The sequence below is a fragment of the Sander vitreus genome, chromosome 8 (genome assembly GCF_031162955.1).
Source record: "Sander vitreus isolate 19-12246 chromosome 8, sanVit1, whole genome shotgun sequence".
Taxonomy (NCBI): Eukaryota; Metazoa; Chordata; class Actinopteri; order Perciformes; family Percidae; genus Sander; species Sander vitreus.
The window spans coordinates 16,176,344-16,290,268 of record NC_135862.1 but is presented as its reverse complement, the minus strand read 5'-3'; the positions used below and the strand labels follow the sequence as shown (position 1 = coordinate 16,290,268).

At 39.9% G+C, this 113,925-nt stretch overlaps 15 protein-coding genes and 1 non-coding gene across 30 annotated transcripts; 9 read left to right on the top strand and 7 right to left on the bottom strand.

The window, feature by feature from the left end:
- Positions 1–5,643: 5,643 nt before the first annotated feature.
- LOC144521532 (transmembrane protein 80-like) lies at positions 5,644–8,743 on the bottom strand. Its single transcript, XM_078256083.1, has 6 exons — positions 8,673–8,743; positions 8,392–8,414; positions 8,170–8,263; positions 7,993–8,085; positions 6,950–7,151; positions 5,644–6,021 (listed from the first exon to the last, which is right to left on the bottom strand). Exons 1-6 carry the CDS (start codon positions 8,689–8,691, stop codon positions 6,009–6,011), a joined length of 444 nt encoding a protein of 147 aa, XP_078112209.1. The 5' UTR covers positions 8,692–8,743; the 3' UTR covers positions 5,644–6,008.
- A 3,825-nt stretch (positions 8,744–12,568) lies between these two features.
- myrf (myelin regulatory factor) lies at positions 12,569–33,834 on the top strand. The gene is made up of 28 exons (XM_078256228.1): positions 12,569–12,614; positions 16,813–16,927; positions 17,277–17,320; positions 21,757–21,847; positions 21,999–22,277; positions 22,775–22,836; positions 23,569–23,791; positions 23,922–24,022; positions 24,184–24,298; positions 25,155–25,350; positions 25,443–25,519; positions 25,617–25,727; positions 25,824–25,962; positions 27,400–27,600; positions 27,922–28,030; positions 28,241–28,350; positions 28,430–28,590; positions 28,700–28,772; positions 29,012–29,094; positions 29,199–29,267; positions 29,669–29,736; positions 29,849–29,923; positions 30,004–30,234; positions 30,412–30,505; positions 31,014–31,076; positions 31,405–31,510; positions 31,600–31,674; positions 31,825–33,834. The coding sequence occupies exons 1-28, from the start codon at positions 12,569–12,571 to the stop codon at positions 31,903–31,905; spliced, it is 3,198 nt and encodes a 1,065-aa protein (XP_078112354.1). The 3' UTR covers positions 31,906–33,834.
- A 656-nt stretch (positions 33,835–34,490) lies between these two features.
- tmem258 (transmembrane protein 258) lies at positions 34,491–36,684 on the top strand. Its single transcript, XM_078257107.1, has 4 exons — positions 34,491–34,601; positions 34,943–35,052; positions 36,309–36,437; positions 36,531–36,684. The coding sequence occupies exons 1-3, from the start codon at positions 34,599–34,601 to the stop codon at positions 36,433–36,435; spliced, it is 240 nt and encodes a 79-aa protein (XP_078113233.1). The 5' UTR covers positions 34,491–34,598; the 3' UTR covers positions 36,436–36,437; positions 36,531–36,684.
- Positions 36,685–36,997: 313 nt separating this feature from the next.
- tmem138 (transmembrane protein 138) lies at positions 36,998–40,169 on the bottom strand. Of its 4 annotated transcripts, XM_078257105.1 has the most exons (6): positions 40,049–40,169; positions 39,320–39,523; positions 38,993–39,135; positions 37,975–38,146; positions 37,721–37,796; positions 36,998–37,635 (listed from the first exon to the last, which is right to left on the bottom strand). In XM_078257105.1, exons 3-6 carry the CDS (start codon positions 39,118–39,120, stop codon positions 37,523–37,525), a joined length of 489 nt encoding a protein of 162 aa, XP_078113231.1. In that variant the 5' UTR covers positions 39,121–39,135; positions 39,320–39,523; positions 40,049–40,169; the 3' UTR covers positions 36,998–37,522. The 4 variants fall into 4 exon arrangements, with proteins under 4 accessions (XP_078113231.1, XP_078113228.1, XP_078113229.1 ...); XM_078257102.1 differs by having other exon boundaries at positions 38,993–39,523; XM_078257103.1 differs by having other exon boundaries at positions 38,993–39,520.
- Positions 40,170–40,437: 268 nt separating this feature from the next.
- Positions 40,438–51,198, top strand: cracr2b (calcium release activated channel regulator 2B). 4 transcript variants are annotated; one of them, XM_078257092.1, is made up of 18 exons: positions 40,438–40,521; positions 43,064–43,458; positions 43,536–43,647; positions 43,985–44,132; positions 44,674–44,820; positions 44,944–45,034; positions 45,130–45,225; positions 45,309–45,496; positions 46,921–46,992; positions 47,096–47,150; positions 47,998–48,077; positions 48,185–48,305; positions 48,514–48,640; positions 49,193–49,274; positions 49,442–49,556; positions 49,802–49,909; positions 50,023–50,099; positions 50,933–51,198. In XM_078257092.1, the coding sequence occupies exons 2-18, from the start codon at positions 43,201–43,203 to the stop codon at positions 51,015–51,017; spliced, it is 1,962 nt and encodes a 653-aa protein (XP_078113218.1). In that variant the 5' UTR covers positions 40,438–40,521; positions 43,064–43,200; the 3' UTR covers positions 51,018–51,198. The 4 variants fall into 4 exon arrangements, 3 of the variants coding, with proteins under 3 accessions (XP_078113218.1, XP_078113220.1, XP_078113219.1); XM_078257093.1 differs by having other exon boundaries at positions 40,466–40,521; positions 43,199–43,458; XR_013502381.1 differs by lacking the exon at positions 50,933–51,198 and having other exon boundaries at positions 49,442–49,627.
- Positions 51,199–51,276: 78 nt separating this feature from the next.
- On the top strand, positions 51,277–55,882 carry cd151 (CD151 molecule). Of its 4 annotated transcripts, XM_078257097.1 has the most exons (9): positions 51,277–51,516; positions 51,994–52,053; positions 52,428–52,512; positions 53,212–53,403; positions 54,070–54,144; positions 54,880–54,984; positions 55,203–55,358; positions 55,441–55,527; positions 55,675–55,882. In XM_078257097.1, the coding sequence occupies exons 3-9, from the start codon at positions 52,429–52,431 to the stop codon at positions 55,732–55,734; spliced, it is 759 nt and encodes a 252-aa protein (XP_078113223.1). In that variant the 5' UTR covers positions 51,277–51,516; positions 51,994–52,053; position 52,428; the 3' UTR covers positions 55,735–55,882. The 4 variants fall into 4 exon arrangements, with proteins under 4 accessions (XP_078113223.1, XP_078113224.1, XP_078113225.1 ...); XM_078257098.1 differs by lacking the exon at positions 51,994–52,053; XM_078257099.1 differs by lacking the exon at positions 54,070–54,144.
- Positions 55,883–56,267: 385 nt separating this feature from the next.
- gatd1 (glutamine amidotransferase class 1 domain containing 1) lies at positions 56,268–58,742 on the top strand. The gene is made up of 7 exons (XM_078257101.1): positions 56,268–56,447; positions 56,737–56,813; positions 57,335–57,440; positions 57,522–57,629; positions 57,714–57,805; positions 57,898–57,991; positions 58,085–58,742. Exons 1-7 carry the CDS (start codon positions 56,399–56,401, stop codon positions 58,198–58,200), a joined length of 642 nt encoding a protein of 213 aa, XP_078113227.1. The 5' UTR covers positions 56,268–56,398; the 3' UTR covers positions 58,201–58,742.
- On the bottom strand, positions 58,235–64,339 carry chid1 (chitinase domain containing 1). Its single transcript, XM_078257096.1, has 12 exons — positions 63,915–64,339; positions 63,580–63,723; positions 61,519–61,651; positions 61,391–61,435; positions 61,164–61,270; positions 61,015–61,076; positions 60,810–60,899; positions 60,612–60,713; positions 60,351–60,500; positions 59,363–59,443; positions 59,225–59,267; positions 58,235–59,101 (listed from the first exon to the last, which is right to left on the bottom strand). The coding sequence occupies exons 1-12, from the start codon at positions 64,017–64,019 to the stop codon at positions 59,003–59,005; spliced, it is 1,161 nt and encodes a 386-aa protein (XP_078113222.1). The 5' UTR covers positions 64,020–64,339; the 3' UTR covers positions 58,235–59,002.
- Positions 64,340–64,421: 82 nt separating this feature from the next.
- On the top strand, positions 64,422–71,739 carry ighmbp2 (immunoglobulin mu DNA binding protein 2). The gene is made up of 16 exons (XM_078257091.1): positions 64,422–64,581; positions 65,517–65,599; positions 66,288–66,457; positions 66,552–66,747; positions 66,829–66,926; positions 67,100–67,263; positions 67,383–67,583; positions 68,039–68,186; positions 68,276–68,450; positions 68,819–69,001; positions 69,097–69,215; positions 69,304–69,398; positions 70,037–70,160; positions 70,255–71,076; positions 71,172–71,371; positions 71,457–71,739. Exons 2-16 carry the CDS (start codon positions 65,523–65,525, stop codon positions 71,655–71,657), a joined length of 2,973 nt encoding a protein of 990 aa, XP_078113217.1. The 5' UTR covers positions 64,422–64,581; positions 65,517–65,522; the 3' UTR covers positions 71,658–71,739.
- On the bottom strand, positions 71,655–75,063 carry LOC144522203 (zinc-binding protein A33-like). The gene is made up of 6 exons (XM_078257095.1): positions 74,603–75,063; positions 73,795–73,890; positions 73,374–73,604; positions 72,783–72,805; positions 72,578–72,696; positions 71,655–72,496 (listed from the first exon to the last, which is right to left on the bottom strand). Exons 1-6 carry the CDS (start codon positions 74,990–74,992, stop codon positions 71,946–71,948), a joined length of 1,410 nt encoding a protein of 469 aa, XP_078113221.1. The 5' UTR covers positions 74,993–75,063; the 3' UTR covers positions 71,655–71,945.
- Positions 75,064–76,931: 1,868 nt separating this feature from the next.
- rapsn (receptor-associated protein of the synapse, 43kD) lies at positions 76,932–82,114 on the bottom strand. 2 transcript variants are annotated; one of them, XM_078257090.1, is made up of 8 exons: positions 81,467–82,114; positions 80,465–80,803; positions 79,571–79,729; positions 78,574–78,672; positions 78,268–78,390; positions 78,077–78,130; positions 77,460–77,659; positions 76,932–77,377 (listed from the first exon to the last, which is right to left on the bottom strand). In XM_078257090.1, exons 1-8 carry the CDS (start codon positions 81,689–81,691, stop codon positions 77,338–77,340), a joined length of 1,239 nt encoding a protein of 412 aa, XP_078113216.1. In that variant the 5' UTR covers positions 81,692–82,114; the 3' UTR covers positions 76,932–77,337. The 2 variants fall into 2 exon arrangements, with proteins under 2 accessions (XP_078113216.1, XP_078113215.1); XM_078257089.1 differs by having other exon boundaries at positions 76,932–77,324.
- An 826-nt stretch (positions 82,115–82,940) lies between these two features.
- On the bottom strand, positions 82,941–87,903 carry kbtbd4 (kelch repeat and BTB (POZ) domain containing 4). 2 transcript variants are annotated; one of them, XM_078257088.1, is made up of 5 exons: positions 87,852–87,903; positions 85,238–85,712; positions 85,011–85,152; positions 84,513–84,619; positions 82,941–84,394 (listed from the first exon to the last, which is right to left on the bottom strand). In XM_078257088.1, exons 2-5 carry the CDS (start codon positions 85,697–85,699, stop codon positions 83,534–83,536), a joined length of 1,572 nt encoding a protein of 523 aa, XP_078113214.1. In that variant the 5' UTR covers positions 85,700–85,712; positions 87,852–87,903; the 3' UTR covers positions 82,941–83,533. The 2 variants fall into 2 exon arrangements, with proteins under 2 accessions (XP_078113214.1, XP_078113213.1); XM_078257087.1 differs by lacking the exon at positions 87,852–87,903 and adding an exon at positions 87,241–87,778.
- Positions 87,904–88,912: 1,009 nt separating this feature from the next.
- Positions 88,913–89,962, top strand: LOC144522197 (protein FAM180A). Its single transcript, XM_078257086.1, has 3 exons — positions 88,913–89,117; positions 89,287–89,360; positions 89,476–89,962. Exons 1-3 carry the CDS (start codon positions 89,045–89,047, stop codon positions 89,821–89,823), a joined length of 495 nt encoding a protein of 164 aa, XP_078113212.1. The 5' UTR covers positions 88,913–89,044; the 3' UTR covers positions 89,824–89,962.
- On the bottom strand, positions 89,948–93,982 carry ddb2 (damage-specific DNA binding protein 2). Of its 2 annotated transcripts, none has more exons than XM_078257083.1 (10): positions 93,651–93,982; positions 93,466–93,587; positions 93,046–93,237; positions 92,373–92,539; positions 91,882–91,981; positions 91,607–91,784; positions 90,998–91,143; positions 90,593–90,748; positions 90,466–90,511; positions 89,948–90,371 (listed from the first exon to the last, which is right to left on the bottom strand). In XM_078257083.1, the coding sequence occupies exons 1-10, from the start codon at positions 93,784–93,786 to the stop codon at positions 90,112–90,114; spliced, it is 1,503 nt and encodes a 500-aa protein (XP_078113209.1). In that variant the 5' UTR covers positions 93,787–93,982; the 3' UTR covers positions 89,948–90,111. The 2 variants fall into 2 exon arrangements, with proteins under 2 accessions (XP_078113209.1, XP_078113211.1); XM_078257085.1 differs by having other exon boundaries at positions 93,466–93,575.
- Positions 93,983–94,764: 782 nt separating this feature from the next.
- kif23 (kinesin family member 23) lies at positions 94,765–108,601 on the top strand. 3 transcript variants are annotated; one of them, XM_078257082.1, is made up of 24 exons: positions 94,765–94,849; positions 95,110–95,173; positions 95,713–95,841; positions 96,261–96,366; positions 96,459–96,595; positions 96,720–96,832; positions 96,915–97,085; positions 97,262–97,306; positions 98,924–99,036; positions 99,320–99,441; positions 100,394–100,496; positions 100,578–100,657; positions 100,732–100,851; positions 100,954–101,113; positions 101,671–101,832; positions 101,944–102,110; positions 102,209–102,382; positions 102,570–102,821; positions 103,978–104,301; positions 104,552–104,785; positions 106,492–106,580; positions 106,676–106,754; positions 107,929–107,999; positions 108,084–108,601. In XM_078257082.1, exons 1-24 carry the CDS (start codon positions 94,836–94,838, stop codon positions 108,097–108,099), a joined length of 3,045 nt encoding a protein of 1,014 aa, XP_078113208.1. In that variant the 5' UTR covers positions 94,765–94,835; the 3' UTR covers positions 108,100–108,601. The 3 variants fall into 3 exon arrangements, with proteins under 3 accessions (XP_078113208.1, XP_078113206.1, XP_078113207.1); XM_078257080.1 differs by lacking the exon at positions 103,978–104,301; XM_078257081.1 differs by lacking the exons at positions 97,262–97,306; positions 103,978–104,301.
- LOC144522791 (Z30 small nucleolar RNA) lies at positions 99,113–99,208 on the top strand. The gene has a single exon (XR_013502446.1). It is a non-coding gene; the product is annotated as a Z30 small nucleolar RNA (small nucleolar RNA).
- Positions 108,602–113,925: the final 5,324 nt, after the last annotated feature.

The window sequence follows — 113,925 nt, the reverse complement described above, 5'->3', positions numbered from 1 at the left end:
ATCTCCAATCTATATTTGGCAAATTAAAATCCCCCATAATTAATTTGTATGAATGTTTTATTGTCGACACTTCTAGTAAAACCAAAAGATTATCATTGTTGCTCTCTGTTCCACTATCTAACCTGTAAATTAATCCAATAATCAAAATCTCATTATTGCTACATTTAATTTTAACAAAAATATTTCTTAAAATTTTAATCTTTTATTAAAAAATAATTCTTGAAATTCTGAAACAGTTACCATTTCTTTTGCTTCTAAAGTTGTGTGTACATAAAGCAGTAAGCCTCTACCTATATCATTCTCTATATTCCTGAGAATATGTTATAATCCTCTATATCATCCAAGTTAAATTCCGTTGGGATCATCTGTGGTTTATGACTCTTTGATTTAACTTCTGTGATTCCTATTATATGAATAAGTGGGAGTAATCTCAAACGAACAGCAAATGCAGGCAGTTTGTTATGAAGTTGATCTGCATTGGTGTATAAACATAAGATGTTGGGCGGAGATTTACATTCCTGTACTACTTTAACAGGGACGGGGACTAGTTGCTTAAGTCACTCAGTCTTAGGGATTCTCACCACTCTCCTTGCCCAGGGAGGTGCACGGACTCTGAAGGTGTATTCTCCTGATGACTCCGCTGTTTTACCTTTGCTTCTTCAGTATAGCTCCTTTTCCTTTCTCTCTCAGTCTTTGTCAGATCATTTGCTAGTCTCACGTTTTCTGTGCTTGTCCGTTTGGTGCAGCGCAGAGATCTTCCTGAACAGGCTGATCTTTAACTCCATACTTTGCAGAGTAACCGGAACAGGTCTCCCGAATCTGCACCCTAACTCCTGCTGTATTTATCCAAGCCGGGCAACCCTCACGAATGAATCCACGGTTGTGCGGACATTGCACGTTTTGAATACATCTTTTACGGCGACTACATCTTTTTGATGTCGCTCTTCCCTCTCATCTACGTCACTCTCTTTTATTCCAAACAGCACAATGTTCCGTTATCTTGATTTCCTTTCACCCAGTTCAGTGAGAACTTTGTTAAAAGTCAAAATGATTCTCCTTTGGTTCACCGTTTTCCACAACTTCGGCCCAACTCAGCGTACCTTTTTTCTGATGCTCGTTTAGCTGCTCCCGTATGATTTCGACCACCCTCGTCTCATCACATTTTTTCTCCAACTTAATTTCCATCTCCTGCATTTGTTGCTCAAATTTTTTGATTATAAATTGGCACTTTTCCTCGATCAATTGCTCCATCGCGATTTTCTTTTCCATAGGCTACTTTCCTCGCAATATGGGCAAAACCACATTATGCCTGTGTTTAGCTTCTGCAGTATGACATACTCCACTTCGTCTTTTTTTAGACATTTAATGCAGTAATGCTTTTTGCAGCGCTTACACATTAAGGTTTTTGCTTCCAAGCTTCCCGCAGGAGTATGGCATAAATCACAAACAATTTCTTTGTCTGCTTGCGGCCTGGTGCCTGCCGCTTGCACCTTGCTGCCATCCGCCATCTTGGATTCACACAAGAGCATGGTTTGTGGCCTTAAAATAAAGCTACTATATCTACTTGTCAGGTCACAAGATGTGGCCTAAGTGTCATGATCCCGCTGTCTGAGTCTGTTTTCTGCCTGAGTTGCCTGTATTCTGTCCTGGAGTCTGTTTTTCTGAGTTTCCTGAACGCACCCTGTTTGGTTGCCTGTTTGGTTGCCAAGATAAGGTTAGGGCGGTTCTTGATTGGCCCCAGCCCGGTACGAGATTGCAGCTCCAGAGGTTCCTGGGGTTTGTGAATTTCTATCGTAGATTCATCCGTGATTACAGCCGTGTGGCCGCTCCATTAACTGCCCTGACTTCTAGCACCAGAACCTTCTGTTGGAATCCTGAGGCGGACCGAGCGTTCCTGGAATTGAAGAGCCGATTCACCAACGCCCCTATTCTCTCTCAACCTGACATTTCCTGTCAGTTTGTTGTGGAAGTGGACGCATCTGATGTGGGGGTTGGCGCCATCTTGTCCGAGCGAAGCTCCACTGACAGTGAACTCCATCCCTGTGCCTTCTATTCTCGTCGTCTCTTGCCTGCGGAGAGAAATTACGATGTGGGAAACCGGGAGCTTCTCGTTGTTAAACTCTCCTTGGAGGAGTGGCGCCGCTGGTTGGAGGGGGCGGAGCAACCGTTTATTGTCTGGACTGACCACAAGAATCTTGCTTACGTGCAATCTGCTAGACGTCTCAACTCCCGTCAGGCCAGGTGGGCTTTGTTTTTTGGACGTTTTTAATTTTTCTCTGACTTTCCGACCTGGTTCAAAGAACGGCAAGGCGGACGCCTTGTCCCGGATGTTCTCCAAGACGGAGGAGAGTGGGGCCAAGACTGAGACGATTCTTCCCCGGGACTTCGTCGTTGGAGCAGTTACTTGGAGGATTGAGGAGGTTATGGCGGCCTTTCGGACCCAGCCCGGTCCCGGTAACGGTCCACCGAGTCGGTTGTTTGTGCCAGAGTCTGTCCGTTCTGCTGTTCTCCAGTGGTCCCACACCAACAAGATGGCTTGTTATCCTGGTGTGGCTCGGACTATGGCGTTACTACGCAGACTATTTTGGTGGCCTGTCATGGGAGAAGATACCCGGAGGTTTGTTGCTGCCTGTCCAGTTTGTGCGCAGAATAAGAGTACCAATCGGCCCAGCTCTGGACTTCTTCACCCCCTACCTGTTCCCCGGCGACCATGGTCGCATCTGGCCTTGGACTTTATCACTGGGTTGCCCTCTTCTGATGGGAACACTGTCATTCTGACTATTGTGGACAGATTCAGCAAGTTCGCCCACTTTGTGCCCATCTCCAAACTTCCCACTGAGACGTTCAAAATCCTTGTTTGGGAAGTTTTCAGGGTCCACGGTCTGCCCAGTGTCATTGTTTCCGACCATGGTCCTCAATTTACCTCAGCTGTCTGGAAATCCTTCTGTTTGGCCATTGGAGCTACAGTCAGTCTCACGTCTGGATTTCACCCCCAATCTAATGGTCAGGCTGAGAGAACCAGAAGATGGAGTCCACACTTCGCTGCCTTGTCTCCTCCAACCCCACCTCTTGGGCCTCTCAGTTGCCATGGGTCGAGTATGCCCATAATACTCTCTCCACATCTGGCACTGGGATGTCTCCCTTCCAGTGCCTTTACGGCTACCAACCTCCCTTGTTCCCTTCTCAGGAAAAGGATCTCTCGGTTTCCTCTGTCCAAGCCCACATTCGCCGTTGCCACCGGACCTGGCATCGGGCCAGAAGGGCCCTCCTTAGAGTTTCTGACCGGTATCAGCTCCAGGCTAATCGTCGCCGTATCCCAGCTCCCACTTATGCCGTCGGAGATAAGGTCTGGTTGGCTACACGGGATCTCTCTCTGCGGACAGAGTCAAGAAAACTGGCACCTAAGTTCATTGGTCCATTTGTGGTGGAGAAGGTCATTAATCCTGCTGTGGTTCGACTCAAATTGCCCAAGACGCTCAGAGTCCATCCCGCCTTTCATGTCTCCTGCCTCAAGCCTGTTCTCCTCAGTCCTCTGTTGCCTCGTCGTCCTCCTCCTCGGAAGATCGGAGGTGGTCCTGTCTACACAGTGCACCGCATCATGGATTCCAGACGGCGGTGTCGGGGTTTCCAGTATCTCGTGGACTGGGAGGGTTATGGTCCTGAGGAGTTGGATTCCTCTGCGTTACATCCTTGATGATGACCTCCTTCGTGACTTCTACCGCCTCCATCCTGGTGCTCCGGGTAGTCCGCCCGGTGGCGTTCGTCGGAGGGGGGGGGGGGGTACTGTCATGAATCCCGCTGTCGGAGTCTGTTTTCTGCCCGAGTTGCCTGTATTGTGTCCTGGAGTCTGTTTTTCTGAGTTTCCTGAACGCACCCTGTTTGGTTGCCTGTTGACGAAGCAAGGCGGAGATCTCTCAACTACCCACACCTGCATCTCATCAGCTACCTGCACACCTGGTCCTGATCATCACCTCTCCACTTCTTAAGCTCTGACCTGACATCCATTCCCTGCCGGATCGTTAGCCATGAGCAGTATGTTGTGCCTGTGTATCAGCCTCAGTTTACTAATAGTTAGTTTTGCTGGTCTGTTATTGTTGTTCGTTGTGAACTTACCTTCATTTCCTCTATCTGCAGTTACTCTCCCGGGATTTTCACTCGACCTCTGCCTGGTCGTCTGTTGCTTCAGAAACAACATTGGATCTGCTCATTCCCTCCCACCTACTCACCTCCACTGCCTGCTCTGTCACCTGGACTCTCCTGCTTCCACATTTAATTCACTCTTAATAAATACTCACCTTTATTCAACTCAGCGTCCTGGTCTGCTTCTGGGTTCCGCTCTAGTGAAATGTGACATTAAGTGTGGACTACAACCAAAGTGTTTTTTTTTTTGTTTTTTTTTGTTTTTCTCCCCCCTCCCTCAGTTTGATTTAAATGATTTCTGATCGTTTCAGTAGGCTATATTGCAAGAATACAAAAGCAAAAATTACAGAAGAGTAAGAATAAAAACATTACTTTGTAACAAATGACTTTTTTCATTCTTTAATCATCTCTTGATTCATCTTGATGCTTTGCGGATCCCAACCCCAAGGTTGCCAATGCTGTAAAGCATGAGTGCCCCAAGACCTTATGTGATACCCTGGGTGACCTTTAGAACATTTATATGGCAAAGAACAGATTTCAAAAATGCTGTTAATGATTTACAATGCATAAGCCCAATTCCATTTTATATGCAAGCTCTTCAGTTTTGTGATCCTTCCATTTCCGCAGGTTTTCTTTGTGCAGCAAAATAGTGACTGGTCTAAACTAGTTGGATTTAAAAGGAGCAACAGTGTGGAACACTGCCCAGGTTTCAATGTCACTGGCTGGTAAGAATGACCACTCTTTGTCCAGCTGCAGTGAGCTGTCCCTGCAAAGAAAATCATTAAGATAATGCTGTTGTCCTCCTCTGGGTATAGTACTGTATTTGAACAACTACTTTGCATTTTTGTTAAAACACAATAATTAAAGAATTGAACATTCCCCATGAAACCAGCAGTCAGATGCAATTAAAAGGGGGAAATATAAATACTTGCACACACAGTGGCTTGACCTACAGTCAGTGACATGCACAAGTGTTTGTCTGTGCTCGGCTGTTGCTCAAGCGCAGACACTCTGAAATGTGATTTGTTTTGAAACTGGTTACTTTGGAAACCTTGCTATTGGGTTTGATCATTAACTCAAGCTGTCAGTAAAAGAAATCACCTGTTTGAGGAATGTGGGGGAGGAAATTACTAATAGTTACAACAATCTGACTAAGGAGCCAAACTAAAACATTCGTTCTCAACCTAGAATATGTTTTTACAGGTGCCATTTGAGTCAGTGTCAGGTACTCTAAAGAGATTGAAGCACAACTAAAAGCATGTTATAGTTCGTTACAGATGAATAGGAATATTGGAAGGTTATTTGCATGTATAGTCGAGTGTGACCACACTCCAGTTGACCTGAGTTTTAAAAAAATGGAAGACATGGGATAAGAAAATGTTCCTTTTTTTTTAGGAATAAAATCAGTGTTGTCACTATTCAAATCGTAATCAAAACAGTTCTGCCCTCTACTGGTGATGAAATAGAGACTTAGAGAAACTTGAAATAGAAACTTACTTATTATTATTGTATGTTTAATATAAATAATCAATAGTAACACAAATACATATATTAATCTTCAACAACAACAACAACAAAAAGAGCATAGGGAAATTAAAGAAAAATCTGTTACTATGTTTCTATGGCAAACAGGCCTGACTGGACCAAAGTTAAATCCCTGAGAGATCCTGCCAGCACAGATGAACCAGTACGTAGTATTTTACAAATTAAGTTATAAAAATAACAGTCCAAACAAACAGTCTTCACCTTATAAATATTGAAACTGTCTTAAAGACAAAGTTACTTTGATTTCTGGCCGTACCAAAGAAGTGCAGACGGGCTGTGAGTTCAGCTATAACATACAACATGAAGATGAAGAGAAGGCGTCTTCATGAATAGACACTAAAAGACACAAAGAAGAGCAAAAACAAATCAGTTGTTACTGTACATTCATCTGTACCTGAACAAACAGCACAAAGCACAAGAAACACAAAATAGTGTGTGAAACAATGTGTAGTTATCCAAAATCAATCTTGCAAATGACTGCAGGTTTAGTTAAGTCTTCATCCACGTTGATGTATGAATGTATTTCGGCCATCAGCCACCTCAGAATAAGAGATTGGATTATTGTCCTTGGATCTATCTTGAGAGGAAAATTTGTGGATGTGACGACATTGTACAAGGTATACAGTATCACTTGAATGAATGCCACCCATATAAATAATTCAAACTAGTCCTAAAGGGAACCAGGGCTTATTTCAATCATGGACTAAAGCATGAACAAAAGGAAAGCTCAGTGCAGTCAGGTTTTTCAAAACATATGTATGAGATGCTAATTATGTCGAAATATCTTTTCAATCAAAATAAATGGAGACTATTAATGTAGGCCAGTCTTTTCATGTGATAATGAAGTATGTAGTCTATATCTGACACCAGATATTGCAATTTACCGACCCGTCTATCATTTATGCTGATATGCAACTGTCAAAAAAAGATTTGTGATCTCACAGCCATCTATCATGGTTGGTGTAGTCTTGCATTGCCAGACCTATCTCCACAGCGCTGTGTTAGCAATGGAGTATGGTCTGGATACAACGCCTATCTATCCTGGGATAGGGGGAAAACACTCTGGATTGTTTGTATTTCTTTAAACCAATCCCAACCGTCCGGGGTGGCGCTAAGCCCCAATAGCGGAGATAATGAAAGGGGAGGTACATCCGGCACGTGATGTCAGGTTCAATCCCAGCAATGACATCCGTTGAGCCAGTCTATGGCTAATGTGGTTTAATATACACTGTCTGTGATGAAAACTAATGAGAGTGGGACTGACCTGGCCAGTCGGGCTAGAGTGCTGAGAGCCAGGACTCCATCTAAGCCGTAGGCAACGAGTAAGACACTGCTAATGATTACGTCTGCCCTCATCACGTACGTCTGCCACACTAGGAAGTAGATCGTCAGCAGGATAGTTGTCCCTGTCACAATGAGGTTAGCCAGAATATAGCGCTCACTCTCCGTCAGGTTGCCCTTCACACCTGCACAGGGTAAAAGACGGTGGGAGAAGGTTGTCAGTTACTGTTGAATCTGTTGTGTTCTGTTGTTAAAGGGAAGACAAAAATGTTATGCTAGGAATTGAAATCAGGATGTCTCATGCTCAACCATTTTTTCAAAGCATATCACAGGTTTTGACATCCTACAGGCAGCTCTCGCTTACCACCTATTTTAGCACTTTACAAAATCACTTGCAGACTCAGGAGAGTCATGTTTCAGTGAATATCTTCTATCTTCACTTAAAGTCAACACTTTGTTAATTTTAAGAGATTGGATTGTTTTGAAATATCTCTTGTCTCCATTAGCCTTGAACGTATACACCATGTTGATAGAAAATGTAATTCCTAAGACAAACAATAATAACTCATGTTGTAGCAGTTTTGATTGCATTAAAAGGTTGCTCTTCGATTAAGACTCAAACAGGACAAACTTGAAAGCTGCTGGAAGTCTGATTTAAGTATGTCACTCCATTTCAGACGTAGATACTAGAATTCCCAATGGTCCTTTGCCTACTAATTAGTGTTATCTGTTTTGTTATTTACTGTATAAGTTAGATGTAAGAAGAAGCATTGTAAAGTATATATAGTTGTGATTACATCAGTACAAGTGTACAAGTGTTCATCAACCTAAATAAAACTATGATATGCTTTGGGAAATGGATGGTAAGCAATAATGCATGATAATGCAATCAAGTATACTGTACTTAATTGTATGCAGAAAGTTAACCGACATGGTCATAAGCTCTATGCTAAAGTGGCAGCATGCCCATAATGGAGGCATGCTTGAAAGGCAGTCATGGTTCGATGTGTGACTCTGTTCTCTCACCACAGAAAAAATGGAGGAAATCCAGAGCAGCCAGGAGGAACAGCAGACAGACATCACAGACCAGTGCATCAACAGGATAAGGCAGCACCAAGCCTGACAGCGAGAGACACATTTACTGTTCTCCATAGGTACATCAAAAAAAATAACCCGGGGCTGTCTTACATGTTCAGCACTCACTCTTTCTGATGATCAAGCCGAGAGTGAACAGGAAATAGAAGACAAAGTAGACTGTTGTCAGTTTCAGCAGCAACTGGAAAGTAACAGATGACAGCTGGGTACAGAGTTAAGGTGTTATATTCATCATCAGTCAGTCAGTCAGCGACAGAGAGAGTCGATTGTCCTAAGTAGTTAACGTACTTTAGACGTACGTTACTCAGTTGAATGAAAAGAAAAGGATACTACACTGACGTTAGCTGATCTTCCTAGAGAGAGAGAGAGAGAGAGAGAGAGAGAGAGAGAGAGAGAGAGAGAGAGAGAGAGAGAAACGCAATGAACAAAGTTAGCTAATTGTCTTTACGTCCTTGAATTAACACAGTGAAACAAAACAGGAGTATTGATACCCAAACTCTCCAAAGTGGCTGTTAATAATATGAATGAATTTGTTAGCGGTTTGACGTAGCTAGTTAGCTTAAAAGCGTGTCTGTAGCAACCGTAGCAACCATAGCAACGCGTCTACCTACCAGGTCCATGCATCGCCATTTTGATTTATTTTCCCTCCTCAGCTCTGTCACTTCCAACCAAAAGGATGCACGTCTCTGCCTACTGGCTGGAAGACGAACTACAGCCAAAGAGCGCAGTCTTCTAAGAATGTAGAATGTAGGCTAATGTAGGCCTATACTGCTTACGTTATCTAAGAAGTACGGTTAAAATTAGTCTCGCATTGCCAGACCTTACTCCACCGCGCTTAGATAGCTATATCTTTAGATACATATATATAGTATGGGTTAAAAATGAATGGGTCCTGCAGGACTTTATTATTTTAATAATTCTGTCAACAGGGCAAGCATGTACAACATGATTTTTTGTACGTTGGATCTAATTTTTTTTGTTTGTAATATATTTTTGTATAAATTATTGTTGATCTATGCATGCTAATTGTTTACTTGTACGTTTGTATATTGCATTTTGTAAAAAAAAAAAATTAAAAATTGTACATTGTCCATTAACATTATTTCTTTTCTGATTGGATGGCAGGCGTCTGTTTGAATGCCATGGACTGCTGCTCAAACATAGCTCCATTAACGTCAGTCACTGCACAAGGTATTTCAAAACTGCAGGTAGGTGGCCTAACTATAATTTACACAACCTTAGTTAAATGTTAAGACTCACTCCACTCTAATCAACCTCCAGCAAAGAAGCTCTGATAAACCCACTGTAGCTATGTATGTAGCCTGTTCTACATTCTTACCACCAAATGGCAAATGTTAGCAACTAGGATAGCCTAGCTGCTGGTGAAGCATTTAGCTAGCAGCTAAAGAGGCAACACGTTTTCTCAGTAGTTAACAAAGACCAGAGCAAAAAAAAGAGTAAATATTTATTTTGGCAAGTGAATGAAAATCAATGCTAATGTTGCTCCATGTCTGCTGCATTTGCAACCACGTTTGGTAACATGTTTAGTATAGCAATTTTATAAGGTGATAATATGTTGATGCTTTTCCTTTCAGCTTGTTAAGCTGCCCTCATGTGGCCAAAACATCAATTAATGTCGCTTTAAATAATGGATGACGATTGGAAGACAGATCCCAACGTAAGTGCGTGGTCATTAGATAGATAGATAGATAGATAGATAGATAGATAGATAGATAGATAGATAGATAGATAGATAGATAGATAGATTTTTATTGATCCCAAAAAAATGGGAAATTACGGTGTTGCAGCAGCAATAATATCAGACACACATCACACATACAGAATATACATGAAGTAAAAGGATACAATATACATGAAATAATAATAGGATAGAATATAAGAACAAATAGTTTAAAATATCTATAAGTTGGGACTAAAAACTGTACAACTGTTTAAATAGTATTTATAAGCTTGTTTAACCACGTTTAAGCTGTAGGTAAACAAACCTATTGTGCAAGTTGCAAATAGTGCAGTTTTGATGTCTATGAGTCTTATCTGTCACTCAGTGAAGAAGTGTTAAATAGTTTGATTGCCTGTGGTAGGAATGATTTCTTGTATCGGTCCGTGCGACATCGAAGCTGTCGGAGCTTCAAGTTTTTGCAATAATACAGTACACAGAAAATGAATGTGGTGGAGGCCCTCCACAAATATTTGATATATCTGGACACAATTTGTCATGTCACTTAAGCTCCATATTTTTTAAATAATTACTTCAGCATACAGACAAACTTATTTTTGCCAATTATGTGCACCTTGCTTGATCTTGCTACATTTATTACCCGGAGACTCACTCTATCTTTACCTGCCAAACCTTAACCCACAGCATTACCTAACTCCCTAACCTTAATCCTAAGATTTAATATTTTACCTTTTGTCCCAAAATAGGAGGTGAGTTGTCGTAATGTGACTTTGTTAACAGGGTTTATCTCCACACAACATGCTTAGTTAAGATTAGTACAAGTGAGCTACACACTCACTCACTCACTCACACACACACACACACACACACACACACACACACACACACACACACACACACACACACACACACACACACACACACACACACACACACTCACATTCACGAACATGCAGAGAGAGCTATATGGGATAAGAAATATAGAATACCAAAATGAACTGCTTTAGCATAGCCAGCTGTTTCATTGTCCGCTGCAGCCTCTATCTGTTTCTCTTTCTTGCTTGTCCTCTGAAACAATCTGCATAGTGTGGCTGAAAGAACGGAGGCGTTGTTTTGGTTGAATGGAGGAAAAGCAGAGGGGTGGAAGGGGTGGAGAGGGAGATGCTCCAGCTGTGGGGGAACAAGACAACACAACAGCATCTCACATGTGGGTGAGGCAGGGGGGAGGGGGCGTCAAGGCTGTGGGGGCTGCACACAGTGGCATTGTTATAGGGGGGGTGGGATGCAGCTGATAAGGTTGAGAGAAATGGATCATTCGCTCAAATTCTCCCCCTGGGAAGCCTTGACACAAAACACTCCTGTTACTGTATGGTTGTTTAAGATGGAATTTACTGTAAAGAGACTGCACTGATTTTTTTTTAAATCACTACACAACATACTGTAGATCAAATGTTTTGTAGGGAGTTTAGTTTAGGGAGAGAGAAAATATTGTTTTTAAATTTATTTTAAGAACCATGAATCAGGTAGTGTTAAAACTGAACTTGACAGCACATTATTATTAAGTGTGTCCAAAACATCCAGACCTGACCTATAAGGGCATGCTGTTTTTACTAAGTTAAAATGTTTTCATAAAGTTAAAGCAAAGTCACATCAATGACTTAAATCAGTCAGAATGCTTTAAAAATCAGTTTAACACCCTAGCCTCTATTAGAATATCAGTCAAAACTCAATACACAAAAACCTAAGCGAAAACAAGGGAGAAACCTCAGGAGGAGGAGCAACAGAGGAGGGATCCCTCTTCTGGGCGAAAGGAAAAATATATTTGTTTCAAATATCAAGCCATTTGTCTCATCCATGTAGGGCTGCAACTAACAATTATTTTAATTATGGATTATATTATGGATTTCTGATCATTAAAAACGCCCATCAAAGAGCCCAAAGGGATGTTTTCAAATTTAATTCACTAACAAATATGACCAAAAAAAAGCAGCCAGCAAAGTTTAGGCATTTGTGCTTGTTTGATTATCAATAGTTGCTGATTAATTTTCTTTAGAATCACCAAGACCAATCAATCGGCTAATTGTCGCAACTCTTTATAGGAGGTCTTTATGTGAGGTAAATAACATTGTTATTTACATTGTAACTTTAAACCAATTGTTGAGTACCACAGAGACACACGCGTCCTATAAGATTCTTTTTTTTTGGTCCGGGGATAATTGCAGCAGCCTGGCGCACATCCCTCACCTGCCTCAGCTCCTCTCCTCCGAGTCTGTGGTGCACACATCCTGTTTGAGAGGGAGAGGCGAAGGAGGAAGAGAATCAACAGAAGAGACTTTTTAGCCAAGTTTAGTCAACTTTTACGCACATTTCTATTTTATTTTGAAAGACTTAGGCTATATTTTCCTGTCGATTTTTCCACAGACTGATATTTTTTTTTTGCCAAAGATTTATTATGATCCTACTTCTGGGAGCTGAAATGAAAGTGCGCCTGAAGGCAACATTTTTAACGTTGTTCATATACGGATTTTTGTTGGCACCTTAATTAAGTCTATAGTTTTAAAGTTGTAGCCTAAACCTTGCGTCATTGGAGGCGTTTGGCTAAAGGACGTCAATCCAGTGCCAAGTTGTTGAACAGGAGAAAGAAGTTCTCCGCATGAAGCGTTGGATTTATGTGAACTAAAACAAGAAGTCGTCACTAAGAAAATAATCTGGATTCCGTGATGTGTGTTTGAAAGTTTCCCCGATCCGAATTTATTTCGTTCGGACAGGGGGGGACTTTAATGGATTTTTTATGTGGGACCCGCTATGATGGACGTGGTAGATGAAACAGAAGCGTTACAGAGATTTTTTGAAGGTAAGGATATCTGATTATGATATGTATTTACCAATACAATTCGGTATTAAAACTCATTGTACAGAACATTAATCGTAGCCTAGAGCGGAAATTTCTTTTGTTTCTTTTACAATCACTTTGACATTATTTGTTTTAGTGACGAAGAACAAAACTAAATGTGTTGAAGTGTAAGCTCTTGTCAAATCTAGTTTGACCTGGTGTACTATTGTAGCCTATAGTTTAACTTCAGTGTCACAGAGCCTGGTTTAAACTATACTGACGCACACATGGCAGGTGGTTAACATCACAATAATAATAGCCTAGCTGTTTCCCAAATACAATGTGCACTGCACTTGGTTTTTACTTAAACCTTGTTCATCTTAAAAACTAAAAATGTAAGAAGTCAGGAGGTTTAACGGGTACAGGGAGCAAAAGTGCTGGTGATGGGTAACAGATCAAGTTAAACGGGGAATCCTAAAAAAAAAAACGAGGTGGAGGAGGGTGGGGTTGAGCGTTGGAAGGGTGTAGGAATTCAAGCCAAGATAAATGGTGTGTTTTGCAAGGGTGCTGTGGCACAATGTGTGTGTTAGAGACAGACATGAGCAATGATGTAGTGTTGCTCATCAGGCAAACGACCATGAATAGATCCAAAATTAGTTCAGAAAAGCACCACTTTATGCGTATCCCCTAAAAATCACCTTGATAAAGATACAATATTATATACTATGACTTTAAATAATAAGTTAATATTATTAATATTAATAATATACTATTTTCAACATGTTCAAAAATAGTTTTTTGGTTTCTCCTGTATTACATCCCTAATTTACCAACCCTTTTTCTTAACTACATCTTGGGTGTGTGTGTTGACTTACACACAGATCTTGACTGAATTGTGTTCATTTAATCTGTAACAGTTTGAGAATAATAATCCCTTTGTGAATTTATTTCTGCAATTATTTTTACATTTTGTCACATTTGTTTTAAGAGTTTTTCACTGTGCTCTGTGACTTTCAGCTTGCTTTTTTTTTTTAAAGAAACTTAATGTCAAATGTTCCAGAAGTCAAGTGCACATAAAACACATACTGTGGTTTATGTATAATAAGTTATCTGTGGAGAGACTTAACACTTGATTATAGTATACACAGAGTGTTGACTTAAATATACACAGCCATCCATGACTGTCAAAGGTTCCTTGCCACTCTGACAGGAATTTAGTGTGTTTACATTCTTGCTTTGGGAGTAAAAGAGATGTTCTTACTTGGACTAAAATGTCATCCTTTCCATGAGAAGTATATAGAAGGTGCCGCCTCAGATGCTTATTTTCTGATTTAACTTGTTGTTTTTCTTAACTAACACTAGTGATATCAAACTCCTAATTATATCTCTCTCAGATCTCGGAATCAAGCCCTTTGGTTATCAACCTTGAATTTAAATTGGTGACAGAAAGTAACATCAATAACCCTTCAATTTGATATATTAGATAATTAGTGTCCATGTTCATCTTGCCCTTTATCTGAAAGAGACACAGTTATACAGAAGTGCACACACATACACACACACACACACAAACACACACACACACACACACACACACACACACACACACACACACACACACACACACACACACACACACACACACACACTGCACTATAATGGATTCCGGCACTGGTAAACTGTGTTTTAATAGGATTAGTGAAATATGTATACATTCACACTAATGCACAGTGTACATTCCTGGCATTGCCCCAGTGGCTGTTAAAACACAATGAGGTGAGACTGGTGTTTCTCCTCGAGTATTTGGCCTTCCCCAGGCGCTCTCTCTCTCTCTCTCTCTCTGACTCCATTAGAGTGACAGTGAGCAGACAGGGTGAGGAGGTGAGATAGTGCAGACTCAGGATGGAGAGAGACTGGCCTGTTGAGAGAAACCCAGTTAAACTACCAACCTCCCCCAAAACTTGACCTTCTCCTCTATGATTCACTTTATACAACAGTCGCTCACAGTCGCAGAACCATGTTTGCACATAAAAGGATCATGACATTTATAGCTGTTGTGTTGTGTTACTCCAAGTAATGCCCCATCCTAAGTCAACCAAACACTTGATTAAATGATGACCCACACTGCCTGTGCTACATTTTCAGCATATCCTGAAGACCAAATGCATTGGAATTGAAACATTCATGTACAATGTTTTGAAGATTATGTATGCAGACAAATAGTTTTTGCCTCTGCAATAAAGGTAGATCCAGCAGACATTAGATTGCATATATATATATATATATATATATGAACTAGAATAAGCACCTATAGCCACGGTAGCAGCTCTGTAAGGCTGTACTTATGCACAGCAGAGCTTTGATTTAAATTTAATATTAGAAATAGGGCTGCAACTAACAGTTATTTTCCCCTTCTCAATTAATCTTCAAAAATAATAATTTTCTTGATTAATTGTTTGGGCTGTAACAGTTTCCTCCAGTGAAACCCAAAGATATACAGGTTACAACCACATAAGACAAAGACACCAACACATCCTCACAATTGAGAAGCTGAAACTGATGTATTTTGGCAGATTTGCCACAAAATAATTACTCCAAATGATTTTCAAAATAGTTGCGGATTAATTTCCTGAAGATCGATTAATTGATCAATCCATTGTTTTAGCTGTAGTCAGGATGCTAACATGCTCACAATGGCAATGCTAAACATGCTTTACTTTGTGTTTACCATGTTCAGCATCTTAGCTTAGTATGTTAGCATAATAACATTTTCTAATTTAGCTCAAAAGAAAGTACAGCTGAGGCTGAGCGAATGTCATTGATGTAATTAACGTCAAACCAAAGTATTGGACAAAGTAATGACCTGATGGTAGCACTAGCGCTGTCAGCGCCACCAAAGCTGTTACAATTCGTCGTGATGTAGGCATGAATGTCTGCATGGCAATCCATTTAATAGCCTCAGAAACATTCTATCTCAACATTGGCACTAGATGGAAACGTCAAGGAATCACCAAAGTCAGTGGGATTCATCCTCTGGGGAACATGAATGTCTGTACAAAATGTCATGGCAATCCATCCAATAGTTGTCAAGATATTCAGAGGGGGGACAGGGGCACCTGAGTACACTGAGTGATTTGCAGCCTTTAATAGTGCAAACCGACTAACGTTTTGACTCTACTGTCGCTTGTCATAATGGACAAAGACATTATGCAAACGCATATACAGTCAACCTAGAACAGGTGTACAATTGTCATTGAATAATTGGGTGAAGAGGATTTCAAACCTTTTGGATAATGGATCCAGGGGTGGAAATTGAACCCTGTTTTACTTGTTAAGGTATCTCATTCTGGACCAACGGTGGTGAACATTACTATCCACAGAACCTGCTGCTGCTGCTAATGTGGCTGAAAACCTATATTTTGAAAATGAGCATATTCCCCTCCTAACCATCTGAGTCTGAAGGTGAATTAATCACCTTCTTGCTCCATATTGCCCTTAAAAGATGAACTCATCACACATGTTACTATATCAAAATTCCTATTAAGTCCCGCTGTACTCCCACAGTAGTAGTTATATATCATGGATGGGAAGGCCGTCGTCCATCTTGGAAAACCTGTGTGAAACAGAGCAAAGTTTGGACGGTTTCTCTGATTTACAGGTTTAGCAATACATTGCAGTTAGAGGAATGTATTGTTTTTGAGCAGCCATGCTTACAGTGCTTACAATTAGGTTTTATTTTTCATTGTTGTGCCTCACTCCCATCAGTGATGACTGCCAACTGAGTAATCCTCAGCCAGTGCATGTTGTTTGTGGTTGAACTGGACTGCAGGAGATGAATTCTTAATTTTATGTGTGTGTTCATGTGTGTGTCTGTTATAACTTAAAGAGAGGCTGTTATAGGGAAAAAACTTGGACTGCAGTATTAGAGTGCAAGGTTTGTCTGCGTCCTGAATGTCATCCTATAGTATATAGTATAAAAAACACAGTTTTTTTATTCATCTACATGAATGAATTCTGAATTCTGAGCATTATAATATGTGAATCTTTCCTTTGCTTCTTCTTCTTCTTCTTCTTCTTCTTCTTCTTCTTCTTCTTCTTCTTCTTCTTCTTCTTCTTCTTCTTCATGTTACTCTACATCTTTCTATTCTTTTACCTCCTCGATGTCTTCTTCATCTTCTTGCATCTTCTCTCTCTCGTCGTGCTCTGTAATTCTGTGTAGTGCTGGCCCTCAAACTCAACCTCACATTCGCAGTGTTCGTGATTTTTTTCCAGCCTTCCTCCATGTCCCGGCCCCAGCCTTGTCACTCCTGTAATCTCCTGAGCCAGGTCCGCCGGTGCGACCAGTGCTTGTGTGCGACTAGGGCTGTGTGTGGTAGCCTGGTACAGCCCTTTCTCATGACTGAGGAATAATCCTCATTATAACACTCTCCGAGCCTTTCTCACACACACTCGCACACATATGCTTTTACACATAGGCATGCACGCCAGACACACACACACACACACACACACACACACACACACACACACACACACACACACACACACACACACACACACACACACACACATTTGTTACTCTGATCTGCGACTCTCAGGTCTACAGAAGAAAGTCTTTTCAGCCCGAGTAGGGAAACATGTGAAAAATTAGAGAGGAATTGTTCTTCTCATCTTCTGTTTCAGGTGCTTTCATCTCAAGGACATCAACATGCTTTGGCTACGCGCAGGTACTCTGCCGCTCTGTCCACTCTGCTTCTATTTAGCTGTGATTTATTAGTCCCTACCTGAGGAGCGGCTTTGTGTTTGTATTCACTTCTTAATTAGTATCTGTGTCATAGTGATGCTTTTCACTCGTTTACCAGTTTAACCCTGTCTTGTAAACAAATGGAGAAGGTCTATAATTCTAAGGCTATATGTCAGAGCTGTCTAACACTTTTTTTTTTACTATTTATATCTGTATGTGTGTTAAATTGTACATTGGAGCCACAATCTCTGTATTCATAGACTGTGCAGCCTCTTGTAGAACAACTGAGAGATTGTTTGCTTGTGTACATTGATTATATGGACATTACTAAGATCTGTCAAGTTATTTTTTGTTGATTTTTGTGAAAATAAAAATCCGTAAGTGCATTGAGATATAAGGGCATATAGACTAATAGCACCTGTTAATTTATTGTAGATATCTACCTGTTATATAATACGTTAAATAATTCTATACAAACAGCTGTTTTAATGTTAGTTGTAAAGCTTTTGAAATTAGCTTTTAAATTATTGGTTCAGTATGTAATTTGATGTTAAATATCTTAGAAAGTGTGTTGACTGTCTGTATAATATGTGCGTGTATGTGCAGCCAAGTTCATTCTGGGCTGTTTGGTAATCAGATGGACTTTGTTCCTCCTCTGAAAGTGTTTAGGCTAATTATTAACACACATGTAAGTGTGTACAAATCTCATTTGGACGCAAAACATCTTCAAGTTTTGTTCAGCTTTAATGCTCCTTCAAATTAATTTTCTTGCATGGCTGTGGTCTTAGTAATAGCTTACACAACTCTACAGGAAGATAATTAAGTTATATGCTACTATTTTTAAAAGAATAATGTAAGGAAAAGCTGTTCATTTGATTGAATGATATAAGTCAAATCATGTTTAATGGGTACTCAAACACTTGGTTCTCTGTTTGTGTTCATTTTAGATTATTACTGCTGACAACCCAGGCATTGAAATGGTGGCATAACACACACATATACAAACAAACAAACACACACATGCACGCGTATGCCTACAGGCATACACACACACACTTGCCTCTCAGCCCGTAATCTCTCAAAAGGCCAGTCTGTATCGAAGTTGGACTGACAATCATTTCACTGTTCCTTGTTAAACACAGCTGGACAGAGAAAACATAGAGGGCGGGGGCATTTACACATCCAGTTCACAGCAATTTAAACTTAACTGATTCAGTGAGTCAGAGGTTACGGTTACTTAATTTATCTTTCTATTATTCTTTACCTGCACTAGAATAGCATTTAATGACAGCCTTTCCCATAACTTTCCTACAATCATTACAAATGGCAAAAACTCTCTTGTTTGATTTGTTGATAGTTACAATGGTGAAAGTATCTTTAAGAGGCACCAAACATACTCTATCTTTTCTCAGTGAACATGTTCATCAGCAGAAAAGTTATGAGAGACTTAGAAAAATGCTATTTTAATGCCTTGGCTTTTGTAGGTTTGTTTGGCTTTGGATTTATATATACATACTTGTTTTGTAACACTTCTTCTTACCAATGATTTCACAGTCTAGTCTGAAAATTATCCACCCTATGAACTGTACACATGTTAATTTCATGTTACCTCCTTTTAATGTGAAATTTGCCTCCACACAGTGATCAACTTACCTAACTGTGCTTTTTACAGTTCAGTAGTTAATGATATAACTTCATTAAAATATATGCAGCGGTATGCCCTATACATTGGAGTTCATGCAGGTGGATAAATGAGGCTACAAATAAGATTACGATTAATTTTTGTGCTTCAGTGTGCAACTACAATATATTCTTATCTGTTTGCAGAAAGTGTTAACCGTTAAGTATAAATGTTACTGTTGTTCCACTGAAAAGTAATTTAGACAAATATATAAAGGTGTAACATTGGCATCTGAAAAATGTATTTTCTCATGCTCCAATCTTTGAAAGGTTCAACGCAATTGAAGTGGCTGTAATCAATATTTTATGCTATAACAATGGATCAAATTACAACGTGAAAATGATGTGACAATGTGAAAGGGGTCACTTGCTAAAGATTGATTGGGGTGATTGCTGAAAATTATCAGTCAAATCTGCAGCTCCCCTCGGCTTTACAGGGCTTGAGAGTATCAGCTCATTGTTTATCTGTTCGGCATTTAGCAGCTAAAGAGCCAAATATTTCCATCAGGAGTTGGTGGAGACCAAAAACAGAGCTTACAGAAAGTGAATATTGGACTTCCATTCATTGTTTGTTAACAAGTTTGTCAAATTAATTTAAAGTTGTCATATGTATGTATATAGTTTATAGCAAAAAAAAAGTTTATATAATAGTAGTATATAAAATAGTATAAAATTGTTGATAATACATAACTGGGTTTTGGTAGAGGACTTGATTTTTGATCAGGGTCTTGAACTTCTGCCACTCTTGACTTGAACTTAACTGCGCTCGTTGAACTTCTCTTGGACACTTTATTATAGCCCTGTTTCATTTTCTCTTCTCAGTCTTCCTTGTAGGGGTCTCCCTCTGTCATCCCATCCTTGGACATCAAACTTGTATTCTGTCTTTCTTGCCCCTGCTCTCGTCAAGCTTCATCTATCTACCCTCCCCTCTCCCTCCATCCCTCTATTTTTCGTTATCAGGCCTGCCAGCTTAAATTTACCGCCTATTTGGGTGGGGTGCACATCTGGATCTTATTTAAGGGGAACCATACTGCTTTTCTCCCCTTGCACTGGCACGTATTAAGAGACATTAACCATCTGTTTCTATCCAGCCAAGAAAGCTAGTCAGTGTAAACATGCAAGTTTTCTCCAAAAACATGGTAATGTGAGAATTTATAATGGTAAACAATAGAATATGGGGTGTTCTTGATTTAATTGGTTGGAGACAAGTGGTTTGGTTTGTGGGTTTACTAATTGAGGTTATAAGATGCTCATACTGTCAGCGCTGCGCTTCGATAGGACGAAGCATATATTTTTCCTGAGATAAATAATTTGTGGTGAACGGCAATGTGTAGAGAGAGTTAGGAGAGAAACTGTGACTATAATACTAATAAGTGACATTTCTGTTGGGTTTCTGATGAAAAGTGAAGCATTAGTTGAAGATAAAAAAGAGGGAAGAGGAGATTTTTTTTCCAACGCTAACACAAAAATTCCTTGCATTCCCAACTGAGTAGCTGCTTAATCTATCAGGGAAAGTGTGTGTGTGTGTGTGTGTGTGTGTGTGTGTGTGTGTGTGTGTGTGTGTGTGTGTGTGTGTGTGTGTGTGTGTGTGTGTGTGAGAGAGAGAGAGAGAGAGACTGGGGTTGCCTGCCCACCCACTATATACCAGGTCCTTACCCTCTGCTTCACCCCCTCCGTCCTGCTCCCCCTCTCCTCTCGCACACTCACTCTGTTTCCAGCATCTGCAGTCTGGGACAACTGGTGACAGCTTTAAAGAAAATGCATCACTTTCTCTCATGTAACATTTGAGTTGAATGCTCTGGGTGCAATAGAGAAGGCTGGTTTATAAAAAAAAAAAAGTCCTTTAATCTATTCTAAATATATGCATAAGCGAGTGCTTGTTCTGCATGTTGGAGTTTTAAAGATTAAGTGGGGTCATGTGTTTGGGATTTGTGAGACTTTGGCTATCAAAGGGTGAAAATGACCCTGGGGTGAAGTAAAGGGAGCATTAGGGAATTCATTACTAATATATATATATTTTATAAAAGTATTTTACATTTCTAAGTATTTATAAGAGTATTTTAAGTAAAGTTGAATCTAAATCAAATCTAAAACATGCCACACACAATGCGAAGGAGCAAACTTTTAGATTTAGTTTATCTTTAACATAGATGTCAATTGTAGCGAACATAGAAAATGGGGATTACACAATCTAGTTTAGTAACTCTAGTTAGTAATTTAATTTTTTATTTATTTTTTAATTCAAATTGATTATTACTGTGATTCTGTTTTAATGGGGAAAGGCAGCTGAGGTACAACATAGTAACTGTCAACTGGAGTGATTCCAGTCTATATGTGTAAGCACTTAGAGGCACTGAATCATCAATATGTGATTTGTAATGTTGACTACTAACACATATTTAGACTGTTGGTCACTCCTGTTACATTAATCTTTAAATTCTCAGAAAGCAGAGCTCTTCTTTTTTCATGTGTTCTTGATTATGTTTAATTAGCAAAAGGTTGTGAATTTTCCTAATAAAAATTCATTGATACAATGTAATCAGGAGTATGCAAAAGAAGCTATAAATGATAATATGAGTTAAAAATATCTTATTAGATAGATTGATATATTCTAGATAGAACATTGTGTTGAAACTAGAGCTATTGTGGCAGTGTGTGGAGTTGCTGAAAGATTCCCATTGCTAATTCCCAGATGCTCTCCATCTCCCCTCTGTGTTCCCGACCCTCCCTTCACCACAGGTCATGATATTATCAGTTCTCTGGAGCCAGCCAACATCGACACAAGTATCCTGGAAGAGTACATCAGCAAGGAGGACGATAGCACTGACATGTCAGTAGGGACTCCAGCAATGTCCAGCAATGTCAAAACAACATACACCAACCGAATCAGATCATGTCGTTACAAATGAATTAGTTTTTTTCTGATAAGGCTAATCCCTTTTTCTTCTTCTTCTTTTTCTTCTTCTTCTTCTTTCTCCCAGCTGTTTCTCAGAGGTCCACAGCACCCCAGGACCAAATTACTCATCTCCCCAGGCAGGAGTGTCCTCCTCTGGGGGGTTGGTGTGTGGTGTGAGCCCCCCTATTCCACTGCGCCAAGGAGCCCCTCCGCCTGGGCCTCCTAACTGTCAGAACGCCTACCCCCCAGGTCCATCCCTGGGCCTCCGACACAACTACCTCTGCCTGGGACAGCAGCAACAGCAGCAGCAGCAGCAGCAGCAGGCTCACATCAAGCCTGAGCACAGGGGCCACTACGCTCCAGGGTAAGCACAATACCAAGGAGGTGGATGGATAGAGGTACAAGAAGGAGAAAGTATAGCACGAGCTGATCCTTAGGAATGTTCAAGAAATGTTGAAGATGCTCAAACACTCAAATGTTAAACATGAAATCAGGCAGAAGTGGAAAACACTACTACATGCCCATTACGCAATCAATACTTGATTTAGCTACATTTGTACAAATAAAAAACTAGCTGGTCAAGAGGGGGAGGGAGACTGATAACAGAGAGAGAGAGAGAGTCAAATTACATCCTGCGAAGAAGTCCTGACGCACACAATCTTGTGTAAAGAATATCTACTCACTTACTCTGTTCCCAAAGGAGAGTTTCTCCCTCACATATAATGGCAGTTTAGAAAAAAGAAGAATATACGAGCAAGGGCTTCCCAACTTCAAGCATGGTATTTTCATTTTTATGATTTAAAAATTGAATATTTGTGTTTTTGTGAATATAACATCTACTGCCTTCTGGGTTTTTTTCAGGACACTACCTGAGTCCCCCCCAGACTCCAGCTCAGAGCCATACTCTCCACAGCAAGTGAATGGTAAGTAACACATCTTTTTCCTCTCCCTGCAAAAATGTGTATAAAGAATTGGACAAAGAGCACACACAAAGTAGAACATATAACAAACATGGTGCTTTAATCTGTAGATTGCACTCAGAGTCAGAGAAAGCCACTGTATTCAAGTATTCAAGGTGTATGTGGGTCACAGTTAAATCAATATATGTTACTCATCACATTGTTGTATTTAAATGGAGCATAAAGACAAAAAGAAGTTCATGTGCAAACCAATCAATATATTGAATGCTGTGTGTATCTGTCATTTATTAATCAGGAGTTTACATAATTTGTCTGGAAAATGGATTTTATCAACTGAAATAAAAAAAAATTGAACTTACAAGCTTTCATTTCAAGTGTTTCCACAAAGAATGAGCCAGCATATGTTTGATCTGTTTCAACATACAAGTTGAACAACAACAACGGTACTCAAAGTCATCATGTACTTCTTGCCGCTCACACACCTTCATTGGTCTTGCCCGTTGGTGAGAAGGTGTGGAAGAGTGTTATCTGATGGGCATCCCTCCAGTTCTCCAGTTAGAAACAATAGAAATACCTTTAGCTAAGGTTAGCGGGAAGTAGAATAAAATATAGTCTGAAATGCAGAATGGACAGATCTTGAGAAGAAAAAGCTGCATTCTGTGTGTGATCAAATGTAACAGTATGTGTAATCATGTAAACATTATTGTTGTTGTTATTCACCGTTGTGTCTTTTAGATCCTCACATGATCAGGACCATGACACCAGAGAACATGTGTCACATGACTCCAACACCACCCCTCCCACCACACGGGCACTATCCCAGCATGCATCGGGACATGTACCTGAAGCCTGAGTCCATGATATCACAGTATCCCATTGGTCCAGCCACAAGCGGAAGTGGAGACATGCAGCAGACTCAGATGCTCCATCAGCTACTGCAGCATCCACAGGGGCAGGAGTGAGTCATGAAGATATACAGGAGGGATGGATGGAGGGAGGGATGTGGTGTCCAGTTTGTATGGAGCAAAAGGAATGATGGGATTAGAAATGTGTGCCACTTTTGACTGTGTTTCCATCTTCTCACACAGCGGCATCCCTGTTCACCAGGCCAAGAAGAGGAAGCACTCTGACTCTCCCAACAGCACCCTCAATTCCCAAATCCTCACAGGTATCATCAAACAAGAACCAGGTAGGCAGGCATCTTTCTTCTCTTCCTCAAACCCTCTACCTCACGCTCACCTGCTCTTACCTACCCTTTAACTCTTGTACAGATAAAGACCTTTACAGAACAGTTGCGGACATTCATTGCATGTTTCTGTCTTGCTTTAATTGCTGATCTGTTTGTCACAGGTTTAATGCAGGATTCAGACAACTCCTATCTGGACCCAAACTATCAGTGCATTAAGTGGCAGCCTCACCAGCAGAACAAGTGGACACCACTGTATGACGCAAACTGCAAAGAGCTGTGGGTGGAATTTATTTTTGGCATGTCTGTACATCTTGAAGTCTTTATTTTGGGAAGAAAAGGCTGAAAGCACTCTGCAGAGCCCAAAATTAAAGAAGTTATAATTGGTTAAATGAATAATTCAAAGTATACAGCGGGAGTGGCAATGGAATAGTAGGGTTGCAGAGGTCTACAAATTCCTCTGAGGTGAGCTCTGTGGAGGAGTTAACGAGTGCAGGGTTTCGGCTTAGGAAGACAACGTGAGGAGGGGTTAAAGGGAGAAATTTGTGTGCACCTACTTGTGCTTTTGCAATGCCAAAATAGAAAAAAAAATCTATATATAGGGAGGAAGGTTAAAATGAACTCACAAGACCTTTCAGATATGTAATCAAAACCATCTGCTTGCCCATCACAACTTTTAGCTTATAGCCCAGAGTGTTTTCATTGGTTTTAAATTAGATTTATTAAGTCTTTCAGACGATCTCAGTCCTCAGTGTTGTAAAGTAATGGCAAAACTAATCTCTACCAATGAGGAGATGTTTATTTACATTAAAAATTGCTTGGATTTTTTGTCAGCATCACAAGAATCTAATAGGTGTGTCAGTCACCATCTCCATATTAGCTCACCACATACATTATAATATGTTGTCCATTTCTTCACCAAATTACATATGTTACATTTGCCCTGTTCACATCTCTCAAAGGGCTTGGATCTAAAAACATGTGGAAGACCCCTGTAGTACAGTCAAGAGTCTCCCTCTGGTGATAAAAATGGCAAAACTCTGCAGTATGCAGCAGTTTTTCCACTTTTCTTACAACATATACGAGCCTTCTATTCACATTATTCAAATGTCACAATCTCTTTCCCTGTCTTCAGTCCAATGCCAACCTACCGTGTTGATGCTGACAAGGGCTTCAACTTCTCCTTGGCTGATGATGCTTTTGTTTGCCAGAAGAAGAATCATTTCCAGGTCACAGTATACATAGGCATGCTGGGAGATCCCAAGTACATCAAGACAAGTGACGGCCTGCAGCCCATTGACTGTTTCTATCTCAAACTCAACGGAGTAAAGGTTCGCAGACGCAAAATAGTGAACATGGCATCAACTTAGATAATGAACTCCACAGCATTAAGTGTACATTATATTTCTCTCTTCATTGCCAGGTGGAGGCTGTGAATCAGTCTATCAGTGTGGAGCAGTCACAGTCTGACCGTAGCAAGAGACCCTTCAAGCCAGTGATGTAAGTCTGAACACTTTAATGGAAAGGTTCCCGGAACAGTATACAGCTGTAAAAGGAGGATTTCTTTGAATAACATGTTGTGTTTTGTTTCTCCCAGGGTCACCCTGCCCTCAGAGCAGGTCACAAAGGTCACAGTGGGGAGGCTCCACTTCAGCGAGACCACTGCAAATAACATGAGGAAGAAGGGCAAACCAAACCCTGACCAGAGGTGAACGACGTGTCATCACATGTAAACAAATGATTCACTATGATCCCGTCATAGCTCCAGTAGTCATATCTACTCCTGATGTTTTTGTCATCACAGGTATTTTATGCTGGTGGTGGCTCTGCATGCTCAGTCCCACAGTCAGAGCTACACTGTGGCTGCCCAAGCATCCGAGAGGATCATCGTCAGGGTAACGTCTGGCCATGTCTGTCTGCCTCCTACAACAATCATATCCCTTGTGAATGTGACACCTTTGGTCTACTTTACATAACTTTCTGCACTTCAAAACCACTGTGTAGATCTCAACATCTTCTACATTGTCTGTCTTTCCATTCCTTTTATCTATATGGCTGTGATCCCCAGCACACTTATTGTGCAATCCAATATACGCAGTAAACTGGGCTGTGAAAACCATGTATCTTCAAAACGTCAGCCTTTACATCGTTTTCACTGGACAGCAATGTCATTGTACTTACTCCAGATGTCTAAAACATGTAATTGCAGTGTATAGTTAACTGCATGAGCTTAAGAAGTATTAGAGCTATTTGAAAGCTACACAATCATTTACTTTTAGCTAATGGGCTTACATGAGACCACAATTTGGTGAATAATTTTATAAACTCATAACATTTAAACATTGACTAAGCTATAAAGTCTAATGTAAAGTCAACCCTTTACATCTTAGGCTTGTTTTAAAGGAATAGTTCCACGTTTTGGGTAATACACCTTTCTTGTCTTATATCTGTAAGATAATATATGGCTGGAAGCAGCTGCTGATTAGCTTAGCTTAGCATTAAGACTGGAAACGGGGAAACAGCTAGCCTGTCTTAGTCCAACAAAACAAAATCAACGAAATATGCTTACCAGCACCTCTAAAGCTCACAACAACAAAAAGAAGTGTAAAAACAATAAATTGTGGTTGTTTTACAGGGGTTATGTGTTAGAGCCTTTCTTAAAACTTTTTTGTGCCAAGGCCCAGTAATGTTTGGCCCTCATCCTCTGGGGCCCACTTACAGAAATACATGGAGAATGAACGCGACACTTCTGCCACAGCATGCCCACAGCAGAGCATGTCCATTATAAACTGTAAACTGTAAACTGTAAAAGACTGTAAACATCACTTCACTGGAACTTTAAACAAAATGTGTCAATATTATTGTGTACCTAAACTTTGTATTACCTACATTTAAAATTACATTCTGGGCTACAGTCAAAACATTCTGGGCTAAAGCCCCAGAAAAAATGAACCTGGCGACACCAATGGAGTTGCCTAAACAAAGGGAGACACCTGTTTGATTCAAGCCACGACACATGCGTGCCTCTTTCATTGCTGCGGCTCCGTCGGCTACAGTTATTTTATTTTTTGGTGGGGGTACCGCAGCCCAGCAGGCATTCCTCCACGGCCCGGCCCCATAGTTTGAGAAAGGCTGTGTTAGACCATTTCTTAACTGGGAGCTGTGCAGAGCACTGCCTGGAGTCTCTACTGGTTGTCTGGAAGACTGGTATCGATTTTCTCATTTAACTCTCAGCAAGAAAGCGAATAAGCATATTTTTCAAAATGTCGAACTTTTCCTTTAAAAACATTGTAATTTTTTGGATTACTTTTTTTGGCATATCTTTTAGAAACATCTAAACTACTGTTTGCCTGTGCACCTTCTCCTTTGTCTCTCTACAGGCATCCAACCCAGGCCAGTTTGAAAGTGACAGCGAGGTGCTGTGGCAGCGTGGCCAACTGCCAGACTCAGTCTACCACCACGGGAGAGTTGGCATTAACACCGACCGGCCGGATGAGGCCCTTGTTGTCCATGGCAACCTGAAGGTCATGGGCTCCCTGGTACACCCATCTGACATCAGGGCCAAAGAAAATGTCCAGGAGGTCAGGATGACACTCAGTGTGTATGTATATGGGCGTGTGTTTGTGCATGTGCATGTGTTTGTGTGTGTGTGTGTGTGTGTGTGTGTGTGTGTGTGTGTGTGTGTGTGTGTGTGTGTGTTTTAGTGTGTCATTTTGTGCCTCGTGTGCTTGTCATCATGAATCATGTCATCCAAATGCCCATGCTCAGCACAGCTGACTGTGCAGTTGAACTCTGAGTTTTGTCTTTTCATTGTTCTTGATTCAAGCATTTTCATCTGCAACCGGAACATTGTGTTTTCATACCATCTGCATGGACATCATTGTCATTCTGTCTGTGTGTAGGTCAACACCACAGACAATTTGAAACGGATTTCTCAGATGAGGCTGGTCCATTATCAATACAAGCCTGAGTTTGCTGCCACCGTGGGCATAGAGAACACTGCAGAGACTGGTAACAACTTCATGAATAACAAATTTAAATTCTTGCATCCATCATCTTATTTCTTTGTACGCTGTATATCATGTTATCATCTTAATGTCTTAATATTTGATCTGTATTTTGCTCCATGTGCATTGTTATGCAAGTGTGTTCTGTAGCTGTGCATGCAGTCATGCTTTCACTACTCTTTTTCACTTCAGTACTTCTTATATTCTCCTGCAGGAGTGATCGCTCAAGAGGTTCAGCAAATCTTGCCTGAAGCGGTGAAGGAGGGGGGCGATGTGGTGTGCGCCAATGGAGAAACTATCTCCAACCTGTTAGTGGTCAACAAGGTAATGAAAACACATAAACATACAGTGCACACAGACATCACTTCCATACACACTATCAGCTCTCCCTCTTATTTCAAAGGATCTTATCTTCATGGAGAACGTGGGAGCGGTGAAGGAGCTGTGTAAGCTCACAGACAACCTGGAGACTCGTATAGATGAACTGGAGCGCTGGAGCCGAAAACTGGCCAAACTACGTCGTCTTGACAGCATGAAGAGCACCGTGAGTGGAAGTACTGTCAGGTGAGAGCAATGAGCAGAAGTCGCCTCAAATTTAGGTTTAGTTTGTTAAAGAATCTTGTATGATTAGAAAAGAATTGATAGATTATTTTTGTTTTTCTTACCCATGTAGCCAATCAGGGAGTTATTTCAGCAGAACAGGAAGCGGCCCACTCAGGAAGAAGACAGTCAAACCTGGGAGCAAGGTCTGTGGTGATAATTATGTATTTAAACGGGCACTAAACCATTCAGCTTCTTTTTTCGTATGTTAAACAGCTATTTTGTATATATTGTTTATTTCATATTAATTTGTAATATGTTTGTTTATGTATGCACCAACCACCAAGGCAAATGTCTTGTGTTACTCACCTTACTTGGCAATAAATCCTTTTCTGATTCTGATTCTGATTACAACTTTAATGTAATCTGTGTGTTGTTATTGCAGAATTCGGCTCCAGATCAAGGCTGCATCAGCCAGAGGTTCATGCAGGGAACCATCCTGGCACTGGTCATTGTCATGGCCTTCAGGTTAGACTGAGCAAAATGTGTTTGGGGATGGAGTGGTGGGTAAACAAAAAAATCAGCTTCATCTGCATACAATAGTGACATGATCTTTATTTGTCCCCCAACAGTGTCATTTCCATGTCCGTCCTTTATGTGTTGACTCTTCACCATAGAGGAGACGTCACAGAGAAAGATGGGTATGTACTTTTGAGGGAAAGAGACGCTTAAGCTTTATAGTAAAAAAAATCAATCTCTCCTCTATTAATGTCTTTCTATATAATCTGTTCCTGCTTTCTGTAGCTATGTTCCTTCCTGTGTTCTCTACATCTCTTGGATGCCCATCTTCACTGCCACTGTAACTTTCTGTCCACCTGTCTGCCCATGGTACCTGCCTTTTTTGCTACTTCATTGTTTCATTTTCTGATCTACTCTTTCAGTCTTATCTTTGATTGATTAGTTGGGTGTTTCCTTTTTCTTGTCTGAAAGGAGATTATGAGTCACTTATCTATACACCGTAAAAGTAATTGAGTTTGAAATGTATCATTATTTTACTGAAAGCATGCTCTTGACTTCCTGTACTGCCATCTGATTGGTGCAGGTCCAGAGCTGCATTGGGATCCTCACGTAGGAGTCCATATACTCCACTGTCCACCACCCCTGCACCAGGTGAGTGGAATGACTGACCACCTGGCTAAGTTTGGTAGTTTTAAAAACCACAGAAATCAACAGGCTAACTCAGATCTGTCCCTTTACTCTCATTCTCTTACAAACACTGCAGCTTGCTGTTCGACTACAGCCATAAACAACCAATCAGCTACAGATTTGATATTGAATAACAACCAGTCCACACCAGGTAAGTAAGCAAGAAATATGACATGTTTTCCTATAGTGTACATTTGTCTTCGATGCAGGTTAAAAATCTTCTTTCTCTAGATTTAGGCAGCCTGGTTCCCACACCAGGAACTATGATCAAGAAGGCCAAGTCCAGACCAATGGACAAGGATGGCCGCAATAGAAACCGTCTGAGTCACACCTCAGCACCTTTGTACTTTGCCAAGTCTAAAAGGCCGGCACCTACAGACCTGGGAGGAGTGGGAGCTACCAACCGTCTGCCCCCAGGTCAGCCGACACTGCCACGCAGACAACGCAGCCTACACACAAAGGGTAAATCCACAAACACAGCCCAGACATGGCACTTTCTTCACACATATAACATGCAGTATACAAACACAGTAAAGCCATGTGTTTGACAACAGCAAACAAAGCTTATCTACATACTATACAACGGAATTCTACAGTATGGGTACGGTGTTCATAGTGCAGCTTTTCTTACTTTTGCAGGAGGAAGGTCAGCTCCCTCTCTGACTAGTCTACATATCGTGGAGACAAACCAAGAGATCACAGCACAAACTTGCGCAACACCAGAAAGCTGCAGGTATATACTTAAAAGTTGCACTAGTATTGAGTTGACATTGTACAGATGGGTGACATATTAAAAAAAGCAACATAAAGTGTCCTAGTAAGGTGATGGTCCACGAGCAGCCAGAACAGCTTCAATGCTCCTTGGCATAGATCCCCCAAGTCTCTGCACTCTACTTGAGGGATGAACACAAGTTTTTCAAAAAATATTCCCTAATTAGGTGTTTTTATGATGGTAGTGGTGAGTGCTGTATTACTTCTCGGTCCAAAGTTTTAGTCGGGTTGAGATCTGGTGATTGTGAAGGCCATTGCATGTATTTCACATCATTTTCAAAGTCATCAAACTACTAAGTGAAACGTCATGCACTGGATGGAAGCATCTGAATGTTTCTCCGCTCATTTATGTGAATTTCTTCCTTTCATTTGTAACTTCTCTGTGTGTTTTCCTTTTACGCAATTACAGTTTAAATTCAGGTCTTGATGCTTAATGCTGATGCTATATATCTCTTTGACTTTGACTCTAGCTATACAGTATCACTCCATGGAAACAGAAATTCCTCCATCTCACAAATCACTTTGCACATGACGTGAGTATACAAACATCACACTATCTACATAACTGCATGCATGCAGTGGTAATGCTTACCTTTACAGGTCTATCATTTCCAAAGGTTTCCTGTCAAGAGTCATGTAATTTGGCAGTAATTATTTGTAAAATAGAGACCAGAGAAAAGGTTTTAATCGATACACTTCCAATGAATTAATTCCAATAATTGCTAAACTAGCTTTACCAAGACCATTGTAGTCAGTGCACAGCAGGTCAGCTGATATAAAACAAAGTAAAACCTGTGCAACTAAAACATAACATTTCAACTGTAGGCCAAAGAGACAGCAAGCATATTTAATTCATTGCAGGTCCACGAACAGCGTGTGGGTACGCCAATGTGGAGCCACCAAGGGACATTTATGCCCCAACCACACAGAGACAGAGCTCTATGGGGGACAGAGTACATCAACAAAGGTATATAATGAGAATCATGATCCATCACATTATTATTAATCAAATGAATTATTTACTGACTCATTATATTCTTCATACTTTTTTCTAAGGGGACTCATCACCTTTGGTCAGTGCCCGTGCTGTCCTTCCAAGACATCACCTATCACTTCCGTGTCTCCCTGTCTGTAAGTAAACTTGGCTTCTAAAATATGAGAGGCTTTTAGACGCTGTGTGGTTCCTTGTGTGTTGTTGATCCAATTATTATAGTACTTAGTTTAAATTAAGACAATGATTGATTCATACATGTTTTATCTCCATGTGCTTTCCATTGACAGAGTGAGGCGAGCTGTGCCACTGAAGGAGAAACCTCATCATACTCTGACTACCATTTTACCATTCAAAACATCTGTGTGTGAGAAGGAAGACAATGTGTCCCAGTGTCTTTACAATACACCACATTTGTGGTTCCATTTGTACGCTGTTGTGATAGTATAGGATTTTGTCTCATTATTGTACGTTATTTTTTAAAGATATTCATACAGAACAAATTATATACCACTGTCCCTGTCACTGTTATCACCTCCACATGTATATGCATTAAGACATCTCTTTTTGCTGTGATGACTGGAGTTTGAAACACTGTTTTTTTCTGTCACTGAAAATGTTTTAGATCACTGTAACTGACGTCTGTGTTGTGTCACTGTTAACTGAGTCCATGAGTTTATAGGTCATTTTATTAATGATCACCAAGTCCATACTTAATACAAGCCAGAATTACTTTTTAGCAGAATTCAAGTTTCTAAATGAAGTCCAGGCTAAGATACAATAGATGCTGCACACATTTCTTTTTTTTCCTAATACAATGAATCTCTAAGTACGATGAAATCAGTGTCGACTAAAAACAAAAACACTTTTCAATAGTTTTATACACTGGAAAGAAGATCATTGGCCTCTGCTGAAGGCCTCAGTGAATTGTTGCAATTCGCACTGAAGATATACTGTACCTCAGTAGTGCACACTGGCAAAATCCTGGGCCCCCCTAGTCTGCTTTCTCATCATGCAGCATCTGACTAAACACTGTACAGAGAAGGTAATACTGTGCAGTATTGCTATCTCAATTGTGACATTGAGTGAAACTTCAAATTGTTACATTAAATGTTTATGCATACTATTACACAGAAATCTTCATTATCGTTCCGAAAATGAAGTTATACAAGTCATACTAATTTCAGCAGATTCACTGGAAGACATGCAATAAGACTGGTAAACAAAGTAAACAATTCACTGGAACTGAACATGTAGAAACACTGACAGCTCTTAGCATCTGATAGTGAATGCAACAAGTCCAACACTGACTATATTTTAAGAAACACTGGAATAGCTTACACTGTATTTGCTAACCGGACAGAATGCTGGTAAGGCAATAAGTGGCATAAATCATTTCAGTTGCATGCCCAATCATTTCTCTAAAATTATACATCTCAGCTCAGAGGCAAATCAAATGCTTCAGCTATGAAAATTCATTTTTAATGGCTCGATCATAAAGCTGAGGAGGAGTTGCATTTATTTATGCACACTGCAGAGATAAAATTAAACACTGGACAGTTTCATGTATTTCTCTGGATGTTTTGAATACTTTTCCTGTGCCTTTACAATTAAGAATATGTAGTAATAACACTTTGAGTATAACTGGATTGTATGTATGATGTTTTCTTCTATTATCTTTTCTTGTTTTAAAGCCATTCTCCACTTACTCTCACCACCATGCTTTTGTTGCGTTTGTCAAAATTTGTTTTTAAATTCATATTCCATATGTGTCTATTCAGAAAGAAAAAAATACAATAGTGTATCTCAAATGTAAAACCAATATTAAATAGGAAAAACAGCCATCAGACAAACGTTTATTGAATTTATCATATTATTAGGACACTGTAAAATGCTTTTAGTATAATTATTATGACTTCAGTGGGTATAGTGTACTATTTTAGCTTATTTATAATGCACCAGCTAGCATAATGAAACCACTGTAGCACTTTTTGCACTGTATATATGAACTGCTTTTGCTCTATCCAATACACCAGACTGTTTTCATATACTCTGGTAGAACTGCATTACATGTAACTGTATAGCTTCATTTTGTTACTACCAATGCTCCTTTTTTATCTGATGTGTTTTATCATATTGTTTTTATAGTTGATATTTTTTTGGGTTGTTGTATTATCAATAATATATTAACCTTTAGCTAATGGAGCCGAGAAATTATTGACAAACATGTAAACACACACACACACACACACACACACACACACACACACACACACACACACACACACACACACACACATAGCAATACATTTCTAAAATTCCATAACACTAAAACTCGTTGAGTACTTTAATATCACTACTTTGTCGTTTTAGCCCATTTTATCATTACATTTTTCAAAGCCTTTTGTCAAAAAAATATGCTGTAATACTATGTAAATGCATGTAGTAAATAAATTTGTGATTGAATTTTCTGTAGTGTTTGATTGTCAAACTGCTTCATGAGCTGAAAACTAATTGCTCACTTTGTCCGCTAGATGGCAGCCGGAGATTTATTAACAGTCGTTGGGGATAATGTGAAGTATCTGCCCTGAAATAAGCCTTTCAGGTAGCGGAGTGGCTACTTTTTATACATCCATGAGTGCCTACCACCGATGTTATGCCTACTAGTACCCTTGTCGAATATGAAGAAGTTTCTTATTTCTTGGCATAGTTATAGGGGGATACACATTGTTTTAAACTGCTAAAATAGTACATTATAATGCACAGTCTCTGCCATACCAACAGACTGAGCCCGTTAACATCCATACCTGAGCCTCATGGGTGTATAAAAAAAAAACCTGAACCTATGTGCCATGGATGTATTAAGAGAACGCTATGTGCCCATAAACGTGCCATATGAGCCTATGGGGAGGAGAAGCCTGAGAGGCTAATTTGAGGATTACAAAACATCACAGCAAACGTCAACTGTACGTCACGAAAGAAACCAGGAAGTGATAGTCAGTAGTACGTGGCCTTATCATCTTGGATCATAGAAACTAAACAGCAGCTCCGGTTCATTGCAAAAATGGTAGAATTACTCATCTTTATCTTGTTTATATAAGTTCTAGCTGTGATATACAATGATATGCAGTTTGTTTCCTCAGCAAAACAAGCGTTCATGCGTTTTCGGTGTGAAATTATGCTTTATGCAGCAATGTATATGCAGACTAGCAGAGCAACGTTAGCTTCTCATGTCAAATCCACTGATTTAGCCGCTCTAGTTAAACAAAATGAATACTTCTTTCAACACTAATTAAACGCTGTAGACGCGGCACATTGTGGTAGGAAGTTAAACTACAGTTTGGCGGTTATGGAGGTGATGTAGCTTGTCTAACCTGATTGTATCTAAACTCTTGGCTGTGGCTGCAGGAACTCGAGGCTATGACCAGATACACCAGCCCGGTGAACCCGGCTGTGTTCCCCCACCTCACTGTCGTCCTGCTGGCCATCGGCATGTTCTTCACTGCCTGGTTCTTCGTGTATCCTTTCCCTGCTTGTTCCACATAACACTGTGTATGTGGGTAACATGACAGAAGGGGTCATTAGGTTACTGCAGAACAGCAACCTGCAGTGAAACCGTACAAGATTACGTTAAGGATCATATCAGTGCCTTTACATGCTATAGCCCATCTTACTTCAAGCTAAGTTAGTAGCACAGGTTTGCCATTTCTCATGGAGCACAATAAGTAAAACCATACCATAGGTTTTTTAGATATTTGTTCTTTCAACCCTCCAGGCACCCACTGGTTTCCTCTCATTTGAGTACAATGTGAAATTTAAATGATAAATCCAGTTAATTACAATTTACGATCTATAGCTCAGCCAATGATTTTAATTGATAACAATAACACAAACACTTACAGAGTTAATTGCTGAGATAAATAAGTAAGATGAGACAAGAAACTCAAGCAGTCAGTTGCTCACACATATTTCAAACAAACTCCCAGCCATACTTAGTTGGAAGAGAAAATGAAGGTGAATGATAAAATTGTCTGTTGTAAACATCCAAACATGGCACTTTACAGACTTACTTCATGCTTCAGCTTTAACCTATGGACCTTGGGGTGTCCACTCAGTTTTCGTGTACAATAGGGGAGTATTGCAGATATTTTAGTTTTCACTCTCGGCTGTATCTTCAATTCAAGTGGTAGCTAATTTGGCTGAACTGTTGAAGAAATATTAACCACGTTAGGTTCATGCCGGAAATGTTGTCTTAATTAACACAGCAAAGAATTGACGTTATTTTTCTTTCAAAATGATTTCTAGATATGAGATAGAGACTTAACTTTTACATCATAATACAGTACATGTTGATAGACAGGAATTAAACCATTTAAAGGCACAATCATTGATCAAAATGTAAACCAAAAGAAAATTTGAAATCCACAATTAGAAATAAGACAAAGATGAAATCTAAGTCTGTAATATTTTCAGATGCGGTAAAAAGTTTGTTTACATTATTTGATAGTAAAACTGGTGTAGTGGACCATGTTTAAATTATACTCAGTTTTTGATAATTGTTCATTTTTTATCGCATTCAATTGCCACTGTGCCTTTTTTAACATAAGTGTCATTAAAGAATACAAAATGACGGTACACTAATACTATGATACACTAATGCTGTTGTATTATTTATATTATAATAGGCTACACAGCAGGAGGCATTAAACATGTCAAAGAGCAAATTTAGCTGTTGATTATATTTTCAATGCGCTAGCCCTTAACTTCTCGTCAGCTACGAGGTGACATCAACAAAATACACCAGGGACGTCTACAAAGAGCTGCTGATCTCCCTCGTGGCTTCACTTTTCATGGGCTTCGGTGTGCTGTTCTTACTACTCTGGGTTGGCATCTATGTATGAAGGTACATTTAAAATATTAAGATCTAGTTTTATTTGTAATCACCGAAACAGTTTTTCAGTGGTTAACTTTGTTCCCTCTCATTGTCTTCCTGCAGTTTTGGGTGACTGACTTAAAAGAATATCACACATTCCAGTGGAACTGAGGACATCACACAAAACACAGGACAGGATTTAATTGGACTGCACTGACGACATTTTGGGATCATATTGGATTGGTTTTCTTGTCACAAGTAAAGGGGATTTGTAAAACTTTTGGTGTCTTTGTTTAGCCTGATATCTGCAACAATTACAATAATCCACAGATCTAATAGATTTGAACAATTGTATAAATGGTTGATTAACCGTTTTATTTAGAGGAGACCTGACGTTCACTGGAACTGGACCTGTTGGATCCTTGAGATTAGAAGGTTATTTTGACACACTGAAGACTATTTATGGTCTGTTTCACTAGTGGTGCCTAAAACCCCCAATCCCTGATTAATCTTTTTGTTAAAAATAGAGCAGTCTGTTTCACCTTGTCTACAGGATAATACTCACCTTGTGATGAAGGATGACACCGGGATTAGAGAAGGATTGTTTAATAAAAACAGCAGGAACACAATTCAAAAAGACACCCCCACACTCAAAGAAAACAGGATTTACATGAAAATAGGCTTATTAAAATGGCATTAACCATGTAAACACAGCACATACTAACCTTACATAAAGCAACACAAACCAACAGGTTTCCTCCTTTGCAGGGGAATAACTACTCCACTAGAACTATTCCAATGTGTTGCATTCTATCTGCAACTCAAATTGATTTACAAAGGCCACATAGATTAACAGACACAATCTTCCTAATTAATACAATACTGCTATGGTTGGCTTATCTGCCACTGTAATCCCATACAACCATCTGCCCGCTTGGCTACAAAGAGCCAGTAAACACAAACTGGTTTCAGACTTGGCTTAATCCAGAGCTTTGTTTTTTTTAAATGGAAAAATAGTCAAAAATTCAGAGTTGCTGATGATGATGCCCGGTGTTAAGTCAGAAGGGCCTTTCTTTGCAAAACCTTTTAAGGTCTTTCTTAAAACTGTCTCTTCTTCACTGACGAGCTCTGGCAAAGGCATCCCGCAACCACAGAGAGTCCTCATACAGCCTTGGGTCTCCCATATACTCTGCTGTTCGTTTGTATAAGTAGTAATACAACACTGCCGCTGGTAACAGGAAAAAAAGCACAGTTACTCAATGACTACAGAAAGTGAAAAGTAAAATGTATCTCTGAATTGATTAACCAATTACCTGTTCTGTGGAAAACAAACAAAGCTTGAAGACCATCAGTCCAAACAAAATGGTTGGACTCAATCCATCTAAGGTTCTAGGAAAAAGATAATTATCAGGAGTAGTTTGTGTGGATCAAAATTCTCCACAGTTACTCTGATATAGGATGACATTGGTTACATGAATATTTCACTTAGATAATAAAATGTAAGTTTTGATTTGGTGTTTGCACAAAGTTGACGTGCAGGTGTCTGTGTTGGTGTGACGAAGCTTACCAACACCCAGCAGTGGAAGCAGATGCTGAGCGTCAGGTAAAGACCAGACAATATCAGCAGAGCCCTGAACCTCTCCAGCAGCAGGGACAGCAGGCCAACCTGGAACACGTAGGTGTTGAACATCATCAGCAGAATGATGATCACGTTGAACAAGATGGCAATGTCCTGGATGCTGTAGACAGATTTTACTGGTTGATATTTTTTGGAATATTGGTTTCTGATGGAGTGAGCAGTGTGTGCTTACTACTTACTACTTTTTCATGCAGCAGTAAAGTGTAAACTAGATAATGACTGTGTCATTAGTTTTCTAAACAAAGGTCCTATAGTAAAAATAAATCAATATAGACCCTGTATGGATGCTGACGACATCTCACAAAAATTAGCTCTGGTTATGACAAGGCTTCATTCACTGACCAGGACATTTTGTAATGATACCGTAATGGGATATAAATGGTTGGTCTAAAATATATCAAAGACATCAGAGCACCTGAAGCACTGCAAATAATTAAACAGTGCAGCAAACGGGAGTTTTGATGATAACCAGTTACTAAAATAGTAGAACAAATTAATTTCAATGTACAACCCCAAGCATGATAAACCACAATAATGTATGAGTTAAGTCAAATTGGCATCTGAATAATATAAATCTCTGGCAACTCCTCTAAATGCTGTTTTATTCAACTGGGGGATGAGTTTATTAATCAGAAATGACTGCTATTTTCAGCCTTAATTATACTTAGTTTTAGTCCAGCTCTGCCAAATGAGAGCCACAACTTATTATGTCAAAAGATTCCAGTTTGTAATGGTAAGACGTATAAAATATAATAAATATCAAGTGAAGAAAGAAAGCAAGTCTGCATGTTTGAAGATGTAACCAGACAGTATTTGATATTTTTACTTGATAAATATAACTTTTTAAAAATGAAATCAATCAGCTGCAATTAATGTTGTTTTGTTTTTAAACTAATTGACTGATGTTAAATCAATAATCATATCAGCATGCAGTTCAGTGACTCACATGAAAAGCACTAGTTGGATGACAGGCGCTCCCCTCAGGAGTTCACTGAAGGAGTTGACGAAGAGGTCATAGGCCAACAGTGTCAGCTGGATCAGCAGCACCAGGGAGTAGTTACTAGTCTGGAGCATCTTCAGGGATGGATTCTGCAAACCACAAAGCTTCACAGTCTATTCGCCTCCTTGCTTCTGGCTGTTTTTCTTTACGCTTGCAATATGCAGGTACTTGATGGTGGTGACACAAGTCTATTTGGTCTAGATTCACCCCCTACTGTACATACTGGAGTACAAAAACACTGCACAGGTCTAGAAGCAGGCAGACAGTACTAACTTCATAAATTGTCCATTTCCTTTACATGTTCTATTGCTTTAGGTTGTCTTCACTTCAGTGTGTCCTTCTGTTCATACTGTCCTTAAGGAGAAAAGTATCTTGGTGAAGATTGCAGGCAGTTCAAAATATCAGATTAAGATATTTTCATATTCTGCATGTTGACATCTTTGATGTGGAAAGTCTGCTCGTCTGCTGCATTTCCTGCTAGGAAGAACAGAAAAGATGTGAAACAACAGAGACGTTGTCGTATGGTTGGAAGAAAAAGCATTGTGATTTTTTTGTTCTCCTCCGAAGCATATTCACAACTCATATCTTTGCCATGCATCCATCTCCAGTGCGGAGGAGGGTTGTGTATCTTGTCGTCTGACACAGATTTAGCAGTAAATCTAATGGAAAGGTCAAAACTGAGATTACAGATTAATACGGACACCACTGTCTCTTTTTCTGGTAACACACTCCCTTCCTTTTTACGCATCTAATCTACCCATGACATGGCAGCCTTAGGTCATTTGGTCCTGGCTTTAGCTAGCTAATCCTGGAGACAGATAATAGAGTAAGCCTACAACTAACTGTTTTACAATCTCATTTCCACAACAAATCACTCTGTTGGCAGTGGCACAGCTCGGATTTTCACTTCGAGGAACTCCCTCCAGTCACGATTGCTATAACCATCACAAGTGTGTTAACGTTATAAATCGGCTTCACAAATACCATATAACACCCACTTACCAAAAAAATACGTCAGCCGGAGCCAAGAAGAACTCCTAAATTGCTCATATTTTACTTTTATCGGCAAACAATGCTACCCACTTGGAGCCTCCACTGCTGCTTTTCAGCATGTATTTCCGTAAATTCCATGGTAACGGTCCTTCGTACCGTAATAACAGATTTATAGGTTCTAGGAATATTCCTCAAAACTATAGAGATTACGGTATATTTCGTCGTTGTATTGATTGTAATGGCCCTATTATTTCCTAAACGTTACTGAAAGTAGCTGCTGTCGGGAAGTGAAAACAATTAATGAACATTTAGGGGGGAAAGTGTGTGCCATCATTTCGCGGGCTACATCAAACATTACGGTAAACTTCCACCATACACGGTGCTCACTGCCACCCAGCGGCTAACGTCAGTACGTGACTGAAGTACGTTACTCTGTGAGCTGACTCCTGTAGTTGTAGACACCTGCGTCCAGTACACTATAGGTGAGTAGTCAAAGTTTCTACGCTGAATTAATATACAAATACAGTAATGTAGGTTGTTTACAGAAATTAAGACAGCGTTTATGTTCATGCTCCCCGCTATGGTGAATTAACAACGGACTAAGTGTTGTGTGGGGTTCTTTTCTTCTTTAATAATAACGTTACATTACTTAATGCTCTTGGTTTGGTTTACCTCAACTAACTACAAGGCTCCAACAGTAGTTGCATGTAACGTTAAGCCATTTTATTCACTGTCGGTTTCCGAGCTGAATTTCAGTCTAGCTAATCTGCATTTCACATACTGTCTATTTAACTTAAGTTACTGTTGATCAGAGCTGTCATAGTTTTTTCAAGCAGCATATGTTCTCATAGTCAGACGGTCTTATGTTGACACAAAGTGTAGGACTTTTTTAAGTTTGAGTGACAGTTTTGTAGCCTATAACATGTTGTACACTTTGTAAATGTACTTTCCCTGACTCCACATTTCTTCACACACCGACCTTGCTAAATAGTGTGGAGTTTATTTGACCTTTGGCATGGCTGTTGGCTAACTGACATACAAAATATAATGTTTACATAGTTTCTTATCTGCTATCCCAGCACATATCTCTTATGTTATGAGGACGTTTTGATCTTTATAGATCATCAGAAAGAAGCTTTCTAGCTATTATCAGTGCATGATTTTTAGGTATTGGTTTTATGATCATAGATTCCATGACAGGAGAGATAGGAAGAAGGAGGGGTAATATTTAATTTAACACTGACACAGAATTCGACATCCGGAAATATCTTTGTTTCTAATTCTATTTAAATTAAACTATTTGATTTAATTCCTTCCTTAATTCCTTCCTTCCTGTGTAATAGAAATGCCATCTAACCTGAAGACTGATTATGTGTAATGCTTGTTGTATGCGTCATAAATCACTGCTTTATGAATGTTCATGATATTGTGGCATATTTTCCCAGTAGTAAAATGTGTTTGCAATTGTGGTATTTCTGAAAATGCAAACAACTGCAAATGTTTTATTTGCATTGCCTCTCCCCTGGCTATCACCCTCCCCTTCGAGTACACACAAACTCTTCTCACATGACACCATCCTGTTTTTTACCCTGGAAACATCCTGGTGCAAAGTCATGGGCGCTACTAGCAGTGGCAGCATCAAATTTATTTAAGTTTCCCTCATCTAAATAACACCTGATCACAGCAGCTGTAGATAATGTGTAGAGTCACAGCTTAGTTTGTTCTGCACCTCATGTTTGACAAGGGAGGACCTGTAGTGTCAGGTTCTCATAATATCTTGCAGCACTAAGAGAGAAGATCCAAAGTGTCTTTTAATTTATTCTGGTTCATCAAGAAAGTACAGTGCTGCTCATGAGTTTAGGAATCATCTTTTGGAAATTGATCTGAATGCCTTAATTACAAAATTAGGAAAAATCCAACCTTTAAGGACACCAATTTTCTTTGTGAATGAATAATGTATCGTAAATAAATAAATGTTCTTCCCTAAAATACAGGGAGCATAAGTAAGTACACCCCTATGTTAAATTCCCATAGAGGCAGGCAGATTTTTATTTTTAAAGGCCAGTTATTTCATCGCCCCACATCATCACATACCCTAGAGATTGGCATGGTTTTATTTCAGTTAGCCTAATAGTTTGATTTGCATTGAGAGATGATTTTATGGAAAGTACCCCATGCCAATCTCTAGGTATGGTGAAGGGTATGTGATGATGTGGGGCTATTTTAATTCCAAAGGCCAAGGGAACTTTATCAGGATGCATAGTATCCTGGATCCATGAAATAACTGTCCTTTAAAAATACAAATCTGCATGTCTCTTACGTATGCCCCCTGTATTTTAAGGAAGAACATTTATTTAATTACGATACATTATTCATTCACACAGAAAATTTGTGTCCTTAAAGGTTGGATTTTTCCTATTTTTTTAATTAAGGCATTAAGATCAATTTCCAAAAGATGATTTTTTTATTCTTCTTTTTAGTCAACTTTAGCATGGATTCATAAACTTATGAGCAGCACTGTAAAATCAGAATCAGAAAAGCTTTATTGCCAAGTACGTTTTTTACACATATAAGGAATTTGTTTTGGTGTTGTAGGTGCATGTCAGCAAATGTCTCTGATTATTACTCCGACTGGTAGTACAATGATGATAACTGAGACGTCTCATTAGGGCTGTAACTAATAATGATCTTTCATTATTGAGTAAACTGCCTATCATTCTTTCCAATAGTTTAGTCTATGACATGTCAAAAATAGGGATAAACATGCCCGTCACAACCTCCTACTGTAGAGACCACAGAGACGTCTTTAAATAGCTTCTTTTTGTTTGACCAAAAGTCAAAAATTCAAAGATATTGAGTTTACAATGATACAGTAGCCTATATGAAAAAGAAAAGCAGTGCATCCTCTCATTTGAGAAGCTAGAACCAGAGAATGGTTGGCATGTTTTCTTTTTATGGTTTAAAAACATGACTGAATCGATTATCAAAATAATTGCAGATTATTTGTCATGTTTCATGTTTCAGCTCTACTTCTCATGACTCCCAGACAAGTAAAGTGAAGCATTTAATACCAAATGACATACTGAGACGTCAACAAGTATATAAGATATAATGAAACACACAGCAACTCCCCACCCATACTTGCCGGCCTCTCTGCAGTAATGTCTAAGTGGCTGAATGATGGCGAAGTGCTGGTGGGTCAAGGCAGTGGTGAGGCAGTACCAGTAAGCCCCAGATCGCGGGGCCTATCAGCTGGGAGCCTAAGGCCAGGCTGGGGTACATGCAGTCCACTGGCTTCACCCAGAGCCAGAGAGGCAGTGCCAGGAAGCCCGCTGGCAGAGACCATGGGCAAGGCCAAGGAGCTGTTTGTGCTGTGTGACAAAGAGGGGAAAGGGTTCATCACAAAGCGGGATATGCAGGTGAGCAGCCTATGTGGTAGAATAACAAAATTTAGGCTGACTGTGGAGTCTTGAACTTTCTATGTTCATCTGTTCAGAGGCTAGAAGTGGAGTTGCCGCTGTCTCCTGAACAGCTGGAGACGGTGTTTGAGAGTCTGGACCGGGAGAGCAATGGATTCCTTACTCCTGCTGAGTTCAACACAGGACTTGGTAAGTGTAGTGTTTTGAGTGATCTGATACCACTATTCACTATGTTGTCTATGTGGAAAGCTGCTGTTCATTCATAAATGAACTCACTTTAACCCTTGTGTTGTCTTCTTGTCGACCATGTTGTCCCTATTTCAATGTTTTAGTCGCTTTTTCTAAAAGTTTTTTTTTGTTTGTTTACGTTTTGTGTTTTTTTCCAATGTTTTGATCACTTTTTTTTACAAATTTTTTACATCCGGTGTTTTTTTTTGTTTGTTTTTTTTTACATTTTTTTGAAAATCCCGAGGACAACATGAGGGGTAAACCAAATCCTCTGTGCCTCTCTCTGCCCGGGGTGCAGGTGAGTTTGTGGGGCTGGAGGACACGACTGAGCTGAGTCAAGACAAAGCAGAAGAGGATACGGACCATGTGGAATGGTCCCAGGAACCACCCGCACTTAGATTTGTAAACATACTGATGGAGCTGGGAGCTGACCAACTCTTCAAAGAGTAAGATCACTGTCATAGATTCATTGCCATTGAATCCCAAGAAGGACTATTACAGTAGCAACAATACAGTACCATCTACACTGAGTTTATTAGGTACACTTGGCTAAAATGAATGCAGTCTAATACAGAGGTGTTTCTGTTATTTAGCATACCTTAATTTTCATATATGAGGTGGACAAAAAACTAGAAACACCTCAGAAGAATGCGATACAATTCAAACTGCAGCCTCCAAAGTTACCATAAAGTTGAATGAAAAGGTTGCATATACAATATTATTGTATTTTATATATATATATATATATCTTTATTCTTCTCTCTTAAACAAAAAATGTTAAAAATGAGTTTCTTGAGCAAAACAATGCAAATCTTTGAGCTGGATAACTTTTACAGGAATCAAAGGATTGAGATGCTTGATGCACAGATACTGTACATATACAGTCTGTCACTAAAACCCAGCATCTTTTGTGATGTAAGTGAGTGATGTTGTGTTGTTAAGGTTAGATATCATCAGGTGCTTTAACAGTTGTGTGTTGTGTGTCAGTCAGCAGGAGCTCTCTTCTCTGTGGTGTGAACTCCAGAGAGACAGACCAGAGCTGCTGAGTGTCCTGGACGGCGTTCTGATCCATGCAGTGTCCCTTTTACAGGACTCCATCAGAGAGAGAGATAGTCTGGAACAAGCTCTACGCAGGTCCCAGCCTCCTTCCACTGTCCTCTGCACATGAAACAGCTCATTGTGCCGTATTTAAGCGTGAGTATTCCTATTGTGTTGAGTTTTCTAAAATCATTCAACTGTAATTTCTTTCTGTTTTAGACGGGAGAGTGAACATGATCAGGTTGTTCGGTCCATATATGAAGAAATGGAAAACCAAATCATAGAGGAGAGAGAGAAACGCCTGTCTCAGGTACAGACGTGTGCTGTTTAGTCCAGCCTTTGCGCCATTTAATTAACAAAAGTGATCCTCATAATAGCATTGAATGAATGTATTATAAAATCAAGGACAGTATTGGACAGAAGCAGAGAGGGCAACAACTTGAGGAGGAGCTGAAGATGCAGGAGCAAGAGTTGGCGAATACATTGACCCAACAGAAAGAGGTAGGCGTCCAGATAGTACTAATGTTATTTCTAAAGAGTTTTAGTCTAATGAGTGAATCAACAGGACCTGTCTTTGTCCTAAGCTGGAGATCAGAATCCGGCAGCTGAGCTGTGAACAGGCAAACATTAAGGAGCAGAACCAGCAGCTGCGGAGCCTCAACACCCAGTTACAGGAGCAGGTGGAGAGCAGCAGAGAGCAGCTGCAGGCCGCTCTGGGACAGCTCAGCCTGCTACAGCTCAGCACTGCCCAGGAACAAGTGGCCAGACAGAGGTGAGTGGCTAACAGCACGAGAAGCTGCATGAATGTCCCGATTATAAGATCAGAAATGCACGTCATCAATACACTGTCTCTCCTTGTGGTATGGCTGAACATATTTTTGTTACTATAAATAATAATAATGCTGATCATTTTATTTCAATAGCACTTCATGAAACAGAAAGAAAACGCTTGACTGCTTTGCTATAAAGAAAAACAAAAACATAATAAACACATGGGAGTCATCTGATCTCTTTCCAATGCCAGTCAAACTATCTGCAGGGGCGCCTGGGTAGCTCACCTGGTAGGGTTCGGTTCCTACCTGCAGCCCTTTGCGGCATGTCATTCCCCCTCTCTCTCCCCTTTCAAGTCTAAGCTGTCCTGTCAACAATAAAGGCCTAAAAATGCCCCAAAAAATCTTCATTAACAATCTGCAGGCTGTTAAGAGATTTTTTTTTTTTTATCCATAGCCAATGTGAGTTTAAATTAAAAAGATGCAGAACTTTTTTTCCATGTCAGACAAGGTTAAAACTACCCAAATGTGAAAAATAAGAAACAATCATTTGGACATCTTTTCTCAGTTGAGCGTCCCTGGCGGCTGATCTGATAATATTTGCAAGAATACCAGAAGTTTATTTAAGAGAATGTTGGAATGATTATGTATTTTTCAACAAATCCCACGAAAAGACCAAACCAACAATGTGTTAGTCTGTCTCCCAATACTTTCCTACCCTGTCTGTGGCAAGGTACATTTATCCCTACTGAGGACATAAATATAAAGACTGCTCAAACATATATAGTTATTTAAAAGGTAGGATAAACTAAAAGAGCTGAGTACTATAATTTTTGGAAACACCACTTAAACAGAAATAAAATGCGATTTTGTTGGGAACTTTTTTTGTGTTGTGGATTAGCTCACCTGGTGGAGCAAGCGCCCCATGTACATTTATTTTTGAACTTATTTTAAATAACCTTGTCACAGTAGTTGGGGTATTTTTCACTCGACTACTATTTACTCATTTACCTTGGCCCTTTGCTGTATGTCATTCCCTCTCTCTCTCTCTCTCTCCCTCCCCCTTTCCCGTCTTCAGCTGTCCTATCTAATAATAATAATAAGATTTATATATTATATATAAATCTATTATATATATATATATATATATATATATATATATATATATATATATATATATACTATAAAAAAAATAAACTACAGTGCCCTTGTTCATCATAATGAAGGAACATGTTGCCCAGAGCAACAGTGAGGCTCATTGATTTGTTTTTAGTAATCTATGTCACAAATTATTTAAATCAGGCTTTGGCTAAATAGGCAGTACTTAAAAGGATCAATTAATTGTTGGTTTGGGGCTTTTCCTGGGATTTGTTAACAATACGAAGAATATAGAACAATCTTTACCAATGTGTTTGCTTCACTGAAGAACCGTGATGAAGGTGTCAAGGAACATGCAGAAAGAGAAGGACAGTCTCTTGAGACAACTGGAGCTATTGAGGTAAGTCCACACAGCTGCTGTCTGCTGTTTCAGTCACGTTTCACCACTCTAAACATCCGCCAGTGTGATGTTGCTTCTAAGTGATTTTCTCTCTTTGTGTCAGGGATATGAACAAAAGGCTGCGAGATGAGAAAGATGCCCAACAGTCTCAGAAGAGGGTTAGTCACAGACGCTCTGTCCTTCCTCCTCTGCCATTAACTTATTACCTCAGTGAAGACCTTTGTACCCCGTGGACTCAGCAGATTTATCCAACCTAAACTAAGTCTTGAAATGGCTTAATGCTTCATTCCATCCTCTGGATGATAATTATTTATATGGGCAGCTGTTATTGTTTGGTTATTGATTGAACGTGTGTTCATTGACCCCATTTGGAATTTTTGCGATGTCAGCCATTTTCTTCCCCATCTTGTTGATGTGGTCAGTGAAGTGAAGGATTTTGTTGAAAAGACATTTATTCTATCTGTGCCAATTTCAAAGAAAGAGTATTTAATATGTTGATTAATAATGCTGTATATTGCACTATTTATGAAGGTGAACTAGCAGGGGTCCTTTATCCCATCTACATTCTTAAATTTATGACATTTTGCCAAAGCTGTTAACTAGCTTGTTGTTTTTTTTATTTGAACTTCCAACAATCTCTCATGATCCAAGTTTCTGAACAAATAATTCACAAAGAAAACAACATATTCATATTGACAATAACACAATGAACATGAGTGACATTTCTTGTACTTTTGTATTGCCATATAATTTATAATCAAGTGTATTTACTGATAAATGATGATGTTAATGTTAAACTTCTTTGCAGCAGAATAAATGTCACAGTTGGACTGAATACTTGCCTTTTAAACATATTTAATCTGCCTGTGTGTGAAGCAGAATTATTATTTCTACAGAGAACACATTGTTACTAAATGTTCCTTGTAAACCTACAATAGCATGTCTATTTATACTGTAAAAAACATAAAAATCTCTTCTGCCTCACTTTCCACAAAAACCTTTTAGAATCCAAATGTCAGAAAGCCTTTGCAGAAGAAAGGGTCAATCATAGGTAACTACTTACTGCAGGACAAGCCATTGAAAAGGTTTGTATGACTAACCGCATCTGACATCACATTAATCCTCTGTGCAGTAATGCGAGGCAGATTGCCCGGGGATAGCAACTAATTGTGTGTATTCATTGATTCTGAAGACAGCTGAGCTCATCCAATGAGTTGGAGCAGGACAAAGACACAGAGGTGACAAATTCATCCAAGAGACACCAACCGTCATGTAGAGTCAGGTGTGAAAATGTTGAACAAGTGCAAACCCAGGTAGGGAACATATTAAACCTACAAATACATTAATATAACAGTTATATAACAACTGGAGACCTTTTAATGAGATGATACGCTGAGGTTTTTGTACTCTGCACAGCAATGATGAAGCACAGGTTAAATGTGCATCCTCTTAAACGCAGAAGAAAGAAGAAATGACATTGATATCACAATGTTAAGTGTGGTCCCTTTACTTGAATTTTAGAGCACAGTTGTCAGTCCTCAGCGAGTGTTCAAGGTGGTATTCCTGGGTAACACAGGGGTGGGTAAGAGCTCCTTCATCCAGCACTACTGCACAGGACATTTCTACAGTAAAATGAGCACTACAGTGGGTAAGCTTTTCTTTAATTATCACTCTTTCACAGGGATGCTTAAATGATTAAAAGTGTATATATAAGTAAAGTAATCTTATTCTTTATTTTATAAAGGACAACACACACTAATTAACATTTCTGTAAATGTGCCAGTGTTAGCCTGCTGGCTGATTTTCAACTGTAGTCCTTTGGCCAGATGGTTTTAGACCAGAGCAACAGGAAACAGCAAGACATTAGTACAGGTTAAACTATACAGACAGAAGTCAACAAGACACCATACAGACAGCTAGAGCAACAAATAAGCTTTAGCAGTAAGCCATGCAGAGCTACAGGAAGCAGCAAGACATTAGCACAGTTACACATCAACAGTATCCCCATTCAGTATAAGAAGCCATGCAAGCATCAAAACACAGCCAAGCAACACAGACCTGAGCCATCTTCTTGCACCGTTCAACCACGCAAAGCAGTAACAAGCAGTAATAAAAAGATGAAATAGGCTACATCACTCATGAGGGAGGCGATAATACAGCACAGGTTAATAGTATGACACTGGGTCTCTGTTTCTTCTAGGTATAGATTTCCAGATGAAGACTTTAACCCTGGGCTCCACCACCGTCACCCTGCAGCTTTGGGACACTGCAGGACAGGAGAGGTCAGATGTAAAACACATGTTTACCAGCCATGTGCTTTTTCTGTAGCCTTAGATATTTGACGTTATACAATTGGAGCTGTAGGATCTTTTTTTCTTGCTACCTAATAATAACTCAGTTTAGCTTTTTGTGGGTGTCGTTTTTTTTTCTTCTTCCTTTCATTGTTCAGGTTTCGCAGCATCACTGAGCAGTACTACCGGAAAGCTGACGGTATCCTTGCCATGTATGACATAACTCAATCCTCCTCTTTCGCCGCTGTGAGAGGGTGGATTGACTCTGTGAAGGTGAGCAGGTGGAGATGTCATGGATTGAAAAACATGCAAAACAGTTTGCCCCAATTTGAATACACATGCAGGTGATTGTCGTCAGGAATCTCTGTAGACACTAATGCCATGATAAATCTCAAATTTGATTTTTGTTGTTTTTGTTTGACATCTGTGTGGATAATGTAGTAGCTTTCCTTAACATTGATGTGTTTTTTGATTCAGTTTTCAAAACTAATAAAAGTGTCTTTAAATGTTTGCACCAGGAGAAGATGTGTGAAGGTGCGGTACTGATGCTGCTGGCCAACAAGCTGGACTTGGTAGACAGTCACAGCAGAGAAGTGTCAACAGGCGAGGGGCAGAGACTAGCAGAGGTCAGGCACACTCAAATGTTTCCGCAGTGATTTACTCACACTGCTAAGGATGGAACATTGTCTTTGAAAGAAATGTATTAAAATGTTGTTTTTTTACTTCCTGGTTTTTACAGCAGCACCAAGCTTTGTTTTATGAGTGTAGTGCCAAAACTGGATGTAACATAGAGGAGCTGATGACTTATCTGGCTGGGTATGGCATCTTATTTCTATCTGCTGTGTTGGCATTTTGTTTGTACACTTAATTGTCAATATATAAAAATACATTGTAATATGTACAGTATTGTCAAAATACACTTTGTTACCAGTTTATTAGGTATGCAGTCTAATACAGCAGCCATGCAAAACAAATCCTACCTTCATATTGGAGAGGTGTTGATTCAACTTTATAGTCAGTTTTGGGGCTGTCGTTTGTAGTGCATTTGAATTGTATTGCGTTATACCAAGAGGTGTGTCTAATAAGGGCTGCAATTATTGAATAATCTGCCACTTTTTTTAATCAATTAATTGTTTAGTTATAACAATAAATTGTTAGTTGTAATTGTTGGCATAAAATATAATTTCCTAGCCTGGGAAAACCCTGACGAACTTCCGGCAAATTAGAGATTTGCTCTACAAGCCACTCTCAGTTACAGCTGAGAAGGGTCTGGTGTCAGCCAGGCTAACAATTTCCCAGAGGCTCAGGTGAAAACCTGAAAGATTCAGTTTACAATGATATAAAACAGAAAAGTAGCAAATCATTACAATTGAGAAGCTGGAATTGTAAAATATTTATTGGCGATTAATTCATGTCAGTTATCAATTAATCAACTAATTGTTTCAGCACTATTTAGTCTACTGTCATGGATGTAAAAGGGATGCACCTCATAAACTGGCATCTGAGTGTAGTTCATCTCATATCATTTTTGTCATGAACCTGAGGTGAAGCCAGGCAACAGGATCAGCGGTGTAAACTACAAACTCATTTTTATTCTCAAATTTTGTGGTTTCTGCTGCACAATGATTCAATAATGTTCTTCATTTTAGGATGTTAGTCTCCAAGCATGATCGACAATGTGAAGATGCACTTTTACTGACTGAGGTAAAAGCTAAAAGAGGTTGCTGTACGTAAACAGAGGATGAAAGGCTTTTGAAAGACTTTTAACTAAAAACTCACAGGCCCAAGTCCTGAGGTCACCTAAATCATTTCAAGACACAGACAGTGACATTTTTCTGCAAAACAAGTTTACTGGTGAACAGTATCTGTAATGTTGGTTTATAATCCATCTAATAAAATATAGTTTTGATGACTCCTTTGTTGTCATAGTCTTTTTGAAATCTTTTGAACATCTTACAGGCTGTACAATTGTTTTAGAGCTCATATGGATGAGAAACCAGCTGGGGGCAGCCATGTACTCTATATAGCTTGTGAAGGGTTGAGCTGCCTGTTGTGCCAAAAGAGGACAGACCTTTGAGTAGGAGGCTCCGGTCTGAGTGTCAACTGAGTGAGGACTAAACGCTGTTGCAGTTGACCTTCAAAGACAGCAGCTCATTGACACTGGGGTTGGTGGGATCTGGGAAGACATTACCCCAATAATCTACATCCTTCAGGGCCCAACATCTAAAATCAGGTAGGAGTATTTTAGCCTCAGCGGAAAGGGAGAGCAGTTTTTCCATGACACAATGAGTTAAAAATAACTCTGATTATGACCATTAGGATATGTTGTTTTGCTGCTGGACAATTACACATTGAGGTTATTTTTTTCTAAATGCTGAAAAACAGCATTCCATTTTTAATGTGTTAAATATTTAAATGTTTTATAGTTATTGTCCCTTTACTCTTTCTTGATTTGTTTTATATACAGTATCATATACTATAATAAAGAGAGTGATCACTTATTCCTCATGATGCTCAGAGTCAACCTTTTTAAAATAGAAGCAGAGGATAGTTCAGTTGAGGTTAGGATAAAAACAGACTAATTCATAAAGAGTTAAAAGTCAACGGTATATCACTGTATCAGGTTCAGTTACAGGGATGGGGGGACATGTATATCTGGCTGCTGCATGGCATGTGACACAAGTTCACAAATATGTTTTCCCCACAACAGATTGGATTTCATCTTTTGAGCTCTTTCCATTGTTATACCAACTTTCCACAAGTTTGAAAGGTGCCACATTTCATTTTTGGTCTACAACACATTTAAAACTTTAAAAATGACATGTATACTGTAGTTGTGTTAGAACTCCACCCAGTAAATCAACTTTTCAGCAGACTGAAAGAGGAAATACCTGCATGGATACCATAACTGACTAGTCTCAATCAGATATAGCACTAAATGGATTCAGCTCGCCGCCATACGAGTATAAAGACAATACATTGTATGATAATAATCAGTATTAAAGGGTATGGCCTGCTCTCTGAGGATCTTGTAGGATTCAGCTGCTACCTAATCTCTAGAAAGTGTTTCATTTGGCAATGCTTTCCCTGTGTGTACATCAACCTGCAGTGTACTAACATGTACATTTACATGTTCCATTTCAGAATGGAAGTTCAAGGTGAAAAAACACTGAGCTGTGGGACAATTTGTCTGAAATATCTACTTTTTCTCTTTAACATTCTTTTTTGGGTAAGCTAACAAGGAAGTATTAAGATTTTATCTGTATTTAAGACAACAAAACTCAGTTAAGGGCTCTATTGGCTACTATGATAATTATGAATACTATAAGTAGTAATAATTAACTTTCACTTACAGCATTAAACATGCTTTGCTTCAGATGCCACAGATATTAATGCGGATTTTACTTTTATGATACTGAATCATTTCACAGCTCGCACAATTTCTATTGTTTCTCACGGTTGAAAAAACAACTTATTCCTTAGGTATATTCTATACAAAATGTGTAATATTCTATATGCTCTATATACCGGTAGTTTTTATGAACTACATTTACCCTATGATTTTGTGTCTGCAGTGCACTAAAAGCTACAATACATACTTCAGACAATCGTACAATTTATCTATATATCATAACATTTAATTTCAGTTTTTACTTTCTTAACTTTCATGTTCCTAACTTTAGGTTTTAAGAGTAGATTGAATCAGTTCTTGTAAAACTAAATATGCACTCAGATGTGAAACCCTGATTTATGTGCATCAGATAAAAAAAAATTAGCTGAAAGTCTCTTGAGGCTGACAGATAAAGAATGAGGCGTTGTCTTGTTTGCATCACCGTCACATTTTAGGAGCCTTCAAAAATAAATAATGTGGTGCATTCTTGATATGCGCATCTGGTTTGAGTTGGGCTGACAATGGTATTTCTTTCAGCTGGCAGGAGGGGCTGTGATGGCAGTGGGAGTGTGGACTCTGATGGAAAAGAGCGACTACATCAGCTTACTGAACTCCAGCTTCTACTCAGCCTCAGCTTATATTCTGATAGCTGCGGGGCTCATTGTGATAGTGACCGGGATCATCGGATGTTGTGCTACTCTGAAGGAGATGAAGAGTATTTTGATTGTGGTAAGATGGATCAGACACACAAAACACTGCCCTCTGGCCGAGAAATGTTTATTTCACTCCACCAAAGCTATAAAACCCCATTTAATTATGTGGAATCAGAAAGCAAGGAAAGACACTTTCAAGTTCCTGTTTATACACACAACCTGGTCTGAGTCTACATGTATTGAAAGTTAATCCTTGGTGACCTTCTGTCTTGTCTGCTTGCATTCAGTGCAGCTCATTAGGTCAGACAGGCATGGGTGTCAGATATAACAGACAAAGTCACGCAGTGTGTCTTTAAGAGTTTAGATTTAGAGTGCAGCTCATGCCAGAGGAATGAAGGGCATCACAGGCGCAGGAGTGTGTGAGACAGACAGACAGACACAAGTGAGAGGATATAATACAGAAGCAAAACTGTGCAAGCTCTGTGACGTTATGTCTATTTCTAAATTTACCTTGCCTTTACTGCCTTTGTAATGAGTAACTTCCTTTACCAAATTTTGATCTCTGGAGTAAAACCTTTATTACCTTTTATTCATACTTTTAATGTTTACGTCATATCTAAAAACATATTTTTTTTAGCACAGAAATGTACTGAAACAATCTGAAAAATGCTGGAATTGATCATTTTCATCTTCAGTTTATTCACAGTTGTGTTTTTGTTTATTTCATGTCCCTTCTCACCAGTATTTGGTCTTGTTGCTCTGTATTTTCCTGCTGGAAATCATTGCTGGTGTGCTGGCTTACATTACCTACCAAGAGGTGAAGTGCTTGTATGTGTTTGTTTATATTTGACAAAATGATAGTGACAGATAGTCCAATATAATATCCTTATGTATATTTCTTTATAAGTTCTTGTACTTTACTAGCTACCATTGCTTTTAATTATCACTGCAGCAATTACAAATCTGACATTTCCTTTTCTTTCTGTATATATTTTATGTGTTTTTTTGTCATTCCACAATCCCTTAATGTGATTGCAAACACCATTCTCCATCATCTCTATTTAAATATGTTCTACCACCCATGATGTCCCTCAGTTGCTGCACTCCCTGATGTGAAATCTTCTCTGCATGCCTCTCTGTGCATGTTCTTCATTTGTCCTGTTTTTCCATCCTTCTTACACCTCTCTTTCTTCCTCCTTTTCTTGCTCCAGTGTTTCCCTTTCTGCTACCAGGTAATCTGCTGCCACCTGTTTCCATTTAATATCCACCTGTTTTTCCTAACAGCTGGATATAAAATGGTTTGTTTGCACTTTGTCAGTCAAGCAACAAAACTATCTTTATTTACAAATGTATTTGAAGAATGCTCATGTAGAGCAGGGAGTGGGGTCAGAGGAGCTCATACAGTATATTTGGGGTTATGTGAGAGCATTGCACAGGTACAGAGGAATGTTACAGGGGAGGAAAGAAACTTGACCAGTGGCTATTTTTATTGATGGGAGATTAGCTGATTTTCTCCCGAGTATTCACTTGAGTGCTGCTTTCTGTCTCACAGCTGGATGAGGAGCTCAGACAAAACCTGAAGGTGACCATGCAGCAAAAATATCAGCAGCCGGGGGAGGAGAGCATCACGCAGGCTGTGGATAAACTTCAGCAGGAGGTGTGGAAGTGATACTTTGTTTAAATCACAGCTGAGTTAACTGCCAGACTGACAAAAAAGTAATGCCATTGAAATGACCACAGTGTCAAGTGTCAGTTTGATCAGATAATGTTACATTTGAAATGACAGTTTAGCCTGCATGTGAATACAATCCAATGTTAGTCACTATTGTCTCGTTTTTATTTTATTTTTCCCTCTCTGCACCGGCTCCCTCTCAGTTTAAGTGTTGTGGCAGTCACAACTCCTCAGACTGGAGAGCCTGTGTGTGGATCCAGGCAGCAGAGAACGAGCGGCTTGTTCCTGATAGCTGCTGTAAAAGTCCCAGTGACCTCTGCGGCCGCAGGGACCATCCCTCCAACATCTACAAGGTGGAGGTAGGTAGAGCTGTCTGTTTGGCTGTGGATAAATGATAAATTATAAAAACATCTTAATTTATTTCCTCTCTCATGCTCCTAGGGAGGCTGCATTATGAAGCTGGAGGAGTTCATCCTGAGACAGTTGTATATTCTCGGTGCTGTAGGCATTGGGATTGCATTTCTACAGGTAAAGCACTCCCACTTAGCAAAATACAAGTTAATATGTACATCTCTTTTAACGTTGTGCAAAATGCCAGCAGATGAAGTGTGAACAATGGTTGTTTCAATGTGCAGTGTGAAACTAACAAGTTCCTTCTGTCTTGTTTCCTTTCAGCTTGTGGGGATGATGTTTACATGCTGCCTTTATCAAAATTTGAATGAAGATCCGTACTGATTTTTTGATTTATTTGTTTGAAAATGTGTCACATCATGAATGGTAGAAAGTTTGGTTAGTTTTTTTTAAAGCCCCAATCATTCACACAGTTGTGGATGCAGTGAATTTGTCAACTCAAATTATGACATGATTATTATCAAAATACACACTAGAGCTGCTGTAATGCTGCTGGGCAGCAATGTGCTTTTTCTAAAAAATGCCATATCATGCATTAAATAACTTCCCTTTTATGTTAAGATTATGATTTGTGGATGAACTTGTAACCATAAAACACGTTTTAAAGAGCAGGGAAATATGAGCATGCTGTGGCTACATTTGCAATCAGTTTAATGTAGCATACACTGTTTACCAAAATTATAATTAAATAATGACTATATAAACAAATGTTTTTTGTTTTTTTTTTATATATAATTTGGTCAAATGCAAATAAAATTGATTGTCATTCATGATTTCAAATGGCTTTGACACACATATACAGTATCTATGCTTTCACATATTGTTTTGTGTGAACCTTTATTCTGAAATCTTCTCCGGATGTTGTTGTCAGCTGACAGTACTTCCTCCTCGAGGTTTTCTCTTGCGTGATTTCACCCACAATTATCATCTTATTTATTTCTTAAAGGGTACAAATATTTAATGTGGACGGAACACGGACATAAATGAAATGTCTGCAAAACCGACTTGTTTGATTGTGGCGAGTGCGTCTCCTCAAGGTGGGTCCATTGTACCAGTTAATAATGTAGTGAATAACACAGTGATAATTAGAAAGTGTAGTACTGAATTTACTGACAGTTATGTATCAATTAGAGCTTAGCTCGCGTTAGTTCTTTATTCATTAACCTGTTGGCTAGTTAGTTTTAAGTTAAGGATATTCGACACACCTTCACTCCGGACCCAGCGAAGTCTTCACCGCGGTTTAGACCAACAATCGTGTTACATTTTCTGTTGCACATACACTGATCTCTGATGCCGTGTTTAAACTGGTGTGTTTTGTTCCTTCAGGGGTGTCAGCAACGTCTTTTCATCAGTCATTCAGCCTTTGTACATCAGTGTTTAATCTCCAAACAGCCACGCCTGGGGTAAGACTATTTCTAACCCAACAAAGTAAATATTTTTGCAGTCAGTGGCCGACCCAGGCTGTCTGAGGGGCAGGGGCGAAAAATACTAAAAGGGCACCAGCTGCATGCAGCACAGTGCGCAGAACGTTTTCTAGCATGTAGACAGTGTTAGGAAGGATACTTTCAAAACGTATTCCGTTAAAGAATACAGAATACATGCCCAAACATGTAATTTGTAACGTATTCCGTTCCAGGCACTTTTGCTGCATTTAGTAAGTCTATAAATAGTTTTTTTTAGGAAATTCCTACTCATTCGTTCTTGAAGTAAAACATATTATGGTCTAGAAGTACTCCATTACAAGTTAAAGTCCTGAATTCAAGATGTACTTAAATTATGAAAAGTAAAATAACTAATTATGCGGAATGGTTCCTTAAAAGGTGCTAAAAATAAGAACGTAAGAATGTTATAACGTCATGAGACCTCAGCACAGAGTAAAGGAGAGCTGAGATGAAATGGGCCTAAATGTTTTCTTGAATTGCAGGGGAAGCCAATAGACTTTGTTGGAGTTGATGAAAGCACTGCTAGATGGGTGCAGGACTTCAACGTAAAACCCTACGCAACACCTGCTAAACTTGAATCTATCGATGGTGAGAATATTAATTTCATGGTCATTTGGCTATTTTTGTGTGTGCTGTTAGACTCAGTTACATCATGATGACCCTCTCCAGGTGCTCGATACCAGGCGCTTCTCATCCCGGACTGTCCCGGAGCGCTAAATGACCTGGCACACAGCGGCTCTCTACACCGCATTCTCACACACTTCATCTCTCACCAAAGTGAGTGTGGGGCTACTTTTAAAAAGCAGTCAGTATGTAATCTATATGTCTGGTGTAGAGACTAGTTTGTTTCTCTGTGTGCAGAGCCTGTTTGTGCAGTGGGACAAGGAGTTTCAGCACTTTGTTGTGCCACTGAGGGACAGAGGTGGATCTTCAGTGACTACAGCCTAACAGGGGTTAGTCTTCCTCAATAAAATCTGAAGGCAGTATACCCAAATATCATTATGTGTTCAATGTGTTTAATAACAGTAACTGTTTCTGGTCAAAGCCGTCAGTGTTTGAACTGGTGCGGAGGCCTGACTTTGCCAACCTACCCTTAGTCGTGGAAGACTTTGTGAAAGACAGTGGTGGATCATACACAGGTGAGTTGACCTGCACAGATACTAATTTGGTAAATACTTAATCAGCATTTTTTCTTTTTTTAAACAATTTATGTTTATCTCTTTGTTTTCCAGCAAGTCAAGAAGATTCTGTTCATGTAGTCATAGACAAACACCTAATAACTGGTCAGAATATGCAGTCAACCTCACTTGCTGTAAATAATCTAATCCTGCTCTCTAGTGCCAAGTAAAAAACCGAAAACATTAACATCAGGAGCACTCAAATTCAACTGCTTAGTTGTCCCACATTTATATTCATGTAATTAAAACAGACATTCATCTCAGACAGATATTGGAAGATGCTGGGTTTAGAACAGATGTTTGGCAACACTGTAAATACTTCATTACTTTTCAATGTCGTTATTATAAAAACCACACAATCAAATGTCTTGATACGAAAATAAAAATGAGAAAAGGCAGATGCAGTTTTGAGGATGTTCAAAGCCAGAGAAGGATGCATCTTCACAGCAAGCAAGGCTGCATCCAAGAGCAGAAATATTTGTGGGCAATGAAGAGCAAAACAGCAGAAGATGTCTGAAGAGAGGCTGCAGATGTGTGTGACACGTGAAGAGAAGAATATAACCCTTCATTTAAACGTTATACAGATATTGATGATCATGCACCCTCTATTGTTGAATGGAGATGTGTCACTGCACTCTGACTAAACTGTACAAGTTGAAAATGCTTCACAATACCGTCAATGAAAATGAATAAAACATATTGAAGTACCTCATGTCTGCTGCTAGTGTCGTTTGAATCAACAAATCCCAGATTTGTTCATGTAGAGATTTCTCAACACTCATGACCCTCAAAGATGTTGAGTCTTAACTAAATCCTGTCAACGGCTTGTTTCAGAGATGATGTGACTTAGAAACATAACAACCCAGAAAAAGAATACGTGCATACAGCGTTTGAATTTTTTCTGCTCCGTGTTCAAAGAAAAAGAAAAATCCAGTGCTGATGGTCCACAGGCTTCACTATCAAGTCCAACAATCATAGGAGATCATAGAAATAGTCCAGTCCTTGTCCTAATTCCCATAAGGAAATTCCTGTTCCCAATTCAGTAGCTAAAGAGATCCTCAGGTAGATTGACTGTAAAAGAATGTAAATAATGTTAATCTCCCCATGTAGCAGTAAACCTAATGAAAACACTTCACTTAATAAAGTGAAAGGCAGATGTTCATAAAATGATCTTAAAATGTGCAAAAGACTCGCCTTCAATGATGGATAGTACACCACATGCTTAACTGCATTGTTCCTGAAATGAATGTCACAGATCTTGTTAAAATATGCTGTTGGAAGTTTAAGATTCAAGCCATGATTTGTTAACTTTAAGTGTAATTAAATCAGTACCTCTTGTAACTGAAATAATGCTCTGCAGAATATTCGTCCCAGAGAAGTTTTGGCCTGTGTTCTCGCAAAATCTCAATGTATCTGCAGGAAATCAGAGACAAGTTTAAGACCCTGAACATTTTCAGCCTTTTACTACAATGTCATGGATTCTTGCTACTGTATACCACAAAACGTCCAATTTTTAACCAAAGAAAAAAAAGTTTTAGTTATTTTACTTGAGAGATTATTTATGTTTTTAGTCGCTGCTCTTCTCACTGGCTAGACAATGGCTTGGTTGGAAAAGATGATGTCAAATACTTTGGAGCACCAATCAGTTTAAAGAGTTCAACTTTAACTTTAATTGTTGCTTATTTGGACATAAATATTTTTGTGAATGTTAAGAAATAGTTATGATTTGAAAGTTTTCAGGGTTTTTAAAAGGGGAACTCCACTAATTGTACACATCAAAATCAGGTTTGGGGAATACTGCTGCATGTGGGGGAAAAATAGTATAAAGCCTTTTTGTGGGTCCAGAGGGCGCTTTGCGAAAGCTGATAACATTTCCTCAAGTGATGTCACTTGAGTCAGTGTTGATTGGGGCGGAAGAGTTTGAGTTTGATAACAGAGCATCTGGGGATGTGGAGTTAGAAAGAAGTGAGTTTACCCGACCTGTCTAGCCTGCTCCTCATCTCTGCTTGAGGCTAGATTAGCTTAGCACTACTAGCATATCTATTACCAAACTGTTGTTTGTCGAGTTGCATTGTGGGTAATGTAGGCACCAGTTTTGACAAGAAGAATGCCTAGAAGTTCTCTCTCGTTCCACTGCATCAATTTGGATCATATTTATAAAAAATAAAATAAAATAAAAAAAAAACGTCCATAGTGAGTCCAACAATGTTTAGGGCAATGCTAAATCGGTGGAGTCTTCTTTTAAAGTTTGAAATGTATAAAACTTTTATTGCTAAAATGTGAATAAATTATTCCAGCAGTAGTCACAGTATTATCTTACCTTCCTCCCAGGATTGGCTCTGTTCCCTGGCTTGCAAAATCAAGGCCATACAAATTGAGTCCAAGCAGGATCTTTTGCCTCCACTGAGTGGTGGGTGCAAGCTGGAGGACACAGTCTCTCATCCAGGGCAGGGGGGAGCTCGGGCCCGGTCTATTAAAAAACAAAAGCAATAAACCCAGATAATTTTAGAACATTATTCTTCTACTAATTATGTCACTACCTGAAACATTTCTACCACAATGAAGTGTCTGTGACACTCACCTGGCACCGCTGGAGTAGTCATATGTCATGAGGCTGAATCCATCGACTACTGGGGCTAACTCCTCAAACTCCTCCCTGCCAAACATACCCGGCTGCCCCACACTGATTATGGTGGGAAAGAAAAGAAAGGCAAAGGAAAGTCAGCACCAATTTTTAAATAGTATTTATAGTCCTTGAAAGCAAATTAATTATAGTCACCTTGTCACAGCAGGTGGGATGACAAGAATGCAGTCTAATCTTTTAGCCTTCAAAGTCTCACAGATGTGTTTCACAAAATGGACCAGCTCCCTGTATGAAGAATATTTTGCATGTTTGATTATTTGTATTGTCTTCTTGAATAACCTCAGACAAAAAAAGAATGATGGTCAGGTAGTAATACAGACGTGTTAACAGAATAACTCACTTTCTTTTGTTTCCTCCCAGCTGGCTCCACAGCTCCAACGTGAAACCATCGAAACCTTCTGTCTGCAAGGCCACAGCTTCATTAGACAGACGCTGGACAAACACAACACTGTTGCGAGTGAATTAAAGATAAACACAACACTTAATTACCTTTGCAACATCCACCAGCTCACTTCCGAGCTCTTCAATTTCATCTTCACTCCCCAGCACGCTCATGTAGTCCTGGTAAGACCAGCCATCAAATAACAGCCGAGGAACTGAGGGTAAAGACAATGAAGGAACTAAAACAAATGACCAAACAATAACAGTTTCATCTGAAAGCACTTGCACACATTAACAGATCTGAGTTGTGGGCAGTGGGGAGGACATATACTCACCCATCCGGACTTTTTTGTTCGACTTGCGTACAGCTTTGGCCCAGCCTGGACAGACAAAAAGACTCTTGTACATTAGTCAATAGAAAACACTTCCCATTGGACATTGGTCACTGACGTTGGTCCTCTACCTGTGTCATGATCGTGGAGTCCACGAACATCAAAGGTTTCAGGACCCCGTCGGCGGAGCTGAAGCCAAACTGGACACACTGAAGTTAGTTTAGCGCCAAACATCTTGGCAACGTCATAGCCGTGAGAATTCCACTGGAGGATGGGAAAAATAAGACATGTAATTTAGAGATGAAGACTCAAAGCAATCTACATGCAAATAATAGGTTCACATTAAAGGAACGTTTTAATAAAAACGTCTGTCTTAATACAACACCTACATTTCTATATCTATGTTGAAAGAATTATCTGCCACTGCAGTCATTCCCCTTTCACATACTGGCCCTAAAGTGACAACCTCCTTGTACAACTACAGCGTGAGAGACAGTTACATTGTGTAACTTCTAAAGTTAAGGGCCAGAAGTAGCAATTACATTCATTGTTGATTCATTTGCCTGCCATCTTCTTAATTAATAGATTGTTTGGTCTAATAAACCTCAGAAAATAGTAAAAAATGGCCACCATAATTCACAAATCTAAAATGTACCATCATATAAGACAAAGAAAAGCATCAATCTTTACAGTAGTGAACTGGGCATAAGCTAAAGTTTGGCATTTCTGCTTGAAAAAGGTGTTAATGATTAATTGATTATCAAAAAAGTTGCCAATTAATTCTCTGAGAATCGATTATTCAGCTATTTCAGCTCCCAGCTACCAGAGGTCTTTTTTTTGGTAAGAAACCACTTATTTTGAATAACTCAGACTGAGACTCATGAAGCCATGTTTGCTTCAGCTGAACTCTCTAAAGAACGAGGAGGACTGTGGATTTTGTCCCCCATCTCTTACATTGTTGTCAGGAAAGTAAAAGATCTCTTTACAGCCAGTTTGGCGTTTTACTCAGGTACTGTACTTAAGTACAAATTTGAGGTTTTACTTACTTTTTTACTTTATACTTCTACTCCCCTACATCTCAGAGGTAAATATTGTACTTTTTACATTTATCTGACAGCCTAAATGACTTTGCAGATTCAAATTAACAATACAAAATATAATCAATAAATAAATAATGATATCATTATATCAACAGGACTTTTGTACTTAAGTAACATTTTCAGTGCATGCAACAGTATATCTACAGTGTGGTATAACTACTATTATTAAAAGATATGTGTATTCCTAGACCTGGTAAACCCAGCCCGACCTGCTGGCGATTTGATTTCACCCTGCAGCTCAGGATGGAAACCTGTACGTTTATCTATCCTGCTTCTGTTACAAATTTGCGGGAACCAATCACAAATTGGCTTATCCATCTGGCGCGCTATTGGCGGGTTTAACACGATGATGATAGAGAAGCGATCAAGCAGCTTTTTGTTTACAACAAGCCGGCCACCGAAGCACAGCAACCCGTAGATGCCGCTGTCACGTCACCCGGATCGTTGGTCTGATTGGTTGAAGGACTATCCAATTGCGTACAGAGTCATTTCAACTATGCCCGTTGATAACACCTCTTGTGCAGAGAAAATACAGAGCAGACTCCCCAGACTAATGTTCAATCTTAAAAGATTGAGCTTGGTCTGGTGATAGCCAGACTATGTACTTCCTGTGTGTCAAAGGATAGCTTTTAAAATCCTATTACTTGTCTATAAAGCATTAAATGGTCTCGGACCTAAATACATCTCTGATTTACTTGTACACAACTAAGATTTTAGTTTCTATGCTCTCCACCTGTGGAACAAGCTTCCTGAATGCCCAAAGTCTGCTTAAACTGTCAGCTCATTTTAATCAGGGGGGCTCAAAACATTATTGTTTACTGCGGCTTTCCAATAAATTAGATACACAATTTATTTTTAATCTGTAACCACTTGTTTGCTTGCATTTGCTTTTTGTTTTTATTGTCTATTAAATCCAATGTTAATGTTTTCTTAAACATCTTATGTTTAATGTATGTCTATGCCCATGTAAAACACTTTGAATTGCCTTATTGTGTCTGAATGGTAATAATAATCTGAACCTATCCTAATGCTGTGTTGTCAAATGTTAAACAGCAGCAAGGGAGAATGTAGATATATATGTTGGTGACTTACAGGTGTGACATATCCAAGCACTGATCCTTGAAATGTTTTCTTGATGTGAGCCCAGTGTCTCTTTTCTTCCTTCACTATGTCTTTCCAAGGCGGGTCTGACACAACGAGGCCTCTCTCCAACACAGACAACTCAGATGGAGATGTCTAAACAGTGAGATAGAATAAAAAACAGCCAATTTCAGTGACAGATAACCATCATCATGACTGGACATATGACAGGCAATGATAAGGGCCTCTTCCTGATTCTGGAGGTAAGTCCAGAGACATGCCAGGCAAACTAGTGGACCTGTATCATACAGGTTGAGGTAGAGGTAGAGACTTGAAGTTGTACTCACCTCGGCCTCAGCTTTATGCGATTTCTTTGCATCAGTTTTTGAAAGAGTGGCACTGATCAACCAGCAGCATGAGATGGCATGCAGCAGGAATAATGTCGTTCTCATTTCCAAAAAACGCAGTGAACAGCAGTGATGAAGCAGTTACATATAAAATGGGTTAGCTCAGAGTCTGCAGGTTTGCAGTGCAAGTACTTCCTTCCTGACTGAGATCTGGTAGATAAACAACCAGCATATCCTCCTGCGGTTTGATGTCACACAGAACAACGGGCCAAAACGGCCCCGTTCACAATGCTAAAATATACAATTTATAACAAACAACCTGGTGTTAACTGTCGGGCGGTTTGTGCCAGTTTGATTGACAACTAATAAGCTCAACGTGTTTCTTGAGCGTCAACGGAGCTGGGTAACTTCCGCGCTGTGTGTTTTTCAAAATAAAATTTGTGTGAATGAGCGAAGAGTAACGTTAACGTTAGCTAGTCATCTGAGCAGATAGGGGGCAGTGTAGCTAGAATGTTGAAACACTAGCATAATAAAAGAAGACAACATGAGTCAAACAAACCCACTGGTTTAATGCTATAGAAAATATTATCAAGAAAGTTTGAAAAGTCCCGCATGATTAACATTAGCTTTTCTGTCCTCTGCCTCTCAAGATAACTGACATTAACGGGTGAGTGTCATTCTCGCTTGCTAACTGCAGCTAAAGTAAGTAGCTAGCTAGTTTGAGTGCAGTGTGGTTAGCAAGCTAACATGTCAGCATTTCTGGAAATGAAAACTCTTCATGAAGCTTTAACTTAATACTAAGCTAAGCCCTGCTAGTGGTTCCTCACATATTACCCGTATGTTAACTACCATCGAATATAACGGTAATGCATGAGAGGCAAAACATGGGGCTGTAACGTTATATATTAACCAATAACACGACGTACAATATTGAAATATGTATGTGAGGCTGTGAGACTCAGTGATTAAAAAAAGTATTCAGGCTTTTTATTGTTATTTTTAATAAAATACTCGACTTAAATTAAAAGTCCTGAATTCAAAATGTTACTTAGCCTACGTTACACGTTTAAATATATAGCTAGCTATATATCCATCCAGCATACATGTACCCACATGTAATAGAACTCAGTGTAATTGGATGCAAGATTTCATGTTGTAGTAGTACAGCACGTTCACAACTTAAAATCACTCCATGAATTTGTATTACAAATAAATAAAATGGAGTAAATAGTGCAATATTTGCCTCTGAAATGTAGCTAGTGGGTGTGGAAGTATATGCTGTAGTAGCATAAAATGGATCTACTCAATAAAAGTAGAAGTACCTCAAAGCTGTACTTAAGTATAATGCTTGAATAAATCAGTTCGTTACATGCCACCACTGGTGAGATTCACCCATCTTTAATGGGAGAACTAATCTATCCATAAATTACAACATAAGGTCTTATCAATCAAATGTGACCTGGACTGTGTATTGCATTAAAAGTTACCAGTAGTTAGTAAGTAGGACCTCTTCTGGTTTGTCTTTAACTTAAGTGAAGTAGTACTGACATGTTGGTTTGGATCTGTGTGCTGTAACCCTGATCATCTTTTGGATCTTTTTAGTGAGTGATGGCGATTGAACAATATGTGTCAAAGACTCTCGAGCTTCTACAGGAGGAGAGGGAGGCTGAAATAGAGGAGACCAGGTATGTAAAATAACATCCAGACTCTGTTACTTCACTAAATAAAGGGATCATTCAGTAATTCTGCTCTGCACTTCCATGAAATTGGGGTACTTGGAATTAGGGCTGGGTATCGTTAAAAAATGTTGGGTACCGATATCAATACCGTGACTTTGATACCTGTTCCTAAATTATACTTTTTTTATACCAATTTTATAAAACGAAAAGAAATTACAACATTACGGCACAAATCTTTTTATTTATTTTTCAGCTCCTACTACGTGAGCCCGTCTCTGTGCGTATCGTAGAGTTTTTTCTGCGTGTCTCTACGACATGTTAACGCTAAACAGCCAATCACCAACATTATTAGAGCTTGGTAGAAGCATGCTGCATGCTTATTGGCTCACTGACGCTTATGAAATGTACTCCTTAGGTATTGAAATTGGGTATTGAATGACAAGGCATTTTTCGATACTTCAGAGGCAATTTGGTTGGTGCCTAAAAAGTATTGAATTCGGTACCCAGCCGTACAGATTTAAAAAGAGTGGTCAAAAATAAAGCAACAGAGTTATTTTGTTTTTTTGTACCTGGTATGGGTCAAGCTCCAAAAACACGGGATCCTACACTTACCATAATTGCACTTGGTAGCATCTCCCTGCCTTGTCTTGTTGTAGATAGCAGTTACTATAAATGACTTGTTCTGTGCCCTCAGGATATGGCAGGAGAACATCTCTCTCAAGGATCTTCAAAATAAAGGGGTATGCCTGCTGAAATTGCAGATAGGAAGTCAGTCCACAGGCCTGTATGGTCGCACAGTCGTCGTCCTCGAGCCAAGAAAGTATCTTGGTTTCTCATCTCTGCCAAGCAACAGCTTTGGACCTGGTGAGATAGAAGAATAAACCATCTGATCTGTGGGTTTCTTTGTTACTTTTGTTTCATATTTTGCTTAATGTGACATTTATGTCTTTTATTACAGGGGACATTGTTGGCCTGTATGACACTGGCGGATGCACCGCAGCTTCACAGATTGGCACAGGAATAGTGACGAGGGTCAGCCAAGCTTCTATAAGTGTGGCCTTTGACGATTCAAAGGATGGCCTTAGCTTTGATACAGATGCTCTTCACAACCTCTTAAAGTTAGCGAATGACGTCACCTACAAACGAATGAAAAAGTGAGTGACGTGTCATATACAGTTACAAGTGAGTTAGGAAACCGTGTAACAACTTATTTTCTGTGTGTTTTGTGCTTGCAGTGCCTTGAATGCATTAAATGGATACAGCAATGGACCAGCTGCCAATCTAATAAATGTTCTCTTCGGCGACACAAAACCTTCTTCTCAATCACAGCCAAGTAAGTTGCGCATCACAAAGCAAATATTATCAAAAACTAGTTGCTCTATGTAATTGTGCTTGTTGGTAGCTTTTACACAAGTATGCAGCATACACTGAGTTCAAAAACTTGCAAATCAGCATGGATCATACAATACACAGACTAATTCTGGGTATTCTATCATGTTTCATCAGATGAAGTTAAATTCTTCAACTCAAACCTGGATGATTCCCAGAGAGAAGCTGTGTCCTTTACTCTGTCTCAGAGAGAACTGGCTGTGATTCATGGACCACCAGGCACTGGGAAAACCACCACAGTGGTGGAGATCATCCTGCAAGCAGTCAAACAAGGCCAAAAGGTGCAGAAATTCAGTTACAGTTACCCTGTTCTGTCATTGTCTTTTATTGCTGCAGTTGTAATTTCAGCATTTTAGTCTAGACAGGATTCTTTTCATATTTGGATTCTGTGTTTGTGCAGGTCCTGTGCTGTGCCCCCTCTAACGTGGCTGTGGATAATTTAGTGGAGAGGTTAGCCCGGTGCAAGGCAAAGGTCCTCAGGCTAGGTCACCCTGCCAGACTGCTGGAGTCCATACAGAAACATTCACTAGACGCCATCCTCGCTCAGAGTGAAAATGCAAACATCATCGCAGACATCCGTAAAGACATGGATAAAGCAATTGTAAGTATTTTAGTGTGTGTGTGTGCTCCAAGGTTATAATTTAGTTCGTTATTATAGGTTATTTTTAATTCGTTTTTAGAGTGTGTTTGCTAGTCGTAGTTTAGTTTCAGTTTTTCAGAGGTTTAGTTTTTATATATGTAGTTGTGATATATTTGAGCGGAGCTGCTCGGGAACGCCAAACAAATTTTTGTGTAAACTAACAATAAAGTTGTATCGTATATTATCGCTATAAAACTAAAACTGAAATGATTCACATTCAGTTTTATTTTTATTAGTTTTTTAACCTGGCTATATCGTTTTGAGTTTAGTTTTAGTTTTTATTTAGTTTTAGTTTACCAAAAATATTTTTCACTGCTTATTTTTGTTTTAGTTTACTATAATAACCCAGGTGTGCTCCTAATAGCATGTGTGACATTTTGAACGGTTTGGAATATATATATTATTATTTTTCTCAGAAGGGAATAAAGAAGATGCGTGAGAAAGGAGACCGGGTGAACTTTAAAAGGGAAATAGGGGAGCTAAGAAAAGAGCTGAAAACCAGGGAATCAACAGCCATTGCCCAGATCCTAAAAAGTGCAGATGTTGTGTTATCAACTAACACAGGTCAGTATTAGCCTCGAGTGGAGAAAATGTACTTCAGTCGTTGCAGTGATGATTAAAGGCAATTAGAGAGCACTTGTCTGTGTCTGCAGGTGCTTCTGGTGACGGCCCTCTGAAGTTCCTGCCAGCAGGGCATTTTGATTGGGTGGTGATAGACGAGTGCGCTCAGGCCCTGGAGAGCAGCTGCTGGATCGCCCTGCTCAGAGCGCGCAAGTGCATTCTGGCTGGAGACTACAAGCAGTTACCACCTACTATCAAATCACAAGGGTAAAGTTTTTATGCATTTCTTGATAATTTGTCCTGTGACAACAATTAAAACATTTTCTATAAAGCCCCTGAAAACATATCTGAAGTCTTTCATCATAACATTAAATAATTATGACAAAATAAGAAACAATCAGAGATTAGCTCTTAAATAAGAAGTTGGGATGTTTTTTTCCGAGCTTTAACACTCCGAAACTCAGCAAATCTGCCTTATCAGGACGGTGTTGTTGTTGTTGTAAAAATAAAACTGCTCTAACTTTGGCAGAAAATGTGTGTTCTCTTTAGGACTCCATCAGCCAAATTGAGAAGCTGATTGAGAAATACGTTCTCAGAAAGTTTGCTGCACATTTTTCTCTTTTTGTGCTCCGCAGGGCTGCATCAAAAGGCTTGTCTCTCAGTCTCATGGAGAGACTCATCCAGATGTATGGGGACTCGGTGGTCCGGATGCTAACAGTTCAGTACCGCATGCACAGTGCTATCATGGAGTGGGCCTCCAAAGAGATGTACCAGGGAAGACTAACAGCTCACAGCTCTGTAGAAAGACACTTGTTAAAGTGAGTGCAAGCTTGATGATGGAAAGTATCTCACTTTTGTATTTCAGTGAATGATAACTCATTGAAGTGTTAAAATGATGTCTTTGATGCAAAAGAGATCTACCAGAAGTCGCCTGCATTGAAGAGACCAGCACGCCACTTCTTCTTATCGACACTGCGGGCTGCGGTCTGAGTGAGATGGAGGTCACGGATGAGCAGTCCAAAGGCAATCAAGGTTAGTCATTTTAATTGTAAAAAATAATAATAATTGTATTACAGTTAGGGTGTTGTGGGATCTAATCGTAAGTTTACTTTATCCTCAGGTGAGGTAGACATTGTTGAACTGCACATAAAGGCCTTGACTGAAGCTGGGGTTAAGGCTAAAGACATCGCTGTTATTGCTCCGTACAATCTACAAGTAAGTCACTGATTGATTTGAGGAACTGTAAAATAGATCTTAACTCAACTGCTACTACTGTACTGTGTCAACGCAATAATGCATAGGTTAAGTGTCCATATATTTTGAATACAAGATTTACACTTTCACAGTCATGAAAATAAAATCCCCCAAAATGAAAAAATGTAGCCTGGAAATCCAGACCCAAATCTGAAAGATTAAGGGTCTGGCATTGAGTAATGAAAATGGCCCAACTCGAGGGGCGGCACCAAGCATGCATTTGAAAATCTCACTGCACGCAATTGGCTAACACTACGACCAATCACAACAATACACGGGGTGACGTATCCAGAGCCCCATACGCTTAGCTATCAGCGGAGCTAACTGGTAGATTAAACTGTCGTCATCTGTTTAGCTCGCCTCTGGCCCGCCTTTATCAGATACACCGATGTGATTGGTGCAGCTCGGCTACTAGGGCATAGTTAAGGAGCATCATTACTGAATGCCAGAGTGACTCGCTGAGCAAATTCAAATTGTGCTCTCACGAGAACTCTGGATTTCCAGCGTAGAACAAATGTACTGTTAAAATAGAAATCTAAAGTGTCTCAAAATAACTCATTGATGTGATTTTTTTTTTTTATGTTCTTATCTCTGTTAAGGTCGATCTTCTGCGTCAGAAACTTTCTGCGAGGCATCCGGAGCTGGAGATAAAGTCAGTGGATGGATTTCAGGGCAGAGAGAAAGAGGCTGTGGTGTTGTCATTAGTTCGGTCCAACAGAAAGGGTAATTTATTTTACTTTTGCTCCGAAGTCTTTTTTTTATATCTGCCACGCCATGAACGTTGGCAGCATTCATTTGTTCATTCTTTTAATTTTAGGGGAAGTTGGATTTCTGGCAGAGGACAGAAGGATTAATGTGGCTGTTACACGTGCGAGACGTCACATCGCTGTCGTGTGCGACACCCAGACTGTCCAGAATCATGCTTTCCTGAAGTCCCTGATCAATCACATGACTGAGTTTGGCGAGGTCAGAACGGCATTTGAGTACATCCGAGACATCGTGCCACAAAACTACACCCGCGACCACAAAGACACAAAGACTTCTACGTCTGCCAGCAGCTCCACGTCCACCAAACAGAAGGTCAAAGATCAGCCTCCCAGCAGGGCCAAGCAACAACAAAAGAAGTCCACTGGTAGCAGCAGTAATGGAAATTCTGCTGGTACAGAGAAGAACACAAAGTCCTGCATAACCGCACTGACAGAGGAAGAGCAGAAGAAGAACAGATATGCTGAGATCAGAGCGCAGGTGGAGAGCTTTCTAAAGGCCTCAAATCAGAGTGAACTACAATTCCCATCATCGTTTAACTCTCATGACCGCCTGCTGGTCCACCAGATTGCTGAGGAGCTGGGCCTCGTGCATGAGAGTAAAGGCGAGGGAAAAGACAGGTGTATTACTGTCGCCAGGCCCCTGGTGCCAACACCAGCTGAGGAGCCAAGACAAGAAGAAGATGAAGAAGAAACAGTCCCTAATCCCCAAATAGAGCCGCTGTGTCAACCTCCATTAGACCTCAAAAGTTTACATTTGGAGCGAATGAAGAGGGAGCAGCAGAAGAGGGAAAAAAATGCTCAACAAAAAAAACAACAGAACAACATCCCACCAGCTCAGGCCCAGTCATTAAAGAAGCCCAAGTCGGCTAAAGGTTTGTAATATAATCCTCTAATTTTAAAGTGTTATTTTTAACCTGTCCGTTCCGATATGTTTGCGACAATTCAGCTCTTACCATTTCTCTCCCAGGAAAGAGCCGAATGAAGGCCGGCGCCTGCGGCATCGCTGCTGCCGCTGCTCCAGAAGATGACTTTGACGCACTTATCAATGCTGTAATTAAGGCCGAAAGTGTATGCAGTTTTGTCAAGTGTAAAGCTTCCGTGCTGACACTTGGACAGCTTTGCCTGTTCTGCAACAGGCAGTATTGTCTCAGTCATCATATACCAGAGGTAAGACAGGAACAGACCCTAACCAAAGAAACCTTAGGAAATTGTGGTTTTCTGATCTGATTGTCATGCTGTTAACCCTTTTTAGGTTCACGGCTGTGGGGATAAAGCCAAGTCTCATGCTCGGATGAGAATAAGCAAAGAAGGCGTTCTTTACGCCGGGAGTGGGAAGAGAGACAAATCCATGGACCCCAGTAAGAAAGCCTATCTGCAAAGGAAACTGGACTCTAAACTGAAAGATATGTCATCACAGAGGAAACCAAAAAAAGACAAAGAGAATGAAAGCTAATGATACCAAATCAACTCTATAATTAACATAACTGGAGACTTTGTTTTTGAAAAAGATTAAACAATAAAAATGTTTGAAAGTATTAAGTTGATCAAATATACAGTATGTTGCCTTTCTAACCTTCATTTGACACAGTTTGGTATCATACAATTTGCTGCTGAATTTTTAAATTGAAACTATGCAACGTGTTCCTTATTTTTGTCAGTTGTAGGCCTAGCACCTGTAACACACACTCAACAAACAAAGTCTTCTTCAACTCTAGTGCCATGTGTTTTCCTGTATGTGACTCTACCCTATAAACACTGTTACTGTCAGAGGACAGATTGTCAGTGGGATGGACATTTCCCCCACTGCATACAATCCAGGGGAGAAGTAGGGGAAAATCCTCTCTGTAAATCTGTCTTTGAATGCGTGTATTGTTGTCAAATCAGCAGCGTTGATGAAAACGACCTTTCCTTTGTCATAGTCCAGCTGTACAGTAATCTTCTCAGGCTTCTGCTTCAACACGAGCTTGGTGCGAGGCGAGGTCTGGGCCCAGAATGAGTCTCTATTGCACAGGCCGATCACCCAGAAACCCTCGCTCGGGTTTAGAAAGACGCTACTCTTCCTCTTAATGGACTCTTGTGCCACTCCAATGTACCAGTCTTTGCCCTGGCCCACCTCCACTGTCCAGCTGTGCTTCCCAGATGTGAAGCCGGTCGCTCCCAGCACACACACACGGCTGCTGCAGCGTTCGGGGTTGTCAGGTAGGAGCTGCTTACTGCTGTATTGTACACAGGTCAACTCTTTAGAGAACTTTAAGTTGGACTGGGCAGTGTTTGGATCCAGGGTGATGGGAACTGAAAGTATAAACAAAATTCAGTACGTTGAAAATACTTCATCGCAAACTTTACCTTTTAAGCCGTTGTCTGTTCGCCTACCATATGTGACGATGTTGGCCATCTTCTTCCAAATTCCAAACCCCAGTAATCCCAGATGCTTTGCTGAGTTGATCAGGATATCTCTGATACACTCTGGCTCTTGAATGTTGCATTTGGCCCTGAAACATGTTGAAGTAATCACTACATTGTATTATGGAGAGGGGACAGTTGGTATTCATTTTGGGAGATGGTGAGTTAGGCATACCTCTTCTTTGTCTGGTTGTAGTCCTTAAGTTACCGAAAGAAAGTGAAATTAATTAACAAAATATTAGATGTGTAGCTATATGCACATCACATGTTTAATGCTTTGGGAAAATCAGCAGTGATATATATATATATATTACACCTGCACAATGACACTAAAACACAAAATAATTCAAATGGGCAAAGTTTTGATCCCAGTCGGATGTTTTTCAAATTACCATGAGGCTGAAAGGCTCCATGATGACAGGACTGGTTAACCATCCAACTCGCCAAGGGTGATAAACCTCTCAAAACTTTGAACAGTTCAAGAAGTACACAATAAAAACTCAGTCCCAAGGGGTGGGTGTACATATATATATATATATATATATATATATATATATATATATATATAATTAGTACAAACATGAAAGGAAACCTTTTGGTTTATGACCAAATACCTGGAAAACACACTATGTGCATGCTAACACATTAAACTAAAACGGTGAACATGGTCAACTTTGTACCTAAAACGTATTTGAGATATTTTTTAATACGCTTGATATATTTGAGATATATATATATATAATTGTACATAATGGCTGTGATGTACCTGTAGAAATGGTAAGTCCTTCGCTCTGAGGGCTTCCTCAATATCACTGATGGTGGAAGAGAGGGTTTTGATCTGGCCCTTGATGTTTTCCAGCTTCTCACACATCACCTGGGTTTTAATTTCCTCTTCCTGTTTAAGCACCTTAAGTCTACTGTTTTCCTGCTCCTGAAGAAACTGGCGTAGCTTCTCAAACTCCTCCTTAATCGCTTCCTCAACTTGATAAGCTTGGCTCTGTAATGTTGAGAGAGCTGGTTATTATTATATATGTTTGAGTGCCGTGCTGATGGATTTTTGGGCCGAAAGTGAATTTAACACTAAATATTCAGAATTTAAATGTCCAACAGTTAACCTCCATAAATAGTAAAATATAACTGTGAGTAGATGTACAACAAAACTCATACACACAATAAATAACTCTTACCTGTATATAGTTTTTGGTTTCCTCCCAGTGCGCCTTGGTCTTGTTTAGTATTCTGAGCTTTTCCCTCAAAGACTCCAGCATGACTGAAATTTCTGTCTGAAATGTTAAAAAAAAGTTCATTAAAGGTGCTCTAAACGATGTTGGGTGACGGTACTTCTTGTTGACGTTCAAAGTATTTTCAAACAAAACGAGGCTAGCTTGCCCCTCCCTCCTCCTCATCCTCTCTCCCTCCCTTCCGTGCTTCCGCGCACTAACCCCCCTACCCCCACACCCAAATCCTTCTTGTCGGTTATTGGCTAGAACGCTGGAAGACTGTTTGTTATGTTTGGTGGTGCAGGTTGGCACCGTTTGTTTTTGTTGGCGTTTGTGGAGCCTGGGCTGTCTACAGAGACCGTGTTTTTTTTACAGTGTGTTCAGGGGACAGGCAGCTCGTGGATAGTGAGGAGATGTTTGCTGTATGTGACAAAAAATGTTGTAGCCCAACAAACGCTGTGACATCGCTTAGAGCACCTTTAAGAGTACGGGAGCTGTAACAATGAGTCTCTTAGTCGAGTCAAAATATTTATTTGCAATTTCTCTGATAATCAGTTAGCTGCTTTTCTGTTTTATGTAATCGTTAACACAATTTCAGACTGGTTGGTCTGGGAAATTGTGATGGACACTTTTTACAGACTAAAAGATAAATCAATTAATTGAGAAAACAATAAAAGTAGGTGTTAGTTGTAGCCCCTTCTACACCTAACCACAGTAGCAACACATCTTTGCTCTCACAGATAACTAATTGTGTTTCTTCTGTTTCTATTTTTACCTTTTTCTGTTGGGCCCCCTCCTCCACTGGACAGCACTCGTGAACTTTATGCTGTTTTGACGATTGGCAGACGAGACAGATGAGCACTTCGTCATTCTGACAAAAAAGTTTCAGCTTCTCATTGTGAAGCAGGCAAACTTGTTGATTCCTGCTTGTCTTTTGCAGTTGATATTCGTCCGCAGCTATCTTTAGTAGCAAATTAATAGGAGGCCTCCCAGGGACAGACACAGTGCGACACACAGGACATTCTCGACATCCTTTCCATTCCCAGAACTTCTGTAAACAAACTTTGCAAATATTGTGGCCACATTTTAGGAGAACAGGAAGGTAATAAATCTCAGAGCATTGAGGACAAAGTAAGTCCTCTTCAGAGAAAGAAGTTGCTGCCATCAGGCTTAAGGGTTCCTGTGAAGTGAGGTGACAGGAAAACGTCCTTCCTGCCCCTGTAGTGTTGTGACTAGGCTGTACAACCCTGAACACTATGCTGGCAAACTAGTATGACTGGTTAAATACGCATTGATGTCAAAACCGTGTGTGTGTGTGTGTGTGTGTGTGTGTGTGTGTGTGAGAGAGAGAGAAATAGAGACATTCACTTTCGGTGCACTTTATTTTCCATATTCAGCACAATAACATGGTTTGACTCAAAGCATAAATATATTAACAATGCATTTTAGTCAGACATTAAACCATGATTATATCAACATGATGTCTAGAAAAACATAATTCTACATGTAGTTACATGTGTTATTGCTGCATAAATCCTCTGAGGGCAAAGCTTAGAGGCAAAAACAGAGGTAGTTAAAGATGAGTGGCTGTGCTGTCACTGAAATCTTATTTATACCCCAGAACCAAGAATAAAAAGTTTAGACAATATCCATGCTTTACAAGAGTTTTACATTGACTGTACTACAGGTAAACAGACAGTAAATCAACATTATTTTGGATGCAGGGACCTCAAACAAGAACCAGGCACTGTTCAGAAGGTGAGGTCCAGCAGTGATGTGTGAGAAACATAAGTGCTTGTGCAGTAAAAGTAAATGTGTTGGTCTCTCTTCTCATGCTGTCAACCTACTCACATGTTGTATAGAGAGAGTACAAAATACTTCATGTTTTAAAGCTGCAGTATTGTTTATTCCTCAAGTTGGGTTATATATGTTTGCTTTCATTATGAATGTTTCAAAAAGGGTTAAAGAAATGATTTTGTCCCCGCAGCACCAACAATTTATCCTATTTTGACCATATGATTGAACTTATCTGTGTTTCACATCAAGGTTTTTTTAAAAGAGTACTTTTGTACACGGCAACTAGTCTTACTAAAATTTAGTAAGAGTTTACAGTTTGAGGAAAACCGACTGTATATGAAAAACCTTGTTTCAGCCACAATGATAATTTGACATGGCTTTTTTTTGTCCCAAATCACAATGTCTCAAATAAATTGAACAAATATATGAGGAATATGAATGATAAAAGCCACTGAATATTAAGAAATACTATAATAAACAATTCCGAAATAAGTAAATATAGTTACATGGATACATAATTTGATGTAATCCTCTGCTGCTTGGCATTGTAAATACATGCAACATTAACTGATGTGATAGTTTTTTGGCTTTCTCCCTAAAAACACCTTACAATGCCTCTGCAAGTAAATTATCTCAATCTGACTACTGGCATTTTACCAATTAATATTTACATGACTACAAATGAAAACACTACATTAAAACATACTGTATCTCCTCTAAATAGTTATCTGACAAGTGTGTAATTGGTCAAAGAAGATCCTTTCCCAATAGGTTTCCTTCTCAACAATATTTGTCCTTAAATTGCAACAATATGTTGATGTCAGACTTAAGAGTAAAACATGGACAGAAAAGGAATTTCTATGAACACAATGTGTGTTGATCCGGCTCCTTAATCTCAGTGAATAAGGAAAGAAACAGCTGCATGAACCTGTTCTGTAAAGACATACTAGTTTTTGAATGGTTAAGAGATTTTAGCTCATTTTAGGTTTTACAAAACAAACCTTTTAAACAAATTAACATGAGAATAGAATGTACATGAATACAATAATAAATATACCATGTATGAAATTAGTTAAATTCAGAAATGGCTCTGTGTTCTGATAAAAAAATTGTTGATAAAAGAAAAAGTGGATGTTGTGTAAAAGGTAATCGGACTATGAACAACAAACCCTGCGACTCAGATCACTGAAGATCATTTCGTCTTGATTTACGAAAAACAATTCTAATGCATGAAATAGCAAATACAAGTTATAAATGCTCTTTGGACGGTCCATATTCCCCTAGATTTAAATTCTGCAAAAAAAAAAAAGGCCAGTCATCAGAGACAATGTAGGCTCTTTCTTCTGCAGCTTAAATTGAAATGTAACACTGTCAGTTATACCTCCTCAGCAAGCTGTAACTCACAGACTGATGTCTGTTAATAAGATGGATGCCTTGAATGTGTTCTCAGAGCCACACTCTGTGACACTCTGGGTTGAGTTCAGCATCCTCTTCACAGAGCAGTGAATTATTACTCCTCAAACATCTTCAGCACATCCCGAGGCTGCCTGCTTCTCTCAGATCAGTCAGGAGCCTGGGAGGCTTCACGCTGTGTCTGCGGATCCAACGCACAAACACAGTCTCACAATCACACAAATCCAGGTTTCATGGAGGACTTGAAACATTTAGGACAACCCTTTGTCCCGTTTGTCTGCAGACACCTGAAAGGATAAATCAGCCGAATGTCAACAGCTTTATCTGTCGGATTGTAAGCCTGTTAAAATAAAGAAATACAGATAAATACACATCTCTGAAATGTTTGTCAAAAATTTGAAACAGTACGCTAAAACACCAACTTGAGATGGAAAATGTGGGAACAGGGTAAGGCCTGCAGTTTTTGGTCCCTGTCCCCGATGGACTCTCCACACATGCCGCAGTAGAGCTCCAGCTCCTCGACACACTGCAGGAACTTCACCACCTGCTCTCTGAGCTCCTCCTGCTGCCCCCGGCTCCGATAAATCCCTTCACTCAGGCAGTGCACCTTTAGCGTACACAGCTTAAGATACAAATCAGAAAAAAGACAATGTGACATCATGTAGACTCTGCCTTATATCTGACAGAGAAAATTCAACACGAGCTTGGCAGATTCTTCTGGTTCCCAGGCTAGTGTGTGGGGCTGGGCTGAAACTAAACATTACTAAAGGTAAACATTTGAATGTAAAACTGAAAAAAAATTTCTGTTACAACTTCCCTAGAAGTTGATGTCTTCAAATGTCTTGTTTTGCCCAACAAAAGTCAAAAAACTCCAAAGATACTCAGATTACAATCATGTGTGACAAAGCATTTTGCTTAAAAAAAGACTAAAGCGATTATTCGATTATTAAACAAGTTGCAGATTAATTCTGTCAAATGACTTAATGATTAATCGACTAATAGTCGCAGCTCTACATGTATCCTGTGTAACATCAGTTACCTTGTTTCCCATCCCATCTGCCAATTCCTGTGCTCGCTGCAAAGAATCAAGAGCCTGGGAAATAAACATTGAGGCAGGGTGTGTCACAATTACATTACATAATTACTACATTATTATGAGAAGCAATACAACAATTACATCAGTCATAAGACTGTGATATTTAAAGTGAGATAGGTATATAATGATGGTACCTTGTCAAATTCTTTCTGCAGAAGCCAACACTTTGCAACTCCCAGGTAGACTTGTGATTGTCCGAGACGGTTTCCGATCTCAGTCATGATGCCCAGCGCAGACTCGTAGCGAGGGAATGCTTTCTAGATGGATGAAGTAATAATGCCAAAATAAAGCTCCCCATATAGATGCCAGAGCAACAGTGTAAGGAAAATACTAAATAGTTGAGTCAAAACTTTCTATGAGAAATGAGTAAAAATATATATATCAAAAAGATAATATCTTATTGTTAATCCAACAAGTCCGCACAAATGGTGGCACCTTACATCAGCGTCACGCCTGCAGCGGTGTATGTCTGCAAAGTTTAGTAAGCAAAGAGCCTGCAGAGGACGGTCACCGTGCTGCAGAGCAATCTTCATAGATTCCTGTTCAAGTGGAAGACAGGGGATTTAGAGGCTGACCCCCTCACCTGTGAGACCACAATCTAATGATGGAAAATCTGACTAACTTTCAAGTTAGTCAGGTTTTTTTTTTTTTTTTTCAGTAGATACATTTAAATTAAATGGCAGTATTAAACTATACAGTAACATAATGTATATTATGCCTTCTAAAATAAAGCCTAATATGGATGCAAATATTTCATTGGGTACATTTAACTCAAAAACAATAATTCTGTGGATGAGAGCATTAAGCAGAGAGTTGTTTATAATGAAAAGAAGTGTGAATCCTGAAACCGACGGTCATATTTAAACTACTTTTACAAATGGCATATTATTTCATTTAGCAGTTTCAAGATATTTTCAAATAAACCAGACTGATAAGTGATGCAAAACGTAAGACGTTGTTGTTTCACCTTTAGGACTCCTTTTGTACTCTGGTATTGTAAATATGACTACATTTGTAAATTGTTTGTCTAAATGCATTTAGCAAATGTAATAAATGTGAAATGCATCCTGCTGTCTTGTTACTTTACTTTTGCACTCCAAGGAAATGACATCAAGTTATTTTTCACCCTCAGTACATAATTAGAACAGAGTAAAGACCAAAGCCACCCTCTTCATTAACACTTTAAACCAGCACCTCTGTGAGCATATTTTTGTCAAGGCCTGGTACAACAGAACAACTGGCACTTGCACCTGTCAGCAGCACAACATCTACCGTTTCTCCAGCTCTGACATCAAAACAGAGAAATACATCAGGGGACAGCGACTTTGTGAGGAAACAAAAACTGTCACATTCTTCACAAGTTATGCAAGTTTGTCTTTGTGGGGGTGAGTCCCGTCTCTGACTGTTATCGTGTGTTGGACGGTTATAAAACAATACCTCACAGCACTCCATGGCGTCTGGCAGGCGCTCCAGTTTCCTGTAGGCGACAGACATGTGGTACTGGCTCATGGCTCGATACTTGAGGCTCCAACCCTTGCCGTAGTCATTGACGAGCTCAGCTGCTTTGCAGGGAAAGAACAGGGCTTTCTCATAGTCCTGTTGGAAGAGGTTATTGATGAGTAAGTCCTTGCCCACAAATGGCAGTGTCTTAGACATTCTATTTAGAAACTACCAGCATGGACTTTTTGGTTTGTTATTCCTTCCTAAGACAATTTAACCTTTGACAGTATTCAAACAAAGAACCTTTTAGAAAATTTGTATTTTTGATATACGTGTCTCAAATTGTTTCATAAAATAAGGAGACATATGAGAGCATTCTTCAAACGCCACAATCCCATTGAAACCAATCCTCCCTAGGAAGCCGAGGGATTACTCTTACAAATCTCTGATGTCAAGGGTACTACATGAGCCCCCCGCCAGCCAGCCCACTCACTCCGCCCTTGTTTAACAATGCCCAGTCCCACATGAGCTAACCATTGATGATGTTTGCTTGGATGCTTGGCAGTGTTATCATACTCCGACGGCAAACACGTTGGCAACATCAGTATTGATTGCGCAATCAAGACACACTGTCCATGCAGTCCAATGAATGTTTCACTCAAACAAAATACCTGAGAATTCTGCAACAATCAAAGTATTTTTTTTTTTAACAGGAAAGGAAAGGTTCTTAATCAGACTCCTTGTATTATATTATGTGATACAAGAATACATTTTGAAGACATTTAGTCAAAAGGTAATGCTGAGCAAAGACTAGGAGGTAGTATCTGCAGTGCAGCACACATTAAAATGATCAAAAGCTTTCAGAAAAATCAAATCTCATTGATTTTATACCTTAAGGTGGACATAGATGTTTCCCAGACTGCAGCAGACTCTGCACTCCAGCATCTTGTCGTCGTTGTTGTGTGCGTAGCGAAGGGCCTTCTCGTAGCTCTCCAAAGCTTTCTGGAAAACACTGAGGCCCAGGAAGGCGTTGCCCATGCTAAGACACACCTGGCCGTTGAGCTGCAGGCTGACAGTGGTTCCCTGCATGTTTAAGCAGGTCTTACAATAGGACACCGTTTTCTGGAAGTCGCACAGCTTCTCGTTGCTGCGCGCCAAGTTCAGGTAGCCCTCTGTCAGGTAGTCTGGGTCCTCCATTTCTCTGGCTGTGTCGATTTGATCTAGAGCGTACTGCGAAGAGAGAGTGAGTGTGAGGTGATGGCAAATTGTGAATCAATAGATATTAAATAAAAAGATTTATATAAAAAATATATATATAATTAGAAAGACATGAGGCTTCTACTTTATAAAGTCCTCATTAAAGCGGGGTGAAAGAGAGTGGGTGCTGCTTAAGTAAAGATGGTTATGTCAACAAGACACCCCACACTGATACTCGGGTTGCAGGGCACTTATTTACTCAGCGTTGTGTGGAAGCCACAAATTAACCCATGCTTCTCAAGATTACTGTAAATGGAACCAAGAGGGTGACCTTTGACCTCTTCTTGTTCAATAGTCACTTGGACGTTGTAGAAGTGTTAAAATGCTACTACAGCACAAACTGTACCACTCCTGAGTGGAGATAATAATGACATAAAATCAATGGGATATTTAGTGGCACACACATTGCTGGTTGCATAACAAAATATGATCACACAATAGTAAAAATGTGAGAAATGTCTTTATGAATTATCTAAACCAAATGACAACACAGATATTTAGAGTAGGACACTGATTATATCTATAATTGGTTACTTAACTAGATTTTTATTTTTGACATATTTTATTAATCCCGCAAGGGAAAGAAAGTTATTAAAAATATATTGAATGTAGCATACTGTTATTTAGGAGGCTTACCTTGAGCATATCTTTATATTTTCCCATTTCTGAGTGAGCTGTGATCAGGCACCCCAACACCCGAAACTTCCCTCCAGGATCTGAGGTCTTTTCCAGCACTTTTGTCCAGACATGCAGGGCTTTGTCTGTCTGATTGGACTGATACAACCTCAGGCCCTTCTCTATCTGCTGCTTGGTTTGGTCCTGGCCCATCTCTGGTGCAAGGTGCCTCATAAAAATATTCATTCGTTTAGGCCATGCAATTTCAGTGAGGCAGCAAGAAAGTAGATCCTTGCCATGCACAGAACAACTCTGAAGAAGATCCCTTGAAGACGATCCTCCGAGAGGCCGCTGCCAGAAGTCCTGCCAGATCCCGCTCTCTCAGCTCCGGCTGTGCTGAGATGGAGAGGAAACTGGATCCACCAAAGTAAAACGGCAACACACCAAGACCATTATCACCAGTCGCTTCGTGGAGAGCTGGAAGGCCAGAAAAATATCTTCCCCATTTAACCCTGCAATGATCCCCTCTCACCATCAAGTGTTCAAAAATTCTCCCTCAGATTTCCGCTTGAAAAATGCCAAAGAAACACGTTTCCCGGCGGAGTGCTAGCAGTGATATCCCAGAATATCTGCTCCCTCCACACCCCAGCGAAAGGAATTCTCAGCCCCCCAACCCCCCCATCCCCTCCTCCCTGTGTCCAACCCCCTCCACCTTCCTCCTACTGCTGGCGCTACAGCAGATGGCCTTGTCACTCTAGACCATGTGTCCCTTCAGGAATTCTGTCCTTCCCTCAGCAAGCAGTCCCAAGGTCACTACAGTTCCTAGCGATCTACCTTTGCACTAAACCTCACTCACTGACCAAACACTGGACTATACATTTACACATTACAACCCTCTGGAGCATTAAACACACATCCACAAATTGATCTCACCAGACTCTCACATGTGGGACTGTGAACTGTGATATGGGGGCTATAAACAGCGTTATTGCCCAACATTAAGCGACTGCACGTCAGATGGTGCTCGTAGTGGCCGTCAGTTCCTATTGCGAGTTCTTATGGAGGCGCATATGTGCCCCCAGAAACCTCCACCCCTCATCTTGGCGTCAGCAACTGATGCCTAGAATAGTTCACAAAGTCTGACAGGTTACTGGGCTTGGGTTTCAGCTGCATAGCCTCCTGCACCACATCAATGGGATCAAAGTTTTGGCCTCTCTGTAGTACCTTTCTCTCCTTCAACTCCCCTTTTCCTCCCCCAAGGACAAAACAGGCACCTTTACCACCTCGCCATTCACAAGATGCATTACCAATCCAAAGACAAATACTGTTAGGGGTTATGTCTTTGTTGTGGCAAAGCTTTAAATAGCTACGCCGCAACAAAGCACACCATTTCTAAATGCATCGCTGTATAATTGCAAGAATGAAAGATCTCTGGTAATAAATGGTTAATACATAAAGGCTAAAGGGCCATAAATATCAGAACAACAGTGACAGCTTGTATAGTAGCTACAGCAATATATTTCCCATTTTTGATTTCAGTTGAACATACATCAAAAAATACAATCTCAAGACAAGAAACTGTGAAAAATTGAAGTTAGAAAACATCCTCTGTTATCATGTTTATGCACATTTGACTTCAAATTTGACATCTGAGAATATTTAACCTATAACATCATGATACATTTATTTACTTACGATATACCGAAGGATGTTTTATGTTTTTACACTGAAGTTGGTCATGCGTGTCAATAAACAAGCAGTGCACAGGAAATAATGTTGATTAGTTCATCACTGGTTACAGCATCAATTGTCAATGATTTCAATTGTTTGACTTCTCAGCTACTTCTAAGTGTCCACAATGAGAAACACTGGAATAATAAAGGAAAGAGACACACACCGCTGAACTGTTTCTACTGGTCTGGTGTCAGAATGGAATGAGTGACACAGAAACCAGCTGAGTAAATACATTTAAAGCAGGTCTCCTCACAGGATGTCTGAACAGTGAAGTCATGGCAAGTTATCCAACAGTCTTCCCTGATTCCTCCGTGGCAGCTGTGTGGACCGCATTATGAACATCCAGAGGCTGGTTTAGGCCAAAACAAACTGCCAGTTTGTGAGGAGGATTTTTATACCTCTGATAACGGAGACGACAGATGTGGCCGGGTTAAACTTTAACGTGTTTGCGTCACCTTTCTTACATTTGTCCCTGAAGACGTATATGCAGCCGTTACAGCTGGCCACCTTCCACAGTGAAGGAACGCAGCTCCACACCTCAGGGAAGCGCAGGCGGGTGAAGCTCTCCAGCAGAGGGTTGTAGCACACCAGGGAGTCTCCCTCTGCTACGATGAAGATCACATCCATGTGGACCGCAGCGTGCATGCAGCCCGCGAACGGTAGCATGTAAGGTTTGATCTGGCACTTCTGGGAGGCGGTGTCAAAGCACTGAATCAGTCGAGACGGCTTCGTAAAAAAGTCCATGTCATTCTCCTCCCCTCCAAGCAGGTAGATGGTACCTCCCAGGTTTACACCAGCAGCCCCGGACACTGCAGTGTCCAGCTGGCTAGTCTCTATCCACATGTTGTCCTTCACTGTGTAATAGATGACGGCGTTAGAAAGTGTGTCCTGCAACGTCTTACCTCCTAGAGAGTAGATAGCGTCCTCAGTAGAGACAGAGACCATTGTATGGTGGAGGCGGTCTCTGGGCAGTGGGGCGCAGCGCTCCCAGTCCATGGTGTGCATGTTGCACTTCCACATGCGGCGAGGGATGGACCCCCCCACCACATACAGGTCACCTCCGTGTTTACAGGCTGCAGTGATCTGATGGCATAAACTGTTCTGGCCGCTTACGCTGATCGCATCGTCCTCGTCACAGTGAAGCGACACAGCCAGGGAGTGAGTCCGCGCCTCCTCTTTACCAATCAGGTAAATGTGGACATTTTCCCCGATTTCCTGTAGACACACAAGATAAAGACATATCAGACATCAGAGATACAAATAATTACAGCAGACATAAAATGAGAGCACCCTCTTTAAAAATAGTTTTCAGCTCTAGATGAAAGAATGTTACCTTGAGATTTTCTTGGAGGATACAAGAAAACTCCTCTCTCTCCACCTTGTTGTGGTTGATCCACGACTCGATGGCCATTGTTGGATTCTGGGAGCTCGGAACTCCATCTGAACACAAACAAACACAAGACAAGACAAATAGACAGACCTAGCGAGTCAGATTAATACAATTTATATTATTTATTTGGCATTTCCCCTTTGTTGGATAGTGGCAGTGAAGTGAAGAAGCAGACAAGAAACAAGGGGGGCGGTTGGCTGATTTCATAATTTGCTTAACCATTCAGTTACCAGGACGCCCCATAAAATGTGTATTCAAGGTGACAGGACTATAACTGTTGCATGTTTAAGCTAATTACAAATTATGTATGATGTCATCACTGCTAGCCATTATGATTTGGCAAGGAGTAATTTAAACAATACAGCAAATGTCTTGCAGTAAATGGAACAACACTGTTTCAGACGTTTCGGCACATAGAGATAGGACGGCGATGGGTAATACCTTTGATGATGTCCAAGAGCAGACAGAGAGGCAGATTAAGAAATTCTTCAGTCTGATGCACCTGGGCCAGGTGGATCTTAGCACAATGCTTGGCTGCAGTATACAACTCCTGATCACTGTGTCTGTCTGCAAGCCACATCACCTGGGCAAAAACAGGTAATCATTACACTGATACTACACAATTATATATTATCAAGCAGCAGAGGCTTGTGAAAACAGTGGATCACCTGCAGGCAGTTCTTGACCTCAACTGTGCGTGAGAGGAAGCGGGAGCATTCCTCAAACAGTGCAGTCAGCTGGTACATATCTGCCATCTCATAGGTGTCCTGTAGCTCCTCCACCCTCAGTTTAATCGTGCCGTGGTAGATGTAGTCAATCAGCAGCTGAAAGACAGTGGCGCTGACATCCTTCAGCTCAATAGAGCGGTTGTGGGACTCTTTGAGGTTGGAGGTGAACATGGTGCGGAAGAAACTGCTCTGTGCCGAGAGCACCAGCCGGTGTAGGTGAAACTCTTTGCTATCAACAGTGATGGTGACGTCAGCGAACAGGCCGTCCTCCAGACACAGGTCCATGATGCTCTTCACCACCCGGCTGGAGTGGGAGCGGTCGGTGAAGGTGTATCCCAGGAAGTAGTTCTCCTCTCCGACAGAGCCCCCGACACTGAGGCCCCCGTCCTCGCTGGACTCCATCTTTGCTTCTTGCCTGACAAAGTCACCAAACAGCATTGTATCCATTTACACTCAGTTGCCAGTTAATAAGATATATCTAAAACTAATGCAGTCTAATACGAAACACAATAAAGATGCCCTCCACTCAAAAATGTGTTTTTCTTATGTTTATGTCCTGTAAGATGTCTGACGTTGACTATACTGACTTGTATCTGTGCAGTTTGTCACTAGATAGGTGTTTCTAACATTCCTGAAGGGGGAGATGTATGTGCACACAAATCAGAGATTCAAACGTCCTGGGCAAGCTAGATTTGGTACGTCACAAAGTTGAAAGTATGCAAAAGCATAGAAAGAAACCTGAAACCTCCAGCGCAGAGCGGACTTGTAATTACAGACAGCGATATTATTGTGTATTTCACAACTACTAATGCTGTGTCAGCCACTGATGGTTACAACAAACAACATAAACACATATAAGATGCTAGCTACACTTCCCATTCTGATACATCTGCTTGTCGCTGAATTTGGTACACAACAGACTCCTCATCTCCGCATGAGGCTGGGTCTGACTGAGACTCAAACGTGTATGGCTGACACTGTCCGATGTTTCCTCTACGCTAGCCATCTTGATGCACATTGCTCTTTCACCGGTCAAACTAGCGCGAGGCCGGATCAAGAATTTCTTACTTTTTATGTGGGAAATTCATGTTTAACAAGAAATATTATTCACATCAGAGTATTTTTACAAACTATAAAATAGGGTTGGGCAACAGATCACCATTTTATCGATACTGTTATGATGAGACTAGATATTGTCTTAGATTTTGGATATCGTAATAACATAATATGGCATAATTGTTGTCTTTTCCTGGTTTTAAAGACTACATTACAGTAAAGTGATGTAGTTTTCTAAACTTACCAGACTATTTTATCTGTTCTATTATTTGCCCACTCATTATAGCCACATCATTGATGATTGTCAAAAATCTCATTGTGTAAATATTTAGTGAAAGCACCACTAGTCAACCCTATAATATTGTTGCAATATCGATATATAGTATTTGGTAAAAAAAATATTGTGATATTTGATCTTCTCCATATGTTAGAAACTATAAACAACATTCATTTTTTCCTAGTGACAATAATATGTACGAAACAGGAGATTTTTTTCGGTGGACTTTAATAGTGGTGACAGAGTCAAACACATTTGAGCATTTCTGTACTGCAATTTCTTGTTACCGAGCAGCCGATTTATCAATATGCAGTATATAAAGTACACTAATATCGGCGCGCCTGATTTATCCCTCTGGCGTTGGTGTTGATCATGTATTGGTAATTTTGGAGACTGTATTATTAAATTGTATTGCATTTTACTGAAAGGTGTTTCTAATCATTTCTCCACCTCATTTATCTCAACTAAAGACTAGAGACACACATACCAGTAATGTTACAGCACAATACAAAACAACGACAAACAAATCACCATACAGTTAAATTAACACCCCTCTGAAACTGTTTAAACAAAAAATGAACATGATCACCTTTATAAAAGTCATACTTACTGCATTACTGTTAAATTACACTGCATTAGTTTTAGCTACATTAAAAATAATGTGATAAGAGTGTTTATCGCTATAATATGCACAAACACAAGGCAGCTGCTCCAAAGTTTGGTTATGTTGCTATTAAATCAGCTAACGTTAAATGAAACACGTTTTTAATTTTGATGTTTGTTAAGTTAACGTCAGAGGCTCTGTCTGACAGGCTAACGCTAGCTATGTTGTGTTTACGGTTAGCAACAACAACAAAATCCTAGGATGGCAATGGCATGGGGAAGGCATGACCCGCCCTACTCTCCCCCTGATTGGTTACTACTCGTTGCCTCCGTTGGTTGGGTTGGCTAGGTTTACGCAAGAGTCAACGTAAGCCAATCAGAGGCAAAGTAAAGCAAAGAAGGGCGGGACATGCCTCCGCCATCCTAAGAAAAACAAGTCGCTTACTACGGTTATACAGAGCAGCCCACAGCAGCTAGATAGCTGGCTAACGTTTAATTGAATCACAATTCAACCGCGATATCATGGAGGTAGAGTTATAACTAGGACTGAAAATGAGGCAAAAGAGTCGTAACGCTTAAAAAAAAAAAAAAAAAAGAGTAGTAAACAATCGTCGTTACCTTTATATCCGGGAGCAGCTGAACTCTTCACCGGAAGTAAATAAACTTTTTCATCGGTCAGATACGAAACGAGTCGCTGGTATCAACTGGTGCTGCTGCCTCCATGTGGTGGAGCTGTGTTACTACAACTGTTATTTTGGAAATAGGATAGGCCTACTTCTAATGCAAATAATGCTGTAGACATTCTACTAAATACGTCATTTTAAGTGAGAGGAGTCAGTTATGTAGGTTGGACACTTAACTAATTACGTAATTAGCTACATAGTTAATGACTCCAGGCATGTTGTGATAAAGATAATGCCTTTGTTACAGCATGCACTGTATAGGTCTAACCTACAGCAACAGCATTGGATTTTAAGGTTATGTTATATATTTGTCTTATCCTATTCCACCTAAAACCAAAGCGGTGAGCTTTCAAATAACATTTATTCATCCAATGAATTCTCGCATAAAAGTTTCATTGGGATAATAGTACTTGTGGATTCTGTAGAGCATATTTTAATTTTTCCTGTGTGAATTAGTGTAGGAATTCTGGTTATCTTTTCAAAGATGGCTTCACCCACTGAATTTGATGCCTGATAAAGCTTTTATTGAGTTTTAATGTAAAGTAGTACAATTTTGATTTTGTGGTGAATAATTTGATTTTATTGGGTAAATATTTAATTCATAGTTGCAAATACTTAAAGGTTAAGCCTTGGATGAACAAATAGAAAAATGATCTAAATCTACCTGCAAAATCTCATGAGTTTATGAAGAAATGCCAAAAAATGCCCTAATACCTCTTCTTTTCTTCAACTTATGTTGAGAAGGACCCTTAGCCTTAGTTAATTGATACAGACTACATGAATGATTGTTTTTATTTATCTTTTGTTTTGTATTGTTCATCATGAATATACTGGGAAAATGCATCATTCAGGTAATATCTTAAATGTTTGTATTTGAATTAGGGCAGAACAAGTGGTGTGTTAAGTAGAGTTCTGCTAACTCAAAGTTCTGCATGCTGTGGATGAAAAACCAGGATTTATTTGTTGCTCTCTGCTCTGAATCACAGCCATCTGGCTTTTGGTTCCTTTTTTCCAAAGTGGAAAAATGAGTGGTATTCAGGCTGAGCTGCTTCGGACAGGATTCACAAAAGTGGTCGAGGGAAAGGAGATGTTTAGGTGGTTTATCAGTCGGCAATAATCAGAAGAAAAATGAATATGAAAAAACAACTTAAAATCTGCTTCCAGGTGATCTTATGGCTTTCGTTTGAGCAAGTGCTGCAAGGTAAGTAGAAACAGAATATCTTCTGTTGCATTTGAGCATTTTTAAGTTGTTATATAATGATACTGCATGCACTGATCAATATGCAGTAAAAAGTACAAAAGGTGTATGCAGGCACTGACAGTTTCTTTGCATTTTATTATTAGTTAAACTTCAGTATTTTCTACTTTAGATGTGGCTGCAGGCATAAGTCCAACTTCTCAAAAAACTGGCTCATCAGTCTCTGATGCAAACCTGATGTTTGAGGTAAGTTCTTTATTTAAGAGTTAACAGGCATCTACACTCAGCTAAAACACAAACTGTGCCATATTTTACTTGCAGAGTAAGTGATGCATATTTCCTTATCTATACTTATGTGCAGTTCTTGCTGGGCGGGGTGGAGCTCGACCGGGACAACAACATTGTAATGCTCGACGAGGAGATGGCATCGATGAGGCTGGGGCGAGCTTTTCTGTCTCAGATCAATGACAACATTCCCAGAAGTCCGAGCTCCATGGTGCAGACGGTGACCACACTGAAGGATCAGAGAAGCAGGCCGCTGACTCATGATCAGTTTGATGTTCTTGTCCTGAGCATGGTGTACTCTGCCCAGCAGGCCTGGCAACAGGACAGAAGAAAGGAACAGGAGGCCTGGACTGAAGTGCTCCTCCAGCTGGCAAATGTCACGGTCCATGACCTACGTGGAAACTATCTCTTCAGTTATGCATGATACACAAACTGCCTATCTATATGAGATAAAGGTGTATGCAATTAATCACTTGCCTTAAATCTTCCTGTAGTGTGTTTTCATAGTATCGATGTGGTCAAAGATTTGTAAAATAAATATCAATCAATTGTGTATCAAACATGATAATTTTTATTATAGTACAGTAGAAAAACACTTTATAAAAAAAACAAAAAAAACATCTGAAACATTTTTTCAAACAATCCCTGAAGTTAGAGACACAACGAACAGTAAACATAGGAATATATACATGGATCCACACCATTACATACCCTACTTCTTCCTCATCTGTGCTTGTTTTTGTTTAGTACACCCAGTCTGGGTCTTGGTTTTGGTCTCCGATTCTTCCAGAGAAGCCAGTTTCTTCTTAAGCTTTGCATCCACAACAGGACCTCTCCTGTCCCTGCTGGAGCGCTGCTGCCGACTCCTTCGCTGGCCTCTTAAACTGTCCACCGAGGTTGAGGTTTCCTCCTGTGCTTTGTGTCGATCACTGATCAATGACTCGTTTCGATCCCAGACCAGCACCGTTACACCTGTGAGTGAACATTAAGCAGCTTTAGTGACACACGTTGACCTCTCACAGATAAAATAAACATGCCAAAAATGGAGTGCTTTTGAAAAACTCACCCATTCCAGATCCAATCACGTCACCCATTGGATTGAACTTGTTGATCTGTAAATACATATTTCTCTGTGTTAATAACGTGTTTTCATGCCTTTACGGTTTTTCCCGGTGCTTTAAAAACATACTCACAGATTTGATCCCTGAAGCGGTGGGATCTTGCAGCTGACACACGAGCTCTGCTGTGTTGGAATCAAAGATGTCGATGGTCCTCTGATCTCCGGGGCAAACTCGGTCATCAGGGTAACGGCCCGCAACGATTAGGTCATAGAAAGGGTGCCATGTGGCCTACAGAGAAATAATAACAGAATTATGTTGTCACAAACTGTATTCTCCCACAAGATACTGCTTCCACCTGACATGTCTCTTCAAATAGCACCTGGTTCTTTAATATCTGCAAAGGTAATGATGTCTGTGAATTGCTTTCTTGCAGTTTGTGTATGTACGTCGATCTCTTGTGCAACTAAACTATGTTTGTTAGTCATGATCCCTCAGGATAAGTTACAGAAGGATACATACACTAGAGAAGAAACAAACCTTGATGGGTGTGAGATGCTGAAACTGTCTGTGTGGATGTTGGATGACGTGTTGAGGCTTCGACCAATCAGAGGACGAGTAGACCCGGATCTGATCGTACTGATCTGTGGTGAGCAACTTGGAGCAGTCCAACGGGTTGAAGTAGGCTGTGAGGAACCGACAGTAACAGTTTTACAAAATAATCTATAGATTTTTTTTTTTTTTTTTTTTTTTTAAAAAAACAACCTGTCATAGAAACTGTAATACATAAGAATCATGGCCATTAACATCTTCTAGGTTCTTGTACCTACCTTTTTTATTAAATAAATTAAGAAAACTGAACAGGGTTGGATTAAATGGAAAGACAAAAACATGACTTGTATCTTACACAAACAAGGACACTTAACTACTACTACACAACTATATTTATTAATGAGAAACATGGATGGTAGACTCTCAGAGGTCCCTTCAAATGTCAGGACAAGTTACACTTAGTGTTATCATTTACTTTCATATCATTTATATTGGACAAACGTTGGATAATATTCTAAAAAAAACAAACGTATGTAGCAAAGACGGAAAGCAGTAACTTAATAAAGTAAGGAAGAGTTTTCTAAATGAGAGTGTTACCTGAATTGACGGCTCTCTCATGAGGCATCTCGTGGAGAAAGCTCTTCTTGTCTTTGAGGTTTCTCAGGTCCCAAAGTTTCACAGTGTGGTCGACTGAGGCCGTCGCCAATAACCAATCACAACGGGGGTTGAACTCTGCGTGGGTTACTTTGGCTTTGTGCAACTTGTCACTGAAAATCTACAAAATTAAAACAGAACAAATATGTTTAGTGGCCATAAGACAACACAGGCTCATTGTTGTCTCATTAATATAAAGTAGAATAATGGACACCTACCTTTTGGCCATCCAAACCCAGGAGTACAAGCTGTCCCACATTGTCTCCTGTCACAAGCATCTGTCGACTAACAGACACATCAACACAGCAGTACCAGTAACTGTGAGAAACAGAGAACAAAGTGAGTTTACTGGATATAACAGATGAACAATTAAACAAGGATGAAGCTAAAGATTCCATATGGACATTTTTTTTTAAATATTCTATGGGATGCGAGTCATCCCCCCATCATTACTGTCCAGTGAGAATTATTTCTTTATTTGGGGATTTTAAGGTTTTCACATTGATCCTATATGTCTCTGGCTAAAAAACACTTATAAAAACACATTGAATAATCTAAGAAGTGCAGTGTTACAAATCGTAACACAAAGCTTTTTTATTTCATGAAAAGCTGAAATGTTGGAGATGCAAACATTATACTTTTGCATAACATTAACAAGATCACAGCATCTCTTTGAGCTAAGCATCAGTCTTTTCTGCAGTTTTCTCACCAAACATTGTGGTGATCGTGGCCACAGTCTTGAGATCTGGACAGAACGGTGGGTGTGCGGCCCTCAAAGCTCTGCATGGTCAATGTGCCCTCACCAGATGCTACATAGACTTTGGAAAGGTCCGTCGGGCAAAACTTCATCCCACCGATGAAGTCTCCTGCTCCGCTCTGTGCGCAGAAACACAAATGCAGGCCTATCACAGGGTAGTTATCAGCACTACACTACCACACAAATGTTTTGCATGAGGGCCACTCAATAAAAAGACTGATGCTCAGGCCTACAATCTACAACCCTTTCTGATTGTAGCTTACAGAAAACAAGGGGACTCGGTCTTACTTCAGTATGTCTGTGTTGGCAAACACTGTGAGAGTTGTTCCGTTGAAATCTCGCAATGCTGTCTTACCCCCCCATTGATGAGGTGAACAGCTGACTGGGATTTAACTTGTTAAACTTCATGTCTGTAACTGAGTCTCCAACCCCCATCTAAGCAGAGAACCAATAAAAGTGTGTCGTCAAGTAAATCTAATTTCCAGAATTAAGCACAGCCTCAAAATGTAACTGTCCTCAAAGTGTTGCATCATTTATAAGCAGCGTTATTAAAAACAAAAAAAAAGGATCATTTGTTGTACGACTAGTACTGTTGGTCATTCAAGTATCTGGTGCAGGAACTCACCCCTTGAAGAAAAGTTTTCTTCGTGGGCACCTTAAAGTCCTGCAGATATATGTCACCACCCTTGGAACCCACAGCCAGAGTGGTGGGATGAGTGGGATGCCACTCCAGACAGGTGATTCTGCGGTCGAAGGGGCTTGTAGCACCGAGGAAATGATAGGACGACAGCGAGCGAACAAAAGGTTCCTGAAGACACTGGAAGGGACAACAGAGTTACGTGTACAACTGTATTCTAGCCATGAATATTTGTTTCTACGAAATGATAATGATGATGCACACATACCTTGCACGCATGGAATGATTAAATTGTAATGCATGTGGAGAACTGTCCTACATTCACATACAGTCATGGCATTATATTTGAATGTACACTGTTACATTGTGTATTTGGTCCCTCTGTGCAGCCTACAGCAGCAGTCTCACCTGTCTCATCTTTGAGTGAAGACTTTGTCCCAGAGTGCTCTTGTAAATGTAGTGCAGGATGCTCCCATACCCTCCTCTCTTCTGGGCTCCTGCAGACTTGAGAGGAGGCCCTGCAAGACCAACTTTACTGTCATAAGAACATTTCATGTCCCTGTTACTGAAGCTGTTCGGTCAGGGCTGCATACCTTCTTTAGATGTTTCGCCATCTTTTCTTTCTCGTAGTTTTTTTGAGAGCGTTGGACCAGAGTTCTCCCCAACTCTTTTCTTCACTTTATTCTTTGATTCAGATGCATCTGCTGACTTCGTAGGTCTCGTTTTCATTTCTCCCCCCTAAAAATAGCGATTTTTACTGCACAACACAACACAGAAGATTTGACTCGACACTAACTCATCTAGCTGCTACGATAAGGTTTAAACAGACGGTTGACCTGCGGCGTTCAGTGTTTAATGCAGCAGGAACTCAAATGTTTGCATAACGCAGCAGCACATGTAGCTGCACGTCTGTTTTGTAACTTGTATGTATCAGCTGGTGGCCGGTAGGTGTCAGGTTTTATCTCCCAACAACTCTAAGAGGGCGCCATGTTTGGTGTTCAAGTAGGACTACAAACTGAGGATCAGATTAGATCAGATCAGAAGTATAGTCTATGTAAAAAACACATTATTATGGAGTTCAGAGTGACATATAACTGATTACATTAATAAATAATATAAGACGGTTAGTTACATAATTAAAATGAAATGTTAAAAGAAAAAAGAAAAAAGCTTAATACTATACATTTAAGCTTTGTAAATACTATTTTCGGTTTAAACCTTAATAATATCAAGTTTTTATTATTAATAATTAATCAATTACAAAAGCAATGCAATTGAGGTCAATAAAAAACCTGGGTCTCAAGGAAAAAACTAAATAAGAATCTAAGACAGAATAGTGCAAGTTAAAATAAATAACAAATAAAATATAAAAAAGTAATATAGGCTGCTTTTAATATATATAGCCTAATCTCTAGTATAGTAACAACGTAAATTACTTAGATTAGATACAACAATCTGAAATAAACCCCTCTTCATTATTTAAAACAAAATAAAATTCCAGTTCTCCTTGTTGCTGTTTATTTTTGTTTGCATATGGTTTCTTAGACATTTTGCCTGTCACGCTTTCTGCTAGTATCTGAAGACTTTAGCTACATATTTCACATTTCTGTTGTTTCCACAAAAGGCTCGTAAGTAAAGGCGGAAACACGTATTTGTTGTTGTGAAATCTTATTGGCTGCTGCCGGCTCGTTTTGAAAAAGTCCTCTGATTAGAGGCGGAGGGAAAGTTCAAAAGTGTAGGAACAGGGACGGTAAAACACCAAGAACCAGCGAGGTACAATGAACAGACAAGCGTAAGTAGAATTACAACTTTATTTTAAATAATTGCGTACATTATCTACACGTAGTGTGCTCATGTTTAATGTCGTGTTGCAGTTTACGGGCTTGTCGACGAAATCCAACGCAAACAATGGAAGATTAGTTAGCTTAGCTAGCTAAACCGTTAGCCGGGGGCTAAGCCGTCTAGCCAGCGGCTTTGTTAACGCATACTGTAATGAAAAGCTAACGCTAACAATGTAAGTTACAGTGCTAATGAAATGTTATTATTTTTCAGGAAGTGTAAAACCCCCCGCAGACCTCCTAAAAAGCCTTCCAGCAACCAAAAAGACCCGGTTGGGGTGAGTGTCGCTTAAGTTTGTTCAAGAACACAAACTGTACGTTAACGTTAATGGCATTAATTAACGTACTTTTGGGATGTGCTGTGTGAATGTTTGACAAGCTGTAACGTTAGTTATACGGTCAAACTTGTTACTAGTTAACTGTTTCCCTAAACACACAGTACACTTGGAGTAGAAACTAATAAACACATCCTCCTTTTCATTTAATGCTGGTCTCTAAGACTTTATCCTTGCACTATTGGACTTATTTGCACTACCACCATGACACACACTCTCATAGGGCACCTTACCATACATACTGAATCACAGGGTCAGTCCCTGCCCTGTCACTGCAAGTGTCTCATGCTTATACATGTGGATTTTTTTTTATTTAGTATCTTTTCTTTTATTGTCCATGCTATTCATGTGGATTTGTTATTTATCATCCTGTTTGTGATGTATGTGTATGTTGTGTGTGATGTCTTTAAGCTACTGGGACCTTGAATTTCCCCATGGGGATCAATAAAGTATCTTTCTATCTTCCTGTAATGTTTGCTCAGGTGTACTGCCGTGTACGACCGCTGGGTGTGGAGGATGAGGAGTGCTGCATTGAGGTAATCAGCAGCGCTACCATCCAGCTGCACGCCCCTGAAGGCTTCAAAACAAACCGCAATGGAGAGTATAAAGAGGTAACAGATCTAGTACCCTTTCTAGCAGAGGTGTTTATCCTATACACAATGTGAATGTATTTTAACTTATCTAATTGAAAGGATACAGCTGGTTACAGTCTGCGTTATTCTTACTGTAAGCAAATTCCATGAAAAGACCAAAACCAACAATATATTGTTCCTATTAACAAGTAATGTCTATGTAGCCAAAGACTGATATACCTTAGCCACAACTATAATACATCAATAACATATGTGAACTGTTCCTTGATGAACATGGGGAATGTTGTTTAGTAGGCCTAAAGTATTGAGAGACAAAATAGCACATTGTTGGTTTTAAAGTTGTTATGGCTTTTGTTGACAATAAGAAAAATGTGATAAAGCCAGCTTTTGCTGTAATATTTTTTTACTACATTTTTCATTTCTGTTTTGCTTCTCAGACACAGTATTCCTTCAAAAAAGTATTTGGAGTGTCAATATCTCAGATAGAGCTGTTTGAGCATGTGGCCAAGCCACTTGTCGATGACCTCATTCATGGGAAAAATGGTAGGACCACTGGCCATCTCAAAAAAGAAGCCATGTTTATTTCCCTCCCCCAAACAATAACTTTTCTTTTAAATTCTGCTGTATTGTTACAGGTCTGCTCTTCACATACGGGGTCACAGGAAGTGGAAAGACGTTCACCATGACTGGCTCTCCCGGTCAGGGTGGACTTCTACCTCGCTCCCTTGACATGATCTTCAACAGTATAGGACCCTACCAGGCCAAAAGATATGTAAGAGAGTAAACATTCAAAAACAGTGTTGATCATCTCTTTTACCGCCACACTTTAATAATACTTTGTAAAGTATGTACATGTATTAATCTAATTTAAGCCCTCCTGTTTTCTTTTCTTTCAGGTTTTCAAGACTGATGACAAAAACGGTATGGAGGTCCAGAATGAAGTTGATGCTTTGTTGGAGCGCCAAAGACGGGAAAACAACTCGTCTATTCCTAAATCCTCCTCCTCCAGGTAAGTCTGAGTCCTGTTAAACCCCAGTCTTCTGCTACAGTGTAACTGATATATAACATGTTAGTCACTACTTTGATTTCAGACAAAAGCTTGATCCTGAAATTGCTGACATGATTAAGTCAGAGGAGGCGTATAAAACCGAAGGTGTGGATGAGGACAGCAGCTACAGCGTCTTCGTCTCCTACATAGAAATCTACAACAACTACATCTATGACCTCCTGGAGGAAAATCAGGAGGACGCAATCAAACCAAAGTGAGTCTGGAAAATTTAAAGTGAAAGGAGCATAATTCAGAAATATAAACATGCGTTTAAAGACTGATGAATAGTGAATCGGCATCCTGTTACAACTGTTCAGAGACATCAAAATGTTATATCTAAATTGTAGAGGTTATTTAGTTTGGAAGACAATTGTCTTTTCTTTTTACTAGGTGGAATGGTGGAGGCACACCTCTGCGCCAGAATACTGAGTTCACGTATGTGACCAGTGAATATTCGTACATCACCAGACTAGTAGCCTGATTTAAGATGAAGTCTCCATGTTAAAAATCTGCACTCAAGATTATAAATCGAGCCTCGTCAACACTGGAGAATTTTTTAAAATGTACAGACTTGTTATGGAAACTTCCTTTTACCAGTCCTTCCAGTAAAATGCAGAGTTTTTTTGTGATTGTGGGCAAAAATCCTTGATTATGCGGCACGTTTTCTTAAAAAATGCGATGGAATATGCAGGATATTTATACAATTTTATGCGACGAAATTGCGGGAACTTGCAAAAACTGTGGTTTTTTCATGGCTGGGTTTGCAGCTTTTCGATGATGTTTACGTCGCTTCATAACGTTCCCATGGCAACAGGGGAAAATGGCTGCTCTTGTGTGAAGTAAACGCAACATTTTTCAACTTTCTGCTAAGATATGTGACTTTTTTGCAACAAAAATGCGGGGATTATGAAATCATGCAAGCCCCGCATATTTTGCGCGGAAATTGGCAATTTATGCGGTGAAAGTGTGGCGTATTTGAAAAAATGCGGCCCCCACATAAATATGCAGATTTTGGCTGATTTATGCATTGAATTATGCAATCGCATAATCGAGTTTTTCTGGAAGGACTGTTTTACTTAAAAGAACAGAAGTACTGATACCTAAACAATTCTTTTATCTATTTTATTTACAAAATCCACCAATCGAAGAAATGACATGTTAAAATGATGACTTATTTCTAACTAACTCTGCCCTAGTTGATGCCTTACTTTGAGAAATAAATCTTTATGGCAAAACACCAAATACAGCTGAAATGATTAAACATTTGGTAAATTACCAGAAGGTGCAACTATTCTCCGTTGTGAGCATTTGCTGTTTTTTTTCTTTGTCTTGTGTGCTAGTAAACTGAACATAATAAGCTTTTGGTCTGTTGGTCAGAGAAAACAAGCAATTTGAAGATATCACTTAGGAATTTGTAATGGGCTTTTTTTTGGTGACTTTTCTGACATTTTATAGATCAAATGATTAATCGATTTAAACCACAATAAGGGCCAAATGAATCAATAAGGAAAATAATCATTAGTTGCTGTCCTAAAGCCAACATTCTCAAATGTTAAACACAAGCAATGGTACAAGAACTTTGCCTGAATAAAATCAAATTGGCAAAATTACAATTTAAATGAAATGGTTGGGCTGATTTAAAGAATCTAAGCAAGCATTCAGTGCCAAATTTTGGCACTCTGCTTCAGACACATTCGGTCAGTGCCCATAAAACATTGAGGTTTGTTACCACCAATCCAAAACTTGACTGACAGAGCTGCAGGCTACACTACCTTATGTCTCCAGTGTTGATGAGTGTTCATTTAGTCCTAAAATCATTACATCACCCCCTGCTACTGCTTGTAGTCTTTGTAATGACAAAGCTCCTGAATGTCCCTAAACCTGCTGTCTGTTGCTTCATGATTGTCACTGCTTCTTTTTTTTAATGGCTGGAATTAAGCAACATTAATATCCCCCTCCAAATGTTTGATACTGCATATCTGTTGCATGAAAAATGAAATTCCATGTTGTCATGTGTTGTCAATGTAACTAACACTTTTGCTCTCAATGTAGACCGCCTCAATCTAAAACCCTCAGAGAGGATCAGAACCACAACATGTATGTGGCTGGTTGTATGGAGGTCGAAGTCAAGTCTGCTGAGGAGGCGTTTCAAGTATTCTGGAGAGGTAAGTTGTTGTAAGATCTGCATTTGGAAGTCAAAGAGTTTAAGGGACTAAGGGAAAAAAAGAGTAAGGAAAAACATTGCACTGATGATCTAGATGTGACTGAACTGGCATTGCTGACCTCTGGGTCAGCTCTGGCCAGGAAATGACCTCAGTTAATCTTCTCTCTGAGCAGGTCATGTAAAAGTTTTGTGCCTAAAATAGTTTAGAGTAGTTAAAATTGCATGCAAAGATGCCATCTGTGTGTAAACATGGTTGCAAAGTTGTCTATTCTATGTTGTTCCAGGTCAGAAGAAGAGGAAGGTTGCAAACACCCGCCTGAACAGAGAGTCCAGTCGCTCCCACAGTGTGCTCATTGTTAAACTGGCTCAGGCTCCTCTGGATGCAGATGGCGACAACATTCTCCAGGTCAGTTGAAACTTAGTCTTTATCCACGACGGTCCACTTCTGGGATTACTCCGGTGCCACCGGATGCATGTCTTTTCAGCCAATTTTCAGTTTCCTTCCGCTTTCTTTGTGTTGGAATTTTAATCTCCGGTGGATTTATGAGGACAATAGTTAACTGCTTCTCAAATCTCTGCAGGGTAAATCCAGACAGCTAGTTAGACTATTTGTCCAATCTGAGTTTTCTGTTGAACGACTAAAACAACTTTTTAACGTATAAATGTTCCACCAAAACAAGTAACTTCCCGAGGCTATTTTGCAGCGGCTCCGTGCAGAGCTTGGCGCCGGCCAAGACAATTGTGACTGGTTTAAAGAAATGCCAATACACCAGAACATGTTTTTCTCCCACCCTGGAATGCTGTGGACTAGCCAGACCCTCCTCCGCAGCGCTGTGGAGGAAGGTCTAGCAAAGTGAGACTAGTTGAAACTGAAACCAAATATCTGGTTCCATATTCATATTTGGATGAATCAAAAGCACCTAGCCTGGGTAAACCCTGACGAACTTCCGGCAAATTTGAGATTTGCTCTGCAAGTCAGTCTGGCTAAGAGCCCATTCAAGCCCATTTCCAATGTCCCCAAAATCGAGGCACCAATCACAACTGCTGAGGCGGGCTTTACACCAATCACAACTGTTGAGGCGGGCTTTATGCGACGACGATAGCGCAGCTTTTTGTTTACATTCAACATGGCGGCTACCGAAGCGCAGCGTCACCCGGATCGTTGGTCTGATTGGTTGGACTATCCAATGCGCCCAGAGGCATTTGAGCGGCGTCCGTTGGTGAAGCCCCTTTGGAAATGAACTGTCAATGAACCTTTCCCAGACCCACTCTCAGTTACAACTGAGAAGGGTCTGGTGTCAACCAGGCTAAAAGGCACCAGTTTTAATACTGAAATATTTTCTGATTGTGTTTGTCAGGATAAAAACCAGGTGACTGTTAGTCAGCTGTGCTTGGTGGACTTGGCAGGAAGTGAGCGCACTGGTAGGACAGGGGCAGAAGGCACCCGTATACGTGAAGCAGGTTTGTTACCCATCTGTGTCATCAAAATTTAGTTTATTTGTAGCTGAAGTTTGTGTGAGATTAAACATCCTAACCTCACAGGTAACATCAATCAGTCTCTGCTGAATCTGCGGACATGCATCGAGATACTTCGAGAGAACCAGCTCTGTGGCACAAACAGGGTAGGAATCACCATGTTGAAGACTGTCATTTGTACCGATGAACCATGTAGGTAAATGTAAGTTTTCTCTTACAGATGGTCCCCTACAGAGACTCTAAAGTAACCCACTTGTTCAAGAACTACTTTGACGGCGAGGGAAAAGTCAGAATGGTTGTTTGCGTCAATCCCAAAGCTGATGACTACGAGGAAACATTGGTAAGTTCATCCTGCCCTTTACGGTGTCCCTTACGTTATTTTTATGAATATGTAAGTTCTGTTTTCCGTCTGACACAAAAAAGACATGCTCTGTTTGTCCAGCTGGTGATGCGTTTTGCAGAGTTGACCCAGGAGGTGGAAGTGGCTCGGCCAGTGGACAGGCCCATCTGTGGCTTCACCCCGGGCCGTCGCCATAGAAACCAGGCATTTAAAGAGGAACTGTCTCGCAAGCTGGACGAGCGCGGTGGTCCAATAGACGGAGGTACGTTATGCACTGTACAAGCCAACCCTGCTAAATAAGACTGGTTAATTATGATGCTTTACTAGAATATCACTTTGAAACAAATTTAAGAAAAGCCAGATTATGGAAGAAATTACTTTTTTATAAATGAATAAAACACTTGCATATTAAACAAATGTATTGTCAATGATAATGCCAATTGATTAAAAACAAAATGAAAAAAGTGAAAACATTACATTAAGTTATTAAAATGAAACCAACATGTCAGACCATTGAGATTTCTAATTTTAATGTCCGAATGAGCATGAAGCAGTGAATTCAAGTCTTTGTCAGGTTTCTTTTAAGCTGAATAACTGCTGTAGTAATGTTCATTCCTTTAGTTCATTATGCAGTCATATACTTACGCTCCTATCAAGCTCATACGTGCACCTTCTGCTTATATTAATGCATAATGGCAGTAGTCCTCAAATTTAAGAAATCCCTAATTTGCAGAAAAATATGGACCAATATCTTTATATTTATACTATTTATACTTAAAAACACAAATGAGCAGTTGTGTTAATTCTGTTTCCTTTTAGATGTGCCATCTGTTATAAACTCCATGGTGCACTGCCTCCCACCTCTACCCTCCTCCGAGCTGGCCGACCCCAACGATGACATCACCCTGCCCAGGCTGATCGAAGCTCTGCACAACAGACACAGGATCAGGCAGATGATGATTGATGAATACAACAATGCAGGTGCATGCTCACATCCTAGCGCGACCCTCGCCTCACAGCTTTGACGGCTCAGGTTACTTGAGTTGGATTTCTTATCTTGACTCTCATGTTCTCTCCTTCATGTTGTTTTAGCCAACAGGATGAAGTCCATGCTTCAGGAACTTGACAACAACCTCATTTCCAAAGAAAACTTAATTCATGAACAAAATGGCAAACTGGTGGACAAGGACAAAATCATCCAGAATAACAAGGCAGAGATCGAGCGATTGGAAAAGAGAACCAAGACGCAAGAACACAAGGTGAGAGACCAAAACATTCAAACCTCCTGTAGATTGCTGGTTGGTTTGGTAGATATGTTGCTTTGTTTCTTAAATGTCCCAACATGGTTCTGTTCCAGATTGACATCCTGCAGAAAACTACTAAAATCTATGAGGACGACCAGCGTACACTGAAGTATGAACTGGAAACCAGAGAGCAGAGGCTGCAGAGGGAGCAGTCTGACAAGAGGCGCTTGGAGCAGCGCATGCAAGGCGTGGTCACAGACACCCAGTACAAGTGGGAGAAAGAATGTGTGAGTTACTCCTCTTATAACACAGAGGCTGATATATTAGGTAGCCTTCTGTGTACTATAGCCTGCTAATGTAGCACAGTTTGTTAAACCACCGTGGATTATTTAGTTTGTCATGCCTCAATTTTCCCAATGATCGTTTATAAAGTTAGTGTTGTTGGACTTTAACATTACGCCTCTTGCTGTGCAGGACCGACGCGTTAATGCGATGCAGCTGGAGATGCAAAACAAGCTCTGGGTGAAAGACGAGAAGCTGAAGCAGCTTAAGGCCATCGTGACGGAGAGCAAGACTCCTGGTCGTCCTGATCCTCCACCACGTCAGACGCAGCGTCAGCCTCAAAGTCAGCCTCAAAGTCAGCCTCAGCGCCAGACACAGCCTCAGCGGCCTTCCAGAGAGGAACGCCTCCCTGCAAAGAGATCGGCCTCGCCCTCACCTGTCCCTGTACGTTGTGTTGATGATGCACATCTAGATCACCTGCCTAGCTCCTGATTAATGTATCTGTTACTTAATATTGCTAGATGACAGTTAAACAGAATTCTGTCCCTTTTTAAAGTTAACAGTTACTGTGCTCTTCTCCCTAAAACTAATACTTTACTGACCGGACTAACATTACTAATTCCACTGTGATGCAGTTAGATGCATATACAAACACCAGTACATCATAATGTAGTACAGTGCATTAATCCTGCAGCAGTTAACTACTGTTGTAAAACTTAAAATTTGACTGTTTTGATTCAATTTTCTGATAACTTTTAAAGTTGTCTGTGATGTTGAGTTGGCTGTGAATATGGCTGCAATTAACAATTATTTTCATCATTGATTAAATCGATGGATAATGTTTTTCAATTACTCAATGTTTGGTCTCAAACGGTGAAAAATGTCATGTCCAAATTCAAAAGATACTTCATTTACAATATTAAACATGGAAAAGCAGCAAATTCTCAAATCAAAGAAGCTGAAACCAGCAAATGATTGGAATTAAATGGCAACAACTGATTATTTATCAGGCAAAAATGTTAATCAACTGATGGTTTCAGCTCTACGTTGGAATATATTCAAAGGTGTTATTTTACATACAGTAGGCATGCAACTAGTGATTTATTTTCATTATCGATTCATCAGCAGATTGTTTCTCAATCATTTGTTTAAAAATAAAAATCACAATTTCCTTTAGGCCATTGTGACGTCATGAGATGTCTTGTATTGGCCGAACAACAGTCCAAAACCCAAAGTACTTGATGTAATATAATTGACAGGGAAAAGCAACTAACCATTTGAGAAGCTGGAATCACGTTTGGCATTTTTGCTCGAACAATAACCTAAACGATTGATTATCGAAATAACAGTCAATTAAAATTACGACCGGCCGATCTAAAAATAGGACACTCTTTCACCCGACACAACTGTAACATAATCCGCACAAAGGTCAATTGTATTTCCAGGCTGTAGTATTTGATTACATTAGACTGTGCAGGTGTCTGCTGCTGCTCCATTCCACCAGCTACTGTAACATTTAATTCTCATGTGATTTCTTTGTACTAACTGTATCTAGCCGTGCATGTATGTAATTGTGCAGTCTTTCCACTTTGCTCCCCAGTGCCCTGTTGATTCTCCCCATGTCAGGCCAGGGCCAGTCAGTGCCACTAGAGTTGAGGATGTTGAGATGAACCCAAGGCCGTCCTGCCCCGTCCCCAGCACCAGTAGCTCTTTGTCTGTGGCTAACTGCGTCTCAGCTTGGGAGCATCGGGATGCCCAGGACAGCAGACAGGGTTACCATTCCCCTAGTACGCCCACAAGAACCCAGTCCCCAGCAGGCTCCTCAGCCAGCCGGGCCAGGAGGAGAGCTCTGCTTGGGGCTAGAAAGGAAGAAGAGGACAACTCCCCTACATTTGATCTAGACATAATAGAGAGAAGCTACAGGGTCAGTGAGTTAGCTACAGGAAACAGTTTGAGGTTTCATAGTAAAAACTGGTGTCTCTGATCAGGATTTTGTTATCCTCTCTACTAATCGGGCAGAATATTTGAGCTTTTCCCAAAATTGGGATCCTACAACTGAAGACGTCCCCAGCCGTTGACCATGATGAATAGCTTTATCAGATTTGATTTCATCCGTTACCCTAGTTATATGTATGTTTTATTTCTTCTTATTCTGTTGCATCTTCACGCTGTAGACCGTGACGCCAGTGCGGCCGCTGCACCGTCGCTCCCGCTCCGCTGGCGGGGAGAAGTGGGTGGACCACAAGCCCTCCTCCAGCTTGGACTTGGGTACAGTTTTGCAGCCTGTCATCCCCAATTCCATCCAGGTGTCTACACCGAGTGAGAAGGCCCTGTCAAAGTGTGACAGATACGTGTTAACACACCAGGAGGTTGCCTCTGATGGCGAGATCCAGACCCAACTTATTAAGGTAAGTAGGCTGCAACAGGATATAGGACATGTTTTGAAAAGTCTGCATCTGATGCCAAATGCTTTGCCTGAGAAATGAAGTGAAAACAAATAGCAATTAATTCTGATTAACGGTCTGCTAGCATGTTCATGTTGGCTGTTTTTCTTTTAAGGAGAGTATTATTTATTTTTGTTTTAGTGATTTTTGCAGTTCCTAGAACATAAAATTCCTAGAACCCTTTTTTTCTCGTGTTCCGACTGGACCAATTTGGGGATTTTTAAGTCCCTCTGGCCGCAGTTCGTGTAACTCTTTCAGCTCCTACTTCAGGGCAGGGTCTTTTCCCTTTTCAGCATATGAACCTAGGTCAACGAGGGTCGGGTTTCCGGTACAGACAGACCAACAACGGGACAATTTTAACAATTTTCACCATCTTATTCATCACTAATTTCACTTCTGACAACGTTTTAGGCGAGAAATGAACCATTTAGATTTCGAATATAGGCAGTCTTGCGAAAATTGATGCCGAATTGACAATTTGCTTCAAAGTTTTCAGAGTTGAGAACCTCCATGAAGTGAGGCGACAGCCAGCAAGCGCCTGCCCCGGCCTCTAGCTCGTTGCTCGGCCAGTCTTGCTCAGACACCTCGCTGTAAGCTGGAGGTCTCTCAGACCGCTCTCGTAAATCAGAGGCTTTTATTTTGCTGTTGACGGTTCGTTTGTTTAAATATCACAACACATGTCCATCATAAGATTAACGGGAACCTGTGGTTAACTGTCTTTTCGGAGTTAAACGCCACAAGTGTGTCCTGCGGCTTGCCGGCCAACACACACACACACACACACACACACAGTCCTACACACAAAGTTTGCCAGACAGACACACACACACACACAGTCCTACACACAAAGTTTGCCAGACAGACACACACACACACAGTCCTACACACAAAGTTTGCCAGACAGACACACAGCTGAATCAGGAACTGCTTGAGAATGTCATCCCACATGTAATTCGTTAAAGGGGCACATTTCAGGCCTGTTAAGTCCTAGAGAACCAATACTGATCCTTCGGTTAATGGATTGAAGTAAAACAACAGGTTGATTTTAAATTGGTGGCGTTAGGAAAGCAAGATATTTAATGGCCGTTACACACTAACCAGACGGTCGACCGTTGGCAGAAAAGGCACTTGGACTGATCAGTCTCCCCAAGTTGGTCAAAAAGTAGTATAGTGTGACCCACAATTAGAGCTGGACGATATGGAGAAAATCAAATGTCACGATATTTATGACCAAATACATCGATGTCGATATTGTAGGGTTGACTATTGGTGCGTTCACAAAATATTAACACAATGTTTTGATAAATGATCACCAATAATGTGGATACAATGACTTGTGGGTAAAGGCAAACGATAAAACGGCTAATAAGTCTGGTAAGTTCAGAAAATGAATCGCTTTACTGTAAGGTAGCCCTTAAAACCAGGAAAAGACAACACATGTCCTATTACGATATCCAAAATTTAAGACTATATCCAGCCTCATAATCGATGTTGATATAATATCGATATACTGTATTGCCCAGCCCTACACACAATGTAACTTCTGTTTTAGACAGTCCTGACATGTGCTGCACTGGCTAACTTACTACTTACTTTTTATTTGTAAACTAACTTGGATGAAGTACTAATTAAAATTGGCTATTACCTCATACCTATTCTTCATCTTTCAGGGTGAGGTGATTAAAACCAGAGGAGGAGGACAGGCTGTCCAGTTCACTGACATCGAGACATTGAAACAGGAGCTTACCACAGTGCCAAGGTAGCAGCCGACAGACTGTTATTAGGTGCAGATTAGCTGGGTGGTGTTATGATGTTTCAACATTTTGTTTTGTTACTTTACATTTATGTCTGAAGGCGCAAAAGAAAATCTTCAGAAGGCACACCTGCCAATGGAGATCACACAGATGGAGGTTGGACTGATGTGGAGACAAGGGTAGGATAATATTCATTAGTCTCCAATGAACTACCATTGCTTGTGTCTTGGTTTAGAAAGCAGACGGTTAATGTAATGAACGTGACTTTATGTGTATAGAAGCTAGGTGGCCACATCCGAACATGTCTGGTTCTTTTAGTTAGACGTTATGATCTGATAAAAATGATAATTGGATACCAAGAGGCTACGAACTACAATTATTTTCATAAAAAATTGTCAGTTGATTTTTTTTTTTCTCCATTAATCAATGAACTATATATAAATGAATTGAATTGTTACATTACAAAGTACTCTGGTACTCCTAGCTATATAGCTAATTCAATGTGAGTACACGAATGTTGAAGTTGAAATGACATAAAATGCCCGTCTCTTGTAGCCGTGATAAATTGGCCTGAAGCTAATGCTTAGCCTACTTGTTCAGGAGTAATTTAGCCAACTCAGCGTCCTTTTGGACTCTAAGCTGTCTCCATCTTTCAAATACATCTCCAATATTTACCCGGGCTTTGTTACGTCTCTGGTCACGCAACGGTTAGAAACATGACGTGTTTCTTTTTTTTTTTTATAGGTCGGGTAGAATCTGTGTCTGTTGATCCTGTTTGTTTGTTTGCTGCTTTCATGGCTGTACTAGTTAACGTTACACCTGCAGCGCGCTGGGTTTACGTTTTTACAGGTATATCTGGCAACCCGGCCTGGCTGACACAGGCACAACAACACACAGGCCAAAACACAAACAGACATTTTGTCATGAAATGGAAATTTCAAAAGGAGAAAATACTGGCATTAGCATTGTTGTCAGAAAAGATAGTATTTCAACTTAGCATGTTTCCTTAATATCTGATGACTCATTGGGGTAATTTTGAGATTTATTACAGTAAATATTACATATTGGACCTTTTAACAATCAATAATTTCAACTCTGAATACAATGCAGCCCAATACTACACCTCCTAACTACAGACTGTGTGTGTGTGTTCGTTCTCTTAGCTTAGCTTCTGCCCATGGTGTTATTAATGCCATTATTTTGTACATAATCCACACCAGGTCCCTTTATGTAGCACTCTTAACATTACACAACCAAACAGACGACATTTAACAGAGAAGCAACAAAGTGTTTATTTTCCAGATGAAACAACACTTCAGAGTAGATTTGCGTCCTAATTTGTTATGTTTGCAGTGTTCTGCGGCGGTGGAGATGAGGGCTGGATCAAACTTGGGTCCTGGCTATGAGCATCACGGGATCACCAAGTAAGCAGTCTATAGATCACATCTCTGAATAGCATTACCTTCCCAGTACACAATACATTATTTGATTAACCTTCTCTTTTACAGGCGCAGAAAACCCTAAAAGCAGCTGACCGCTGCTCCAGTGATCACTCCCCTCACCTGGCTGTTGTGCAATAGTCTGAACTTTTTTTATATTTAGCTCTAGTGATGATATTTAAACATTTTCCAAGCTTTTATATATGCAGTGTATATACATGTCACCAAAGCTGTTTTGTAATAATATTTTATGTTGTATTTGAACCAATAGAAAGCAAATATTATGTGATTCAGTAAAGGATGGTGGCACATATTACTGTGGTGCTGCTGCTGAAAAGAGTCTGTTTGCACATTTGTGTGTAACATAGTCACATCTGTTACTTGGCACAAGAGGAGTCATTGTGAAGCTTCCTCAATGTTGATTTGTCTGCTACATACTGTTCCTGTCTCTTGATTGGTGAATTATAGTTTGAATAATCCAGTTATTTTTGAATTTCTGTCTTTATAAAATTAGCTTCTGCCACTGATGGAACTAAACTCTCCTGCCTTCACTGTACACTCAGGATTAAAATTCCTTTGAAGCACCAGTTTTGTCTTGTGTATACACTGTAAATTGACTACAATGCAAATCTGACAGCACAATGCGTAATGTGCCAGGATAATACATCTAGGATGTACACTAGATGTACACTAGATGGCAGCACAGGACAGCAGTACATTATACATGTTGAACACAGGTTCAGTTGCATTGCAGGAATACTTGAGGGTCACATGGTGCTTCATACTGTACTCTATGCATGTTAACAATATGCCATGAAATACTAACTTATGAATGGCACTGAAGGGAAGCACATTACTATACACAGTTTAACAGTCTATGATAAAATGCTAGCAGATTGGCGGTCAGCAGAACTGTTGATGGGCTAATAAGATACCACCCGTTTATTTCAAAAGGATGGTAAAAAGAGATTTAAAGTCCCGTTAGAGCTCGGGGCGATCCTTTGCCAAGCATGTAGCAATATTTTCTGTCATATAAACAGTCTCCTTTCAATTACTTTGCATAAATTGCTTTCTTGTGCTCATGCTTGATTAGATCTCCCATTATGTTAAACAAGACACCTTGTATATAAATCCACTTTAAATTAGTCTGGCTGCCTTTAGCTGAGTCCCAAGTATTAAAAAGCCTTAGTATGTCCAGGCCTTCACTGTCGGTCATTATCTACAAGCTTTTTTTCTTTTTTAGTGTTAGACTTTTCTCTGCAAACAAAGGGATAAGAGCCAATGTTGGTATTTATGGAGAAGTAATAAGATCCTTTATACCACCATAAAATACTATTAGATTTTTACTACCTTTTATTCTGTTGGGGATAATTTAATCCATATCAATGCATCATGTTTTATATGCGGATCATATGTTTTGTATGTAATATAGTGATCTTTAACTAGTTACCACATCTGTCAAATAGATGTAGTGGAGTAAAACATACAATATTTCCCTCTGAGATGTAGTGTAAAAATATGAAGTAGCCTAGAATGGAAGTACTCAAGTGAAGTACAAGTACCTCAAAGTTGTTCTTAGTTACAGTACTGGAGTAAATGTACTTTCCACCACTGTATATGCATTTTTGTTGCTTTTGATTACGAATTAATGATTAAATTATTGATTGAATAACAATCTACGATGCATTTCAAACCACTATAAGCAGACTGGAGTGCGAGAAAACCCTACACTTGAAAACTGCAGCAAAACTCCAACGTACTAAAATGTCAGTGTCCAGTTTCAATATCTCTTATCAACTGAGCATCACCAGTGTAATGACCAGCTAAAGCTAGTGGTACAGGCTTTGAGTAGCAGTAAATCTCATCTACTACCAGTCTGGCTGGGTTTCAATTGGAAAGCACTGGAGAGTGACTAACATGGAGCCTCTTGGAGAGGGTCAAGAGCCCAGAGCAACCAGTGGCCATTAAATTCACTCCTATGAGATATTGAGTGCTTTGACCAGGCTCTGTTTGGTGTGCTGCACCACACTATTATCCCCAGATCCTCACTGCAAGCCCTCCACAACCAAGTGGTGCGAGCTTTATAAAGATGTTATTATGAAACTCCTGTTGAGCCCCTGACCAACATCACCGGTTTCAAAGAGACATTTGAGGAAAATAAATGAAACACAAAGGCTTCCAATAAGCATAAGTCCTAAAGACAACACTGTTCATCCAACTGTATGGTAAGAATACATCATTCTGCATTTCAGAGCTTCAGGCTTATGATTACACATTATGCTTATCAATGTTATTAAGCTTGCTGGAGGGAATTCTGATGTTCTACTTGAATACACAGTCAATTAGACCATCTCAGATTTTAAAAGAGCAAGCCTAATTGCAATGTTTTATTGACACTTTGCTTAAATGACTCTGATAAAGAGGTCTTAAGCTGCCTTTTGGCAATGCATGATTAAATAATTTTCACACCAATCTATGATGCTGATGAGGGCCATTCATAATTTTGTGGTTCAAAATAACACTGTCCACTATTTAACCTGGCATTTAATTATTTCCTCAAACCTTATCTGATTTAAGCCATATTTGTTTTACTTTCATTACATGTTATTTTCACTCACTGATAGCTCAAAAGCTAGCCTTTTAATATAATTTAAACCTGCAATAACCATTACGTGACATAGTATCACCTTTAAAGTTGATTTGGCAAACTTGTTAGCAAATATTCAGCAGACCCTGAACACATTAGCATTCATTTGGAGTCATGTTTGTGTCCTTTAGTCCAATATTCCACACAGGAAATATCTTGCTCTTTAGCTGTTAAATGCTCTGCTCACTTTGTTCATCAGTTGGTCGCTAACTGTGTCTGTCTGCTGTTGGTTGTTGAACAGGTAGTGTACAGTGAGTTCTTACAATTTTTTCACTGAAAACAGCTGCCCGCTGCAGCTAAAATCATCGCTACTAGAGCGGTGAGAGTGAATCGAAAATTCGAATTGGTGACATGAATTGAGGGGCCCAAAAATCTAAACAATGAGCTGAAAGATGTTTTAAAGCTCCTTATGGCTGTAGCTTCGTCACTACGAGTGACACGTTTCACATTACAGTCATTTGATCTATTATTAACATAAAATATTGATTATAGCAGCTTTAAAGTAGCTATTTTGTTTTGGTAAATTTGACTTGAGGAGCAGTTTCATGACCTCTCTCTGCTCACATGATTAACACGCTGCAATGAATCGGGCTGTGAAAAGTGGGCATGAGTTTAAATAGGTGTGATGAAAGTGTAACCCTATCCAGTAGCACTCTAAACTTGGCTGTACGGAGCATCCGAGGTATGATGGCGGTTTCATTTGCTTCCAAAGCTGTATCGTAACATCTGAATGGTTGCTGATTTGAAGGGCATGTCGAAGCAAGTATTCTAGATCACAGCCACAGCTCTCCTTTAAACCAAAACCCGTTACAAGGTTTTCTCCCTTCTTTTAGTGGCGAGGATAACAATTCTCTGACAAGGAAAGCCAATTAGTGGCAAACAAGTAAATACTGCATGAGAGCAGAGCAAACCAAAGCTCTGAGTGTGGTCTGTACACTACGTCTTCATATGTCAAGGCCGTGGCTGCCTGCCAGCTAAATGTGTCGGGCCAGAAAGATATGCGAATGCAGATGAGTGTTGACAGCCAGTCAATTGTCATTCAGCCCATCTCCCAGCCTCTTGGGACTCATCTGGCTTTTTTTTCTCTCTGCTGGGCTCCTCTTCACTGCTTGCTCACCTCACGCTCCTCTGCCTTAATGCATACTAAAATGCATAGTGGAGGCATGAGGCAGCGCGTTCAGTGTTTATAAGAGGTAAAAGCTCCCACGCACCCTTTTCTGCTGGTGCTGCATTGACGAGCAGATGGGTCAAAGAGTCACAAACTCGCAGAGACTCCCGGAGGTAAAGTTGGGGTTTTCAGATGTTTAGAAGCACATGATGATAATTGCTCTGACCCTTAAGAGAAAGTGGTTAGTGGTTCAGAACACCTCATCCCATCTGCTGCCTCCTCCTGCTCTGCTTTTTAGCCCAGTATGTCACTTATCTGCTTCACTCAGACTCTGTGACTCTGTCTACATCTTGCCGATCTGATTTCTTACTTTATGCTGTTGACTTTTGTTTTTTCAAAGATGACTTAAAGAGATGCCAAGTCTGTCATTGTCCATTTGATTTCCTGATGTTATCATTTTGACCTCAAGTTGTAATGAAGAATCCATTTGTCCTCATGCTTGTTGTTGTGGTTACACATCAACACTGAGAGTTGACCTCTGACAAACCTAATTCAAGACATGACTGATTTCTTATTGAAAATATTGGAAGCCATTGTTGTGTAGGCTCATTATAGCCAAATTGGGCTGAATAGTGTTTTTTCCTCCCTGTCTTTGTTCTTGGCAGCTGACTAAGTGCTTGCAGCTGTCAGTTGAGTGTATTCTCTTTGCCGAGTATATGTGGCTTGGCTGCACTTTTAGCTGGCTGTGTCCTTACTGTGGTGACAGTATGCCATGACTGATTTCCGTGGACTCACTTTCATTTTAACCACATTGTGTCCCTCACAGAAAAATCTGACTGCTTTTTTACAAGTAGTTGATCTCATCTAGTTAATGCTGCTGCGTAACCGGGCTTTGCGTGCAGTTGGCTGATTATTTAAGCAGTGCTCCAAGCAGTTTGCTGATGAAATGAAAGGAGAGGAGATGCCAGAAATGATTGTACTGACAATGGCACAATGCAGGATGATGTATGATGACTAAATGGTATTTAGGATGTGGTGGAGATTGACTCAACTTTCTCACATATGAATTTTCTAGCTTCAGTTCTGCAAGTACAAAGAATAAATGAGTGTTAGAAACATCTCTTATTAACCTGCTAATCTGACATCTGTGATTCCTTGCTTGCTACAGTGAGAAGGAGAATGGTATTTCAAACCTTGATCCTGCCAATGCTTTCATGCAAATTACTCACACTGAAACCAGCTTATCTGTGAACAATCATAGGCGGCATTTGGAAAAGGGTGAAATAGCACCACATGATTTTTTTATATCTGCATAAAGCTCAGTCAGGTCCCTGCACACAAAATCCCACACAAAAGCAAACACAAAGGCCACTTTGAACGCACACATCAGCTGTTCATCTTAAAATAGTGCTGAAAAAACTGCTGCTCTTACCCAGTACCTTGCATGTTGCACTTTGTAAATGGTAGGCAATTATTACACATGGCGATTTAAGGAGTTGTTACTTAATTCATTAGATATTGATATTAGATATGGTTAAGTTCATTCATTCTAACAGTAACTTATCCCACAGGGCCAGGTATGAGTATAAAGGCTGAGATTACAGCATTTATGTGCACAAATAAGATTAGAGCACATTGCTGCGACTGCTGTTGACAAAGTGAACAGGACAGTTGTTCCAAAAAGCAAAAACACTGGATTACTGTGGGTTCATATAATTCGCAGAGCATGCTATTTTCATGGTGTGTTTATCTGCATGATTAATGGCCGTTCAGATTTGCATTTGAACATTACCTGAGGAACACATCTGCATGGGCCTTACTGGATACTAATGATCCAGCGCATGCCTAATAAACTGAAGTGAGAATTCAAATGAGGCTCAACCTGCCTGCGAGGCTAGCCTAAGCAAACACCAGGACAGCTGGCAGAGAAATCATTGTGACTAATGGTCTCAGTGTGAGACAGGAGCAGGGCTGTGGGTGGTTGTTTTGCCATGCTAAGAAGAACAGACTTTGTTTGTCTTTCTATAGCATACACCATGACTGTGTGATTCTGGAAGTGTTGGCTTTGTTTATGTTTGCTTTTCTTGTCAATAGGGGCTTTCCGACTGGAGGGATTTTTGCATTGCTGGATCCTCTAGCTCATCGCTCGGCCAGTC

Excerpts from the sequence above, each read along its gene's own strand:
- LOC144521532 (XM_078256083.1), bottom strand. Across the intron at positions 8,264-8,391 it reads GATCAGCTAACGTCAGTGTA|CTGTCATCTGTTACTTTCCA; the intron begins GTATCCTTTTCT and ends CTCTGTACCCAG. Across the intron at positions 7,152-7,992 it reads TTTCCTCCATTTTTTCTGTG|GTGTGAAGGGCAACCTGACG; the intron begins GTGAGAGAACAG and ends TACCCTGTGCAG.
- myrf (XM_078256228.1), top strand. The coding sequence starts at position 12,569 with ATGGACGTGGTAGATGAAACAGAAGCGTTACAGAGATTTTTTGAAG. Across the intron at positions 17,321-21,756 it reads CATGCTTTGGCTACGCGCAG|GTCATGATATTATCAGTTCT; the intron begins GTACTCTGCCGC and ends CCTTCACCACAG. Across the intron at positions 25,351-25,442 it reads TCAAACTCAACGGAGTAAAG|GTGGAGGCTGTGAATCAGTC; the intron begins GTTCGCAGACGC and ends CTTCATTGCCAG.
- tmem258 (XM_078257107.1), top strand. Across the intron at positions 35,053-36,308 it reads TTCACTGCCTGGTTCTTCGT|CTACGAGGTGACATCAACAA; the intron begins GTATCCTTTCCC and ends ACTTCTCGTCAG.
- tmem138 (XM_078257102.1), bottom strand. The coding sequence starts at position 39,120 with ATGCTCCAGACTAGTAACTACTCCCTGGTGCTGCTGATCCAGCTGACA. Across the intron at positions 38,147-38,992 it reads ATCCAACTAGTGCTTTTCAT|CATCCAGGACATTGCCATCT; the intron begins GTGAGTCACTGA and ends ATCTGTCTACAG. Across the intron at positions 37,797-37,974 it reads GCTTCCACTGCTGGGTGTTG|AACCTTAGATGGATTGAGTC; the intron begins GTAAGCTTCGTC and ends TCTTTTTCCTAG.
- cracr2b (XM_078257092.1), top strand. The coding sequence starts at position 43,201 with ATGTCTAAGTGGCTGAATGATGGCGAAGTGCTGGTGGGTCAAGGCAGT. Across the intron at positions 43,648-43,984 it reads TGAGTTCAACACAGGACTTG|GTGAGTTTGTGGGGCTGGAG; the intron begins GTAAGTGTAGTG and ends CCCGGGGTGCAG. Across the intron at positions 48,641-49,192 it reads TAAAATGAGCACTACAGTGG|GTATAGATTTCCAGATGAAG; the intron begins GTAAGCTTTTCT and ends TGTTTCTTCTAG.
- cd151 (XM_078257098.1), top strand. The coding sequence starts at position 52,429 with ATGGAAGTTCAAGGTGAAAAAACACTGAGCTGTGGGACAATTTGTCTG. Across the intron at positions 53,404-54,069 it reads TGAAGAGTATTTTGATTGTG|TATTTGGTCTTGTTGCTCTG; the intron begins GTAAGATGGATC and ends CCTTCTCACCAG. Across the intron at positions 55,359-55,440 it reads CCAACATCTACAAGGTGGAG|GGAGGCTGCATTATGAAGCT; the intron begins GTAGGTAGAGCT and ends TCATGCTCCTAG.
- gatd1 (XM_078257101.1), top strand. The coding sequence starts at position 56,399 with ATGTCTGCAAAACCGACTTGTTTGATTGTGGCGAGTGCGTCTCCTCAA. Across the intron at positions 57,630-57,713 it reads ACACTTCATCTCTCACCAAA|AGCCTGTTTGTGCAGTGGGA; the intron begins GTGAGTGTGGGG and ends CTCTGTGTGCAG. Across the intron at positions 57,992-58,084 it reads CAGTGGTGGATCATACACAG|CAAGTCAAGAAGATTCTGTT; the intron begins GTGAGTTGACCT and ends TTTGTTTTCCAG.
- chid1 (XM_078257096.1), bottom strand. The coding sequence starts at position 64,019 with ATGAGAACGACATTATTCCTGCTGCATGCCATCTCATGCTGCTGGTTG. Across the intron at positions 60,900-61,014 it reads CTGGGAGGAAACAAAAGAAA|GGAGCTGGTCCATTTTGTGA; the intron begins GTGAGTTATTCT and ends TTCTTCATACAG. Across the intron at positions 60,501-60,611 it reads GACTACTCCAGCGGTGCCAG|ACCGGGCCCGAGCTCCCCCC; the intron begins GTGAGTGTCACA and ends GTTTTTTAATAG.
- ighmbp2 (XM_078257091.1), top strand. The coding sequence starts at position 65,523 with ATGGCGATTGAACAATATGTGTCAAAGACTCTCGAGCTTCTACAGGAG. Across the intron at positions 66,748-66,828 it reads ACCTACAAACGAATGAAAAA|TGCCTTGAATGCATTAAATG; the intron begins GTGAGTGACGTG and ends TTGTGCTTGCAG. Across the intron at positions 66,927-67,099 it reads TTCTTCTCAATCACAGCCAA|ATGAAGTTAAATTCTTCAAC; the intron begins GTAAGTTGCGCA and ends ATGTTTCATCAG.
- LOC144522203 (XM_078257095.1), bottom strand. The coding sequence starts at position 74,992 with ATGGCAGCAACTTCTTTCTCTGAAGAGGACTTACTTTGTCCTCAATGC. Across the intron at positions 73,891-74,602 it reads AGGGGGCCCAACAGAAAAAG|ACAGAAATTTCAGTCATGCT; the intron begins GTAAAAATAGAA and ends TTAACATTTCAG. Across the intron at positions 72,697-72,782 it reads TACAACCAGACAAAGAAGAG|GGCCAAATGCAACATTCAAG; the intron begins GTATGCCTAACT and ends AACATGTTTCAG.
- rapsn (XM_078257089.1), bottom strand. The coding sequence starts at position 81,691 with ATGAATATTTTTATGAGGCACCTTGCACCAGAGATGGGCCAGGACCAA. Across the intron at positions 80,804-81,466 it reads AATATAAAGATATGCTCAAG|TACGCTCTAGATCAAATCGA; the intron begins GTAAGCCTCCTA and ends CTCTCTTCGCAG. Across the intron at positions 77,660-78,076 it reads CAGATGGGATGGGAAACAAG|CTGTGTACGCTAAAGGTGCA; the intron begins GTAACTGATGTT and ends TTGTATCTTAAG.
- kbtbd4 (XM_078257087.1), bottom strand. The coding sequence starts at position 87,266 with ATGCAGTGTAATTTAACAGTAATGCA. Across the intron at positions 84,620-85,010 it reads GCTCTTGGACATCATCAAAG|ATGGAGTTCCGAGCTCCCAG; the intron begins GTATTACCCATC and ends GTTTGTGTTCAG. Across the intron at positions 84,395-84,512 it reads TCCTCCAAGAAAATCTCAAG|GAAATCGGGGAAAATGTCCA; the intron begins GTAACATTCTTT and ends GTGTGTCTACAG.
- LOC144522197 (XM_078257086.1), top strand. The coding sequence starts at position 89,045 with ATGAATATGAAAAAACAACTTAAAATCTGCTTCCAGGTGATCTTATGG. Across the intron at positions 89,118-89,286 it reads GTTTGAGCAAGTGCTGCAAG|ATGTGGCTGCAGGCATAAGT; the intron begins GTAAGTAGAAAC and ends TTTCTACTTTAG. Across the intron at positions 89,361-89,475 it reads ATGCAAACCTGATGTTTGAG|TTCTTGCTGGGCGGGGTGGA; the intron begins GTAAGTTCTTTA and ends ACTTATGTGCAG.
- ddb2 (XM_078257083.1), bottom strand. The coding sequence starts at position 93,786 with ATGAAAACGAGACCTACGAAGTCAGCAGATGCATCTGAATCAAAGAAT. Across the intron at positions 91,785-91,881 it reads TGGGTTTGGATGGCCAAAAG|ATTTTCAGTGACAAGTTGCA; the intron begins GTAGGTGTCCAT and ends TTAATTTTGTAG. Across the intron at positions 91,144-91,606 it reads TGAGAGAGCCGTCAATTCAG|CCTACTTCAACCCGTTGGAC; the intron begins GTAACACTCTCA and ends GGTTCCTCACAG.
- kif23 (XM_078257082.1), top strand. Across the intron at positions 102,822-103,977 it reads CCTCGCCCTCACCTGTCCCT|TGCCCTGTTGATTCTCCCCA; the intron begins GTACGTTGTGTT and ends TTTGCTCCCCAG. Across the intron at positions 106,581-106,675 it reads GAGCTTACCACAGTGCCAAG|GCGCAAAAGAAAATCTTCAG; the intron begins GTAGCAGCCGAC and ends TTATGTCTGAAG.